Raw genomic sequence first — 126,423 nt, 5'->3', positions numbered from 1 at the left:
TTAACTGGGTTGATAACATCGTCTGTAAAAAACAAGGACACCCTGGATTTGGGTTTACTGCTTGCCGGCTGATTGTGATAGACTCTGGCCATTTAAGCCTGTTTTTAATTCAACCGTTTTTTTAATATTCTAATGGACTTTGTTAGATTTTCTTGGCGCCAGCATCTAGTGGCCATTAGAGGAACTGCAGTTTTAAACACTTAAGCATCCAATCCACCCTATCTGATGGGCTTTGTATTTATTGTCATTTACTGCACATGTAACTCTCAGTACATGTTGTTGTTAAAGTTGGGGAATAACAAGCCTCATGATAAACTGTAGTTTGAAGTTTCCTCTTGTTTCACATGCGCTTATTCATATTTATTGATAATTAATCCTCAATTAAGTACACAGGTAAGGGTAAATACATTCAGGTCATCAGGCCAGTTTAGGATGTACTCCGCTGTGGCAATGCAACTCATTACTGTCGTGGACTTCATGGCGTCAGTGAGGCTGGCAGCGGTGACTGACGGTGTCAGCGAGGATGTGGATTCTTGCAGCGGTGAGCATGAATCGTCCGTACAGCGAGCAGCCGGACTGTCAGAGATGCATCAGAAAGGGATTGTGTAGCTCTGACGGGGACACAGAGGATAGAGACATGCTTGAAAGGTTGAGGTATTGAATTTTACTTCCTGACAGCTGAGTGACCTTTCGGCTCTCAAGGGGGACGAGACAGAGATGGATTTCGCAGTCGTCCGCCTTGCTCTCCGCTGCTCCTCCCACAGGGTTAAGAATTAATGCTCCTTTCTACCTCTCTGCTGAGCAAGGAGACTCGAGCTGAACTGCATCACCACTACGGCGGTACACAAGGGAGGAACACCTCACAAGCAGACGTAATTCTCGTGAACTTTAGCAATTAAAGGAGAATTGTATGAATTAGCTCGACACAAGAGCGAGTCGTCTTGTTCATTTGCATTGCGGCAGCTGTGGAGACGAGCTTAGCAGGCTGTTGAACCTGGCAGCTTCGGGACAGTTCAAGAAAGAGGGCAGCGCACCCACACAGTAAATTGCACCCTGTTCTCACCGATGCCCTGTTTCCCTCTTCACACCTCAGAAGAACTGCTATTCATAAATATATGCAGCAGGACTGGGCCAGGTCCCTTGCTAATGCACTGAATACCAATGAAACTCGTCATGGTGCGCTCGTCTTCTTTGGTGCCTCTGGGCAGAATTTACAATCTCTCTTCCCCTTTTCTGTGGCTGTAAGGTAAAAGTTACAAATCACAGTTTCATCTGACGGCCTTGCTAACTCTCCACAGGATCACCTGGTGTCTTTAGGAGATACGAGATAAGAATACACGTCAATGAGCTGACTTGTTTTATCTCAGTATTTTATTCCCCCCCTTAAAGTTCACCGACTCTTGGCTTTGCTGGTGCTGTCCTGCTTTGTTCCTGCGCGGTGTGCAGGGAGGGTTTAGAGCTGCTTAGGTGGTTTGGTCACGTAGCGCTAGTCTTCCTGGCAAAGTGACCAAAGTGCTGAGAATGATAGACTTGAAATGACAGCGAGTGATTTCGTTCTCCATCTATCTTTTCACGGCATCACATGCAGCGGCCAATGGCGTGGCAGCTGTCTATGCTCCATTACTCCAACTGGCCAATGAGCCATCTACATGAAGGGCCTCATTGATCCCTCTTTACTCACGCTTTGTGAAAATACACAGAGTCGGACAGAGTTAAATACTGATGCATCAAGAGGCGGCTCGCTGGACGAAGACAAAAAGCAGCCAGTGGAACGTCTGGATGCAGAGAAGCTCAGCTCATAATGTGTTTGTACTTCTTCATTTAGGATTTAATTGGCAGAGCATTGAGGTCAGCTGTAAAGATTTAGTGTCCTGCTCAGGGACACTTCAGCAGGACGGACGCCTGCCAACACGAGGGACTGAGCCCAGATCATCCAGCTAAAAGGACAGTCTCCGCTCTCACTGAGCCCTCACACTGCTGCAGTATTTACTATTCACAGTATTCAGAGCATTCGCCATAAATTTTTGATGAGCATGTCAAAATATTGTTGTGAAAATGCACTTCTATATTTCATACCTTGCATTTATTTGAAGATTCTGTCTGCTAGAATATCTATGATGTATGAAATAGATTTTTCACACTCGGTGCTCAATTTGGAAGAAGAAATGCTGCATAAAATCCTTTGGATACCTGCACTCTCCTAATCACATTAATATCATATTAAGAACAGCACGCACAATGTTTTTCCAAATTTAAAATCAGGCACAAACGAACCGCAGCAGCTCTCTTTTCACGAGTCCAGTAGTGTTATGGAAGTGATAATCTGGATTTTGTTATAGACATGGAGTCTCTGTCTGAGAGACTTACCAGCCCACAACAAACGTCCCTCGTGCCCTGCTTGTAAAACAAGAGTTTTGCACTGTAATATAACAGGAGGGGGATAGTTACTGTGTGGTCGCTGTGTTCCAGGAAATGCTAAAATACACAACATATATCAGATATATCAGTGGGGAAATCCCACACATGTGCTGGCATGCCTACAGGTTACCATAATCTGCATGAATATACTGTATTTGTTGCTCATTCAGACCGCCCCCTGGACAGTTGTTTTAGTAAATCATCCTCAAACAGAACTAAACAGGATTCTTGTAAGATTGTTTATTTTCATGGTATTTATTGACAATAAGAAAAATATAGAATATCACCTTAACAGCAGCAGAAACACAGACGGCCCAACAAAGGTAAAATATAGGTGTTAAGGTATGGCATAACAACCAAAATATATGGTTTAGATGGTCGTTGATGAGGGTGTGATTTTTTTCCCACTTATCCCTGTCACTCTCATCATCTACCCCCTTAATCTCTGCTGTGTGTCGGTGTCAATCCTGGCGTGATAGAATGACAGTGTAACGATGCGACGGTGGGATACGACAGCTGGAGGCGTTGCTGTTGCTGGCGTCATGTAAAATGCCGCCTCAAACTGTCATCGTGCCCTCAAAATAACCTGCCAACCCCTGTGCGACCTGCTCCTCCCCGCAGCTTTGATGGCCACCTTACTCACACCGTGAAACGTGTCCGATGAAAGGTTAAAAAGAGAGGGCAGGAAGATTGACGGACTGTCTTGGCGAGAGGGAAGGAAAAGAGGGAGGAAGTGAAAATGTTTCGATTTTATGATTTTGTGTGGGTATTGCGGTGGCCATTGGTCCGGAGGGAGCTTGCTGAGAGCCCTGATTCCCACAGGTTCAGAGAGTCAGTGTCAGCCTCTCCTCTGTCCATCTGTCCATCCAGGCTCACTCATGTCATGTTATCCACTGCTTCTCCAACACTGATACAAGAGTTTGTGATTTATTGCTTGTCATTCATCTACATCAGCGAGCTGTGGGCTTCAACAGACTACAGGCATGCTTACACAGCAGCTTTCTCTGATGAGTAATGTAATGAATAAGTCATGCACTGTATATTATTTGATATGTTTGATCTACCTCTCTATGCTGTAGTGCAAGGTACTACATGTGCTGTATAGTTTACCTTCAGCGATTTGTAAGATTTTATCCCCCATGCATTCTTGGATAGCCTTCTTTTGTCTTACCTATACTGTATTCAACTCTACAAAATAAATGAATCGAGTTCAAAGCCCAGTGTTTCAAAAGTGCATCACCAAAAGGCATAAATTAACAGAGTGAAGGAGCAACATCAAATATGTAAGAAAGTCTGGAGTCTCGGGCCGTAGCTACTGGTTCTGATATTTTTTGACTCAAAATCGTTTAATAAAGATTAACACCAACGCTCATAGTAAATAACAGTAGCACAAGTAGAAAAGAGTCATAAAATCTCTCTAAAGTTACAAACATTAACATTAGCTAAAGTTAGCCACCACAAGCTACTGGTCATACCAGACCAAGTAAGGCTGCAGCACTAAAATAATGTGGTCTTTCTTGTTTCACACGTTACAAAATAGATAAAAGTCTCTGATCAAAATATAAACCGAAGGCTATATACTATATATTTTAATGTAGCTTTAATTTATATGGACGGGAATATATTGATTGGGCCTCAAACATTATAATAAAAGCATTTTTGTTTACTTTTCATATGAAAGTAAATGTTGTTGATACTTGTGCACCTCAGTTAAACTTTACTTACTTGACTTGTCCTCCAGTATAGAATCTGAATAATCAGAGCTGATAGTACAAAGTTTAATAACAATCTGTCCAAATTCACACTCACCTAGACAATAACAGCATGATAGTCGTCTTGCTTTGAACCAACTTTAATGGTGCTTTCATTATTTTCCGAAACAAAGGTTTCTGCAAAAATATGTTGCATAACTCCCTTCAAGATAATGACAAAATACTGGGCTGAGGGTGAAACACAATTTTAAGAGAAAGCGGTTTATGTAAAAATCCCCAGATTTAATTTTTTCTGACTATTGTCTCACATGACGAATGGTGCTGTCGTTGTCTCTTGAACTCTCCTTTGTGACAAGTTTTTTTCTTTTTTCCTCCCCGAAGCTCTGAAACATCCGTAATTACATTTCCCCATCTGTCGCCTCACACAATCCCCCATACATCAACATCACAACAATTCCATTAACTCCTGCTGCGTTAAATAAAGAGAAAAAAGAAAAAAAGTGGGGTGCATCCTTAAACAAATAAGAGATGATGCCATTCAATCATTTGGAGGAAATGTTTGACGAGGTTAATCCCTCAAAGCCATTTGTTTGGAGATGTTTTTGAAAGAGATGCTATCGTAGTAAGGAAAGAATCAGCGGGCTGTGTTTCAACCCCGGCCCCCTCCTCCTTCTCCTCTGTCTTTGTCTCAATGCCCTTGACACCAGCCAAATTCCCCCACAAGATGGTGAAGTGTACAGCGACGACCACATGGGAAGTAATTAAGGCCAGCTTAAAGCACGAAGTGTTCAAATGAGGAGGAAAAATTAGTTGATTGAACGACAGAACCAATAATGACCAAATTGTTTTCGACACTAATGGGAATCTCTTGACAAATTACCGTCAAGGTTTGTAAGCAGGCAGCGACAGAGACGAGCACACAGAAATATACACATACACATGCATACCAAGCGTGCACACAGTAACAGTTCCCGGTAGTGTTACACTTGAGAAGATGCTTTCATGTTCACTCATTCTCTGTGTTGATATTTAAGTATTTCATGTAAAACATACACCCGTTATATCAACTTAAATCCCAAAGTGCAGCTTCAGTAGAGAAGAGCATCCCTCCCGTAAATCAGAATAATTATATACTTTTGCATCACAAAACATCATAAAATGTGCTGTTTAATCATTCTGTCTTCTTATTCTGTGTTAAAAATCTGAACAAACATTTTTGTTTTATACTGGAATCGCAAAATGACTTAAAAAAAAGACTTAAATTCTGCTTTCTGTTATGCCTGATGTGCCTATCATATTAATGTGTCTCCTACTTTAAACAAATAGTTTGAAATGTTAGGAAACACACTTATTCGTTCTCTTGCAAGAGTTAGACAAGAAGACTGATACCTCGCTAGAGCCAGGAGGTGAATAGCTTAGCTTAGCATAAAGACTGGAAACAGGGGGAAACAGCTAGCCTGGCTATGTCCAAAGTAAAAAAGGCTAGTTGTTTCCAGTCTTTATGCTAAGCTACGCTAAACTTAACACACAGACGTGAAAGTGCTATCAATCTTCGAAGAAGAAGAAGAAAGCGAATATTTGCCCAAATATTGACTTATTTCTTGAATATTTACAGGCTCCATTTCCGTTGCTTTAAATTAGAGAAGGCTCTCTTTAATGTGAAGATATGTAAGCAAGAGGAGCTCTGATTGGCCAGCTGCTTTTTTTTCCTCACAAAGTTTAACACAGCAGATAATCAGCTTTTCCTTAGAGGCTTTGTAAACACGCACAGGTGTCATTTATTGAGGCTGATTAGACCTCTGTTCAGGTGGAAGGTGGGCGAAGCTATACTGGGAATTGTGTGAGGTCACCAGCAGATGTTTTGACTTGCATAGGCGCAGGTGTTAATAATATCATCAACAATGTCCCTGTTCCAGTCAAGTGTCCCAGTGAGCCATGACAGCGAGCCAGCATGCACAACACCAGGACCCTGAAACTGAAGCAGCTAAATGGAATTCAGCCATCATTACTTTTATTTTCTACACCTGTGCTTTTCCTGCTGTGATGTGTGAACACGTCGGCTGTGAGAAAAGGCCTATTTGTCTCAGCAGGTGCGACAGAGCTAACAGGCAAGACAGGGAGGTGTCAGTCAAAGCACGTAGACTCCCACACAGTCCAGAGAAGACGTCTAATTAGCAGAAATAAGTGGAATCACCTGTGTAGGTGGCTGCTAATTAGCCGTCAAACAAGTGGCCAAATTATTATTTACAAAAACAAACATTTATTTAAAAAAAAGCTCAGCTGTGTACCACTCGTTATACTTTTATTTAGCACAAAATCCATGATGCATTCAGGTTCCAGCAACTCATATTGATGTTGAGTCACACACCATCGAGCTCATGGCTGGATTAAGACCTCCATGAGGCCCTGAGTGTTTAATATCAAAGATCCCTGTTTGTTGCAGGTGATGTGTGTTTTCTTGCCTCAGTCGGTCGACATTTCCCTTGTGTTTAACGCGGAGAGAAAAATACTGACTATGGTTCTGTTTAAAGTCTCTCATTTTAGGGCGCACATCAATCAATTAATCAATCACATGTCTTGTTTCTCTTCGATATATATTTTTTTATTTTGTTGTGTGCACAGGGTGGGTGGTTTGTGTGTCGCTGGGTGCACACTGATGGTGAATACTGCCATGAGCGGAAGAGCTGGAGGTAAACTTCCTGAAGGTCACTTGAAGAATAGATAGTGTGAAGAGAAGAGAGAACATTTAAAGAGACCATCTAAGTGGCACAATGCAGAATATTATATTTTAATTTCAACAAATCAGTCGTGGGGAGGTTGGAAAGGAAACGTTGTCGGCTTTCCAACCTTCAATAGTGATGTTGCTAAGGGAATAATGCATTTTCTATTCACTTTCTAGACCCACATTTTCCCAATTAGTCCATGAAATACCACTGACAGCCATCCAGTGACACAGGCTGATAAAGTATTCTGGCAAAGTGTCAACCACTAACAAGGTGTAATGGACAGATAAAAATACTTTTTAGGCTTATTATCAGAAGAGAATTAAGATTTAAAGGTTAAAAGAACAACATTTAGGGTGTTTTACCTATTTATATGTGTTTTCCTGGTATTTTTACGACCGTTTTAAATCTTACGATTACAGCCGCCCCTGAATCAAAATTTTTTTTAACACTTACACTCACCGCGGGTCATGAACCATGTGTGGAGAAAACTGTTTTTATCAGCGTTCTTTACCCATGGGAACATTAAGGCTTAGAAACACAGGTAAAAAAAAAAAAGCCACACACACACACACACACACACACACTTATACATTCACTCACATGCAGTGACGGTGAGCAAGGCCTGGAGATGGATAGTTTGCTTAATATAGTGTGCTTTAGACAAGGAGGGATGGGGTACAAATTGGAGACGGATGTACAGTCAGAGCCAAAATCAATAATAAAGACTTTCATTTCCAAACAAAATGAGGCGCCGGGAGTTGATGTATAGACGTGGAGCTGATGTACGGACCTGGCTCCTGCACGTCCATCAGACAGACAGGAAACCTGACCTACGACCAACTTATGACAAATGACTGACAGAGCCAATGCTACATTAGTTCCATATAGGTAATCAGATCAGAGTGGGGGGGGGGGGGGGGGGGGGTCTGTAGGAGACTAGTTCGGCTTGTTTACTTTGCTTTGTGTCTTTAACTGTCACTCAAGCCAAATGACATGTATTAAACGTTCATGTCCACGAATATAATGGCTTTCTGTTATGAATGCTTGCAAAAGTTGGTACAATAGAAGCTTGAACATACTTGTGATATGTATTGTCTGGAGTGACTAATCGTGTATTCCTGCCGCAGGCTTTATGATCAAGTTAGCATAAGTCTATTCTTTCCCTGCAGAGCTGAGCAACACAGGGTTTATTTTTTATACATAACCAGGGTTATACTTACCAAGGACTACACTAATAAAAGTATAATGTACATAAGAGCGAGACGCCTTTGTGACTATTAATTAAATATTATCAGAGAAGAGTGGACTTCCATCTTGGTCTTCCTAATAGCAGGTTACAGTATTCTTTAAGGTTTCAGACAGAAGATAAACAGCTAACTAGGCTGCTAACCTGATATTATCTGCCATGCTTAAGATTCTTACGTGCTGTTAAGATCAGAAAGTCGAGTTGAAGTTTCACACTATTCCACTGATCACAGATGTGCTGCAATGCACCAACATAGGAAGGGAAGACGGAGACTGCAAGCTAGTAAACAATGCAGGATTACAACACATTTAGTGGATCTCAAGGATACAAGTGTGTTTTGGTGAGAAACACTGAAAGTAAAGATAACTTTAGTTGTTTTGTTTTTTTTACAAAGAAAACTCCTCAGGGCACCTTTTAAGTTCAGCAAAAACTGAACTTTTGCTTCATTCTTCTCTGCAGTGTAATTGTTGCTGCCATAACTTTCATTTTGGGGTCAAGGTTCAATAACAAAAAAAAAAACAAGCTGGAAATAATGACGCTCTGCACAACGTCGAACTTGTGCTGTGAAAGGCTGAATTCCACAATATAAACAATTCAGTGTTTTACATTGTTTCTGCCCTTTTGTTAGAGAAGCACCGTCATTCACTTTGTCTCGTTGCCTCCGTCTGTGATTCTGTGCGTTTCTCTCTGCGGCTGAATAGACAAAGAAATATGTTCCAGCCTTTCGAAGCTTTCAAGTCAGGTACAGCTTTTATTGAATTATTTACTTTAATGACTGCAGCAATATGCATCTCATAAATGTTTTGGACAACGGCTACATCTATTATTGGAGTTAATACAAAGCTTTTAAGTCGTTCCATTTAGTTTTGTCAGTTAATTTTTGATTAAGGCATTTAGTGCTTGTAGTAGCTACCTCTATTAACTCAGTGCGAGTTATAAAAGGCAATAACAAGTCTGCAACTGTAAACATGTTTAAACTTATTGTTTTGTTTGTACTTACTGTAAGTGGACAAAAGCGTCTGCCCAATGAATGTAATGTAGTAGGATCACTACAACACAATTTTATCTATGAAAAGGGCTTCAATAAGGTTTTTAGTATTCACACAAACGCAGAAATGATCATAATTAGAGGAAATCATCTGGGATGTCAGTGACACTGTGTGCATTTGGACATCAAAACAGGCTGTAATCCTCTTTCCGCTTTGAGAAACTGCAAAACAGTGTAGTCTGACATTTTGAGGGTGTGGTAGAGTAATTACAGGACCATAGCCAGTTTTGTCCGCGGTTAATAGAGATTAATAAGATAATTTCTGCATGCGGGGGGAAATTAATTAATGTACAATGTTCTGACCTCGATGTCTGCGACCTCTAACATCCCTAACCACATCAGGCCCTTGAATTATGTTTTTAGAAGCTTTTTTTCATTGTGTATTTAATGATAGGAAATTACATTCAGGTCTGTGCCTACTGTTTATTATTTGTTTGTTTTACTCTGTTTTTATTTACACTATGATGATTTCTTGTAGTACTCTTTTTTTCCTTTTCTTCTTAAAGCCTCGCTGAATGTAAACGCTATCAGAGAGTTCAGTGCAGATGTTGACACACATTTCATATTCAACTTATTTAGTTAGTATGTTTCAAGGCAAAACATTATTAACGCATACAGATTCAGGGACTGTGGGAAAGCACGACCCTCCCCAATGTTATTAATGTTTTCTTTGGGACCTTCTTGGCAACACTGTCCCTCAAACAGTTATGAATTGGTACAATTTGTTTTGCCATTAATAACTGCAAGTGCATAAAGAATTCAAGATGGTGTACAGCAATTTAAACTGTGAAAGAATAAGTCAACATTTTGGAAAATATGCTTATTTGCTTACTTATGGAGAGCTAGATTGAGACCATCCTCATCCAGTTAGCTTAGCTTAGCATAAAGACTGGAAACAGGGAGAAACATCAAGCCTGTTTCTGCCTGAAGGTAACAGAATCCGCCTATCAACATCTCTAAATGCATTAATTAACACATGGAAGTACAAGCTACAATCTACAGGGTGTACTTCTACATGAACAGACTGCAAATGTACCTGAATCCCCACAGAGAAAAATATGTTCTTATTTTTTAACTGCCCAGTAAACCTATTTTCATCTTTAACAACCACATGACTCGTATTATGACTCAAACATCGACCCTGGTTCTGTACCGGCATCCTGCGGTGAAGCAGAAAGAAACACGTAAAGGGTGTTCTTCTGTAATTACAGGTACTGTTTGGCGGCGGTTAGCCAAGTGCTGTCACCACCACTTAAGTACCTGTAATCATGGTAGAGAACGTCTTGAAGGTTGTTGAGACTTTTATATAGCGAATGACAGCGTCATGGGTAGAAATGCAAAGCAGAAACAAAAAATAAGGGGAAATATTGCAAAATGATTCATATCACAAAGTCAAAACAAATCAATACTTTATTTGTATTATTGCTTAATGAACCGACTGGGAACTCAATAATTTCGAGATACTGAATCATAATCTGTACCCAATTATATTGTATCCATTTGAGAAATGAACTTCTCATATGTTAATTCAGGTTTAGGGTGGATACGTCTTTATCAGCAGGAGAAAAAAAAGTAATTTCTTTGACAAGGATCGTGTGATAAAAATCCAAAGTTAGAAATTAAAAGGTACCTGGGGGAAAATGACGGCAAAGTGATTAAAGTATGGCAATTAAGTAGTTTCTTTTTATTATCCACTGCAGTTAGAGTGAAATGTGGGCCCTGCTCGCCCTCCACAGAATGAATGAGGCGTTTCACCGTTTGAAGTGAATTAAACGTTCTTCATATTCGCAGACTGTTTCTTGACAAAAACACCCCGCTCAGAACAAAGGCATGAATACTACAAGTGTGTGTTTGTACCGCCCCCCCATCCACTTCACACACTCATATGGACACCATATCACTTCCATAATGCTCCCTATCACGTTAAGCCTCTCATCCCCATTCAAACCCAGCGCCTCCTTTCCCATTTCAATCTGCACTCACTGTAATAGAGTTCACTATCATCCTCTCCCAATGGGGCAACTTTGCCTCCCAGCCAATCTCTTTAGCTGTATGTTTTTATACTGTCCCCGGGTGTGAGTCATGGGTCAACAATGAAACTGTGAGTACTTCACCCCCCCTCCTCTCCGCTCTCCGTTGGCGCTCCGAGACCCCGGCGGCTCGCAGAGCGTGGGCTGCCCCATGTTGGATTGTTGGAGCGCTGCAGTGTCAACAACCTCTTCATGCTTTGTGCAGGGGTGACTAACTCGGGGCATCCCAGCTGAGATGTGTTTTACTTAGAGTCGTACTGTGGTACACTGCCCAGGTGTAATCTACAGTGATGGAGCTGTTGTGCTGTAAACAAAAGACCTCCAGTCCTGCTTCCTTTTATACAGATACAGAGACAGTAAATTGGAATTAAGGCACCATAGATGCCGACAACATTATCTATAGCTGCAAAACACATTACAACTTCACAGAATATTCTTTAGTAAATACAATCGTTCATCTTAACCCAACATCCATTTTCAATACAAAGCAATACATTCTCTCCTCTTTCAACCTCAACGCAGCATACTCCGATCCCTCCAAGTCAGTCTGTGGTCGCCTTTAACACATCCATCACTTCACCAAGTTCCCATTTGTCCTCCAAAAGATTCCTGTTCTCTACAGCTGCATCATTAATAGATTCAACTACCAGGGCATCTATTTTGATAATTTAATAGTTTGAGTCACAATTGCCAAACATTCTCCAGCTTCTGTAATATGAGAATTTGCTGTTTTTCTGTGTCTTATATCATTGTGAACTAAGTATCTTTGGGTTTCGAACAAAAGAGATTTGAAGACGTCACCAAGGACTCTGGGAAAATGTCATGACATTTTTCACAATTTTCTGACATTTTATACTCCAAATAATCAGCATTAATCAATAATAAACTCCTCTAAATCTCCCCCTCTCTTTGCCAAACGTACATTCTCAATTCCCTATTCAAGGGAAGAGACTGAATGGTTAATTTCTGTAGAAGACTTGTGTGATTGTAGTTTTGATGGACTTGCATTGAAGCCTCGCTGTGTGTGAGCCTTTTGTGGTGTATGGAAATGCGCCCACATCATTACATCATGTTAATTTACTTTAATTTGCAGTCACTTAAAATTGCAGATAATAAAATCATTTTGTGTGGTTCACAATTTCTTTATTGGCACATTTAGTTTACATTGTTTGTCATATAGTTGGATGAAGTTATACTCATTCGTCTCTCTTTGCCTTGGAGTTACTGTACATGGCTGCTGAGTTCTCCTTCCTGGTCGGACAAAAGGTGGAGCTGAGGGTGGAGCTTGATTTTATGCAGAGGACCAAACCAAGGACTGTACCAAGTGCTCTGATAGCATGGGGGGGATCAGGGTTTCTTTGTGTTTAGGTGTAGTTACGGTTGATGTTGATGTCTCCCCTGTGTATGTTTATTGGTTTGCTCCACCTGTATATATGTTTCCCTCAGGGGTCATTCAGGCAGATCTGTTAGTTAAGATAACATCTTGTTTTACAGTAGAGTTATGTTTTGTCGAGCTCTTAAAGGCCCTTTAATACTATTAATTCCGTTGCCTTCAGTTATTAGTTTTGTTGAGTGTTTTGCTTGGTCTATGACAAGCAGCTACGTGTCTCTTTTGACAGTGATGTCCCAGGTAGATACCCCTATCTCCTGATTGCAAAACGTCCTCGCATTGTCCAATTCACGTGTGAATCTGTTACCGTCATCTCGCAAACAATCCCCAGTTTCCAAATCATGTCAAACTGATTGGAGTCTTTCCAGAGGGTGTGTCGGCGTGAAAGTAGCGAAGAGGGCTGATTGAAAAGATTTATTGTTGTTTGGCAAGGCGTGCTGATCAAAAACCAGAGGCCACGCTGGGATGCGTTAATCAAACCACGCGTGAGGAAAGGCCTGTCGCTGATGAAAAGGAGACTGATAGACTGATTGTAGAAACCCTAAAAATTCCACAGGAATAAATGCAGCCCATATTTGACAGCGTCTCCATTAAACACTTTGATCTAAAATCTCCATCATTACTGGAACATCTGTGCCGCTTGTTAATGGCCGCTTTAAAGAGTGATATTTCAGGGTGAAATGCAGATTTAATCCCATTAGACTCCATATAACGAACAAACCATGTCCCATCAACCAACCATCCATCAACTCCCACTGCTATTTTCAGAATTACATTATAATACAGCAGCCATATACAGTGTGGCCACCAATAAGGCTCTCTTTACACAATACGGAAATTCTCTTTTAGCATCTCAACCTTCACATCTCAACATGTGCCAAATACAAGATGGCTGTTCTGCTAACTAAAGTGCATGATTTAATTTGATTTCAGTGCCATTCACTTCATGCCAAGGCTGTAGCTGCCATTTAGGGATTTGGCAACCTGGGGGGCTGAAATGTAAGTGCTTTTAGGCCAACAAAAAATTAATAATAGAACTGGGTGCCCATATGATGCCTTACTTTGGGGAATATGACCCTTTTTTCCTTAAACAGAAGATATTAATTGTCATCATTGTATCACGTTTATCAGTGTCAGTTTTAAAGAACAGTGTGATGAAAGAATCAGTAAACAAGCCTTAAGACCGATTGAGGTGTAATACCCATAAAGGACCCATAAAGGACCCATAAAGGGCCCAGAGTTTTTTTTTCTGGCCATGTGGAGAGGACTTTGAAATAGCATTTAAACTTTCATGTAGTGAAACAAAATGCACAGAAAATATAATTGAACAGTCAAGTGAAGAAGTGAAATAAGAAAAATTCAAATAATTAAGGGGGGTTAGCTTAGCTTAGCATAAAGACTGGAAACACAGGGGAAATGGCTAGCTGATAGTCTGCCACATAGCCCCCTGTGAAACCACAACATCATGTTTCTACACTTCAGTGTTTGTACGGTTTAAAAAAACAAGATATAGCATGCTAATTATAGATTTAGAGGAGCTGGTAGGACGATTTTTACAACCATCTTTTCGACTAACTCTCAAAAAAATGTAAAACTATTCCTTTAAACAGAATCGTGGGTGTGTGTTTGGAACAAAACCCCTCAAATATCCCCCTTATTTCCTCACTTCAGTGCTCATGGCAAATAAGCCCCATTCTTCTCTGTCTTAGGAATCCTCTCCACATATAAACCACAGCGCAGTCTCTTGGCAACTGGCACATTATTCTATTCTATTAGAGGCTTCAGGATTAATAATTATGGTGTTTAATCTGAAGCATGGCTAGTGTCCAGCATGGGGTCCCACTGCGCCGTTGTGCTGCAGAGCATTTAGGTCTCAATCAGGCGAAGGGTCACTCAGGTCTCTAATGCAACGTCCTTTTATAGAATGTCAACAGCTGGAGAGAAAAAAAAAACAATGAGGAAAGAGTAGGTTCTTGCTGAGACTTCAAATAAAACAATTTACACACAACTGGGGACCTTGACTGAAATCCTCCCGAGCTGGGAGCTAATTAAAAATGTGACCTGGCACAAAGGGGGCCACAAACAATTTTTATCCCCTCTGCTCCGCTCTGGCGCCATTTCTTCCTCGGTCAGGCCTCTTTCTGCACACATGCACACCCTTAACTGTATGCATCTCAGGGGAGAACAACTCAGAAAAATGAATTACTGATTTCGCTCTGACAACTTGGCTAAGTAGCTTACAGTAGCAACAAGCGCACTCTTTAGCCTCTGGCTGCGTGGTTTCACAGGCCTTTCACTGATCATTTACGTGTCATAATTAATGTCACATGTCAGAGCTTTTAAAGTTGTGCTTGATACTTGTCTGTTAAATTACAGTGTGTGCATGAATTGTACACACACACACACACACGTTATCGTGCATAAAAACTCTGAAGGTTTTGGCCTTCTGGAGTTATTTCCTGCTGTGCTTTTTCCCACTTTGAAGTAAATTAATCACTACAGCCGCCGTACAAAAATGGGTCAGTTGATACAACATCGACCAGTAGCTTTGGGAGAAATAAATACATAATTCACCCAGGGACTGATTATACCTTGTGAAAAAACAGAGGCTGACATTTGATGAATATCTCGATCAAACAAGTCGATTGAACTGGATTCTGGTGCATGTAAGAGTGTTGTCACGTGTCCAGACTGCGCACTTTGTCAATGCATGCATGTGTTGTTGAGGAAATGCTGAATAATCACTGCATGACCCGGCACAGACATCAATACTGATTAATGTTATTTAGATTCTAGTCAAATTATGTCTATCCAAGTATCCTGCTAGTCCAGTGTTTGATGGTTTTCACTTTTAAGATATGTAGCTGTCAGTCGGAGTGACAGTAGGTGAGCAGGAAGCGGTGCAGTGTCTTGCTGAAGGACATTCGGAGAGGATAAACGGCTTTTGATGGATACACACTGGCTGTCTGCTGGGATAGAACCTGTGACCTTTCCGATAAAGGAAGGTCTCTGTACCCACTAGGCCACCCGGCCACCTCATTTCTTTTTTATAGACAAGAACCAAGGTCAAGAACATGTGCGTGTTACTATTTGTCAGACAGAGGTAATGTAGGATTTTAACGCCATGATCTCTGCACAAATAGGATGGATGACTTTCCCTCTGCCAAGCAGTGGAAAATTACTAATTCCAATTACTTCCAAGTACTCCCTTTACTTTAATTAAGTGCTTGTTTCATGCACTTGTATTTTGGGGGTACACCACTACTTCCACATAAGTACATTGTGTTCAACTACTTTTAGAAAAGTTATAAGCTGGATCTTCCATTTCAGTCAGCTTTGAATCTCTCTTCTCTTTTAAGGCACTTCGCAGAGCATCACTGAAATGGATTGGCTGTTGATGTTAAGATCGTGACTTGGTTTGCCGGTATCAGACAGTCCCTATCTTTGGGTATTCTGGTGGCTCATTTGGCGAAGGCACATCATCAAACCTGACACGTCATCTTACCCACAATTCCTTTCAATATCAACCTTTTTAACTGAGCTACACGTGCATGATTTGCATGGTGATAAATCCCATCTTTTATAGCGGCTACCTCACCTGTGTTGAAGCCCTATAATAAAGTAATAGATTATTAATGATTCTTTAGAAGTGAAGTCGAGAGAGTTTTGAAAATGTCCACAGGTGGGTTTTCCCGCAGACTGATCCCCTACCTGCTCCCGCACCGCCGTAATGAGACACCCAGTGAGTAGAAAGGGAGGCAGCAGCGCCGAGCAAACTTCCACAGAGCCAAAGATCTCAGCAGCACTCTGGGAGGTTTCACTCCTCTGACGCTTATTAATCCTGAGAATGAAATGAGGTTAGCAGCGCTGATGGTGGGATTTTGATCCATGGATAGAGGACTCTTGAGTTTTTGAGATGCTGACAGGCAAAATGAGTGGAGATTTGGGGAGCGAGATATCCATGCTTTTAAAAAAAATGGCATATATTCTTGTAAAATGAGTGACAGCACCAGATTGAAAGATGTAGTTTTTAAAAGAATTTGAAGTCTTGTGAATCAGTGGATGAATCCTCCTCTTGTACTGTAGAGATACTGAAGAGTTTCAGTAATTGTGTTTTGTCCTCGATGACTCCCACAAAGCTAGCCAGCTACCTGTCTACATCCATGACAGAAAGTGACTCGCAGATACAACAACAGTGAAAATACGTCACTAATTTGTTAGGACAAAACTAAATACCCTCCTTCCTAAAAAGAAATGGGCTAACGTGAACACGATGTCAGACTGTATGAAATGGCAATTTAGTTTGATGGCGGAGGAAGAATCGAGGGTCAAATTGTCAGTGTTTTTTTATATTTCTATCCTTAAGGTGACAGCCTTTTCCAGAGTGCAACGGCAGGCTAAACTTCCGCCAAGTTAACCGTAGTGATAAGGTCAAAGGTCAGATCTGTCGTCAGTCAAGAGGAAAAGAAGAAAAAGAGAGATTGAAGAGGAAAAACTGACATAAACTCCAGTTTACAATTCATTCAGTGGGATAGTGAATCACTCCATCAAGAAATACATGAAAATACATGTCAGCTTGTCATTTCTGAACAAAAAGAATCTATAATATAAATATGTTCCATATCATGTGTAGTTTGTTAAATGTGTCACCCTGCTGTTACCTTCTCATCCTCCTCTCTATAATTGCGTCTGTTAATCCAATCTACTTTTCATGGGCAAGTCAGGGTTTTTGTGTCGAATTCATATTCAAAGTGTCAGAGTGTGTTTCATGCTTTGTTCTTATGCTCTGATGCTTCCTGGTTATTTGTTTTATGTTTCTTAATGCATGACATTAAATATAAATCTGCTCATCCCGGCGTGCCACTAACACTGCACAAATTATTGCTTCAATAATTTGCATTTCATCCTCTTTTGATTTTTATCAGCGAGACGGAAATGAGGGCCTTTAATATCATGACTCGTACATATCACTTTTTGGGCTCCATCTGATTGAACAGTATGGATCATATTGAAGAGGGAATCTGAAATAGGGTTCTTGTTGTAGCTGGTTTGTTTTTATTTAGATGACAGCAGTCAAACAAATGTTTAGATGGTTCTGTGAAGGTTTCTTACTTTAATTTTTGTCTTTAAAGCTGCTATAATCAACATTTTGTATATTAACAATTGATCAAATGACGATGTGCATGTGAAAGGTGTCGCTTGTAGTGATGTCAGCTCTACGGAGCATTTTAGCATCTTTCAGCTCATTGTTTTGGTTTTAACTCACTTTACACTAGCTGTAGCGGCTAGCTGATGAACATTGGGGAGCATTTAGCAGCTAAAGAGCCAGATATGTAGCTCAACAGTGTTGTGTTCACAGCATGTTGGGGTGCCCTAAAAAAGAATGAATGCAGGTTAAGTGAAGTTTGTGGAGCTCTTTGGTTGATGCCATGATGGCATCATTTTAAACTGCACATCCCTTCCTGTTTCCGGGGGGTTTGTCCATGTAACTAAAGAGTGCTTAGAACAGCAAATGGAAGAAGCTTAATTGTGTTATACCAATCAGCATTAGAGTGAAGCAAAACCGACATTTGTTAAAATAATAATGCAGTAGATTATTTCTTGAAAATTGACCTTCTTTCGGGAGAACCGTTTCGTAATACAAACATTTGAAGTGTGGATGAAGTTATTAAACGTTAATTATGGATCCTGTCCTCTTCATGATCGTAGAGGTGGTTCGGCAGCCCAGGACAGAATATGTTTCATGCTGGAACATGTTCAAGGACCACTCAGAAGTCTTTCATAGGCTGCAAGTGGCCCCTGAGCGGGACTTTGAGGACCACTGATCTACAGTACCATGTGTCAGCGAGACCATCTGAGCACGTAATTAACTGGAGGAGTTGGCTCCTCTCGCTCGCCGTGATGGCAAGAGTACAAAACTTTTCTCCAGTGCATGTTTGCATAGTGATAAGGAATATTTTATTGAAGGTGTGATATGGCCTTCCCCACAGAGGCCGGAGGTAGTCTCTGCTTAAATCAGAATCACACATAACGAATGCAGGGCAGCGCATTGCTCGTGCTGCAGGCGAGATTGCTTACGCTCCCTTCAGTGACTGAACTCATCCAGGAACACATAAGTGAAATAGGGGTCATCACACTCCTCTGTAGTTACACAAAGTTCCCTGTGTGTGTGTGTGTGTGTGTGTGTGTGTGTGTGTGGGCATGTGTTTGAAGGACGGCAAGTGAATGAAAATGCGAGGCAGCAAATCCTTTGGCGTCTATTTATATATTCTTTTGAAAATCCTGGAGCTCCTCTCTCCTCCACTTTCATGGTTGGTACAGCCTAGAAATGTGGCGCCGCTGCTCTTCTGCTCACTCAACTGCTCCACTACTGTTTTTATGGGCCACAACAATAGCTAACCATCATGGCAAACAACCATTAACAGCAATGGCACACATGTTTTGCTGCGCTACGTCCCCTGTAGCGCTCAATGAAAGGTGCTGTTGAGGAACACTGCAGCGAGCAGACGGTGATATTTGTTACCTGAATGATGCTTCAGGGCTTCGGTATAGTGGCCAAGAAATATGAGCGCCCAGGTTTCTGCTCCATTGGCTAAGAGGAACCTCTCCCCGCAGTCTCACGATTAGTTTGCCGGCCTCTTCCCTCCCGTGAGGTGTGATTCTCCCCCACAGCTGTTTGTCACGGCCGTGTGAAGTATTGCCCTCCAGCCGTATGCCGCTGCACTAAAATGCATCACACGGCGAGTTTGTCACTTCAGGAAATATGAGCATATGCGGTGCTTTATGTGTCGGGCCGCTTGGCTGCTGAGTGTTACGACACCTTAAGCCAACCGTGCCTGCCCACGCCGAACAATGGCTGTTCCTTCCAAATCAGGTCGTAGCATTTGCATAGAAATTGGTTCTAGATCGGGAGATGGGCCGCTCACTCTCCTCCTTCCTCCCTCTCTCACTCTCTCTCTTTCTGTGTCAGACACACACACACAGTCATATAGAGAGTCTGTTCCTTTAAGGCCCAATCACTTCGAAACATGGAGCACTCCTCAAGGAAGTCAGAGGGGAGGCCATGATGAGAAATAGATCTAAGGCGACCCTTCGTGTTTACCAAAAGGGTGAGTGGCAACCAGAGAGGACTTAACATGCAGAAAATCTCTGTACGGCATTCTCTTTTAAGATATCTGTAATTTACATGCCTTTGGTCCTCCAAACTCCATTCCCAGTTGTTTCATATTCATATGTTGATTATATAAGGAGGTCCTTAGAGTTTATCAGCCTTTAACAGCAAATGTCCTTGTCATTCCTGCTTCCTTGGAGAGGAAATGGAGGAGGTTGACTGGGCGGGGGGGGGGGGGGGGGGGGGGTCGGTTTGTCATTGCCTTCCAAAACATCATATATGAACATTTTCTGAGCAGACACCTGTCAACAGATCTGCCACCGCTATGGTTACAGGAACATTTCAAAGTTTTAGGAAATATGTTTATTTCTTGCCAAGTCAGATGAGAAGATCGATATCACGCTCATATCTGTCTGTTAAATGTGAGGCTACGGACAGCAGCTGGTTCACTAAGCTTAGCATAAAGACTGAAAACAGGGGGAAACAGTTAGCCTAGCTCTTTCTAAAGGTAATCTGTGTAGACATTTTTAAACTGTCTTTGGTTCAGGCTAAACAAACGAGATACAGCATGCTCATTAGTGAGCTTTAGAGGTATGTTTTCTGGTGAGGCCACTTTCCCAAAACACTCTCCTGCTCCTCTCACAGCCAGGGCAGATAAAACAGGAGACTGGTGCATCATCCTCCATAAACCTTTTTGAAGCCTCCCTGAACTTTTACCACTCCTTCCTGGATTGTGAAGAGGCGTTTCGGAGGAGCCAGGGTCGTAGGGATGCTGATAAATGTCAGAGGTTGATAGCTAAACTGCAGACCGAGCAGCGGGGGTCTGGAGAAACGAAACAGAGAAAATGGCATTCTGTTGTGGAGACACTCAGCTATAGTGACAGCTTCCACAGCAGGCATCATGAGCTAATGCCAGGCTGCCTGATGCAGGTGTCTGAACCTAAAGAGCACCTTTCAGTCACATCTGCCATATCGGCGTGTGAGGGCTGCTCCGCCGCCGCGGCAGCTCGGCCATGTCAGAGTTGAAGCGAGGCGGCGAGTTAACAGATGGAAAGTTTTCTTCTCGCTTTGTGAATGTCACACATGTGATTTGGGATGTCAGTACGACTATTTTAGGGCCGACATCTTCAGAAAAGAACTCATCACCTTTTGTGATATATGAGCAAGGAGCAGAAATTGTCCCGGTGTCAGAGAAACCTGACAAATGTCTCGCAGAGACGAAAACCAGCCAGCTCGGGCAACTTTATGGAACATTATCTGCCAAGGACAGTTTGTTTTTGCAGTAAGCTGATGATCTATAGCATTTCACAGCTAGCATAGACGAGTGTTTCTGCAGTCGTCATGCGAGGCGGGAGCCGAATCTGATCCTGTTTAGACGTGATAATGGGTAATAAACCATTTTTGCAACATTACACACAAACGCCTACACAACAGCTTCGTATCAGCTCCATCAGACATTCATTAATAATGACTTCACACTGCTTTTGTCCATGTACTGTATGTAATATATAACATAGAATCTGACAGTAATAAAAGTTGTCGCAGTAGTTCTCAGAGATGTAACTGAAAGTGGCATACCATTTGATTTGTATTCATGAACGAGCCGTGCAGCTGTTAGAGAGCTCCTGTCAAGTCTTGCTCATGGAAAGTTCATGTTTGTCTGGACAACAGGAGCTTTAAGGAACCATGTTTGAAATTTTAAACATTTTATATCATCCAAAAACTGGACAGGAATGAAGCGCCGCTGGCTTTAAATTCTCCTTTTGGGTGAACAGAAATGCATATATTTCAACTGCACTAAATGTCTGATTGTATTATTTACCTTGAGTGGTGCAATTTGACTTTAAATTTCACTGAAAAGTGGCTGACACGCAGCATGGCGGCTCCAGGTGCTCCATCTGATTGAACACAGTACAATAGGTTCTTCAATAAAAGAGCAGAAAGAGGAAAGAACAATCTGTGCTATAAAGTATTCACTTGAGAGAACATACCATTGATGGGATTTTGAATAAACCATAAAAAAAATCAGTTTTTGACAGCTGAGCTTGGCAGGTCTAGGATTGTGTCTCAGATCCAGCTTTGTTCCCCTCTATAATTTCAATTAGCAGCAGATCGTGATTTTGCTCTTTATGTGATTTGGACTCTGAACACGGCCCCATCGAGCTGCCACTTCAATGTTTCCTGGAGTGCAAAATCCACATTATGTGTTTGACGAAAGACAAAAGTGCTGTCCTCGGAGAGTCTAAATGTTCTGTCCAATTATTTATGCACTTGCCATTTTTGAAATTCATAGAACTTTTACAGCAGGAGAAGCGATGGGGAGGTTGGCGCTCGCCTGCTGTAATGGCGGATATAAAGGTGAGTTAACAGCAGGTGATGTTTTACAGCTAGTTGAAGTGAAGAATGTGAGGCACAAATCTCACACACCTCGTGGCTTTGTATTACATTTTACAGCGTATGTGGAAGAGCCTGCCATGGATGTAGCGCATAAAATGAAACTGAGTTCAGGTTAATTCTGTCCAAAATGGATGGCTTCCAGCTCTCTAAAGAAATCCATCCCCTGCTCCTCTGCAAACGAGCCAGGATGTTAACACTATTGACATTAGCGGTGTAGGCGTACCAGGGCCGGGGAGGGGACAGCCAAGTGTGTGCTGAAGTCCCCCCGGCAGTATTCAACGTTTGTTTCCGTGACCCAGAACTACCTCCTGACAAAAGTGCTACCTCATTTCAATGCTAATGTGCTGTTATGGGTGTTTTCAAAGCGTCGCTGCTATTTATTATGAATCAGCTTACCCGAGAGGCGCCAGTTAATCCTGTAGATCCCTGCACAGCTGCTGTGCTCCAAGAGGTCATGGAGATAGTGTTTAAATAGACTCTGCCTCCCTTATTATTCCAAGGGGACCCCTACAGGCCTGTACACAGCTCACAGAGTCACTATTTCCCCCCATTTTTTCCTGCGCATCTGGTAAGTGGCAGCAAGGTAAAGATCACACGATTAACTAAGACGCTGCTTTCACACAACGAGACCTCTTCTGATTGTTTCTTCATTACTTGGAAGCACCAAGAATCTGCTTGAACTCTGCAGCTCGTCCCCACCAGTCGTAACCTGGAGGCTTGCAGGAACAACAATGACTCTCTGAGCAGGTTTTGAATAGAGGACAGCTGAAATAAAATGTATTTGGAATATGGACACTGTGTAATGAAAAACAATCTCAAAGGGCCTCCAGCTGTTCGCTTTAATAGACGTTAAGATATTGGAAAATGTACGTAGCTGTTTACATGCCAGCAGCAGCCAATGGAGAAGAGTGAAATGTGTTATTTTATGTCATCCTCGCAGCAAAATATCAGAACAAAGTAGAACAATTTAAACTTGTCATCATGTTGGACGTCCTCGTTCGTCTCCGCAGAATTAATACAAGTTGTTTTGCCAACCTTTTTGTGACTTAAAAGCATTTCAAACACACATTTGCAGCTCATTTATGATCAATGAGGTAACAGATACTTTGCGGCTGCACTTAAATTACTGCACCCAGCCCACCATTTCATCTTTTATTCTGTATATTTCCTGAACAGGTTATAGTTGCAGAGGGAAAATCCGAGCATCCATTTTCCTGTTTCACTGTGGAGCAGAAATAACATAAACAAACTAGAAAAAAACAACCTTGTCTGTTTGTATGTAAAGACAAAGTCAAAAACAAATGAAATGCATCATTAAATATTCATGTCATGTCTGTTGTCAGCAAATATAGGCTTTTATATTCATTCACAAGTGAATTTCATCCTTCAGAGATGCAAGCGGCTCCAAAAATACACCCCGGCACGTAAAGATAGCAGAGTGGAGAAAAGAGCCGCGAGTAAAGCTTTAATTGTGCTTCTCCAAAGATACACATAAACAGCTGACGCAGAGAGGGGTGTTATGGGTAACTGTCCAACAGGTTAGTTGGGAGGCAAGAGATGGTACATAAGTTGTACATACATGTATAAAAGAAACGTCAGCTGGAGTGGCAGTGAATTAATCACTTTCCTGTTTCAAATTCAGCTCAGGTCAAATATTCATAGCCACTGAAACACAGTGATTGCATCATAGTTTGTGAGACTAGTGTCCTCAGTTCAGTACCAAACTAGGCCGACATTTGCACTGTTTTAAGGTTAATATCTCAGCAGTGGTCTCGCTGCAGCAGTTACCACTTTATAAAGGCTCTTTCACCTCCAATGCTAAAAGCTACTCAAAAAGCTGCTCGGTCAGCAACTCTCATGATTGAGTACACTTAGTTCATCTTGAGGATCTGGTGTTGAAGATGTGTTTGTAATCAGCTGAATGTCCCATTATTTGCTCTATACTGTAGTTGTTTTAAACTCCTCTGTGCTCTTGCAGACAGGAGCTGGTTCATCTCAACTTGCTTGGCGGTTCAAGTGTCTGCAAAACATTGTTAACATCCCCCACGTTTCAAGCAACCCTCGTTCCCACACTGTTCACATCATTCACATCCCTTTTCAGAAGAATATTGATCCATATATTTGTTGACAGGTGTGATGACTAAAAGCCGAGCCCTGTGATGACTTCACAGTGAGAAAACCCCACCGCAGTGCTTTCAACTCTTCGGCTTCTCCACATCTGCAAATGGCAAAAGGTGGTGTTGAGGTGAAGGCAGCCTGTGAGAAACTGAGACAGCCGCTCTTCTTCTATCTTTCATCCCAGGCATGTGAAGAACCCCCCCCTCCCAATCTCTTTGTTGACATGCTTCATATCGGCTGCCGGGTCACGTTCGGAGAGAGCCCAGTCAGGTTTAATCATGCTCTGCTTGTAGTGCTTCCAGCTGCCGTCGCTGTAGCTGTGGAAAACCAGGAGGACGGGGAGGTGAGAGGAATACCAACCAGGGTTGAAGTTCATAACGACACTCACTGACAACTGATCCTGGATCCTGTATGGATAAAGTGATCAAGTTACTGTGGGAAAGATCAAAAGGGAAAATGGTCAAGAGCTTAAAATTAGACTTTCTGAATAAACCAAAAGTCTTGGTGTTATGTGCGGATCATTTTGGGCTTTTTCTTGTATCCCTTCTCCACCACCAGATGGCATTGTGCAGTGACTTGACTAATTTGGCCACCTTGGCCGGTGTTGCCTGTTTGTACAATTTATGTCAGAAATAATTGGGAGAGAACTATCCTGTGGGAGTCCTGTTTGGATGACTTGGAGCTAAATAGTAAATAGGTGTATTTAATTTGTGCTGCTCTAAACCATACTGGCCCAAATTTAAATTTCTTCAGACTGTTAACTTAAATATACACAATTTGCTACAAACGTATATAAGACTATCTGCTCAGAAACTGAGATTGGTGTAAAAATGGAAAAGAGAACAAAAAAAAGAACAACAAATGAAGTATCCCATTAAAACATCCTTGTTTCGACCTTTGTCGAAGAGCTTTCATCGCCTCAGGAGAACCAGAGACTTCAGGCTTGTTGCTCTCTGTACATTTCACCCTGATGCCCCCTCCTCATGTGACGCCTGTGCACGACATGAAGAAGGAGGCGGCCGCCGGCGACACGCTGCACGCCTCAGGCTGTTTCACCAAGCATCGACCATGACTCCACTTATCTGCAGCTGCGTTACCACATGTGCTGCAGTCCAATGTAGCGACACTGACATCTCTTGGCCTGATGGGATATTGTCACAGGTTATGTCCATGTAAAGAGGAAACACAGTGGAGTTGATAAGGAAAAAACGTATATAATGCTGCTATAAAACCATACATAAATCATGTTGCCGAGCAGATTTAAAGGACAAAAGAAAGCCATAAAATACAGACACAGTATACAAACTTCAGTCAAGCGTTCCAAATTATTAGGAATTTATTAGTAGTATTAGTATTATTAGGAATAATCATCCCAATCTCAGTTTGGGACAAAATGGTCCTGAGTTTAGTAATATTCCTCAGCTGGAACGAATCAAACACTTCACATGTTAAGAGATCAAAAGTAAAAAGTGACACCTAAGTTTTGGTCAAACTATTCTCAAAAAAGGTTGTAAAAAGGTCAGCATGTTCTCCACTTTTGTGCCTAAACCAAACTGGAAAAGTGTGGCAGGGTAGTACAATTGTTATATGTTGTGATGAGATATGTCCTGACCCCTAAAAATACAAAATAAATATACAAAATGTTGATGCCAATAACTTCAAAGCCTCTCACCCCCAGTCAGTCTGGATGGCTAGGTCAAACTAGAGTTTTAATTGAGTCTTGAGAACATTTTACTTTATAAATGTAATTTTTAATTAATTCGGCATCTGTATTTTTTAAGTAAATGTAGTTTTTGCTGGGTTTAATCTACATGATGTGACTGTACTGCGCTGTTCGGCCAGCAGGGGCGGTAGCAGTCAGTTCGCCTCTGTGTCCGCTGCTAAAGAAAGCATAGAAGGTAGTCTACGCATGCGCACGGCAGATTTGTTATTGTCAGTGTCGGCTGCTGTCTGTCTGTCTGTCAGTCCGTCAGTCTGGGAGATGGTGAGAAAACACCGAGAAGTGGTTTATTATAACTCTATAAAGGCAATGAGCGAGTGAATGTTAGTGCTTATTCGGTTTAAAACAATAGAGACATTTCAACAATAATAAGACGAGTGGAAATGAACTTTATAGTGAAGCTATTTATGCAGCTACTGACGTGTTTTGAAGCATTTAACTGCTAAATGTACCTCATATTGAACAGTTTTGAACTGAAACGTAGCGCTGCACGACATGTGAGCACTTTACTGATGCTCAGGATATTGTTGCAGGTACTTTATCTTGATGTGTGTGTGTGTGTGTGTGTGTGTGTGTGTGGTTTTAATGTCATCTCAAACCCTGTCTCTCCAGGTGAGGCGCTCAGATGGAGGCAGTGTGTGAGCAGGTCCATGGAGGTGATGAGGAGGAGCAGGCAGGAGCAGATGAAGCCATGCTGTGGTCCATCCAGGAGGCTCTGGAGAGGCAGACCCTGCAGATAGGAGCGTCAGCCTGCGGGGCCACGGCTGTGGTGGACGTGCTGAAGGCCCTCGGTGTGGATGTGGCCCCCGAGGAGGCAGACCGCTGCGTCCAAACGCACCTGAGGAGGAACGAGTCACCGCTGCCTGACTACCTGCTGTCCCGGAGTGAAGCCGGTAAATGTCCTGATACACAGGTGCTAAAGCAAGACCTGAACACGATATGACCAGACCTGCTGAGGAGACAAGGGGGACAGCTGTGGGCCTGCAACACTTTCAGCACAAGTCTGAACTGAATGTTGTCAGACTGACATAAACGCAGTGGTACAGCGTAACTAAGTACATTTACTCAAGTACTGTACTTAAGTACAAATTCAAGGTACTTATACTTTGCTTGAGTATTTAGATTATATGCTACTTTATACTTCTACATCACTACATTTGTCTGACAGCTTTAGTTACTAGTTACTTTTCATACACTTCCTATTTTGAATTAGATTTGTTCTAATAAACTGAAGGATTAAGTGTTCTCCTACTTCATAAACTAAATGAAATATTTAGAAAAGCCTGGATTATCTGGAAAATGGATCGTCACAAAGCTGAAAACAGAGCTGTTTGTCATGAAAAGTAGATTAAACTGCCCAATAGTATATAAAGTAGTTAAAATTAGTTCAACATCCACAGCAGTCAAATGCAACATACACATTAATGCAGCAGTAATATTAATCCAAAAACATCATATATGACAGTAAAGTACTTTTATACTTTAAGTACATTTAGCTGATAATACTTACATACTGCATAGGTTTTGAATGCAGTATTTTCACAATGATCTGAGTACTTCCCCTGCTGCGTAAAGGCCACAGCAGAGCAAGGTTACAGTATGTCAGTGTCTATATGCAGTGTGGAGGCAGATTCAATGCACATCTTCTTCCACCTTCCAGGCTAATAAATGTATCAGTTAATTATCATCTCTAACAGCACAAAGAAAATCAATTTAATAAAATACCAGTGACACCATAATGACTCTCACTGTAAAGGTCCTGTCGTCTGAATGGAGCCGCAATGAACATTTACGTAACGGACGCGTATGTCTGAATGTCAACACACTTTGATATATAAATGAAGTCAGCGGCGTTGTGTATCTCGTGTCTGAAAAGGGCTATTCTGGACCCTTACAATGCATTTGGACATTTTAATGGATTCATTACATTGCTTGACTACGAGAGGTGACAGTGTATTTTCCAGGTAATACTTGTTCACTTTACTGTGCATTGAATCTGGATTTTTATTGTGTATATTTACTGCGGGTGTTCACAGATCTGGCACAGTTGTTTTTGCTATTATTTTCCTTTTTTTTCATAAAACAAAGGCAGAACAAAGAACACAGTGAACCCACAAGAACACATAATTAAGATTATGAAGAGTGTACAAGCTGACAAAACAAACAGAGGATCAAAAGAAAAGAAAAACAAAAAGAAAGAAAAACCCAGCAGCCATTTTAGATGGATCCTCTTTGAGCCGTTTAATAAACAGTGATAGTTATCATTAGAATTGTCTCCTTCCAGAAATGTAACTTCTAAATTGTCAGATATCACATTATAAACACTTGAGCTCAAAGCTGCCCTCTCCAAACTGACATTTCAGGTGGTGAAATATTAACACATAAAAGATGACTTTGACAGTGATATTTCAGGTGTCACAGATGCTAGCAGGGACTATAACTTCCCCGCTGAATGAGGCTCCGTAACGTCTTGAACCCATAAGGGCGTCTTCCTGCCAGTGTGACAGCTGGCTGCACTGCCAACCAGGCAAGATCCAAAAGCCTCTCGAATTAGACAAAGAGTTTTATGTCTCTCAGAGGAGCGACTGTAATTGACTTTTCCAGCTGTGTTACACAATTTTTGCATTGACATTTCAGGCGTTTAGCTCAAGCTGTCATCACACACACACACACACACACACACACACTGAGTGGAGTGGAGAAGGAACACACTTGTAATTATTGATGTTGGACGTATCGACTCCCCTCAGGTGCGACTCACGCTCAGCTCATCCGAGGAGCAGAGGAGGCCAGTAAGGGGGAGGTCCTGGGCCGCTTCTTCCACCTCCACCCTCGGCGGCTGGTCCGGCTGGTCCCCTGGCTCGCGCGCTGGATCCGAAGCGGGGCCGTTCCCGTGGCGACCATGAACATGCAGCTGGCTGTGCCTGAGGGAGAGGAGGTGCCTGACGCCTGGCACCATCAGCTTATATTTGGCGTTGCACCGAACGCTGTTTTCATGACCAATCCTTTAGATGTAGGTGAGTAAGGGCAAAGAAACTCTTGTTTTTCAGGAGAATTATGTCTCCTGATCTTGATGCATGATATTTTGTGTTAAACACCTCTTTCAGTAAGTGAGGGAGAGCTGCACCAGAGGCTCTGCAGTGAATCTGTGTTGCTGATTCGTCGAGAAGACGTCCTGCAGCGGCTGACGGCTGATTGCTGTCTGTCCAGCTTGTCTGACCCGCGGTGGACAGCCCTGGACATCGAGGGTGAAGCAGTTAATTGTGCTTTTATTTCTGCAGATTTCTCACCTGGTATGCAAACATGTTGTCAGTGCTTTTCTCCCTGTTTTCTTCCTATTAGGTCAAGTGAGGCAGATGTGCCTAGAAGAGGAGCAGGAACAAGATGGAGCCAAGTTAACACACATCACGATCCCTGCCGCGTACAGTTCAGGCGTCACGCTCTTCGCCCTGCGACACTCAGAGTTAGGACAAGAACTCCTCAACGCTCCTGAGCTCCCTTTGTTGTGACCGATCTGACACTCGTGGACTCAAGACTTATTTATTATGACATGACTGTCCTGGAAGAGATGAAAGATGATATTTTACTGTTGTAGTGACGCAGTTGGTTTACACAGTAAGAGAATATATACAGGGATATAAAGGAGAGTATAAAATAATGCATTTACAAAAAACAAAACCAGAGAAATCAGTTGCTGACACTCATTGTTGATACAAAGTCTGCAGCAGAAGCACCCTCTTGCACCCTTTTGCAGGGAGCGCCCACGTGGGGCTTCATTTGCCAGCTGCTTCCTGCCATCAAACAGCTGCTAAACCTGTAAGATCAATAATTTCACCAACACACTGTCATGTGCGTTTCTATCACTGATGCCTGTTGTTTTTTTCCCATGCATCATTGAAAGTTTCCTGTCAGTAATTACTTGAATAAAGTGTGTTTCAAATAATGACAGGAACGCCTGGATTACTACATCATTGTGACTCACCGTGGAAAGTCTTAACTGTCCAGACTCTTAACTAGAGCTAAAGAAGCAGATCCCATCAGGCCCTATTTGGCCACTTTACACCTTCGTCCAGTTAACTTTAGGATTGACTTTCACAGTGTATTGATTTCCTTCAAAGCGATAAATGGCAGCGCTCCAGCTAATATTTCAGGGCTGTTACGTCCTGATGGTCAAAGGCTTATATCAGCAGACTGAACTCCTCTGATTGCTCCAGAGGCCACGTTAAGCACCAAAGGTGGTAGAGTTGGAGCAGACGAGGTACTTACAGGTTGGCACAATTAAAAATACATATCCATCTGTTTCCCCAAGAGGCGGCTCACCTTTACACACTTGAAATTGTTATATATTTATTGTTATGACTACCTTTCTGTTGTGTTGTGTGTTTAAACAAGGCACACATCATGTGTCCAGTGTACTGCATGTTGTAGGATTCATGTGTTGCATGTATCTGTATTTCTGCTCGTGAATCAGAGCCTCTATTTCAGTAAAAGTACCACAAAGTAAAATGTACGTATTATCAAGTAATAATACTATATTTGTAGAAATTTTACCAGCATAATATACTTTAAGAAGTAGTTATAGTTGTAGTTGGAGCTAATTTATGTATTTTAACTGTAGTAATTGTATAAGCTCATGTTAGGTTTATTATCTGCAAAATAATATCTGTAAATAATGCAGCGGAGTATAAAAAGCAGTATTTTCCTCAAGAACATAGTGGAGATGTATAAAGTATAAAGTAACAAAAAAAATACAAAGTACCTCAAAATTAAACCGAGGTGAAGATGTAACTTTTACACGACTCACTGCCTGTATCGCTAATTAACTACAATTCCCATGATGCACTCGACAGTTACACCCCGCGGAAGTTGAAAAATCCCTAAACTTGCCTAAAAAAACAACAGCTCGTGCAGCAGATAAGGGTAAGAGGAGGACACACATTAACCAAACAGGACACAGTGACGAATGCGATTTAGCACTTTTAGCTAACTTTGCTAACAGCTAACTCGTTGTTAAGTACATCACGGAGCTATATTGGATCCACGTGGTGTGTGTGTGTGTGTGAGAGTGAAGCGTGATAACACACTTTGCATCCCCGGTCAGTCAGCAGGCTGAGAGCAGAGGAGACACTCCTGACTGCTGTCCTGAACTGGGCTCCGGCTATTTCCTGCTTCACACATTCACTTAACACACACAGGTGAGTGTCAAAACAGCATGCTAACTGTTAGATGTTCATTTCACCTCTGCTGTATGTGCTAATGTTGCTACAAAAAAAAGTTGACTGTCATAATAAAGTCATACTTTTCATATACATGCATCTTACTTATGCCTGACGAGCTTGCACAGAAAAACCACTGAAGGTATTTGGAATAAATGAATTAAATATTGACCCTTTTGAGATGTTGTAATACAATGCTTCAGGATGTAGACGACACCATGCACCCTGTTAAGCTGCAGAATGAGTGCACGCACTGTATATGTATGCATGTGCAGCCATGTTGATGATACATACAGTAAGTTAAATGTGTGTTAACTCATTTAATGTCTGTTACACGTCGTTCACTGATCCTTTAATTGTAGTTACATGGTGCACAAATGCAGTGACACACAGTGTGATGAGAAAAGATAATATTAAAAGTGCAATAAAGTTATATTGTAGCATATTTTTCTGTACAAGGAGTGTTTTAAAACATCATGCATGTTTAGACTGACGTGTTTCATTTGCTCTCTGACATGTGAGTCACATGAGAGGAGTGATTCCAATCAAAGCCGGTGATTTGGACTAATTGTGGAACATGTGCACCCACTGTGCAACACTCGCCCCTTTGTACTGTATCTGTTCCTGATAGTGTTCAAGGCAGCTTTTAGACAATGCATCTGCACGTCATCACAATCCCAGTCATCCCAGTTTAAGTCGAAGCTTTCAGGTCGAACTGTGACCCCAGATTCTTTGAGTTGAACAGAAGTCTTTGCAATTTCTTTTCATCTGTTTGTATGTAACAATGTGTACATTCGTAGTGCTAAAAGGACATTTTTGCATAAATGTGAACATAGTGAGTCTTTTTCCCCCGTTTAGGAAGTTCAGGGCAACAAATAAACCCATTTTATGAGTCAATCGGGTTTCTATCTCAGTGATTACATTGATCCATGAGGGTCACTGTGGTTTCTGTTGAGTGAATTGACATTATAATGCTGTATATCGTGTTTTACTAGATAAGAACAGTTTCCTTTTCAGTGTGAAATCCTCTCAAATACAGTTAATAATTAAAAACCCACTTTAGATGGTTGAAACAATCATAATCTAAGTAAGAAAGGGTCTTTACATGCCTCTGTATGTCTCTAAAATCAGCATATTATAAAAGAAATAATTGCTTAACAATGTGATCCAGTCATCGCGTTGGGTAAATAATATAGTAAACTTAATAAAGACACTGCAGAATAACTGCACGGCCAAACTGAGGCTGAGGCGAGTGGTTTACTGTGTATCAGCCTGATAATGCCGTTGTTTTTCCATGCAAATGAGCCCCTGTTTGCAGTTGCTGGTGATTTGGCTTTGCCACAGTGACCGTGCCATTTAATTGTTGACTTGTGTTTTTGTTCTAGTTGATTGGATCCGTGTTAGTGTGGCACTACAAGATAATATAAGACCCCCAGGCCTCAGAAAAGGTCATTGCTTCGTCACAGCGCAGGGAACTCCTTTCGTTATAGGTCAGTCTTTGCAATTAAAATGGGTTCTTTATGGACGGTTAAAGGTTAAAGTGTAGCCTTGAAGGGCTTGTTTTCCGGTCCCTCAGGTACGATGGCAGAGAAGGTGCTGGTGGTCGGCAGTGGTGGACGGGAGCATGTGCTGGCCTGGAAGCTGGCCCAGTCGCCGCAGATTCAGCAAGTCCTCGTGGCCCCGGGTAACGCTGGCACGGCCAACTGTGGGAAGATCAGCAACTCTGGTAAATACAAACACAAACTCTACAGAAACAGACCTTGAAGTTCATTACATGTCTGTTTATAAAATGTGGTACAAGATTCAATCAACTGTGGTTCATAAAATGTCAGAAATTTATAAAAAATGCAAATTCCCAGAGCCCAAGTTAACATATTCAAGTTTCTTGTTTTGTCTGACCAACAGTCTAAATCCCAGAGATGTTTACTTTATTCTCTTAGAAGAAGAAAACCAGTAGATATTCCCAGTTTAGGAGCTACGGAATACGCTTATAATAGCATAGCGTAGCATGACAGCTAGCCTGGCTCTGTCCAAAGGTAACAAAATCTGTAACGTAACCCCCGTAAGAAGGCAAATTGTTGTTTTTGCTTATGGGTTAAATAAACTAGGTATAACGTGTTAATTAGTGAGCCTGGTAGGTGGATTTTGTTACCTTTCGGACAGAGCCAAGCTAGCTGTTTCCCTCTGATCCCAGTCTTTATGCTAAGCTAAGCTAAGCGTCTCTGGCTCCAGCTTCATAATAAACATTAGAGTGACATCTAACTTTCCCTACAAGTCAAACTATTCCTTTAAACGATTAATCGATTATCAAAACAGTTGCTGTTTCTGACTTGATATTTTTAGGATTTTCAACATCGTATGTGGGACTTGTAGCTTTTTTTATTCTTTCTTCACTTTTATTATTTCAAACTCAAGAAAAACACGATATAAAGCTCTTCCTTTACACCTCAGACTCCGCATAAAGAGAAGATCTACTATGACTCCTTTTAGATTTTTAATAAATGTACATTTATGACTCCCAGGTGTAAGGTGAGGGAAGTACGTTCACATGGAAATATGTGTTCATTAATTCACTTATTGAATTAATGACATGATTAGCTTAATGTCATGTTAAATATTCCGTGATAATTACAGCCGAAGAGTGTAAATGATCCTCTCTCCATGCAGAGGTATCGGTGAGTAACCACGCCATCCTGGCTCAGTTCTGTAAGGACCACCATGTGGGGCTCGTCGTGGTCGGACCTGAGGTGCCTCTGGCAGCAGGTAAGTGATTTCTTCTGACTTTTTATATTACTGGATTTTATTTCCCTTCACTTTAACTTCTCTTCCAGGTATCGTAGACGACCTGATGGCGGCCGGCGTGCCCTGTTTCGGCCCGTCTGCCAAAGCAGCTCAGTTGGAGGCCAGCAAAAGCTTTTCCAAGGCCTTCATGGAGCGTCACGGCATCCCCACAGCCCGCTATGGATCCTTCACCGACCCCCAGGAGGCCTGCAGCTACATCCGCACGTCAGTACAGTCTCATGTCCACGCATACAGACATACAGGGACTCCATAAAGAGATATGTCCTCCGTGGACTGTGGAGTTTTGTTTTCAGAGCCATTAAACACAAAAACTTGCCCCATAATAGAAAATCTTTTGTTTCTCAGATGGCTCCGTGAGTTAATGACCTAAGATGTGATGATTGCCTTTCATATGAGAGCGCCCTCAAAGAAGAATAAACAGAGTTGTACGTTGTAATAAAAAGAAGCTCCTTTATTCTCAGTGAAAGTCATTTCTTTGGTCATATAAACCATCTTGGGCAGAACAGCTGCCATATTCTGACAGCCTTCATCCATATGGATCCCGAAACAAATTCCCAAACAGTGTTGTGCACTACGAATGTTCAATGATCCACGAAAAACAACATTTTATGCTCCGTGTCAGCGACGCAGCATCTGTTCCAGATGTGTTTGCTGTGAAAAGATGGTTCTCGCTGCGTATTTCTGAGCTTATGTCATTATTTTGGGGGTCTCCAGGGCCGACTTCCCGGCGCTGGTCGTGAAGGCCAGCGGGCTGGCGGCAGGGAAGGGAGTCATTGTGGCCAGAGACCAGGACGAGGCCTGCCGGGCTGTGATGGACGTGATGAAGGTCTGAGACTGTTGGACGTTCGTCTGTGTGATCATTTGATTCTTGGTTTTTACATTAGAAAGAAAAGAAAATGTGCAAAAATCTTTACTTTCACACATTGAGATCTGGCAGCTGACCACAGATCAGTCCCACTGGAACAAAGAGAGATAAATGCTGTGGACAGTCTTCTAACTACGTCTTCATCACTGTGCGCTGCAGGACCGAGCCTTTGGGTCTGCAGGGGAGACCGTGGTGGTTGAAGAGCTTCTAGAGGGAGAGGAAGTGTCCGTGAGTGAAATCCATAACAGACTTGAACCAACTTCACCTCGAGTTAATTAACGGACATGAAGTGAACCCTCCTCCCCCTCGTCTTGTAGTGTCTGTGTTTCAGCGACGGCTCCTCTGTGTCTCCGATGCCTCCAGCACAGGATCACAAACGGCTGCAGGACGGCGACCTGGGGCCAAACACCGGCGGCATGGGGGCCTACTGCCCCACCCCTCAGGTCCTCTTCCCCTCCGCCTGGTTCTCTTCTAGTTTTTGTTGGATGCTGTATTAATTTCAGGATTATAGGATCCTGATTTTAGGTCTCTCCATCCTGTGCAGGTGAGCCAGGAGCTGCTGCAGCAGATCAGAGAGACGGTCCTTCAGAAGACTGTGGACAGGATGAAGGAGGAGGGAGCTCCTTATGTGGGCAAGTGCTCCTCTTCTCTCTGTACTTGGCTCCAGATGGCTCCCCTGCCCCTGGTCTGATGTGTCAGATGAATGAGCCTGTGCCTTTATCGTACTTTCCAGGTGTGCTGTATGCAGGGCTGATGCTGACCAAGCAGGGGCCAAAGGTCCTCGAGTTCAACTGTCGGTTTGGAGACCCCGAGTGTCAGGTGGGTTTCTTTAACTGTCCTCTGTCGCTGGATCTTCTCATGAAACACACATTAAATATCTGCCGTCACTCTCTCAGGTGCTGCTGCCGCTCCTGAAGAGCGACCTTTATGAAGTGATTTTGAACACCATGAACGGCAAACTGGCCTCCAGCGCCCCCGTGTGGCACCAGGACAGCTCCGCAGTCACTGTGGTCATGGCCAGCTCCGGTTACCCCGGCTCCTACAAGAAAGGAGTCGAGATCACAGGTAGGCAGGACACGCAGGTTTCCTCTTCACCAATCTTCACCAGGATCGTCTGAATCTTCCCCAAACAAAAACGGATGCATTTAGAATCATTTGAAAGTCCGTCTGTGTTTTCATCCTCAGGCTTGTCTCAGGTTCAGGACCTGGGGCTGCAGGTCTTCCACGCTGGCACCGCCCTGAAAGAGGGAGGCGTGGTGTCCAGCGGCGGGCGGGTCCTGACTGTCACTGCGGTCAGGCCGTCCCTGGAGACGGCCCTGCAGGCGGCCAATCAGGGCGTGGCGGCCGTCGGCTTCCCGGGCGCCGTGTACCGCCGCGACATCGGCCACCGGGCCATCGGCCACCTGAACCAACACAGGTGTGTGTGACAGTAGACGCTAAAGACACAGAACTAAAACACATTCCCTTCTGTTCTGTGTTGTTTTTGTACCTGACATTTTTGTAGTTTTTTCAAGTTAATTTGTTTACTGGATATCATGTAGAGCTTTATGAATAATAAACTTCTCTCTGGATGTTCCTGTCTCCTAGTATTTCTTTAAATTACCCAGCAAACAATTATATTTTCTCATGAACTTAACATCCTTTTGATTTATCTGCTCTAATCCACAAGCAGAAGTTAAGACGTGCTGTAGCTTCAGCTGTAGACAGGCCTGATGTACAACAAAGTAATAAGTCACAGTGGTGTCTCTGACAGAGGCCTGACCTATAAGGACAGCGGAGTGGACATCGCTGCCGGCAACAAGCTGGTGGACATGATCAAGCCTCTGGCCAAGGCAACTTCCCGCGCTGGTAACTTCACTCATGTTCAAAAATTAAAGACTGAGCAAGAAAATACTTTAAAATACTACATCTAAATAATGATTCGATGCTCATCTTCTACTCTCACAGCTCTGACTTCTCAAACCTCGTTTCCTCGTTTCAACCAGTTTCTCATGAAGAAACAATTTGCTGTATTTTCTGTAGTTCTACTTGTAAACGATGTGGTTTGTGTTGTGTGTTTTTATTGGATCTGCTGAATCTCAACAAACATCAAATTATAAAGAATGGGTGAAGCAGTAACCATGACTATAACTGGTATTTCTTCCACCAGGGTGTAATGCAGAACTGGGAGGCTTTGCTGGGCTGTTTGACCTGAAGGCGGCAGGCTTTGTCGACCCGATCCTGGTTTCTGGGACAGATGGAGTGGGGACCAAGCTCAAGGTGGGACTTGACTTCCTTCGTCCCCTTTTTGGAGGAGAATGTGGACGATTTGCCAGCTGATCTCTATCGTCATGACTACTGTTTGCCATGAGACATATTAGCGTCGTATTTAATGCAAACTTTGCTGTCATTTGTCGTCACTGTGCAAATATGTGGCACCCCTGGTAATTACAAAATCCTGGAACAAATGAGATTCAAATTAAAGTACTGAAACGTCGACTCACTCCAAATTGGCTTTGGTTGATGCCAGATCAGGCAAGAAATAACCATTCAAAACTGGGTCCAAATCTGCCTCAGAAGTAACGGAGCAGCAGGGGAGATATGCTTCTCTGTAGACGGATTCAAAGGCTTCGACTCTGCTGCTGAAAACAGAGTTACAAATGTCATTTAAAGTGTGAAAGATCCAGGATTATTTCATGGACACTTGTTGGTGAGTCTCAAGTTTTTATTTGTCAAGGTGCCAAAACCTCCCTCACGTGAATTTCAAATGTGCAGCAAAATATCAGTCTGATGAAACTCCTCTCTGTTGCGGCCCCATTTTGACTGTTTCATGTGTTTCCTCACGCAGCTTGAATGTTGACCAGTTTAACTTGTCATCAGATTGCTCAGGCGTGCGGCCAGCACGGCGGTCTGGGTCAGGACCTGGTGGCCATGTGCGTGAACGATGTGCTGGCTCAAGGCGCAGAGCCCCTCTTCTTCCTGGACTACTTCTCCTGCGGCAGCCTGGATGTGGACGTGGCCGCCTCGGTGGTCGGCGGCATCGCTAAGGCCTGCAAGACGGCCGGCTGCGCTCTGCTGGGTGAGAGAGGAGCCGCTCGGTTTCAGGATGATTCATATTTAGAGGTGTCATGTCACCTGCCGTGATTCCAAAAGCTAGACCTGAGGGTTCTGTATCTAGACTTCCCTTCTCGATGCCACGTTTTATGCCTCCATCTTTGCGTGTCCATGTCCAGGCGGTGAGACAGCAGAGATGCCAGGCGTCTACGCTCCAGGAGAGTACGACCTGGCCGGGTTTTGCGTCGGAGCAGTGGAGCGTGGAGCCCTGCTGCCCAGGATGGGGGACATCGCAGAGGGGGACCTGCTGATTGGGGTGGCCTCCTCAGGGGTCCACAGCAACGGCTTCAGCCTGGTCCGCAAAGTCCTGGAGAGGGCCAGCCTCAGTTACAGCTCTCCTGCTCCTTTTGGCAAGTCGGGACAGACTGTTGGTAAGTCGCCCTCAAGACACAACGGTGGACCCGAGGGTGCTCTCTTTTTCATTTGTGTGAGGAACTGCAAATGTTTTCAAGTATTTGTTACAGTTATACCGAAAGAATTTGCTTCATGCACACAAAATAAAGCCTCTTGTACGTATTTTGCATTCCTAAAGAATCAGTCGCCTCAGTTGTAGTTTTGCTGGTGTTCTTTCTTTTTTAATTCGGACCACATGTTCCAGCGTAACATTTGACTGTAACTCTGCTTCCAGGCGAGCTTTTGCTGACGCCCACAAAGATCTACAGTCGTCTGCTGCTGCCAATCCTTCGCAGCGGTGCCGTCAAGGCCTACGCTCACATCACAGGGGGTGGCCTCCTGGAGAACATTCCTCGGGTGCTGCCCCAGGAGCTGGCAGTCGATTTAGGTGAGATGAAAGCCAACGGACTCTTCATCTTCAGATGCAGCATATGAGTGGTGTGCCTCTAGATGGATCTGGGGGAAGAATCGGAAAAACGAAGGCTGTTTCCTGTATAAACATTTACAGTTGCATGACCCTCAATGTAAATGTAAACATATTCAGCACACCTCCACTAACTTGTTTTTGCAAGTAGTCCTGGGATCACTTTCCCCCTTGTGAGGTCGTCCTCATTAATATTTACTTGGTGTTTATGTGCGACTCAGACGCCTCTCGATGGAGCATCCCCCCGGTGTTTTCTTGGCTCCACAAGGAGGGGGGTCTGAGCGAGGACGAGATGGCCCGCACCTTCAACTGCGGCCTCGGGGCAGTGCTGGTGGTGTCCCCCCTGGATGCTCAGAGGGTCCTACGCCAGCTTCAAGCACATGAAGAGGCCTGGATTGTGGGTTCACTGGCCCACAAGCAGCCTGGTGAGACACTGATACTTCAGTGTAACGCAACACAGCTTCAGATACAGTATTTTCACAAATGCGGCTGCACAGGAAACGCAGTACACTTCTTGAATTATTTATAGAATGTTTTTTTGTGTTTTATGCAGGGGCAGAATCTGTGGTGGTCCGCAACCTGAAACACAGCCTGCTGAACGCAGGACCCGCCTCCAGTGGAGAGTTGGGCGTCAAGCAGAATGGTGGTTGCCATGGCGACACCAGCACCCCACGCAAGAGGACCAGAGTAGCTGTTCTCATCTCTGGCACAGGTGTGTTTTTATTAACCTTGTAATAAGAGTTGCGGTTGGAGTGTCTCGCAGAAGCACGTTTCCCAAAGTACTCCTAAAGTGGATTACAAGAGTCCTACTAACGAGTTCCTTTTGACCCGTCTTAAACATCCTCTGGTACGTCACGTCTCAGGCACCAACCTGCAGGCGCTGATAGAGCAGGCCAAGCGTCCGTCCAGCTCTGCAGAGATCGTGGTGGTCATCTCCAACAGACCCGGAGTTCACGGCCTGAAGAGAGCGTCGCTGGCCGGCATCCAGACACGGGTAAAACTGAAATTACGGTTTATTGGTACAACACTTCTCAAATCCATTGTTACAGAGTGCTTTACACAAAACAAAACAACCAAATCAAGAGGATTGTGTGTCTCTGTGTGTCTGATCCCTTCGAGGTGGTGGACCACAAACTGTACGGGAGCCGAGCAGAGTTTGACGGCACCATTGATCGCGTGCTTGAAGAATTTGGGGTGGAGCTGGTGTGTCTGGCTGGATTCATGAGGATCCTCACGGGACCTTTTGTCAAGAAATGGAACGGTGTGAAACCTTTCTTACATATGCATTAATAAATATGATGAGCCGGTGGGTCTGTTACACTGTGTGTTTGTCTGTTGTCGTCACAGGAAAGCTACTGAACATCCATCCATCCCTGCTGCCCTCATTCAAGGGTGTGAATGCCCAGAAGCAGGCTCTACAGGCTGGGGTGCGGGTTACTGGCTGCACGGTCCACTTTGTAGCAGTGAGTGTGACATACTGTGGGAATACTGCACGTTTTTTGTTCTTTTTTTAAATTGCACGAGTCACACAGCCATTGTTTTGTTCATGTGTGTTTAGGAAGAGGTGGATGCAGGAGCCATCGTCGTGCAGGAGGCCGTCCCCGTGCTGGGCAGCGACACGGAGGAGAGTCTGTCCGACAGAATCAGAGAGGCCGAGCACCGAGCCTTCCCCGCCGCTCTGGAGCTGGTGGCCGGCGGCGCGGTCAGGCTGGCAGAGGACGGACACATAATGTGGAAGTCGAACTCGCAGAATTAAAGATCCAGCTCACCTTTCCTACTCAGTAAATCAGCATTGACTGTTCCTTTAGATACAAGAGACACTAAAGTCAAGACACGACCCAGAACTGTCATGTCCAGTTGAGTTAGTAGATTTATTCATGGATGCTTAAAGCTTGTAAACATACATAGATGAAATAGTGTAAAGAAGCATCGTACTTGAAACTAAAAACATTCCAATTGTACCTTTTGAGAAATGTTAGAGTTGCACTGGAATGAATCTCTAATTGAAAATAAGTCAGTGAGTATAACTGTCTGTGTAACTGGAACTGTTCATTATTAAAGCTGCCTGTGTGAATGCAAGGTCATTTGTGTTGCTTTATTACTGTAGACGAGTCACATTTTGCAGTACAATAGAGACACATTAGTCCTTTCACCCTGCTAATGTGTCTCTTTCTCATGTTTGTTCTGCAGAGCATTAATCAGAAAATGTTCTTCACAGCAGTCGACTAATGAATTTGTCCTTGCAGACCACACTGTGTCCTGATATCCTGAAAATGTTCCCGAGCACTGATCATCAGTTCAGAGTTCCTGAAGTCCTTTCAGAGCATTTATTCGTGGCAGTTCCATGTTCATTAGCTCCTATGGAAGCGCAGGACGGACAGCCTCTCATTTCCAGCTCTTGTAGACAAGCATGACTCTCCCCTCAAACCACATTTGCCCAGTAAACGGATGATGTCCTCTGGGGAGAAAAATAAAAACGACTGAACTTGTTATCCAGAACGTTTCCTGTACTGAAATCATTTTAAGAGACATCAGTAAACTCACCTGGATCGTTCTCTGCAATGGTAATGAGGTAAAATAACCCTCTACTGGAGAGCAACTGTGCTACCACAGGTAGAAATCTGTCGGTCACCTCTCGTCCTCGCTCCCCACCGGCCCAGGCAGCCTCTATACCTGTGCTGCCAACCTGGAGGGAAAGCACACATTGTTAATATGCTCCTCGAACTGACGGTAACGTGCTGTACGGAGACAAACCACCTCTTCTGAAGGGGTGACCACATAGGGAGGGTTGAAGAGAAGGACGTCCACTTTCCCACTTAAGCGGGGCAGAAGACACTCCACCTTTTCAAAAAAGGAAGGAAACTAGCTTTTAGAATTAAAATCCTTGCACATGTGAAGACCGGGTATGTGAATGTAAAAGTCTCACCAGGGATGTGATGACAGGCTGCAGGGACACTTTGTTGCAGGAGGCTGTCTTTGCTGTGCACTGTGCTGCTGCAGGGTTCACATCAGTGCACCTGAAGAAGAAACACACGCATGCATTTAAGATGAGATGTTTTCCCCCATAAGTTTACAACAAGTAAGGCCATTTTATTAGCTGGACACGAGAGTCGCTCACAGGTATAAAGCTGAAGGTCCAACCACTGATGCCAGAAACGCGGACACCACTCCGGAGCCGCTGCCCACCTCCAAACACAAGCACGGGCTAGAGACAGCAGAGGAATACCCGGATGTAAAGATTCAGAAGTCAAATCAAGAGTTAACACAGTCAAGTAAAAGAGGTGAGCAGTGTCTGACCACAGCAGCTGCAGCCGCTCCGCGTCTTTCTCCAGGGCGTCAATCAATAGGAAGGAGTCCTCCGCCGGCTCGTAGACATCCCGGAAGTCTCCTCGTCCAGCGTGGGAGTAAACCGGTGTGGGATAACTTGTAGACATGTTTCCCTTCACAGCTGGAAGATATCAGCCATTAATACGTGTTGTTGGTGGTTGTAAAGCTGTAAATTGCGGCGAGCACATTCCCAATCCACTTCCGTGTTCACGACCTACGACACCTGACGTCACGACGTAACCTAACCCCTCATCTGATTTAGATACTATTTTACATGTCGATAATGTACCTGAAGTGTCCAAAGTAAAAGTACTCATTACGCAGGCAGAATGTGATCATACATTACACACTTTCTCGGTGATTCATTTAGTTTAGCTTGTAACTTGTTAAATTAACAAGTCTGTAATTAATTACAGTTTTACCCTCATTGCAATGTTTATTATTATGGATATGCAGATAGAAAGTGGATGTGATGGTATATTCTGCTATATGATCACATGTATGATGGAGGCTGGAGAAAGATACTGACACTGGTGTGACGTCTACCCTCAGATACTGTATGTGTTGATCTTTGTCTTGATCTTACAATAAACTATTTTACTCTTTTCTTTCGCCTCACTGATTCATATAAATCATGAACCAGCTTTGTGCTTTAATTATTTAGTGGTAATAAATGATTGTTTCCACGTGCTGCAACATTATTCCAGGCTCCGTCTCCACTGAGGGAGCAGCAGCAGCAGCGCCCTCTGCTGTTCCTAAAACAGAAGTGAAAAAGCTTACAGCACCTGGTATTCCCAGGCGGTCTCCCATCCAAGTACTAACCAGGCCCGACCCTGCTTAGCTTCCGAGATCGGACGAGATCGGGCGTGTTCAGAGTGGTGTGGCCGTAAGCGATAATCTTCTTCACAGGCGGCCCTTTTAAACACGCTGTAACCTCAAGAAGTCTTGTGTTTTTCATGTTAGATCACTTTACTTTAATAAAGAAATCCTTTGTGCGGTCTCCCTGTCATTGTTACACTATACTGTATTATAGGATTTATCAACACTTATGCATGACTACGTACGCAGCATTTTCATGTTGTAGCTGGTGGAGGTGAAGCTGATATTAATTACTTTATATGCTGTTGAGTTGCTGTTTGTTATTTATCTTATCTTATTTTCATTTTTTTTACCTTTATATTTTTACGTTTGTTGACAGCACCATCAGACCACGGCAAGTTCCTTGTGATGTATGTTACTTGGCAATAAACAGTTTCTGATTCTGATTAGATGGATTGGATGTTTATGTAAGATACCATATTATCACAAAATAGCTCTCTTGAAAATTGAAATATTCAAATGAAGTACAAGTACCTCAAAATACACTTTACTCAATACAGTAATTGAGTAAATCAAAAAACGTCCGACCGTCCGAGAATAAGCTTTTTCACTTCTCTTTAATAAACAGCAGAGGGCGCTGCTGCTGCTGCTGCTGCATCAGTGAACTGAAGCCTTCACTGCAAACCTACAGTACGCCCTGTTTTGAGGGTTATACAAGCAGCCGACATACGGAGGAGGTTTTTCGTGTTTTCTTCTTAGTAGTGTGGACAACAAAATCAACAAACAACAGTAGATGCTGATGTGAGGATTATCACTGCAAGATAAGCAGCTGATGAGGCTGACCCCCGAGGTGGGACGATCAAATCTAAACTCACCTGTCCTGACATTTTCTCCTCGGTAATGTGAATATATTCATTTATCAAACGTATGTCGATCTTTAGGTTTTGAAAGCCAACACGAGATGATTTAAAAGTTTTGAGGGAATTATTATAATCAGTCAGTGTCATTAGGTCTGTCAGGTATGCAGTGTGTGCAAGACTTAAATGTTTTGGGTTCAAAAGAAAAAAAAAAGTCAAGTCAAAACATCACTATTCACTATTGCCCCCTGGTGGCTGGCTGCAGTATCGGTCATAAACCGTGTTAGCGGATGGGAGATACCAAACCAAAGTACACATCAAATACATTTTTCCCAAAGATGGTTTCTGTCATTTTACTTAATTTTTATCACGCTGATGTTTGTTCAAGTGTTCATTTTACTGACTAATTAGTTAGTTTGGGGGGGGGGGGGGGGGGTAATGATTGACAGTTTAGATTGACTGTGGTGTGCTCGCCATTGGGTCGTGCGGGTGAATGGGCGGGACCTGGCACCGCGGCTCCCCTCGCCGATCATCACTGCGCAGACTCTGGTTTAAATTACGTCACAGCGGAAGATGGCAGCGCCCGTATCCGAGATCAAATTTGAGTCTGACATCTCATCAACAACTCTAAAAGAAAGACAAACAGGCCAGACTTCATCCAGAGAGACTCTGGTTCAGTGTCCAATCTAACGAGTGTAACCTGCAGCCAGTTACCTGGATGATTATCGACATGATTCATGATGACACATCTAAACCAATGAGTTCCTAAACAAAGGAGTCAATAATAATAATAATAAAAAAACGGAGGCTGTCTGGAAGTGTTGAAGCAGGGAAAGAACTATGTGGTTGAGCAGGAATTGAACTTCCAACCTTGTGAACACCAACTCTGACGTACTCTACCCACTTAGTACAATCCGGGTTCCCCCGGGTATAAATAGGATTGGATTCTCCCACTTCCCGTTTGACAGTCGGCCATTTTACCTGGAGATGACGAGGACGGGAGCACATGCTACAAACATTTTGGTGAGTGCGATTGCATTTCAATCAATTTGAATGTTTAGAGAAATAAGATTGAAAGTGTTTGTGTAGTTCTTTCATTAGCTTGTGAATTGTGTCAGTATGCATACCAGACTAACCAGAAACTAGCTAAGTTAGCATGCTTTTGTCCCACATGTTGCATTGTTTGGCTAAAGCTAACACGCTACGCTTGTTGATTGGCATTTTGTGCTGTTTTTCAAACTTGTTGACTTGTTGGCTGTTAGAATTGAAAGGAACAGATTGACTTGATTTGTTGTGTGACATGTTTCTGGTTAGTTTGTTGTGCATACTGATGTAATTTACAAGTTAATGAAAGAAGTACACATTCAGTCTTATTTCTTTGTACATTCAAATTGATTGATATGCAATTAGCACTCACCTGTGCTATGTGGATATGCACCACTGATCTGTGTGCTATGTTTTCTTGTTTTTTTTTTTTTTGGCTGCGAAAAATAAAAACTCACTCCCATAACCCCCTGCTCTCATGTCCTGAAATCTCGGGAGGGGACACGGCCCCCTCCCTTATACACCGCCCGTGTCATGCAACCACCCATGCAAACACTCACACTGTGATGCTCCAGGCACCGGCCACGGGCAGATTCGAACCAGACACTGCACCCGCTCGTGTCTGGCAGTCACACATCGAACCCACCACGCCACCAACACCCTTCACACTTAAGACAGATCTCCGGGCGTATTTATTTCTTCACTTTTGGGTGTTGGACTTTAAAATTCACCGACTCTCATAAGATTTGAACCCACATTCTCAGCAGTTGTGATCAGTGTCTCAACAACCTGAGCTAGTTCCTCTGAGACACTTCTCCTATCCTTCTTAGAGGTTTTCACCTTTTACTTTGGATCCTAGACTGGAATTAATTATGTGCTCTGGGAATCGAACCCATGTCCTCAAAAACATTTCACACTGACTCTCACAAGATTTGAACCCTCAATCTCAAAGGCTCTGATCAGTGTCTTAACACCCTGAGCTACTTCCTCTGAGACACAATTCCTTTCCGTCTTCGAGGTTTTCACTTTTTCCTTAGGACGTCTGGCTTGAAAAAACTCAAGACAGGTGAGGGTTACACAACCTACTTTTGATAGTCAAAATCACTTGAGCCCTGTGGGTATCGAACCCATGTCCTCTTAACATCAGATGAGGTATCTAACACTCTGAGCCACAGAGTCAGAGACACTAAAGTCACCATTTTTAAAACTTTTCAGGCTCAAATTGTGCACAAGCAATCCTCTGACTTCTCTTCTATGAGGCTTTTCATGTGGACTTAGATGATTATTGGTTCAGACATTCATGTTCCCTTCATGATGAATTGACTTTTCATCTTTGGTTTATTCCATTGTTGACATTCCCGTCAGCCTCAGATGTACTTTGTGTTTTGCGCAAATTGGGAGACATTAGTGTGCTAATACTCAAAACTAGATGGTGAACGTAGCAAACATTAGACCAGCTAAACGTCAACAATATAGAATTGTCATTGTTAGCATGTTAACAAGCTCATGTTAGGCACAGTGGTGCTTTGAGCTAAATACCATCAAGGGAGGTGGACAAACTGGGAAGTAGTCACCAACAGGGCCACAACAAGGGCCAACATGTGGAAGATCCTACTAACACAGCTGAGCGTCCTCATTAGGCCCATACACAGCACACTCCTACATCCGGGAACTTGCACCTCTGGTATGGAAGAGACGTTTTAATCCTGGTTCAACTGTGTTTTTAAATTTGATTTGAGCTGTTTACATAAAGTTCATTGTTATACATGGTTTTTATCTTAGCCTATGAAATTAGTTGGGTACTCACTTGTGTTTTGACGAAATAGAATTTGTCTTTTTAAGAAAGACGGGATTTACCCAAACAAGCGGGGCTCGTTAATGTCGCTAACACTCAGCACGCGGTGCAGCCCTCTCCACGTGACTGACTGTTTACACTCCACTGTCAGACCACGGGACCCCCCCCCCTCCGGTTTCATCTCAGCCCACTGTTTCCAGCGTTAGCCCCCTGCTGCCCCCCCGTGGCAAAACAAACACCTTCACCGGTTCATCACCATATTCACACGGTGGTTTCAGACAGAGCCCCCCCCCCAACCACCACCACCGGTGAGAAGTCCAGCAGACCGCGGATCGGACTCTCGTTACCTGCGCCCCTTGGCTCGGGCCTCTGTTGTTGTCTGTGCCCGTCAGCATGGCGCTGATAAATGCTGGATCCATTGCAAATAAATCCTTCATTCTGAACGATGTATTCATCTGGGACAGAGAAACATGGACTATAGATCAGAGACCATGGATCCAACTGTGCCCGGTGGACTGTACTATCAGTCCCAGGACCTCGGGCCCGGGTGGAGGACTCGCCGTGGTTTTCAGGAACAGCTTTTCAACTGGGACGGTGAGTGTACAGTACCGGTGCTCCCATTGAAGAGTAGAAAGCAGCTTAAATTAAGAAAAATATACAAAATATAAAAAATAAGAAATAGAAGATAAAAAATATACACATTGACAATATTTAAGTGAAAAATAAAGTAAAAAATATATACAACAGCAATGTATATGTATGTGTGTATATATATATATATGTATTGCACTGACAACTCCTGGTTGTTTTCTGTCTGAATTCAGCGATTTTCTTTCTTTTATCATTAGGTTGGACCGAGTTATTGTGGTTGGTGATTTTAATATTCATGTTGCTGCTGATGTTCTCAGTGTCACAGTCTTTTAATTTTATTCAGCGTGTGTCTGGCCCCACACACCTAGGACCTTGTTTTTTACACTTGGTTTCAATATTGATTCTACTTGCTCTGATGAGCTGCTTAGTACTGACCATGAATGTGTTTTGCTCTACCTGTCTTTTAACTTCGATTCTCTGCCCAGTAAAGGTGTAAGTTGCTCTCGCATATCTTGAATCACCTTGCAGCTGAGAATTTTCTGCAGCTTTTGACCTAAGAGAAGTGTTATCTTCTCACACTGACATTGCACAAGTGGCTCCGAGTACAATGAGACTAGTTCTCTCTGTCAATTCACCCCCCTGGTTAAATGACACTCTCCGTTGGTAAAGGATGCAAGGGCTTCTTACTTTACTCATTTCCTCCAGTAAACTCAACTAAAGTCCTGTTTGACACCATCAATAATCGTCACTCCTGCACCTCCTGATGTGCCTGTCTTTTCAAATAATGATTGCACTTACTATCTTCTATGCTCTTCTACTCCCCTTTCTGCTGATCTAACTCGGTCATCAATTTTCGACTGCTTCTGCGCAAAACCTCATCGATCTGGTGGTCAGTATGAAACCTTCCTCAAGCCCTGTAGATATTTTACCAACCTCCATGCTGGATGATGTACTTGGGTCTATTGGTCAATGCCTGGTCTCTATTATAAATAGCTCCCTGCAATCTGGTTGTGTCCCAGCATATTTTAAACATGCATTTATTCAGCCTCTTCTGAAAAAAACTAACATCCCTTCCCAAAAACTATTGGCCTATATCTAAGCTGCCTTTCAGAAAGTTGTTACTGTCTTGACTGCACACAACATTTTAGATAAATTCCAATCTGGTTTCCGTCAGAAGCAGCTCTTCTCAGAGTCTCCAGTGACATAATGATGTCTTCTGATGTGGGTGAATGCTCTGTTTTGGTGCTGCTGGATCTTTGTGCAGCGTTTGACACAACAGATCACAGCATCCTGACTGAAAGGCTTAGGCAGTGGGTGGGTGTCTCTGGGACTGCCCTGGACTGGCTCTCCTCCTATCTCTTGGACAGGAGTTTTTCTGTGTCCCTTCATGTCTGAAACTGCTGCTCTTTCCTGTGCTTCAGGGGTCTGTCTTGGGTCTTACATTATTTGCTTTGTATATGCTTCCCTTAGGTCATGTATCAATATTAGGTTTCAATCTGTGTTCTGGCGCCGCCTGGTGGTATTATCCAGGATGACATTGTGGTCGACAGCAGTACACATGGCTACTAAAATACTAGAACAACTGTGCACTGTAGTTATGAGAACATCAAACAGGAGTAAATTGTTGATCTGGGTCTTTTTAAGGGATTTAGTGACAATAAGAAAAATGTAGAGTAGTACAGTTACTGACTGAATGTATGTAAATGAATGTAAAAGTACAATAAGTAGAGGGTCTTTTATATTGCATTCGACTCACTTCCAGCAGAACGACAGCTGATGACGTGGCCCAAATATGCCCCCAGTACACGATCCTTAACGCAGGTTCCTGGGCCGTTCTGATGGAAAAGCACTGGAGAGAACAACACGCCTCATGTTTACAGTAAAGCCACATAAGACACACAGAGAGACAGACAAAAATTAAAGTGAAAAGCCTGCAACAGAAAATGTCCATTTATCAGAGGGTTTACAGAGGACACAGGCTACTTTTATTTGAGAATAAGTTTCACAGTAACTACTCTCATTTTATTTGAGAGTCTTACTGTGACAAATGCCTTATGTTGTCTACCTTTTTTTCCAAGACGATGAGGTGGACCAAGTAGCAGAAGAAAATCAGACCAGGAGCCAAAACGAGAACCACCTGAAGATAAAGTACATTTTAATGACTTTAAAGACTTCAACACCTACAGAAGTCTACGAAAAGAGAACAAAACTTTACTGAAACTTGGTTTGATTATTGTGCAAATGTGCTTCTATTTTATCTCAGTAATTCAAAGCTCAGCACTGATACCTGCAGTGTCCAGTATTGATGCAAGGAGAAGGGGAAGAGCTGATTGAAGACAGCTTGGCGGCAGCCTGGTTCTTCAACGTCACAAAGAAAGTCTCTGAAGTGATTGTGCCAAAGTGGCTGCACCGCTGCCCCGACAACAACGAGCCGGATCAGCTGCAACACCGGGAGGACGGTTTTACCTGAGGGAGAGGAACAGAGAGTTGACAAATTGATATTTGTTTATTGCATCTCATGTTTTATTTGCCTGTTTCTGGCTTTGATTACCTCTCCCTGTGGTGTAGAGTGTAATGTAGAGTACGTTATTTGGATGTGAATTTGTATTGTAACTAATACTGAGCATACTCTGCCAAGATGGACTGAATCGAGCCAGCATTGTCTTTGCTTTTAGCTGGTTTCACATCACTATTTGTTCCTCCCTTGCTGTCTCGCTTGTTATTTCCTTTCAGTACCTAAGAGGCCGGCACTGGAGTGCCCCAGGGCCAGCAGCTGACTCAGGAAACACCAGCTCTCCTCGACCTCTGACCCAAACTGCAGGGCCTTTGCACCGTCCGGCTGTCTGTGCCACAGCTTGGCTCTCAGCAGCACAGAAGCCCCCTCCACCACACTCAGCAGGACTGGGGACTACAGGAGGCTGTAAACATAATAACCAGGTATACAGTCTTCTCCCGTGCACGGGGGATCATACAGTCTACACCGAAAGGATATAAAGATGTTCGACTTGAATAGCGAGTGTTCACCCAGAAACTGTAGATTAATGTAATGTCATGAAATGGAAACATAATCCAGAGAGCAGTAACTCAGGCTGACGTTAAAATGAAGGCATGACATCCTATATACCTGTTAGCAGTTTCAATGTCTTTTTGGACAAAAATAAACCATACATAAAAAAACTGCACTGCCTTGGAGAAACTCAAGGGAATATGAGGGTAAAATGTAATTAACAAACTTAAAAATATGTTCCTTCACCTTTCCATCCAGCATTTGTTGATGTTTACCTTTAAATCAGTATAATGAATTAATTTACAATTGTGTGTGTGTGTATGTCTCACCTCTACCAGTATGACAGAAGCCATGCAGGCCAGGTATGCCTGCTGAGCGTGACGTTTGACCTCACCATCCTCCACCTCTCGCCGATAGAAAAATAGGAGTGTTTGTTTATTTAATGGTCTAAATGTGTGTATTAACAGAGAAAATGAAATGGAAGATTGTAAGTGTATAACATATTACTGTATGTGCATAAAAATGGCTGAAAAGAACAACAATTTCCGAAAATGTTTCTCTGTGTCTTCTCACCTGGTTTTCCTGGTTGATGATGTGGATCAGGTAGTAGAGGAAAACTAGACCAGGAGCCAAAACCAGAACCGCTAGAGAGAAAACCAGACTGTTATTATTATAATTCCATACCACAGTGTGTACAGTATGTATACTACAACAGGCGATAACCCTGATGTCTAACCCCTGTAGGCTTTCACTGTGGCCACAATGTAATGTCACTGTAAGACTTTTGTTTTAGTATTAAAGATATAAATGTTGATAATAAAAAATAGCACCTGTAGCGTCCAGACGTGCAGTAGACAGAGGCATGGCCCAGTAGAGACAGGCCACCTCACAGCTGATCTGCAGGCCGTTAGAGATTACCACCCCATCGTCAATCCAGGCTGTCTGCACTGCAGCTCCCAGTGTCACCAGTCTGATGACCAGGAACACAGGCAGCATTGCTTTACCTGGGGGGAAAGGAGCTCCATCATACTTAATATTAATCCCTAAATATTGAATCACCAGTGTGACCAATTATTATATAGGCCTATATATGTAGCCTAATATAAAACAACCTTCAAAAAATAACATGTATAATGGCAGAGTGACTTCGCTGGAGTTAGCGAATTGACCCAAAGACAGAGGATCATTTGTGCAATTTGAGCGTGAAAAGCTTTAAAATGACATCTTGTCAATGTGTCTGACTCAGTGGCTCAATGTGTTAGATTCCTCTACAGGTATTATGAGGATGTGGGTTTGATTCCCACAGGACTCAAGTGATTTTGACTACCAAAAGTAGGTTGTGAGTTCAAACCCTCACCTGTGTTGAGTCTTTTCAAGCCAGACGTCCAAAGGAAAAAGTGAAAATCTCGAAGAAGGAATGGAAAAGTGTCTCAGAGGAAGTAGTTGAGGGTGTTAAGACACTGATCACAACCTCTGAGATTGTGGGTTCAAATCTTGTGAGAGTCAGTGTGAAATGTTTTTGAGGACATGGGTTCGATTCCCAGAGCACGTAATTAATTCCAGTCTAGGATCCAAAGTAAGAAGTGAAAACCTCTAAGAAAGAAAATACAAATGTCTCAGAGGAAATAGCTCAGCGTGTTGAAACACTGATCACAACTGCTGAGAATGTGGGTTCAAATCTTATGAGAGTCTGTGAATTTTAAAGTCCAACACCCAAAAGTGAAGAAATAAATACGCCCGGAGATCTGTCTTAAGTGTGAAGGGTGTTGGTGGCGTGGTGGGTTCGATGTGTGACTGCCAGACACGAGCGGGTGCAGTGTCTGGTTCGAATCTGCCCGTGGCCGGTGCCTGGAGCATCACAGTGTGAGAGTTTGCATGGGTGGTTGCATGACACGGGCGGTGTATAAGGGAGGGGGCCGTGTCCCCTCCCGAGATTTCAGGACATGAGAGCAGGGGGTTATGGGAGTGAGATTTTTATTTTTCGCAGCCAAAAAAAAACATAGCACACAGATCAGTGGTGCATATCCACATAGCACAGGTGAGTGCTAATTGCATATCAATCAATTTGAATGTACAAAGAAATAAGACTGAATGTGTACTTCTTTCATTAACTTGTAAATTACATCAGTATGCACAACAAACTAACCAGAAACATGTCACACAACAAATCAAGTCAATCTCTTCCTTTCAATTCTAACAGCCAACAAGTCAACAAGTTTGAAAAACAGCACAAAATGCCAATCAACAAGCGTAGCGTGTTAGCTTTAGCCAAACAATACAACATGTGGGACAAAAGCATGCTAACTTAGCTAGTTTCTGGTTAGTCTGGTATGCATACTGACACAATTCACAAGCTAATGAAAGAACTACACAAACACATTCAATCTTATTTCTCTAAACATTCAAATTGATTGAAATGCAATCGCACTCACCAAAATGTTTGCAGCATGTGCTCCCGTCCTCGTCATCTCCAGGCAAAATGGCCGACTGTCAAACAGGAAGTGGGAGAATCCAATCCTATTTATACCGGGGGGAACCTGATTGTACTAAGTGGGTAGAGTACGTCACAGTTGGCGTTCACAAGGTTGGAAGTTCAATTCCTGCTCAACCACATAGTTCTTTCCCTTCTTCAACACTTCCAGACAGCCTCCGTTTTTTTATTATTATTATTATTATTGACTCCTTTCTTTAGGAACTCATTGGTTTAGATGTGTCATCATGAATCATGTCGATAATCATCCAGGTAACTGGCTGCAGGTTACACTCGTTAGATTGGACACTGAACCAGAGTCTCTCTGGATGAAGTCTGGCCTGTTTGTCAAACTCAAATTTGATCTCGGATACGAGCGCTGCCATCTTGCGCTGGTGACGTAATTTAAACCAGAGTCTGCGCAGTGATGATTGGCGAGGGGAGCCGCGGTGCCAGGTCCCGCCCATTCACCCGCACGACCCAATGGCGAGCACACCACAGTCAATCTAAGCTGTCAATCATTACGCCCCCCCCCCCCCCCCCCCCCCCCCCCCCACACTTTTTATAGCATTAACTAACTAATTAGTCAGTAAAATGAACACTTGAACCTATACTGCAGCCAGCCACAAGGGGGCGATAGTGAATAGTGATGTTTTGACTTGACTTTTTTTTTTCTTTTGAACCCAAAACATTTAAGTCTTGCACACACTGCATACCTGACAGACCTAATGACACTGACTGATTATAATATTTCCCTCAAAACTTTTAAATCATCTCGTGTTGGCTTTCAAAACCTAAAGATCGACATACGTTTGATAAATGAATGTATTCTCATTACTGAGGAGAAAATGTCAGGACAGGTGAGCTTAGATTTGATCGTCCCACCTCGGGGGTCAGCCTCATCAGCTGCTTATCTTGCAGTGATAATCCTCACATCAGCATCGACTGTTGTTTGTTGATTTTGTTGTCCACACTACTAAGAAGAAAACACGAAAAACCTCCTCCGTATGTCGGCTGCTTGTATAACCCTCAAAACAGGGCGTACTGTAGGTTTGCAGTGAAGGCTTCAGTTCACTGATGCAGCAGCAGCAGCAGCAGCAGCAGCAGCAGCGCCCTCTGCTGTTTATTAAAGAGAAGTGAAAAAGCTTATTCTCGGACGGTCGGACGTTTTTTGATTTACTCAATTACTGTATTGAGTAAAGTGTATTTTGAGGTACTTGTACTTCATTTGAATATTTCAATTTTCAAGAGAGCTACAATTTTGTGATAATATGGTATCTTACATAAACATCCAATCCATCTAATCAGAATCAGAAACTGTTTATTGCCAAGTAACATACATCACAAGGAACTTGCCGTGGTCTGATGGTGCTGTCAACAAACGTAAAATATAAAGGTAAAAAAAATGAAAATAAGATAAGATAAATAACAAACAGCAACTCAACAGCATATAAAGTAATTAATATCAGCTTCACCTCCACCAGCTACAACATGAAATTGCTGCGTACGTAGTCATGCACAAGTGTTGATAAATCCTATAATACAGTATAGTGTAACAATGAGAGGAGACCGCACAAAGGATTTCTTTATTAAAGTAAAGTGATCTAACATGAAAAACACAAGACTTCTTGAGGTTACAGCGTGTTTAAAAGGGCCGCCTGTACAGAAGATTATCGCTTACGGCCACACCACTCTGAACACGCCCGATCTCGTCCGATCTCGGAAGCTAAGCAGGGTCGGGCCTGGTTAGTACTTGGATGGGAGACCGCCTGGGAATACCAGGTGCTGTAAGCTTTTTCACTTCTGTTTTAGGAACAGCAGAGGGCGCTGCTGCTGCTGCTCCCTCAGTGGAGACGGAGCCTGGAATAATGTTGCAGCACGTGGAAACAATCATTTATTACCACTAAATAATTAAAGCACAAAGCTGGTTCATGATTTATATGAATCAGTGAGGCGAAAGAAAAGAGTAAAATAGTTTATTGTAAGATCAAGACAAAGATCAACACATACAGTATCTGAGGGTAGACGTCACACCAGTGTCAGTATCTTTCTCCAGCCTCCATCATACATGTGATCATATGGCAGAATATACCATCACATCCACTTTCTATCTGTAGGTCATTCCACTTTGGAGAGGCTGAAATTGATGCAATACGTTAGCAGGCTAAACTCTGTGGCTCACAGTACAATGTAGAGCCTTTTGCAAAAATATATTCATATATAATTCTACACCTTTTCTACACATCTGCCACAAGGTTGGGAGTTCAATCCTCTACTGTGCTACAAAATGACTCCCTTACTTCAATTTTGTTTTGTTTATATGATGTGCAAATATTTATATATATATATTTTAATTTTTATAGCTTTTATACCTATAAGCAATAAAGTAATATTTTTTTCCTTTATCTCAAATTTTACGGAATAGCTCAGCAAGATAAGCAGCTGATGTGTGAGACACTCAAAAGTAGTTAAAGACAAACATTTCCAGAAACAATGTCTCAGCTACTGTCTTTTTCATAACCAAGAAGCCACTCAATTTAAAATAATTTGTATGCTTTCAATATTCAACTCAACTATTTCAACAATCAACAACTGGTAACAAACATCCTACCTCAGGGCCTCAGCACAGAGAAGATGTTCTCTCAGTTGGTCTAACGTTCCTCTTCTTCCAATATGTTGTCCATTGAGGCCGCATATCTACAAGAGTGAGACGAATAAAAGTCTTATATCTTCAATGAGAAGTAGCTGATTCTCAGATTAAACCCACAACTTCCAAACAGTCTCGTAATGGGTTGAGCTGCTGAACGTGTTTTATCAGAGGATTTCAATCTAAACTAAGCTAAATCAGTCAAATGTACAAATGAATCTAGAGATAATGATGTATATCATCCTATGACAGTGCTTCAGATGTTCACTTCAAAACAAGAGTGTTTATCAGTTTGGTAAGGCTGTTAAGATTCTTGAGATTATCAGCGTGTCTCTGAATAGACACGTAGCGAGTCATGTGGCTTTGTTGTTTATATCAGAATCAGATCAGAATCAGAATCAGAAACTGTTTATTGCCAAGTAACATACATTACAAGGAATTTGCAGTGGTCTGAAGGTGCTATTGTTTTGATAACAAATAAGTAGAATATAAAGCTAAAATAAGAATAAGAATAAAAATAAAAATAAAAAATAAGATAAGATAAATAACAACAGTGCAGTGACCAGAATAAAGTAAAGTGTCCAGATAAAGTGTCCAGTAGGGGGTGGGTGCGTTAATGTAACGCAGTGGGGACAGGGGTGATGTACGTTAATATAACGTATAGCTTGTGTTTGTGTTCTGGGGGGGGGGTCAGTGAGAGTTTGTCAGGTTGACTGCAGAGGGGAAGAAACTGTTTTTGTGGCGGGAGGTTTTGGTCCTGATGGACCGCAGCCTCCTGCCAGAGGGGAGGGGGTCGAACAGATGGTGTCCGGGGTGGGAGGGGTCGGCAGCGATCTTCCCTGCTCTCCTCAGGGTCCTGGAGGAGTACAGGTCCTGAAGAGATGGAAGGTTGCAGCCGATCACCCTCTCTGCAGAGCGGATGATACGCTGCAGTCTGCGTCTGTCCTTGGTGGAGGCAGCAGCGTACCAGACGGTGATGGAGGAGGTGAGGATGGACTCTATGATGGCGGTGTAGAAGTGAACCAGCATTTTTTGTGGCAGGTTAAACTTCCTCAGCTGCCTCAGGAAGTACATCCTCTGTTGGGCTTTCTTGATGAGGGAGCTGATGTTCAGCTCCCACCGGAGGTCCTGGCTGATGATGGAGCCCAGGAAACGGAAGGACTCCACAGTGTCCACTGGAGAGTCACACAGGGTGATGGGGGCGGGTGGGGCTGCGCTCTTCCTAAAGTCAACAACCATCTCCACTGTCTTTGAAGCGTTAAGCTCCAGGTTGTTGTTGTTGCACCAGGTCACCAGATGGTCAATCTCCCACCTGTAGGCCGACTCATTCTCACCAGAGATGAGTCCGATGAGGGTGGTGTCGTCCGCGAACTTTTTAAACAGGAGCTTGACGGACTGGTGACTGGAGGTGCAGCTGTTGGTGTACAGGGAGAAGAGTAGAGGAGAAAGAACGCAGCCTTGAGGGGAGCCGGTGCTGATCGTCCGCGAGTCTGAGACGTGTTTCCCCAGCTTCACGTGCTGCTTCCTGTCAGACAGGAAATCTGTGATCCACCTGCAGGTGGGGTCAGGCACGTTCAGCTGGGAGAGCTTGTCCTGAAGAAGAGCCGGGACGATCGTGTTGAAGGCAGAGCTGAAGTCCACAAACAGGATCCTGGCATAGGATCCTGCGGAGTCCAGGTGCTGGAGGATGAAGTGTAGAGCCAGGTTGACGGCGTCGTCTACAGACCTGTTGGCTCTGTAGGCGAACTGCAGGGGGTCCAGCAGAGAGTCTGTGATGGATTTGAGGTGGGACAGGACCAGGCGTTCAAATGATTTCATGACCACAGAGGTCAGGGCGACGGGTCTGTAGTCATTTAATCCTGTGGGCCCTGTTTTTTTGGGGACGGGGATGATGGTGGAGGCCTTGAAGCAGGCTGGCACGTGGCATGTCTCCAGTGAGGTGTTGAAGATGTCCGTGAACACCGGAGACAGCTGATCGGCGCAGCGCTTCAGGCAGGATGGGGAGATGGAGTCTGGTCCAGCAGCTTTTCGCGGGTTTTGTCTCTTGAAGAGTCTGTTCACATCTCTTTCAAGGACAGACAGAGGTGTCGATGCTGGAGGAGTGGGGGGCAGCTGTGGTGGTAGGAGGTGTGAGAGTTCAGCCCCAGGTGTGATGAGGGGGTTGGGGCTGTTGGGCTGGAGCTGGTGGGTGATGGTGTGGGGGATTGTGTCAGGACTGTCCCATTGTCTTTCAAAGCGACAGTAGAAGTCCTTGAGGCTGTTGGCGAGGCGTCGGTCGTTAGCAGAGTTGGGGGCTCTTGGCTTGTAGTTGGTGATCTGCCTGAGCCCCCTCCACACAGAAGCAGAGTCGTTGGAGGAGAACTGGTCTTGTAGTCTCTCTGAGTACAGTCGTTTAGCTTCCCTCACCGCCTTGCTAAACTTGTACTTGGCTTCCTTAAACTCTGCTCTGTTGCCACTCTTAAACGCCTCTTCCTTTTCCAGCCTCAGCTGTCGCAGTCTTGCTGTGAACCAGGGTTTGTCGTTGTTGTAACTCACCCTGGTCTGAGTTGGTACGCAGCAGTCCTCACAGAAGCTGATATATGAAGTCACAGCCTCTGTGTACTCATCCAGACTGTTGGTAGCAGTCCTGAAAACATCCCAGCATTTAATAAACTGTTTGTATTTTGGGAGTTCGTGTCTGAGGTTACCTTTGTTAAAGTCACCGAGGACAATAACTAAGGAGTCCGGGTTGGTCCGCTCCGTTTCCAGTATCTGGTTGGCGAGTGCGCGCTGTGCGTCCTGCACGTTGGCCTCCGGTGGAATGTAAACACCGACCAGAATGAATGAAGCGAACTCACGGGGGGAGTAGTAGGGTTTACAGTTTATGAAAAAAGTTTCCAGGGAAGGAGAGCAATGCCGTCGCATCACTGTCACGTCGTTACACCAGCTGCTGTTGATGTAGAAACAAATACCTCCACCCTTTGTTTTGCCGGAGAGGTGCGCGTCGCGGTCCGCTCGGAGTAGCTGGAATCCGTCCAGCTGCAGCGCCGCGTCCGGAGTTCTTTCCCCCAGCCATGTCTCCGTGAAGCACAAAACAGCAGATGAATAAAAAAAATGACGTCCTACAAGAATTACTTCATATATTTATATATTTTCTATATATATATTTTTCGAGTTTGCATAACTGAGATAATAATAAAGTTTTTACCTTTATCGCAAATGTTAATTTTGAAAGAGAACTCCTTTGTGAAATGTTTAAAAAACTAAGCTGTGAAAATGAAACAATCAGTTACAGTAAAGGGAGAAATGGTCTGCTGGCTCCATTAATACATTCGGCATTATTGAAATTAATTAATAAAACTACTACTGAGTTTATGAAAATGGATTTCCACTTGTGCTTTAGAAAAGGTTTCGACATGTTAATCACTACAAATTCACATACTGACTTTGGAACAGTAATTATGAAATATCATGAAATATCACAATGTTTCTTTGTTTTGAAAAATAAATTAAACATTGTTTTGTACCCAGAGTTAAAGGATTTGTATGTAAGCAATTTTACCACTAACATAATTCTACATTACTGTAGAGCTAATACATGATGTAACATCTATCATGCACACAAACACAAAGAGTAATACCTCAGAGATCAAATTATAGCTTCTCACCAAACAAGCAAAACACAGATTACAGTAAATGTGTGAGAGGTGCATCTCGTTAGCAAGAGGAGCCGGTTCCATAAAGTAACACCTCTAGACCACTGAGGCACTGGGCCAATCTGAGGTGTTAAGAAAATAAACTGTAATGATGAAAACAGGTAAACAAGTCAAATGGCAACATTTCATACATACAAACTATGGAAAAGTCAAAAAGTTTTGAAGGTCTGAGCAAATTCACACGTCGTCCATTCTCCCTCATCGGTTGTTTAGAAAGATAAATCTCAATTTCGGTAATCTATCATCCACCTGAGCAGTTCAGGAGATCCTTACCTCTTGGATGTTGAGGACGTCTCACAAAAATAACAAATATCTTCTCCACCATGATGTCAACCTCTTCCAGCTCAGCTCCTCTTGGACATATTTTCCCTGAGCTTCTTTATGATGGAAATGACCTCTTCATATCATAGATGTAGCCGTAGATAGTGTTCTGATGGTCCTCAGCCTTCAAAGAGATGTAGAGTTTGTCTGCCGTGTCGTTGGGCTGCAGTAATGGCGTGATGAAGGAGGGCCTTGGAGGATGAGGCCTGCAGCACTTCTGCAGCAGGATCCTGGCAGCTTCTCATGCAGTCTGCAGGTGTGAGGGTGTCTCAAGGTTAGGAGTAAATAGTTCGACATTTTGGGAAATGTGCTCATGTGCTTTCTTGCAGAGAGTTAGATGAGAAGGTTGATACCGCTCTCATGTCTGTACGATAAATAGCTTAGTTAGCTGGTTAGCTTAGCACAGAGAATGGGAACAGGGGGAAACAGGTAGCCTGGCTCTGTCCAAAGGTAACAAAAGCCACCTACCAGCACCTCTAAAGCTCACTAATTAACAATTTGTTTTTTTTATAATCCACACAATAACAAAAGCCAAAAACATTAAGTTGTGGTTATGATGGTTTAGGCAGATTTACTTAACTTTTGATAGAATCAAGCTTGCAGTTTCCATGTTTCCAGTCTTTGTGCTGAGCTAAGCTAACCAGCTGCAGGTGGTAGCTTCATATTTACTATACAGACAATTTCTCCTCTTACTCTTGTCAAGAAAGCAAATAAGCGTGCTTCCCGAAACGTCAAACTCATTCAAGGACAACTGTCAAGGACAAGGTCTGGAAGTCTGGTTGTTGTATAACTTACTCTAGCATAACATGCTCTGTCTTTTTAGATAGCTCTCAACTGAGACACCCAAGAGCCTGTATGACTTCCTAATATTTAAAACGTATTACTTATTACACAATATAAAAGCCGGTAATAAAGGGTCCTGTTAAATTCTGAAGAATTCATTTTGGTCAGGATGCTCTCTGTAAGTTGTCAAACTGGGTTTAAGGAGTCTTCCTGCTTGATGAATTGAAGCTCGACAGGAATATGCACCAGCTAAAGATTATTCCTATATAAAGCACTTGAAAGCTGAACGTGGAAACAACACATGGATACAAACTAAAGAGGGAGATAAAACAGAGAGGGGGTGGTGAAGTTGGAGATGATGATGAGGGACGGAAGTGACGTTATCCCTTAGGATTCTTGGAAAAATGGGAGGGTGATGTTAGAGGAAGATAAATGACCTGTCTGGTAGAGAGTTTAACCATTTCTCTTGCCCCCTCCTCATCCCTGCTTGCCTCCTCTCTGATGGACAACACTGGGGGCCCTCCGCTCTGCTTCCCTGACCTCAACTCCTCCTGCAGGCGGCTGCTGCGCCCCTGCTCTGAGTCTGCACTGCTCTACACCCTGCTGACCTTCGTCTCTCTGCTCACTGTGACGCTGAACCTGCTCGTCATCATCTCCATCTCCCACTTCCGGCAGCTCCACACCCCGACCAACACCCTGCTCCTGTCTCTGGCCGTGTCCGACCTGTTGGTGGGGCTGCTGGTGATGCCCATCGAAGGTCTGCGCTACATGGAGACATGCTGGCTGCTGGGGAGGCTGATGTGTGCTCTGACTCCTTATGTTTCTTACTGTCTGCTCTCTGGCTCTTTGGGCAATATGGTGCTCATATCCATAGACCGTTATCTGGCTATCTGTGACCCACTGCTGTATTCCTCTAAGGTCACCCTCAACAGGGTTAAGTGTTTAATCTGTTTATGTTGGGCCTGCTCTCTTCTCTACAACGGGTGTATTCTGATGGGACACTTAATGTGGCCGGACAGGTTCAGCTCCTGCCACGGGGAGTGTGTGGTGGTCATCAGCCGCATCTTAGGAACTGTTGACCTCTTTATCACCTTTGTCGGGCCCTGTACTGTCATGGTTGTTCTCTACATGAGGGTGTTTGTGGTTGCTGTGTCTCAGGTGCGTGTCATTCGGTTGCAGACTGCTGCCACCACTGTCACTGTAGCTCCAACCGCTAAAATATCAGAGAGGAAGGCAGCCAGGACTCTTGGGTTTGTGATAGCTGTGTTTCTAATGTGCTTCTGCCCGTATTACTACCCTGCATTCACAGGTGAGGACACCTCAAACAACTTGTCATACTTTGCAGTGTTGTCTTGGATCATGATGATGAACTCCTGTGCAAACCCTCTGATTTACGCTCTGTTCTACCCCTGGTTTAGAAAAGCTATCAAACTCATCTTCACACTCAGAATACTGCAGCCTCACTCCCGGGAAGTCAAGATCCTGTAGACAGGGCTGAAATGATCTATTTTTGGTGACTTACAGTTTTAATGAAACACGCTGTCTGTATCAACTGTGTATGTGTGTGTGTGTGTGTGTGTGTGTGTGTGTTGTCTGGCAAGACTCACTGTGTATTCAGCATGTAATGAGTAGCCCTCAACACCCTCCACAGTGGCTTCAGCTGCAGACTTTCTCATTTTGTCTCACACTCTGCAGCAAAACATTATTACACATAAGATGAATGAAAAATATTAAGTATAAGTATATTATCAATATGTTGTTTTTGTCTTCACCTGACTGTCATAAACACCAAGATACCCAACAAGTGAATAAGTGAATACATAATGTGATGAGGCTTCATATTTGAATACTTTACCAATACATATATCCATGTTAGTGGCTTATGCATGTAGAAATTAATTATTACTCATTGGATATAATAGTGATGATACTGTATGGGTTTACTGCCCATTGCCAAGATGTATGCATATCTTATCAATGTTGTATAAATAATGCATGCGAATTGATTGTGGCTTTTTTCTCCACAATGGCTGTAATGACTTTGTTAGTTTCTCTCTTTCCTCATTACCTCAAGGTCTATATTCAGCAGTCAGTATGGTTTATTGTCTTTATAAAAACATCACTATTGCTTTGATCTAACATAGCTTTTATGACCTGCTTCTCTATCAAGCTTAAAAACATCAGTGTGCTGTTTCAATTCTGCCATGATTTGTTTCCTGTGGCATTAACAATGCTGTCAAATTAAAAAACAATAAAAGTCTGCAATTTTCACTTTTGGTCATGCTGCAAACATGTTTAACATTTAAATTACAGCCATGCAAAAACTTACATTGCAATATTGCTAAACATTGCTTTTGTGAGATATTCTGTATTTTGCCTTTTGTAGACTTACCTGTAAGGCAGGCTTTCTCATGTGTCTGTATGAAGCAAGCCTGTAAATCAATATGGTTGAGTAAATGGTTATTACATAGCAATTGAAATGGCAAAACATAAATAGGCCGAATGTTATAAAACACACTCTGCCCTCACTTAAATAAATATCATTGATTTGCCTTTAAGCAAAGTATTTAATCTCTCATGGAAAACAGTTGACAACTATGTTTTTAAGGGCAATTCTTTGAAAAGCATTGTTTGAAAAAATGTGAAGGAAGGATAAACGTGTATAAATATGTAAAGGTGAAGCATAGTAAACTGTATCACTATCCACGTTTTAATCTCATTTCAACAATGAATAAAAATATATATTAAGATCTATATATCTCTTTGGCATGTTTATTAATACAGCAGTGCTTTCAAATGCAAAGTTTATTCTGGTTCATTTAAGTGCCAGGTTTATTTGATACAGTCCCTTACAACATATGGTCATTAAAAACATCCGAAACAGTAGGGGGCGATGTTGCACAGTAACATTTGATGGCTAACGCCGTTGAAAGCCGAAGCTATACAGATAGCATTTCTGTGAAATATGACGTGACTGTGAGCTGTTGGTTTTAGGTTTTAACGCATTCAGATGCTGCATAACATTTAAGTACTTTTCTTTAAAATATGTTACGGACATTGTGTCGGGCCGGCGGTGCCGTTTTTAAGGTAAAGACCCTGTTTATCAGGCACTAATAAACAACTTTCTGTGCTAGCTGGCTTAACTTAGCCGATCTCTCTTTCAACTAGCTAACTAGCTGCTTGCTACATTTAGAGGGTGAAGTTACTTTACATTAGCCAGTTATTTTTTTCCTATATGAAAATTTATATCAGCAAACTTAGCAATTTCTCCGTAACATAACCAGGCAACGTGTGAGACTGTTAGCTAACATTAGCTGTTGCTGTCAGCGAAGTCCGTCAACACTGGCTGTAATGTTGCCCCATACCAACCGAAAGTACCTCGTAATCAGCGTAATACAGGTGTGACAATATTTACAGATATAATTTATTATAATGGCCACATATCCTAAAAACTACTAAAGTAAACTTACTACTAGTTAAATCTTTGTAACTTCATGGATAAAGTAAATACACCTTATCTCCAGCACTAAGAGCCTTGCATTTACGTTAACGACGTGATGACGTCATTAACCAGAGTGTGTCGTGAAAATTCTACACACATTTTCAGTCTTAGCAAGCACTTGCACACTGTTACCAAAAAACTTCTTCGAGATACCAAAAGTGTGGGTATAATTGGGAGGGATTAACTGATTTGTACATCGCGGTGTCTCCTGTCTCTGCAGAAGTCCCAGCGGACTGTGCCCCAGCTGTGGGTGACTCCAGCCCAGCAAAGATGGGCCTCCCGCTTACCCATGAACACCGTGGTCCTGTTTGTGCCGCAGCAGGAGGCCTGGGTGGTCCAGAGGATGGGTCGGTTTCACCGGATCTTAAAGCCGGTAATCACTTTCAACCAAGGGTTCAACAAGCGTGTCTATGAGAAGGCTAATCTCTCTTTCTGTTACCACTATTTATCCATGTAAAAGTATAAATTAATGGAGCACTAACACTATTTTGTCCTTTCTTATAGGGATTGAACTTCCTCATTCCCATACTTGACCAAGTTCGTTATGTGCAAAACCTAAAGGAGATTGTTATTGACATCCCCGAACAGTCAGCTGTGTCCCTAGGTACGTCAAGGCATCTAATGGCAACAACAAGTGTGTTTATTATTGGTTTAATTAACCACCTTCATGGCTTAATTAACCTATTATTTTTTTGGCCTTTCTGCAGATAATGTGACCCTGCAAATTGATGGAGTTCTTTTTTTGAGAATCTTAGATCCTTTTAAGGTAAGAATTAGCGATGAAGTATTCAAAAGTATTAGCACGTCATTCTGTTATCAGCACCTGGTTGGTTATGTAGGGGATAACAAAAAGTGAGCTGCGTATAACCTTGCTTCACCTCAGAGTTAGAGTAGTCACTAACTCACTGAACTTTTTCCACCTATCATGTGGCTGACTATCAGAAAAATACTATGTTTAAAACAGAACATTTATTTAAATACCTTGCACTTTTTTACAGCAACAAACATCTGGACTCTATGTACACAAAACAATGTGTTTAAGTGGCATTCACTGTAGAAAAACTGTGATCATAGCAATGTAAAACAAATCAAAGCAACGTACATTAAGTGCTGTGCACACAAAACAAACACTGGTTTGTAGTGATCAAGGAGCTCTGCTCTTTTGCCTCCAGGTGGCGCCAGTTAGTTTGATTGTTCATGAAACGATCCACATTGAGACTGATCACTTGTGTGTTTGTCCAGGCTAGTTACGGTGTAGAGGATCCAGAATATGCTGTGACTCAGCTTGCACAAACCACAATGCGTTCAGAACTGGGCAAACTCACCATGGATAAAGTATTCAGGGTAAGAAACATCAGCTTGGTGTGTATTTTATTGCAATAAAAGAATGATACAGGTCACGTACCTTAAACCTGCTGCCTCTCTGGTTTTCAAGGAAAGGGAGTCTCTGAATTCCAACATTGTCCACTCCATCAACCAGGCATCTGATGAGTGGGGAATCCGCTGCCTGCGTTATGAAATCAAAGATATACAACTTCCTCCTCGTGTTAAAGAATCAATGCAGATGCAGGTAAGACACACACATAAACATAACCGTCACTTTAATACCCTGAACTGTTTAAGAAGACAAGTCAATGGAACATAATCACTGTAAACCCTCCTTTTTTGTTATCTAACTTTCATGTAATCCCTATAATTCAGGAGTATTGCGTTTAGTAATATTCTTTGCAGTACCATCTTGTTGTCAGGTAACCTAAGTAGTATTATATACATTTTTAGAACTTGTATAGACAGTAGTAAACAGTTACTACACTTGAGAGTTCTTAAAGGTTATGGATATTGTTGCAGCCAACCACTGGGTGATTTTAGGATTATTTTGTTTCCCTGGATGAGAAATATTTGATATCCCTTTTTGTTCTTTGTTTCCTGTGTAGGTAGAGGCTGAGCGCAGGAAGAGAGCCACAGTGCTGGAGTCTGAGGGGACTCGGGAGGCGGCCATCAACGTTGCAGAGGGTTGTAAGCAAGCCCAAATCCTCGCTTCAGAGGGCAAGAAGGCCGAGCAGATAAACAAAGCAGTTGGTTGGTGCATTTTACTTTTGACTTAAAGAAACAACTGTTTAACTGGGATTTTCCATTGACTTAGTTACATACATGAATCATGTGATCAGGTATGTAATTGAAGGTCTTGTTAGCATAAGACTTAAGCCATCATTACACTAAATCCACAGAGCATTTAATTACATGCGTGCAGACAGCACTACACAAGGATCTCATGACTCACACTTTAGAACTGAGAACTTGCAACCACATTTGAGTAGAAGTGCATAAAGAGGAATGTTGAAAAAGGAGGTTTAAGCCTCCAATATAATGTAAATCCAAAACAAATCTACTTTTGTTGTAATTTGACATGCTGTGTTGTCTCTAGGTGAGGCCCAAGCTGTGGTAGCCAAAGCAGAGGCCAAATCCAAGGCCATTCGTCTGCTGTCAGAGGCTCTGGCGGAAGAGGTATAAAGTAGATTTTAAGGATTCATTTGTCATTAAGGGATTATAAATGATCCTGTGATATTTGGAACGGTAACAGTAACCAGAATGTTCTTGACAGAACGGAAGTGCTGCAGCCTCGCTGAGTGTTGCCGAACAGTACGTCTCTGCTTTCTCCAACCTCGCCAAAGAGTCCAACACTGTGCTTCTGCCCTCCAACACTGGTGACGTCAGTGGAATGGTCACACAGGTACACTGTTTTCTGCCCACTGTTCACAAAATATATTTAAAAACTGAGCTGAGCTTTAGAGGTGCTGGTAGGCTGATTTTGTTACCATGTGATAGCGCCAGGCTAGCTGTTTCCCCTTATTCCCAGTCTTTATGCTAAGCTAAGCTAACCATCTCCTGGTTGTAGCTTCATATTTAACAAGCTATTCCTTGGAGTCAAGTCATGGAAAAATTAACTAATATTTCTAAAAAAAAAAATGTTGCTTTGCGTCATCTTCTAGCCCTCATCCATTATTATCTTATCAAGACACCTAGTCATGAAATATCAAACAACACTTTCCATCCTGTTCTTCTGCCCTCAGGCCATGACCATTTACAGCACGCTGGGCAAACTGAGGCCACACGTTGAGAGCATGAAGACTAAGACAGAGGAACCCAGTGAAGAGCTTCCTGTTCAGTCAGCATCAGCTCAATAACAGAGGACGCCATTACTGCTCTAAACTGCATCAGTTTTCCACAATTACGGAACACAATGGGACTGCTGTGTGGAGTGTCTGGTGTAAAGGGCACTCTATTTACTGCAGGGCACAAGATGTCGAGGTAGACGAACAGCACTTGATAAACAGACGATGCCGAGCAATGGCGGCTGGGAAAAGAGAGAAACTGAGCCACAATTTATGTTACAGGTGTTGTTCCTGGACTAAATCCACTGTAACTATGTTGTGATGTGGTTTTAATGGGACACAAATAAAACAAATCATTGTCTTTAAATGGACATTTGTTGGCTGTGATATTATGTAGACGCGACTGAACATTTCAGGTCCGTTGTCACCTACTCTGGATGATCATGATTGAAATATAAATATATATATATATATATATATATATATATGAATATATTTTCCAAAGCAGTTGTTTGTATTTTTTTATTTTCTATTTTGCAGAAATTAAGTACGTATTGTTTGGGATATAGTTCAAAACTTAAAAAAATAGCATCTTAAGAGGCTGTAGTTTAGGAAGATACAGTATAAATTTGTTTGGGTGTTGATGACGGGATAAGGGAAATATGGGCACTAAGAAAGATAAAAGTTTGTCTCTGCTTCGGAGAGCAGTGACTAATCGAGTTATGACTGTAACATTTCAACAGTACGGTTGAAGAAAACAGTTTTGCATTTATACAACATCAGAGAGGCGTTCTCACTTTCCAGTTCAGACCTATAAGTTAGCGTTTGTGGGTCGTTCAAATGGATTATTACTATTCAGAAACAGTTCCTAGTTGTCGTAAATGCCCTGCTAACAATGACGACGTTATAATTAGTGCAACTGTATAGTTTCTCTCTGTTGAGAAAATTCAAGCTTAGTAATTTTGCACAGCTAATGTGATGATTTAACGCAAACGTTTCTGTTATTCAGTTAGTCTTCTGTGTAAAATCTGATAAGGGCCTCAAATATTTCAACTGTATGAGACCAGCCAGTCTCAGTTAGATTAGTTTGACTTTGAGCAGGTTCACAAAGTTCATCTGTCACAGACAGGCATGGCAGCTATTTCACCAACAAAACAGTGATTCCTAGGAAGTAAAGCAGTTATCAAGATTAACAACTTCAACAGTTTTTCACATTTTTCTCTTTACACTGATACTTTCTCAAATAAAATGTGTATATATACATAAACATAGATGTGCATCTGTATTATAAGCAGTTTTACTTGGCTATTAGTCTGTGAACGAATGATTTTAAAGGAAAAATGCACTGTAGGCCTGAGGGCGAGGACCACCCAGAGGTACAAGAAAGACAAGATTTATTTCATCTACACAAAATCATGTCCTATTTTTCCTATTATTTTTGACTTTTGCTTAGATTTTAGTTGTGTTCAGTTTGTTGTCAGCCTCTGGGGAGGATCGTGGTCAATAAATATTTTATCAGGGGGTTTAAATTCTCCCCTTTACCCCCCAAGGAAGCAGTTAATCCTTTCCTCTTGGATAAAGTAAATGCCATCTCATACATATTCAGTATCAGAGTTCACTTTCAAGTGGCAGGTGATTTGTTTTGTCCTTTTAAACATAAAAATTAGACCCTCAAAAACATAATTTTGTCTCTGGGTTTGTTGCTGCCACAGATTTATATATAAAAAGCGTGGCATTACAAAAAGATAAACTTCCCTCTCTATCATCTCTAATTCTATGCTCACATGATGAAATGGAGAAAGCAATGACAGGAATGTGGAATTTGGTTGGATTTCAACACATAAAGCGCACTGCAAGCAGACACTTGCCACCGTGTGCGTGCATGCGTGTGTGTGGGGGTGTGCGTCTTTAATCCTTGAAAAGGCTGGCAGTGACTGGCCCAAAAATCGGATGTTTTCTCATTCGAGCGTTTCCCAGACACACCTCTTTCTCCCTCCTCGCCGTTGTTGGCCTCTTCCTTTCCCGTCTGTCTGTCTGTCCGTCTTCCCCATAATTTATTTTACAGTTGTCGGTAACTGCTTTGCCCTGGGAGAGGGCAAAAAAAGATATCATAATTTAGACAAAGATGTGAGCTCCTTCTGCGGTTCACCTCTTCTTACCCTCCCCTCCTCCTCCTCCTCCTCATCCTTCACGACACACAGACACACATGCCCACAGCCTTAGGGCAGTATAGTTAAGAAGGTATGTAAAGTTTGTCATTTTTAGGACCCTGAACGGCCAAACTGGAGGGAGCAAGAAAAGAGGTGAGAGGGGGAGGGAAGAAGACAACGATGGAGTTTGATGAAGTGTGAAGGAGTAAAGGCAGGAAAGGTGTTTGGAGCTGCAGGTGTGAGACCAATTTGTGGCTTTATTTCCGTCTCTCTCTCACACACACACGCAGACTAGTCTTGACATTGAAATAGTGCTCACTGAGGTGAAGAGAAACCAGCAGGAATTGGGGGCAGCTGACATAAAGCAGAGACAGAAAAGGTATTAGCAGCTCATAAAAAGGCACTTAGAGCTGCAGTTAAGCAACTCACACATTCATCACCGCTGGCTGCTACTGAACACACACATTTTTAAACTCTCGACGGCAGCTGCTCTCATCACGAGGAATTACAAAGATGGAAGGACAAAGATAATGAATGTGTGAGAAAGGGAAGAGTGGTAAGGAACATGGGAAGATAATATGATTTTATAACTGACTGACTGCTGAAAGAGGATGTCTGTTTGAAAAGTTATAAAAGGCAAAGCAAAAATAACCTCTCCAGTGAATTTAAATGACATAAAAAGAGGATGATGGCATGTGTTAAGAGAAAGTGTGTCAATGCCAAGGCGCTGCATGCCTCTGTATAGCCTGCAATTTCTGGGGGGGAAAAAAACGAGTGTGCCAGTATAATCAGCTATATTTGCACGAATCATCTCTTTCAAATCCTTCACTCCGCCCACAAGATACAATCCTTCCATTCTTGTATTTTTTCTCATTCACTCCACCAGGATGTCTATGAGCAGGACGCACATTCACTCTGTTTGGACAAGAACTTAATACCAAAAGCTGGACACTTTTTTTTTTAAACCTCCTGCTTTCCTTTTTAAAAAAAAAAAAAAAAACTCCATTTGGGATCAGGATTTGGAATAAGCTCTTCCTCTTTTTTCTGTCTCTTTGAAGCTTTTCTAAGGATCAGACAGCCTGACAGAGAAAGTTGTGACAGATTTAGAAAGCGGCAAAAAAAGTCCAGAGAGAGACAGACAGAGCTTTGCCCCGGAGGTTTCTGAAGAGGAAACAGGAGACAGATAAAGAGGCAGCGATAATCTGAGAGAGAGAGAGAGAGAGAGAGAGAGAGACAGACAGACAGACGGAGGGAAGAGCACAGCTGTTGTGTGAAGAGAAAATATAGATAAAGTGAGGAGGTGCACAAGTGTGAAGGGCGAGGAGAAGAGACTGACAAGGACAATACATGGGAGAGTCAGCAAATAAAAGACAGAGAGTGAGGAATAATTCAAGTTGAAGGTCAAGTAAGACATCAAGACAAGAAAAAATTGAAGAGATAAAAAGACAAAACAGACAAGAGGTGATTTGAAGAGGTGGAGAGACACCTGACATCAGATTAAACAGCAGTGAGAATGGAGACGCAGCAAGACAAGAGGAGAGGCTTCCTCTGAAGTGAAAGAAAAATTAGCTGTGTTTGACGCAAAGAAGAGGAGACGATTTCCTCATCATGTTTTATTCAGCTGGTTTCCCAAATTCAAACAACCTGCGCCGGAAGAACAACTTTGTCCCAGGATAGAATGAAGAGAGGAGCAAAGAGATACCTGCCGAGTCTGTGATACCCTCCTGCTCCTCCTTTTCCTCCTCTTCACCTCAGACTCCTCCACCTTCCTTTCTTTCACTTTACATCCAGTCCCTCCTCCTCTGTCCTGAGATCTCCTGTCCTTTCCTCTCCATCTCCTCACTATGTGGATACCAGCTTTCCTCCTATGGATTCTTAATATCAGCAATTTGTGCTCAGGACAAGACTATATGGACTATTACCAGACTGGAGACATGGGCACCGAGGTGAGACATTTCATTTCTCCATCATCTATAAAAACGTGTGCATGGCCTGTACCATTTCTCATTGGCTTTAGACCAAACTACAGAGGATTTTCACTAACTTCTACAGCTTTTAAATCAGCGTCTACTCTTGATTACATAGATGACAAGTTAAAGGAAAAATCGGAATGAATGAGAATAAATGCAGATGCTGATGTACAATGCAGCGCTCTCAGTATCTTTTTGGAAGAATGCTGTTAGTTAAGCGAATAAAACTCTGTTTATTCAGGAAGTCTCATTGAGATCAAGATCTCTTTTACAAGAGAGACCTGACAAACAAAGAAGGTGCATGCAATATCTTAATAAGACAGCTCTGTCACACAATGATCCATCCAGTGGTTTATGTATAGTGGCAGCTGCATGAGCATACATGATATCTCTATAATCCAGTGTAGAGAAGATAGCATTGTTCTGGTATTAGAATTTTTAATTTTTGAGCAAGGTGTTTAACAAGGGTTTGTAAGGTAACCTTCTATCTAACCAAAAAAGTATTTATAATGCTGTAATGTGTCTATTAGATTCACATTAAGAGTACGGATTGGAAAAGTAAAGTAAATAACAGGGGGCCTAATATTGATCTGTGTGGGACACTAGCAGCAGTAACAGCCCAAACAGACACATATGATTTGAACCAGGTGTAAACAGAATCACCAAAACCAATAGAAAGCAGCTTATTTAGCAAAATATTATGATCAACATTATCGAAAGCCTTGGACAGATCTACAAAGAGTGCAGCACTTACCAAGTGAGTTATCCACAACACCAGCTGCAGCAGTTATTGTTATATGAGCAGGTCTAAAGCCTGACTGCAGTGGCAGAAGGATAATATATATAATCATTATTAAAATGAACTAAATTAAAGCAATTAAAGAGTCTCATTTCAGCCCCACTTTACAAAAACGTGTTTCCTTTTTGTTAAGTAAATACTATGAATCAGAATCTGCATGAGCACAGTTCTGCGTAAAAGGCGTCATTTGCTTTACTTTCAATAGTCTGCTTTACTGTAAATGCTGTTCATGAGCCAGCCAGGCTTTCTATGGAAGTGTCTCTGTGGTTCAATTTCAAAAGCTTTCTGTGTCCATAATAGCAGTGAGTCATGGTATGCAGCAGTGGCATTGTGGAATTCCAATCATGTATTTCAATGGAACTGGCCAATTGTTCAAAACAGAAAAAGAAAATTGTGTGTTGTATTGTAAGTAATATTAGCTTCAGACATAAGATGTTTATACAGGAAGACAGAGTTAGTGACAAATGCATGGGTGTGTACATGTGCATGTGTCTGTGTGCCAGCAGTATCTAATGGTGGACCCCAGAGCACTGGTCCATCATGACCTTATAGTCCCACAGTGATGACCTCATGTCATGTGATCACTTACACAAAGCAGAGAGAGAGCGAGAGAGAGAGACCAAAAGAACATCTGGGAAGATCTTGAAAGACAGAGAAGAATTTACAACCGTCTGTCAATGTTAAGCAGAGAAAGTCCCCTGACATTTCCTCTTGCGCCAACATGAGGTTGACTTTTGTGGTTTTGAGTGAAATGTCTCAACAACTATTAGATGGATTGTCATGAAATTTGGTACGCATATTCATGTCCCCCTCAGGAGGAATTGTAATCACTTTGGTGATCCCCTTTTTATTTAGCACCATTATCAGGTCAGAAGTTTACTTTGTCCATAACCTTATTTTATGACTTACATAACTACTGACATTCCCACCGGCCTCAGTTGTACACACTACACTGTGTTTAGAGCTAATTAGCAAATGTTAGCATGCTAACATGCTAAACTAAGATGGTGAACATGGTAATCAGTATGTTCAGCATTGTCATTGTGAGCATGCTGATGTTAGCTTTTAGCTCACCGCTGTACAGCCTCACAGAGCCGTTAGCATGGCTGTTGACTCTTAGTCTTGTATTCGATATGATGTTTAAAAATGAAGACAGCTGTGTGAGACACAAAGAGAAAGAGGACATAGGAAAATGATAGAAATAGATGAGACAGATGGAAAGAAACGGAAAGGGAGGGGGACAGACAGCAAGTGACTGAGAGAGAAAGAGATAAATGGAAAAGACTGATAACAACAGAGATCTGGTTTCTGTTTAGGTAATGCCAGCTGTACCAGTCTGCTCCTGCTCAGCCTGGGAAACTAAACAACCACCCTCACTCCCTGGAAGAGGAATTAATATGTGACACTCAAATGCTCAACTCCCAGCTGACATTTATTCCCCACAGATGATACCGAGGCCTCAATCAGCCAATCTGTTACACAATTAACCTTTTATCTTTCATCTACTGAATCTCCACAGAGTAGAGCAGAGTCATCCATCATGACGACAGAAAAATCATTATGAGGATGACTCACAGCAGGAATGGACTATAGAGCGATATCTACTGTAAACTGAGATTTCCTGCATGGACCTGGTCCACCACAAAAAGACTTCTTTGTACAATAATAGTAATGTGGGTGTTGGCTGAGCTGACAATCTCCAGTCTGTTTGGTCCATTTAAGCAGGTCTACTGCTGCGTTTAAGGACTCCTCTGAAGGAGGAGACTCGAGGTTGGTAGTTTCACTTGAAAAGTCATCCAAATAATTGACTGATCAAGCAACCAAAAGGACTTAGAAAATACAGATGCAGTACAAAAATTTAATGCCATAGGTAAACTGGGTCAGATTACAGCGTCTTGCTCAAGGGCACTGCAGCAGCAGGTCAAGTATTTTCAAATTTTATCATAATTGCCTTAGGTGACGTTTAAAGTGCAGAGTCTAACTGTTAAAAAAAGGAACGACAAAAAAAAGAGCAAGAACAGCAATACTAAGGCATAAAGAAAACGCAGACTTCGCTTCCTTGTGTACTTGAACGCAACAGAGTGTGTGTGTGTGTGTGTGTGTGTGTGTGTGTGTAGGTAGGTGAGGAGAGGACACACGTACCCATAATAACGAACAGTAGCCAACAGCAACATGTTACAACACATTGGTAGCTGAGGTATTCACTGTTTATCCAGCTCAAACCAGCAAAGCTTACACTGAAAATCGACAGTATGTAATAGTTTTCCTCCAAAAAACCAGACTCAGAACAAATCACCCTCAATTCTAACATTTCAAAATATAAAGAGTATTGCATTTTTAAGCATTTCTATTATATTTAACAGCCAAAAAATGGATATCTGTGACTTATGAGGCAAATGCCTGTTTTCAGTTTGTATCTTTTAGCCTCTTATTGTCATAAGTCATATTTTTCCCTTCTTGGTGATGTTATCTATGAATACAACGCTTTGTGGCAACATATTAAGAAATGTTGTGTTATGAAAGGCACATTTGTCTATATGATTCTTTCCTGTCTTCCAGGCTCCAGTGTTGTCAGATGACCAGCCTAGTTTGGAGACAGTGACGAGTGTGGATCAGCTGTTACAGCTTATATACCCCGAATACAGTTTGCTTCAGAACTGCCTGAGGAAGAAATCATGGCGCGTCTCCTCTTCCCCCTCTTTTTCCACCTCCTCAGCGAGCCCTTTAGTCCACTCAAACGATGAGGATCTGTGGGGTCGGCCCAGGGAGGAGGCTCTTTACAAAGTGGACGGGACTTTGGGAGGTAAACACTGAGATACAAAAATTACAGTACAAACTAGTGGTTTCATATATATGGAGCTAGCTCATAGTGCAAGAGTTACTCTTTTTTGTAAATTTAGGCAAAATAATGAATGTTAATATGATTGATATTGATTACTGATTGATCATGATAGCCTCATCATCAGGCTACAGTATTTTAAAACACTAAAGTAGACGACCAGACAGATTTCATTGCACTGGAGACAGACAAAAGTAGGTGGTAAGTGAAAAAAATGGAGAAAAGGAGCCGAGTTGGAAAGAAGACTGGAAAATGAAAATTAGATCCATTATTGGAGAGGTTGATGATTTCCTGCCATCACCCCAAAACCACTAATAACACATAAATTAAGACCCAAAAGCTCTTTTGTATTCAGATTCAGAGTGCCAGCAAACAAAATCCAGTTATCTAATCACACATGTTTTCAGTCATCCTAGAGGAGATCCAGCGGACCTCATGCCAGCCCAGAGAGGTGTGTGTGGAGGTCTCCAAAGAATACCCAGAATCCACCAGTCAATTCTACCTCCCTCGCTGTGTAGCACTGCATCGGTGCGGTGGATGCTGCACCAACGAGGCTTTTTACTGCACGAATACAAGTCACACGCTTGTCAACAAGACAGTAAGTGTTGCAGCTGGATTCCCCTCTTTTGTATCTAGCCTGTTCAATTCCATGTCAGACACTTTTTAGCACTTGAATTATTTAACACTCACTCATATTACTCGACTGGGTTGGATTTTCTCCTCTTACACCTCACACTGCCTCAGGAATCTACGCAGTTGTGCAAGAAGCTCATCTGTATCACAAACCCACCCTACTGCAGTGGGACGCCCTTTGGCTGCAACTGGACATCAAGTCAATACAATACAGTCACGCACAGTTGCACAATCTTGCAACCATTACATCAACTTCTACACATCAGCCCGAAACACTCACAAGCAGTAATATTATTACAGCAGCAGCAGCAACAGCAGCAGAAGACAACAAGATAAACAACGTAAAAGTACTCTTTTCTTACACAATCTACACACCTTCATCTTTCTTCCTGCCAGCTGATGGAGTTGTCCCCACCCAGGATGGATCGCTCTGTCGTCATGGTAACCTTCGTCAACCACACTTCGTGCGAATGCCTCTCTAAGCGGCCGCTCCACTCCATCATCAGACGAGCCGCAACAGATCACCTGTGAGTGAGAGTGAGGAGTGACGTGCGTGTACATTTACAAACATTTCTGAGTCATTTATCCTGTATCCATGCATTTGTAATATGTGTGTCTGTGTGTGTGTAGGTGTTCCCCACCCGAAGTTCCCTGTGCCTCGGGGTCATTGTGGGATCCAGTGAACTGTGTGTGTGTCTCTACAGATGCCATAAACTACTCTGAGACTGGTGAGTGTGCATGAGTCACGTTGATCAAATGATTCAGTTTCTGCATATTCAGTTTAGATCGCCCTGAAGGTGTTTTAAGATACATGATTAAAGAAAAACTACATTTCTTTTGATGAGGGGGCACTGCTTCATTTAAAGGAGGAGCCACTGGTCTAGAGAGCAGAAAGTCTTTCAGGCTGACTCTATTTTGGGTCCTGATCCAGTACTTCATAAGAGAATTTTGGCAAATGAAAGTCAAGCAACAAATCAAAAGTATAATTTTAGTATTTATAGCAAATGTTAAGTTGTATCCTCAATAAGTGTGGAGAAAAGGGTGTCAAACAAGCAACATGCAAAACCTAAATCGAGCACTATGTTGCATTACAAAATCAGGATTTACCTCATGGTTACATTTCTGCAGTCAGAGCAGTGTTTGGATACTGTGCAGCACGTTCAGGATGGGACATCTGACACAGGACAGGAGAGACTTTAAACACAACACCAGGTGATTTCACTGATGGAAGTGGAAACCACCTGCTGCAGAGTTTGGCAGGAGTGAAAACCTGCACAAGCTCGTCCCTACGCAGTGTAAACCCCCTGCAGTGTGGAGTGCACAAACACTCCCCAAACATGTTGTAAGCAGAAAAAAATGTACTTTTATTTCTAAAAGTGCGTTTTTAAAAGGTGAATACTGTTCTCCTGTTGTTTTGTGAACTAGTGAACACAGCTGAAAGCTCCCAACTCTGAACCAGAATGAAGTGTCATCCAAAATGTGACCTAAACTGAGCAGGTTTCGGGATGTGAGCCAGACTTCGGTTAAGTTTCAAAGACATCTTTTCAAAAACTCCAACACCAAAACCAGATGATAAGGATGATGATGATGCCTGGGTGGCAAATTATCTGAAATTATTATCTGAAACGACTTCCCCCTGAGGGAATGTTTATTCAACTGTAACGTGAGAAGTGAAAGTGTCTTTGCGGCATTTTACTTGTACAATCATGCAGTGAACTCCACTGCCTATCATATCCAGCTCCTTTTTCTTTTTCTAATAATAAACTGACAAACATTACTTATCACATTGTTTTAAAGAACAGACTGAAAATAGACACCAATGGGAAAGAGTCTGAATGATTAGAAATATAAACAAAATTTTGATACATATGGACATTTTGGACATAATAGGGAAATCATTAGTTTTGTTGGTATTTGGTCATAAACCAAAGCATTGGACAAATTAAATTGGCCTGATGATGGCGCTAGAGGAAAAGTCAGGGGGTCACCAAAGTCAGTATGATTCATCCTCTGGGGGCCATGAATGTCTGTACAAAATTTCAAGGTAATTCATTTCATGGTTTTTGAGATATTTCAGTTAGGACCGACATTGCCATCAACACCAGAAAGCTGAAATGAAGCTGGAAAAACAACTAAATACCATTTTTTACTTCCATGTGGCTTCCAGAGGCGCTGAACTCAGGTCTGCTGGCTCTCTGTGGGCCCAACAGGGTTCTGGATGAGTCCACCTGTGAGTGCGTCTGTCGAAATGGACTCACCGAGGACAGATGCAATCCAGGCTGGAAACTGGACCACAACACCTGTAAGGAAGGGTTTCAGTTACTGAAAATATTTCACACTATACTGTTAGAAAGAGAATTGAAACCCCATAGTTGTGAACCAGTTGTGCAAGTGGATATCAGGAAACGTTGGGAAGATATATGGCCAAATTGGTGCTCATGCCTGAAAAGTGATGTCAACAGTGCTCCTCTTTTATGTGCAAAAATGGCTTCCTTTACTGTAAATACAATAAATTGCTTAGAAATGGACTGTCATTCTGAAAGCAACCAGGTAAGATTGAGCCAGAAACAATAACCACAGATAGAGGGAAGTTTTGGGAAGTTTTGGGTAGAAGGGCTATGCAAATATTTACAGTAACAAGTCAGAACCTGCCCACCAAATATTTAGCACTAAACACAGACAGAAGTGCAGGATATGGTTTGGTTTTAATTCATAAAATTACCTATATGTGATTGGTCTCTTCCTATTTATGTCAGGTGAATGTCAGTGTGAAGGTCAAGCTGAGGGGAAGTGGTGCCCCACCGGCCAGCGGTGGGATGAGGAGCTGTGTGGCTGTGTGTGCGCCGCAGAGTGTCCCGGGAATCAGCCCCTGAACCCCGACACCTGCCTGTGTCAGTGCAGAGAGAGTCCACAGTCATGTCTGCGGCAGGGCAAGAGGTTCAACCCCAACACCTGCAGGTAGGCGTACAAGAAGGCCAGGAGTCTGTCCTCGGCCTGGTTTCTAGCCAGTGTCCATCCTGCTGAAGTGTCCTTGAGCAAAACACTGAATTTCTCAGCTCTGTACTCCATGCTCCCTGTGGAAAGAGGCAAGCAAAGACAGTATGTCTCCTTTGGGGGATGAAATTATCCCAAGTATCCACATTCTGGGTCTCTGCCAGCTACACCCTTAACTCTGAGAAACCCCTCTGCCCCTAGCCAAAAAAGCAAATAAGCAATAAAAAAATGTTTCAGTCATAAACATTTTTATCTTGCGTCTGTTCAGGGAACAACATTAACCCTGTACTTTATTGAGACCTTTATTGATCAATTTATGCATAAATAGCAGCTGGGATTTGTTTGCACTTCAGTGATGTCAGTGATGATGTCTCCCCTGTCAGCGTCAAAATATTTAGCAATCAGTCCTGTTATTGTCTCTAAGTGACAGAGAACACCCACCTCCCCTTTTTTAATCAAAGTTGTACAGCACATCACACATAAGCTGGCTGAAAATAGTGTGTTTATACACACACAGCCATTCTAATAGAGTATCTACGTCTGGTTTCCAGGTTGCGACAAAACAGTTCATTTAAGTTATTAGTTCCTCTTTTCCTACTTCCACACACAACTCGATGACCTGATGTAAACCCACAGTTCCAGACATTTTCCAGCTGTACTGAACTTATCGGCAATATGAACACTCTCATTGCGTTGCGTACAGACACAGACTGACATATGTGGCCCAGAACACACTACTTATAAATGGTTTTAAGAGGAGGGCAAGTAGGTGATGTAGCCAAAAGAGGCCCTGATCTCTTGGACAGCGATCACTATGATCAGTACAAAGTGTCTTAAAACAACTCTGCAATAATGACATAATTGTATTGCCACAATTCAGCTGGTAAACACATAATGATAATTTGGATACTTGCGTGCTTTTATAATACCTGCTTGTTACCTGGCAAACCATAGTCTGTGGTCAGTGTGTCACTCATGCTGTTCCTCTTTTTTCTTCTGGTTCCCTCTTTATAGCTCTAACTCAGCATTTTGGAACTGTAGCTAAGGAGAAACAAGAAACAACTATTTCGAAATTGTAACTATTCACGTTTACTTCTAAATTATGAAAGTATTGAAGCACAATATGAACTTAATCATCTGGGTTTGGGGGACATAAATTATAAAACTGTTAAATATATATGTGAAAAAGTTGGCACAAAATGACTTAAGTCAGGTTAAGTCATCAGTCAGGTTGTGTATCTGTACAGCCAAATCTTTAGTGGATCTCCACTAAAACTTCAAAGATTTGTGTTGCACATATCAATTCTCTTCAGTTCATCATGAGTTACCTGAACCAGTGGCTCATACTGGGAGAGCTGGTCCTTTCCGCTGTGCTTTAGGCACAAGCTCAGCCTGGCCGGCCCTTGGGGTGCCATCACAACTCCTCACCCTGGGAGCTCTGCAAGAGACAGGGGTGAGGGAAGAGTGAAAACCAGAGCTTTGAGGGGGAGAAAGCAAGCAAACTCTCAATGGACAAGTAATACATTCCAAACTCGAAGAAGAAAAACTTTCTTTCTCCGTGTTCTTTCGTTCACATGTTTCCATATGGCCTTTTATGGACACAGGGTGTCCTAAACATTCGGCCATGATCTCAGCTGCGTGTGCGTGTTTTGCATGCATGTCGCGGTTCCCACAGCCAGCATGCAAGAGATCAACCTTCCTCTGACCCAAGAGGCCTGCAGAGAGACAGACAGGGAGACGGGGTGAACTTGATGACAGTGAGCAGAGCAGCCACCAGACAGGCGGGCAGGCTCAGAGACAGATGGAGCGACAGGCACAAAGAAAAACACAGAAGCAGGCTTTGATATAACTGATTTCTAACGGTGGCTTACACATGTGGGAAAGTTCACAGACATGCACACAAGTGACCTATGATGGCAGAATTTCTTAAACAAGTACTCAATATAAGTCATATTTCCTTTATGGTGAAGTTGCAGCCTCCATTTTTACCCACTTTTGTCTGTCCATGTAATTGTTGGGGGGCTTTTACCTTGAAAAACTAAGTAACTAAGTAAAATTAAAATATTTAAGTGCTCTTCAAACTTAGCCTAGTTATTAGCTAAGTGTTCACTAAGTGGAGATATACACATCTCTAATTATAACATTGCACCACACAAACTTGATATTATATTATTTAGCAAGTAACTATTACAGTATTTAGCTATTTAAATATCTACTGCCACTAAGCTAACTGCCAGGTGTAGCTGTTGCGCAGCTAACTGAACTAGCTAGCTAGCTAATTAACTGACAAAACTAACGTTAGCTACCTTGTTCATATATGACCCTCAGAAAGAAGAGTAAAATAGGTACGATGAGATTTGGTCAACATATCTGACCAGGGATTTCAACAAATGCTGGTTAATAATGGTGTAAACTGATACATTTCACAAAAATAATACAAATAACATACCTCAAGTTAAAAAACGTTGCGCCAAAAACGCTATATGACTAGCTAGGTTAGCATAATCAGATACTTCCACTTACTCTAATCTGCATGAATGCTAACTCTGATAGAAACATATTTCAACATGTATGCATGTATGAACAAAACTAAGTAATACCTACCTACATACCTACCCTACAAGGGTTTGGCAGTTAAATATATCGTTTGCCCCCCTAAAACAATTTTTTACAAGTTATGCTACAGTTTGTGATGCTACTATGACTTAAGCTAGTTTTTTTATGTTTGCTAGCAACCACACATTACAAGTAAAGCTAGGACACTTACGTTTTAATGCTGCTAATTAGTAAGTCTCTAGTTTGAAACTAGCAAGTAGTAACCAAGAATTAAGGATACACTAACAATACAAACAAGGCAGTATGGGACGTTATTATTCAAGTATGCACAAGACTACTCTTTCCATCATTCTTTTCATCATTTTGTCTATTTCTTTTATGTTTGATTCAACATCTGGTCACAGGAGGTGGTACAACAGAAGACCATACACCTACTGTGATTTTGAAGAGGAGATTTCCCAGAATTTGGCCATAATCCTCCTTTCTCTCTGGAGAAATACTCCCTCTTTTTCTCACACACAGGATCGTTTGATGCACGCACAAACAAGACTTGGATCAGGGTTTATCCAAAAGGGATGTGAAGATCTGAATAATCAATAGTATCCTTGCCAAGAGAATATAATCTCCCCTGTGTTTTGTTTTTATTTCTTCCCTGTTCCTTTCTCTTCCTCCTCTCAACCTCACCCTTTCTTTCCCTCCTCCCTTCTCTCATTTTCTGTCTTTTTCTACGTTCCATCCTCCTCTGGATCTTGTTTTTTCTGGCTTTTGCTCCCATCTTCATCCTTCTTCTCCCTCTATCTAGTTGTTACAGGTTGCCTTGCAGAAAGCCCAGACCTGTGTGCCAAACTGGTTTTTACTACAGCCCCCAAGTCTGCCAGTGCATCCCCAACTACATGAGGCCTGAATGGAATTAACCAATCACAGGCAGGCAGAGGCGCAAGACTGGAGATGCAGCCATTTATTGCCCTTTAACATGAGGCTAGAGTCCTTTTGGCCTGAAAACAAACAGGCAAGAAGGAGGAAGTGCCTCTTGCCAAGAGGGCAGGAAGGTGGATCAACATATTTACACATACTGGATTACAACAGACTACACACATCACTTGGAGGAATTGTATTAATGCTGTCTGTGCTCTGACGCAAAAGAGGAGGGAGTGCTTCCCAGTGAAACAAAAAGGCCCAAACAGCCACCAGTATGCAGTAAACCTCGTAAAAAGTGGAGTAATCTCAGCCAAAGAGAGAAAATGAGGAGGGATATTTGACTCTCTGGGACTTTTTCCCAACACTAATAACACAAAGGGGGCGGGATGAACCAATCAGACTTTGAGACTTCATCCCAGCTGCAACGTGTTTGAGCAAGATATTCAGCAACCGACCTGCTGCAGAGACACCACTCATGACTGTGTGAAATGGAAAGTGGAATAAAATACTAACAGACTCCATGCTTTTTTTTTAAGATTAAATAAGCTGTAGGCAACTTCACACTTTGGCAGCCGTGAGTCACGAGATATTTGAGAGGTTGAAGGATTTATTTTGCAGAACTGTGATGTTGCCGGGGCCTTACACGCCCTCTTTTAGTAGAGGTGGAAATGGTGACAGTATCTTTTGGTTTTTGGTGCAGCTTCCCTCAGCCTTTTCTTTCTAAGAGAGTAGAGATTTTATGCCAGACCCTGTTCAATTAAACGCTAATTTCAACACACCCAAACAGCTATTATATCCTCCAGTTTGTACTTGCCTCTACTCTTGTGCTGCTCTTTAAAGATTTCACTCAAACATGGCTGAATCCAATCACAATTGATGGTAACACTTGGGTACAGATCTTTTTCTTCTAGTAATTTAACTTTACACACTCTAAGTAATATTATTTGTAAATATTTAAATTTTTTCATATTTAAAACAGATCTTTCGAAGATGAAATCATGTGTAGTTGTAAAATACTGTATTTAAGTCACTATCATAACTAAATATTGTTTTGGAATTAAACTATTTACATGTCTTTGTACTCCAGCAGTTTTAATTATGTAGAATTTGAATTCTGTTTTTCATTGTCCATTTTGCCTGCACTGCCAATGACTCATTTTAACAGCTAATTTAGATACTTACACAGCTTTAAAAAGAAATAACGATTATAGGGCTCAGAAATACACTAAATGTTAGGATGAAGATTTATTGCAGTGTAGAAACGATTGTTGTGTCTGTGCCATTGGATGTAGAGAAAAACTGAATTTCTTTTATCATGCTACTATTAAATATTTAAAGTAGTTTTGAAGTACTGATTAAAAGCCTTGTCAGACTGATATGTTTGTGTCCCTGTTTTGTTAATGTTGAATATTGTATTTTGTGAGGGCAGCGACAGAACAATCTTAAGACTCACACAATCATTTTATAATGTTTAAACTCAGCAAAATGAAATGTTGCATTGAGTTAATGACACACTTGTTACCATGATCAGGGCCAAATTCCCCAGCAGAACTCAACCCACGAATCAGTCTTAAAAAATCCATTAAATGTACATGTAATATGTGTTATTGTAGAATGTAACTCCTCTGTAGGTCGTTTTTATCCCCCCCAAATTTCCATGTATAAAATACAATACACTGATAATACACAAAGTTTCAAATTTGTGACTGCTCCTTTAAAAAATCCTATTGCATGTTAACTCTCTGGCAGCTGGAGGATGAGAAATGCACGTTACGTTGCTCATGTTTCAAATGACAAGCCAGAGAAAAGTACCTCCACCCCTCAGCATGCACGCACACACACACATGCACACACACACACACACACACACACACCTGTGGGTGGGAACTTGACTCTTCCTGTGGTCTCCAGTTTCTTCTTCAGCAGTCTCTCTCTCTCCTTCTGCCTGTGTCTACCACAATAAACAATATTGACTCAGATGGAAAACAAAGGGATCGCCTTTCTGTCTGGCCCTTCTGACGGCCTGCCTGTCTAACTGCCTCACTTGTCTGTCTGCATCATTAGCTGATTACAGTGATTAATGGCTGAACTAGTAATTATTGCCATTAGCAATAGAAAGCCTCAGCTACCTAAAACATATTTAATCTCTGACTATTTTTGTACAATATGTGTAAACATGAACAACTGTGCCAAATCAAGGAATGATACAACTGACTGAGACTCAGCAGGGCTAATATCTAATTTGGCTGCTCGACTGACAATAACCGGCAGAAATAGGACTTATTTCAAAGTATTTCTACATGCCATTCTCTAGAAATTGTGCTCACGAAAACATCCATGAAGTTTCAGGCAGTTGAGAGTCTGAGCCCAAGGCTACAGTTGGTGGAAATCCAGGTCTTCTGAGTGCAGCTGTGGGTTCAGCTCCTTTTTAGGTTCGTAGTGCTGAAGCTGGATGATACAAATTCTTGACGTTTTAACAGGTATACTTCAGATTAGCTTCTTCTAATCTTCAAAGTCTGCACAGTGAAGGTAAGTAAGGGAAGAAAAACCTTTTTGGAGTGGAGTTGGACTTTAACTTTGGTCTTGATTGGCAGCCCCTCCTGTGCCTCTTTCAACCCAGATGATCAGGGAGATTGGCGACATTTTCTGCCCAGCTGATTTTCACTACCCTTACAAGGAACTGCTCAGAGCTTAAGTATTTACAATTAAAAGACTGGTACTTTTAACTGGCTGCAGGAGCTGTCTATTAAATCTTTTTTTTCTCCAAATGGCCTCTCAAAAGCTAGACTCGTTTATACTGGCTAAAGACCTGCTTGCTGGGTTATGCACACTTACACTACGAGGTTCCCCTCCTTGGTTTTCATATTGATAAGATGACACAGGCCAGGAACTGGCAAAGGTGAAGATTTGAGTGATCAGCCTACTTGGGCCTAATTTCTTTCTCTTCCTCTGCAGCCCACTGTCCATCAGTGCTGCTTCTTCTTATCTGTTGCCAGTGCACTGAAGCATTTTATTTCCTACTTTTGGAATAAACCGCTCATTCCTCTGGTGGAAAAAATGCACCTCTCTGGTGTATTGAATTCCATTTTAAGTCCAACAGAATAGATGCCATTTGAAATGTTTTATTTTTTCTTCAGGAACAAAATATAAACCCGGCTCCAACACCCCCTTATATAATAAGCCATTGAAACTCTTCAAATATTTACAAAAGATAGAAAATAAAACATAAATAAATATAACCTGCTGCTGCTCATTAAAGACTGATGCGGCCTCCCGGTAACACTTTACAAACTGTATTAGTTTACTTCTCTTTGAAGGAATCCTAAAAGAGAACTCACAATGTTTCTATGGTCTTGGACAGTTCGGTAACAATAAAATCAAAACATCTATGAGTAAGTGAGAAAATATAATATAAGCCAGAATGTCAGCTGCTCCACTGACAGCGAATAATAGACAGAAAATGATCAGTGACAGAAAATACTAGTGGGATCCTGGCACATTTTGTTTGTTATTGCTAAAGGAAATACAGCTTGATGGATGTGATTGGAAGTGAAGTCACTTCTTGAGCCCGTACAGTGATAAATACAGTGGAGCAGCTTTGGATGTAGAAATCCTTCAGTTGCAAAAAGAGCAAACAATATTGTATGTTTTGCAAGAGGAAAAAAGAAAATCTTTTAACATAATGACTGAGATTGGTGCACACTGACCCCTACAGGTTACTGATGGTGAGGACAAGCACAGACCTATTCAACCCCATAGGGAACTTTGTTTAAGAAATACAATTAGTATTTAAACAAGAATTATACATAAAAAAAAATCTCTAAGATGACACAGCAATCTTACAGCTTTTCAAAGTTAAGCCTAAATTATAAGCAACCCTAAGATGTTAAAATAGCATGATATTTTAGATGCTTCATTCGTTGTACAATCCCCACCACGTTGAGAGTTTAAGCAGACTGAAGTTGACTGAGAAATCTTATGAGAAGAGTGCAAAAAGCAAACAATGGCATTATATGGCTTACTGACGTGAAAAATAAGTATCCTAGTGATAGCAGGAGCAGCCTCGTCATCTTTTCTTTTTTTTCACAGCTTTCAAGAGTCCAGTCTTTAAGCCACAATGCTTAATCTCCATACCAGGTGAAGCAGCTGGAAACAGCACGGCGGTTCCAGAGCAGGCACTTCAGTACTAGCTGTTCTGCTAACAGTCTGACTGGTAGTCAGTTCACTTGTCCTATATTGATTGGCTTGTTCATGTGTTCTGGCTGCTCCCGGGCCTTGTGTTACAGGCACATGCTGCAGCAAAAGTCAGGTAACCCTTTCAGTCCCCAGTCTCCATATGTAAGACTCGTCGCCACACATGAACAAGTCATCCACAGAGCACTGAAACGTTGAGGTATGATCCATACCGGGGCTCCATGCAGGTCCACAGGTCTGTCTCTGATGCATCAAAATGTCAATTCACTTTGACTTAATGTTCAACTGTTGCCTGAAAAACACATGAAAGAGAATAATGACACAACAAAATAACACAGTTTAACAAATGTAACGCTGGAGTTGCATTATTCATCACCATATTGGCACAAATACAGGACAGTTTTTTTCTGGAAATTGCGTTTGAAAAGTGTGAGTCACATTTTATTTGAGGACTACACAATTATGTATTCACAACAGAAGTGTGACACATTACAGAGTGTGTTGACACTTAAATTTGCTTTAGATTTCAATAATAAAGACTGCAGACTCACCCTCATCATCAGAGTCAAATCCGAAGAGGTTTGAGCACTTCTGCAGTTGGAGATGACTCTGCAGTTCCTCAGCACTGTTGAAAGTAGCAAAACAGTTGGCACATCGTTGTCTCTGCAGAGCCGTCGTAACCTTTGCCTGCTGACGAGGGGGACTTCTCTGAGACGACTGGGAAAACGACATCTCCTTCCTTCGTTTTGGCATGGTAATGTACTTCTCATCCAGGTATGCTGTAGGTGGCAGACGCATGTACGGCCTCTTACCATACTCTGCAAGAGTGTCCTTACACACCGTAGATTTTACATCCGCACTTGCCGGTTGTTCATTCGCTATTACAGAGTAGCCAGGGCCGCTGATTGTGGATTGTGGCGTTTCCGCTGCAGTTTTTCCCTCCTCACCGACAGAGCTCTCCCCTACCTCTGCTTTTACGTCAGTGAGTGGTTGGACTTCAGTTTTTGACTTTGCAGGCTTCTCAGATGCTGATGGAACACCCTGATCTTTGCATTTTTTCTTGACAATCTTTGTGTCACCTTGTTTAGGAATATCCTTGCGCTTCTTGTTTGCCTTGTTAGGGTCCGAGTTTTTCGTGACATGTGATTTCTTTGACTTTTCGTTTTTCGTTACCTTCTGCGTGTTCGGTGGAGCAGTCATTTCAATTAAGCCACTTGCTGTAGTGGCAGGGATGGAGGAACAGGAGGTGTCAAGTGTTGCATCTGAAGTTTCTTCTTTTGCTTTTCCTTCCACATCAGGAGAGCTCTCTGCTGCTGCTGTTGCCTTAGCCTTAACCTGATGGTCTACAGATTTTGACTTGCTTGATTTTTGACTTTTCAATGCAGATGTTTTGCTTGCATCTTTGCATGGGCGTCTTTCCTTGATCGTTTTTTTGTCCGCTTTTTTATCAATATCATTGTGCTTCTTATTTTTCTTGCCTGAGTCTGAAGAAGAAGCATGATTTTTCTTTTCTCTCTTTCCTTCATTTTTTGCAATGTGTGATTTCTTTGACTTTTCTTCTGTTCTCACCTTGTGCGTTTTCTCTCCTGAGGTTGTGGGTGGTGCAGTTATCTCATTTAAACGGTTAGCTGGGACAGCGGGTACAGAGTTACCAGAGCCGTTTTGTGTTAGGTCTGTGTTTTCTGCCATTGCTTTTCCCTCCTCATCAGCAGAACCTTCTACTGCTGCTGCTTTGTCCTCAACCTGTGCAACAACAGATTTTGACTTGGCAGGCTTTTTCGAGGCAGACTCAGGTTCTTTGAGACATTTTTTCTTGACAATCTCTGTGTTGACTTTGCTATTTGTGTCCTTGTTTTTCTTTGACTTGCTGAAGTCTGAAGCAGCAGTTTGGCTACTGTTGTCTTTAGGAGCAGAGCGTTTTTTCGCTTTATGCAGTTTCTTCAGTTTGTCAGTGGAGACAGTCTGTGCCATAGCTGTAGAGGTATTATGAGAGACTCCCTTCTGTTTAACATGATTCTTCTTCATCTGCTTGTTCATTGACTTCTTAAACTTTGATTCATTGATTGATGTTTCTGTAGTTTTGACTACCTCTTGGACATGTCGACTCTTTTCTCCTTGTTTTAAGTTGTTGCTCACATTTGAGGTCTCTGCTGCTTTGGAGGGGCTTGCAAGCTGAGCAGGGCTCTTCTGATCCTTTTGCAGAGCAGTTTCTTCTTTGACAGTTTCATTGTTTTGACCAGTAGTAGTGTTTTCATCATGCACAGCTTCCTTTGACTTAGGAGGACGCCCTCTTCTTTTAGGACGTTTTGTGTTTACTTTGACCTGCTTTTTCTTTACCTTATGCCTCACTTTGATATTGTATTTTAACAATGACGATGAGATGACTTTGTGAGTTTTGGGAGCTGCCAGGGTTGCACTTGTTACTTTTCTTAACGTCTGTCTTATCCTCAGATTAGGGACAGTGGGCTGTGCAGAGGTGTCCTTGTTAGAAAGATTCTTCAAGACATGTGAATCCTTTGTGTCATTGCTTTCTTTCAACAGAGATGCTCTGAGCTCCTCTGTGGTGGGGGGAGGAACCTTAACATGTTTTCCTGATGAGTTAGTAAGTCCTCTTGACTTATGAGCAGCGTTTTCACTCACAGTCTTATCTACAGTAGTGGTAGCAGTTTCACCGTTTGGCTCATGATCCAGTTGTTTCTTTCCAACCGGCATGTTATTATGTTCATCACCTGTTGGCTCATTTGTGTTCTTGTCTGGTTTGGTGGGTTTGGAAGCATAGTGTTCTCTTTCATGAAGGTTCAGTGCCCAGAGACAAATAAATAGTTGAGAACAACCAGGGACGCAGCACACTGCCTGCAGCGGACTGTGCCTCCTGGCATGGCGTCTCATTTCCATTCCGGATTTGAACCTGGAAGTACAACCCTGATGAGGGCAAGGATGCCGAGGAGCAAGTCTGTGTCTTTCAACATGGTGCTGAAAATGTTTGAAACTCCACAAAACCCTCATGCAAATACCACATCTGCTGTTTCCGACACGGAAGGCCAGTTCTAAAGGTTTGATCTCTCCATAGTGATCTTCAAGAGCATGGTACAGGAGTGCAACACGTTTTTTTGACAGGTCTGTAAACCAAGCACAACCATCCACAGGACAGCAAACTTTCTCTTGTGGCTCCACATTTTTCTCTTCAACAACTTTCCCATCTTGTTCTGTGGCTGTGGCAGATTTAGTCTCCTTCATGTTATCTTCAGTGGAATGGCTGAACTCTTTGTCCATCTGAGCTGATGTTGCAGATGAATTCATCTCTATATCTTGGTTGCCTTGCAACCTGGGATTCTCAGCTCCAACACTTGCTCTTTCTTGAGAGATCTCCTGTTGTGTTCGTGGCTGCTTAGCTTCCATGTTTAATGTGACGTTTTTCAGTCTGTCAAGTTCTTTCTTTTTGCCAATATGCCCATTTACCTTATGAACAGGAGTTTTACTATTAAGGTGCTTTGATGTGTTTTCTTTCTTTCCTTGAAAAGATGGACCATCCTCTGGCTTGTGATTGGATCTCAACTTTCTGGATCCAGATGGGGTTGAATCTGGAAGGCATATTGATTCAGGACAGACATCCGATTTCCTGTGTCTCCCACTACTACGGCGCCCAGAAGACACGTTTGTGGAATTAGCTTTGGCAGAGGTCTTAGGTGTGGATATATCTTTGGTCTCAGAGACCCAGTTCTCTTGGGCGTTGTTACTCCTCTTTAGCTTCTCAATATGATCAGACAGGTGCATCATGGCCAAGAGGTCATCTTTGAAAATCGTCCCACAGAACATGCACTCGTCTTTACGATAATGGAACATAGCATGTGCTACAACACGACTTCCCTTAAAGACCTTGTTGCAGAAGGTACAACAGTACTCCAACTTGGATTCCTCTGATTCCGGTGGTGTTTCCATTGGGTCACTGTTTTCAGGTGATTCTGGATTAATATCCTGAGATCCTTCTTTCTTCCCTTGTATATCAACAACAGCAGAGGCCCCCAGTTCTGGCACAGAGCAGCTGGAGGTAGTGCGTAATTTGTGAGGAACTTTAGGTTTACTTCCAGCAGTTGACTCCTTGGAGGAACTTGGAGCAGGCTGTTTGTGATTCTCCAGATCTCGAGCAAGTTCCTCAGGTGCAAGTTCAGTAACCATTTCTGTAACTAATGTCAGAGCAGATATGTCATTTATACTGTCCTGATCTGTAGGTGTATAAGTAACCTCTGTCTTACTTAGAGTGACAATTGTTCCTCCAAGGCTTGTGTCATTTTCACAAGGCACATGCTGCTTTGAGAGTTTGGGTGAAACGTCTGTGACATCTACCTCGGAAATGCTGTTTCTGGTGAGCATCTCCTGAGTGTCAACTTTTACTTGGGCTACAGGATTTTTTCCAGTTTCAGCATGAGAGGAGAGTGACTTCAGTTCTTGTTTCCCATCTCTAAGAACGACATCTTGAGACTGTGAGCGCATGGGATCAGCAGATCCAGTGATTAAAATGTTGGCCATATTGGAGACTGGAGGAATTTCATCAGTAACTACCATCCGATTGTTGTCTACAGTTAAAGTTTGAGCTTTGGAGACCTTATCTAAACCTGTGGATTGAGTCACTTTAGGAGTTTGTGAGGCAATAGTGACTTTCATCTCAACAGCAGACTGTTCACAGAGCTCTCTTGCTGAAGTTATGGTTTGAGCTTGCGGGACCTTATCTAACATTGGGGATTCTGTCACTTCACTTGCTGCTGATATCTGTGAAGCACTGGTAGCTTTCATCTCAGCAGCAGGCTTTTCACAGAGCTCTCTTGTTGATGTAACGGTTTGCGAGACTTTTCCTGTGCTTTGAGCTTGATGGACTTTTTCTATAATTGGGGATTCTGTCACTTCAGCTGCTGCTGGTGTCTGAGAGGCAATTCCATCTTTCATCTCAGTGGCAGGCTTTTCACAGAGCTCTGTCTGTGGATCTTTTGGAGGACTTCCTTGCACAGAGGAGCGTGTGATTGTTGATACTGAGCCTTGTATATTCGACCCATTACCTTTCCCTTTCTGCCGCCGAGCATAACAATGCAACTGTTGCACAAACATAGTTGCGTCCCGTGCTCTAAGAATCACCTCTTTGCGATGTACAGTCTTCATAGGTTGTGGTGTGGCAGGAAGCTTCAATGTAGGTTTGTAAAGAAGCACTTGAGGAACCCCTCTCTGTCTGTTGAAAGTGTCCTCATTAAACGTACCCATCAGCTCATTGTCTGGAAGGGAGAGCTCAAGAATTACTTGTGGTGGGGCAGCTGGTTTCAGACAGTCCAAAGAAAATCCTTTCTGGTGCTTGCTGTTGTTTTCCCTTGCTATTATATGAGAGTTTACTGAAGGTTTGTGTTTTGCACTGTTCTTGATCAGACCAGTTTCAGACCTCTTGACGACAGAGGAGCGATGGTGCTGTTGATGTTTCAACCCATGCTTTTTGATCTTCGGAGGAACATTATTCTCTGCAAGAGTTCCTGAGTCTTCCAGAAGCCACTTAGGTGTTCTAATCCTCCGTTTTGGCGGGTTCTTCTCTGAGAGTCGGGTAGCGCGTCTACGTTCCCCATGCCCAACTGATACATTGTCCTGTAGTCTGTCTAGCTGCCAAAATGAACGCCTCAAAGGTTCAGATGAGGCGTCCTTGCCTTTCTTCTTTACAGTGTGGTCAACACTTAGCCGTGTTCTGCCTGGGCCCACCTTTAATTTTTTGGATGCAGTGTCAGTATCCTCTTTGTGATGTCTGTCCTCTTTATGGAGCCGCTTCTTAGATGCTGCCTGAAGTGCCCTTTTGCTTCCTTTCTGACATACTGATGTGCTTGACCGGAGAGCCGGTTCTTTGGTGCAATAATTAAGGATCCATTTGTCATCCATGATTTCTTCAAGGGCAGCACTAACCACCTTCTCACTCATCAGCTTCAAACAGTTGGTCCGTAAAGTAATGAGGTTCCAAAACTCTGGGTCAAAATACAGGTCCTTCTTCAAGACCTGAGGAGAGATGGAAAAGAAATGTTACATCAATATGGAAAAATGGCAAGCAACAATGTCATGTTGTACTACTCATGTGGACTTACTGAGAATCCTAAACTATGCCTTTTCTCTGTTGGGGTTTGTTAAAAAAAGGTGCTCTACCTGCAAGGTTTCGAAGCGAACATGATTTCTAATGGGGCTGTACTCCACATGGTACTCCTGATCAGGATGCATGTAAAGAAGGTACAGCATCTTGTAGGCCTCCACAGTGCGTTCCAGAAAGAAGAACAGAAGCGCACATGCCCGGCAAACCTCCAGGTCATTAGGTAGCAGGCCAGCAATGGTTTTGTAGATTAGGGACTTGGTGGTGACATCACAGGGAAGGCAAGACTCCAGGGCATTAGCACAAAGCTCCACGCAGAACTGGATACCATCTTCACCCAGCTAGTGAGATACAATAGGAATTGTTAAATATTCAATTCGATACACATAGAAATCCTAACATCTTAACAAATCTACTCTATAGATAAAAAAATATATAATAGATAACAAACAATAACACATCTAAAAATAAATCTAAAACAAATTTCTGTCTCACTTCTTGCAGTATGGCTCTGATGAATGGGAAGATTGAGTTGACATTGGTGGCAGACAGCATCAGCTGATGACTCTCCTCAAGTAGAGCTTGCTTAGATGTTTTCAACCGACTATGCAGTTTACTCCATATGAAGACAAGATCACTGCAAAGAACAGAGTTAAAAATTGTTCTTAATGCTTCCTTAAATGGGGAGTAAATGAATGTATAACTTGTCAGAAATTAGGAACTTAATTAGGCCTCAGCTAGCTTCTCATTGCATTAGCGTCACATTTAAGTTTACTTACCACAAATAGTACATGTCTCCCCTGTGGAGCTGCTGTGAAAGGAAGGCTCTGCTGAGGGCTAGTAGCAACTCATCCTTTTCCTCACACTCCAAACTACAGATGATGTGAATTGCATCTTTACCATTAAGGTCAGCCACCTGCAAAACAGAGCACAATGACAGCATCAGTTTAGCCCAAAAAGTACTTCTCATACATAAAATTTAGGTATAGTAGGTACCAGGTACAACAGACTGAAGCACAAATTCTTGCCATTTGACTAAAAACATGCTAGTCTTCAGCAGTTCACCCACCTCTTTGTGTAGGCTGTCATGCTGTGAAGTTTTGGAAAGCCACGTGAGGTAGACCTGGAGGAAGAACAAGTGTTGTCCTGCTGTGGGATGCCAAGCACAACACTTAGCCAGGGCCATAGCCTCACTGACCCGCTCACAGGATAAGAGGTAGCGCACCCGAAGCTCAAAGAACACCGGCAGCTCAGAACTGATGCACCCATCCACTGAGGAATAGTCAAGCCAGAAGAGAGACAGTTATGATGTTAGTTTTCTTTGATACTGAGATGAGCAGGAATCACAAAGAACAACCATTTAGAACAAACACATTTTAAGCAATGGTATTCAGATAACCTACATTAGCAATTCATAATGTGCTTTGGAGGAGCAGCAATCCAATTCAGCTACATATTGGACTCAAAACTTTATTTAATCCTTAACATGAGACATAAAACAAATGCAGAAAAATATGCAAAGCAACACACAGAATGGTGGCTAACAGACTTTCCTTTGCAGGGAGCTTACAGAAAAAAGTGTGAGATAAATGGATTCAGATGAGCTATAAATGTGCACGACGAGAGCCAACTTTGAAGCAACAACTAATTTAGTGTAGTCAATAGCTAGAGAGGTAATGACATCAGTGTTGGGCATGCTACCCATGTTACCTACCTTCACTCTGAGGTAAACTGGACTCACTGAGGATTGCCTGTAAGGCTGGCCTGGCCCAAGGCCCGTCGCCCCGAACCAAACTCTCCACCTGAAGTAAATGAACATTCTGATGCCTCGCAAGGGCCAAATGACATTCCTGAAAGAGCATGAGGACAAGATTGGTGTTTTAAAGTGCAAGTATTTCAATGAATATACTTTATAAAGAGCACCATCATCCTGTATTACACTAATGTTCTGAAAGATTTCAAATAGTCAACTATTTTGAGAGGCATAGCACACAAGAAGGACTTAAGCCCTAAAACATATGTTTCTAATCAATCATTTTACAAACACCTATACATCATTCTGTTAGGAAGATGATCTGCACTTCATGCTCACCTGGAATGTAACAGTGAAGTGTTTCAGGGGCTCCTGATGGAAGTCCTTCGGGTCAAAGAACAGCAGCAACTCAAAGACACTCCTGTGAATAGATCAATATTCTTTGGCTTCAATCTACAAATCAACATCATAAACTGTTTAAACTGACATTATAACTTAAATCTGAGTATTGACAGAAATTGACTGTGATAAAGAGGAATGCACTTAATTGGGAAGCTGAGGGAAACCCTGGGGCAGATGGGATGGAGCAGGGTCAACAGCTGGCAGCTTGCCAGGGTTTTTCTTGGCTCACAAATTTAGTTGTGTGGGCCAAGGACCACAATCAACTTTCAATACCATAAACGTTGCCACTACCTGTCCCCAAATATACAAGACTTGTTCAGAGCTGCTTTCTGTATGCAATTGATTTGAATGTTGTTTTCCTCTGTGTATGATGACACTTGCAAGTGAAGAAGGGATTTTCCCCTGATTACTTTAGAACACGCACTGTCTTATCAATGTCTAGTGTGGTTTTTTTTCCTGGGGGTGTGAAAAGTCTGATGTTTTATGTGTGTTTTTCCAGGGCACATCGTGCAAAGCCAGTTCCCCATAAAGGGTTTCATTCATTCATTCACAATGAAATGAATGAAACTTGGACAGTAAAGCAAAACTGAACAAAACAGGAACCAAAACGCAACAGTAAAATATACATCCAGTCTACTTTCTTCTGCATAAATTTAAGCAATCCACCACATTTGGATGTCTTGTTGTTCAGGAACAATAATTCAAACAAGACATTTTCACAGTTAGGTGTCTTTAGAAGTGTATTCTCATCACAGGTTATATGATTATGTCTGGTGCTGCAAGTTTAAGATATATTAATTTATGTGACTCAAAACCACATGTTGCTTGCACCTGACTTCAACTCTGAGTGGGAGTGACTACAATAGCACTGCTGCCGTACTACTTATAATACTATTTAACATACACAAGTAAAATCAGAGATAATCTCTTTGGAAACAGTTTTAAAGTGTCATCTCTTTCATTTGATTACTTATGACTGCGGTTGTTTTAAGGCAGTAAGTAAAATCTGACTGAAGACTGAAAACAACCTCTTAAAAATGACGTCTGTGTACTTACAAGGCCAGACTACTGAGTGTGTGGAGCACATGATCACAGTTTGTTGTGAAGAAGGTGGAGGCTCGGGCGAAGTAGCAGAGAGCTATCTCAAGGATCCTGAGCTGAGGCAGTGGCACCTGCCAGCGAGAGGCATACTCCTCCACCAGCTGCATGGAGAAAAGGCAAAACAAAGACAAAATTACAAGGACAAGTAACAGATTGCATCATTTAGCATGTTTACATCTGTGGAAAACATTTTGTCTGGATCAGTTATGTCTGCAGCATTCCTCTTAGACACACTTTTACTGCAGTGCAAAATGATAAAGTATGTAAGTCGGGGACCTGCCTGCAACCAAAATGTGGCACTGTTGACCTGTAAAATCCCTGAAATACAATGTGCTTATATTGCCCTCTAATGGTGGAGATCCAAGACTCAATCACTCTTGTGCACCACTGGAATCCTGTGAATGTTAACTGTCAACAATGATGTCTGATGGCCTTCGTCCAATCAGTACAACTAGTTCCCTACTAAACTCAACTGCAGCAAGTTATGAAGCATCACAACTTCGGCTTGGTAGTTTATTTGGTTCAAAATCAAACATTGAATATTAAGTTTAAGTGGCATGCCAATAGCCTAGTAGCAAAACAAGAATTAACTTCTTGGATTTGCAAACAGGAAACAGAGGACTATACCATTTTCCACCGTTAGTAATTAAGCTAGATCGTTGTTTATGACTCTCTTCTGTTACTATCGAATATTTACCAGCAATCCCTACAAAACTGACTTTAAATGCACTTTTTCATGAGATGTACTTACTGGTTTTATTCCTCTGACGTTATAGCATTAGGAAAATGTCAGGGTATAAGGACATCTTGTGAATCCAGAAACGATATTACATGTTATTGCAACAGTACATCTACATGTCTACATGTTGACGGTTGAGACAGGTAATTAAGCCATATCTCAAGTTGAATTTTATCACAAATGCTTGATAACGCAGGCTACTATTGGCATGGCAACCTGAAATTAGCTATTAGCTTACGTCAGCTAAGTTCCTTATTGGATAAATGATTATCAAACGTGTTGCAAACGTGTAAAAAGTTGTCCTGTCGGTTTGGTAAACAGTCAGCGTACTAACTAAGCTAACTTGCAGGTAAAATCTTGGCTAGCTGGGCAGCTGGCTGAAGCGATTAGCCGAGTTAGCTTGCTAGCTGTACAGTGAACAATCATTGTCAAAATATAACCAATTTACTGACTGTGACGCTTCGATAACGTCCCCTGAATCTGAGCCTGGGTTGTCAGACATAACATTTAAAAGCGTTACAGTAAGATATTTGTTTTTAAAGCGACTAGGACTCGTTAGCTAGATGCTAACGAGCCTAACTGCTAAGGCTAGTCGTGTAACGGCCAGTTCTGGGGGAGGGGAGTCGGCTAACATATATGCTCTTATCTTCGACAACAAGCCTGTCATCAACTTCGGCTATGGCTCCTTACCTTGCAAAAGTCAGAGCAGAACGGTTTACTATCGGCTCGCAATTCATCACTTGAGTAGCGGCTCAACAAACTCTGTAATTGTTTTTCAAGCCCCTCTAACTCGTACACACTGCCCTCCTCCGCCATACTGTCTGTCTAGCCTTGCTCGTAGCATCTACCACACAACACATACATCGCCACGGTCAACGACTTGCATTGACAGCGCTGATTGGATATTGCCAACGTTAAGAGGCTCGCTCCTTTTCTTATCCAGCGAGCACCGAAGATGACTTGGTTAGGGCGGAGTCTGGGCCCCGTAATTAAACCAGATTGCCCTTAATGAAGCCCCGCCGACACGGCATTAGGAGTACACCACTACATGCGCCACAGCCCACATGGCCGACACAAACACAGCGCTTTAATGACTGTTAATATTTGCGTTCAAGTCCCATTGTATAACCCTGGAAAAAAGACTGATGAAGCTATTAGTCATTCTATTACTGTTATGAAACGGTACAACATAGAAATAAGAATTACAAATGAACAACTATCATTACTATTAAAACGAACTATTCATAAATATATATGATCAAAATGTGTATAATCATTTGTCAGGTTGTGTTCGGGTACATTATGTTAAGGTTCACAGACCGCAGATTTCTCTGTGATACACCCTGGTATACCTTTTTTGGTTACTTCCCAGATTATTTAATTAGAAGGATAATTAACAGGCCTGCAGAGAAGAAAAAAGGGGGAAATTAAAACAAAAAACAAAAACAAAACACATACATCTGGGTAACAGAAATATATATCTATATATCTTTCTCATTTTGTGACCCCTTAGATTTAAGGGACCTGGTTTGAAACACCTTAAAACTAAATAAGTTTGGTTGAGACATTTTTAAATGAACTGTAACATGAAAATCAAATATGAAGCTGAATGTCTTTACATTTTTATGTATGTATATTTCCAACATACTTCTACATAAAACAGTACTCAGGGACCATGTTAGTGCAAACACTAAAACACAAAAATAAATGCATTTTAAACGTAATAAACTGTAGGCAGACGTTATCTTGCACAGACCTAATGTTGTATCTCCTTGCTCTTCAGTAAAACAGACACAAGGCAAACAGTCACAGACCTCCTTTAAACTTTATTTAAATCATACACGTTCATTAAGGAAAAATGATGCAATACAAAACGTTTCTCTCAGACACAGCTAAGATTAAATAGTCAAGACAACTTTACAGTTACATCACAGGCACCTTGTTGAAAGAGAAGAGGGAAAAGAACACCATGATTGTTTAAAGAAACGTGATTATACTTCACATGTATTTCTTTTTTGTGTACACATACACAAATGAAAAAGCAGCACATAATGAGCAGCACTGGAAAGAATAATATGCATATATACAGCAACTCTCTTTGTCTAATCTTGATAAATGAGATGACTGGCTTTTATACTATTCTATGTCTTATTTTGGATGTTTGATTGATTCACAAGGCCACAGTGAAACAATCATGTACCCTCAGACAAATAAAACAGCAACACAGAGGCCTCTCTTCAAGACTCAAGAGATAAAAAACAAAAAGCTTTCTACAAGTTTTAAACTTACAAAAGATTTGCTCTGAGCACTATAAGCAAGTATAATAAGTAATAATCTACTGCTTCAAATAATAGGTATCCCTATCATAATTTGACACAGTGGCACAAGACATTTTGCTTATTATACCTTAAGACTCAAGTTCAAACATTAAAAAAAGAATTTTTAGTGGAAAAAAAGAGATACCGTCAATCAAAACTTCCAAGATTATTATTTGCCATCTTTGAGACACATCTACTAACATCAGTGTCAGTGTTAAGAAATGTACAAGTGTGTACTGTGTGCTTTAGTTCAGCTCGTCGGTGGACTCTGACATGGATCGCTCTCTCCTTTCCCGGCCTGTGACAAAGTTGAGCAGGTCAACGGCCGTCACCACCCCGAAAACCATCTGCTTCAGACTTGGAGAGCCGTCCATCAAGTCTGTTGGAAGAACAGTCATATGGATGAAAAAAGTGGTGCTACTAATTCACTATTTAAAGTTACTGTGTGAAGGTTTTTATGCTGTTAAAACATTTCATTATCCTGATGACATATGTTTTCGTTTGTATAAAGACGAAAGTGGTTGGTTGTATGTGGGTAGTGCGGCTCTCTGGGGCTGATTCTACAGTAGTCTATAACCTTTAGGCATCTTATGCAATTGGAAATATTCTATTTGAAACTACAATCAAATTCTGTTAAAAAAAAAAAAAGAACAGTAATAATTCATTTTTTGGGCCACTTGGGGGCAGTGGAACAGGCTGTAAACAGTAATTTGGTCTTTTGTTAATATAAAAATGTTAATTCAGTGCAGTTTTAAGTTGATTGGAGTTGTGTGTGTTCTTTTTCAGTATGGTCTGAAACAATCCTTTGCTCGCTTGATATATTTAACACTATCTGGGGGATGAAAACGTGAATGCGTAAAGAAATAGTGCCATACTGATGAAGATATTTTCATTTAGCCTCACACTGCATGGACAATAAAACATGTGACAAGCCACATGCTGAGATAAGCTGGTCACAGTTACTTGAATGAAGTTAAAACCCAGCACATCACTTGAGTCTGGGCCAATGTGTATCAGAAGCAACTCTTTGAGCATTTTTGGACAATATCAAACTTGGCCAGTGGGTTCAGAAAATTTGTATAAGAGCATTTACACAATATCTAAAATATCAGTCTTGACACTCCTCCTCGCACTTGACATGGGTTATTACAACACAGCTGGTGAAGAGATGTACTGTATATCTATATGATGTACTGTCTACTTTTTAATTTTCCTCTGTTTTTCATGTAAACACAAAAGCACAGTGGTATGCTTATTTTTTTCTTTTTGCCAAATTCTCTTCTAGACTCTACTTCAGCAGGGCAAGGTCCAAAACAAATTTCTCTTTGGGATGCTCACTCTGCCGCTGCACTTTGACACTCATGTATCAGAGAGGAATGATCAGTGGCAAGTCGACCCACTGAGTTAGACCAGTGTTATCATAAATATATGGGTAGGGTCCCAGGTTCACATTTGAACTGCAGCAGTCAATAGTCCTTGAGAAAGACATTGACCCTGGACGTGCAAACTCAGTCTATGTTGTTTGGCATAAGAACCCTGACTAATTGTCTGACTGTGAACATGCACGTGAATGAAGGAGGTGTGTGTATGACGATGAATGCATGCATGTTTGAGAGAATGTTGTACTTACATTGGATCTGTTCATGTACCACTAGGGCAAAGTGGTCAATCTCCAGAATGCGGGATAACTTTCCCAAATTATCAGTCAGACGGATCTAAGAATGACAATCAGACAATAACTTAAGAGGTCAATAAATAAAACAATCAATATTAATGTCAAATTGAAAGGCACAAGTGGCATATGATGTACCGGATCAGTTAGAAATGTGCCAAGATGCCAAAAATGTAATTTTGGTATTTTCACTGACAGGAAATCTTTGTACAGGGGACTGACAGCAAAACATCTACTGACTGGAAACCAGCAGTGAGCCAGTACTCTGTTTGTCCATCCAGAGCCAGGTAGACTAACTACATTAATGACTGCTCTACATTGTCACTGCCTCCACAAAAAAGAAAATTGGATGCAAATAGCTCTGGATTTTTTAAGGCCACAAAGTCATAAAACATTTGCCTCTAACTACCATATGGTGGTGCTATAGCAACAAGTTACCCAGTGCAGCGCCACACATGCCTCGCCATAGAAATTAAGTTATTCATAGGAAACTAAAACTATTTCATAAAGACAATTTTTGAATTATAGTTGCTTATAGAATGTAGTCTTCAAATTAATTTAACAAAGTCAGCCGATAACTTATTTAGGGAACATCCTGAGGGCATCATTTTCACACATTTTCACATTTCCTTGAATACAAGAGCCACAAATGGAGATGTTTCAGTTGGCGTCTGACCTGTTTGAACTGCTTGTAGAGCACTTTGCTGACCGGGTCTGACAGCTTGATCTTCCCTGCCAGAATAGAGGCCAACATGTTCCCTAAAGTCACCATGCCCAGGATTAACCTAAACACACAAAGACACACACATATACATACAATAAAACACAATGGACCAAAAAGGATCCAGACATGCAGTATTTCTCTTTCAGGACACTCACCCAGCCTCATCCACCACAGGCGCCTGGTCGAAGCCCTTCTCCTTGAGAATTTTGATGGTCTTCTGACAAGAGACTGTAGGAAGGACGGTGAGGGGGGCTGACAGGTTCAAACCCTGCAGCTTCAGGTTCCACCACCTTACAGACAGAGAGAAATGAGAGTCTTACACAACCACACATGGAGGAGATTTGCTCAAGAAGGGGATACAACTTATAATTACACAAACCATGGTTTTTTCACCATGAGGTCCTCCTCCCTCAGGAAGCCCTTTTGGACCATCCACTTGTCATTCAGGAATTTGGACCTTGAGGGGAAGAAAAAAATAAATGAAAGTTAGCTTCATTTGTGTTTACACAATGAAGAGAAACCAAACCAAACATCTGCAACCATCTGCAATCATCCGAAGGGCCAGCCCACTGTATTGCTGTCTGGATTCTGGTGCCATTTGGGCAGCAATTACCCTGTTAATCAAAGTGGAGGTTCAAACCACACAGTAGTGTTTAGCATTACAGAAACAGACTGCCTGGTTATGTGGAGATTCTCACATGTAGTTGCGTATGGAGTCTGGCAGGATGACCACACAGCGCTGGCCCTCCTTCAGCTCTTTGGCGACATTAACTGCTGCTGCCATGGCCGTCCCAGAGCTGCCTCCTGTTTACAGAAAAGAGCAAAAGGCAAGTCAGCTTTAACTTACACATTAAGAAAGTCTGACTTTATAACTTCACCTGGACATCTGGTGTTTGCGTTTGGGGGAACTTACCGCACAGCAGGCCCTCCTCTCTGATCAGCATGCGTGACATGTTGAAGGACTCCTCATCATCGGACTTGTACCAAGTATCAATCACCTGAAATAAAAAATTTAAAAGATATGTTACATTAAGTGGTTGTGAGTCAGGTACACATAAGAAAAAGGGAGGTAAGGAAAAAGGGCCCCTGGAACTCACCGATCTGTCGAGCACGGTGGGGATGAAGTCGTACCCGATGCCCTCTACTTCGTACTGGGTCTTATCAGTCTTGTTAAGCTCCTCAGGCTCAGCCAGAATGGAGCCTTCTGGGTCAACACCAACAATCTGCACACAACAAACACCGCTCATAAACAACAAGTAGCTCAGTAGACTTGGCAGGAATAAGTATGAAAATAATTACAATAGCTTCACTACTTGGAAACATAAGAGAAATATAATCTTAGAAAACAGTGACTTGCCCTATTTGACGTCTGGACAGAGACAACTTACTTTGATGTTGGGGCATTTTTCCTTCAGTTTGCGGGCGATGCCTGTGATTGTCCCCCCTGTGCCTGCTCCTGCCACCAGCATGTCTAGTTTACCTGTTAGGACGGGATGAGTTACGAATCAGAGGTATGACCATAGATAGAGTCCACATTTCAGTTGTGTCACAACTGGACTTTTATTTACGAAAGCAAATTAGATTCCTGATGGGAGTTGCAAAATCAAAGCTAACGTAAAAGTATTTTCTACATTTTATGTTTATGACAGTGTCGTGGGCGAAAGATCTTCCTACCGTCACACTGCTCCAGGATCTCCTCAGCTGTGGTGTCGTAGTGAGCCAGAGGATTGCTCGGGTTACGGTACTGGTCCAGGATGTGAGAGTTGGGGATCTCGTTTTTAAGGCGCCAGGCCACGCCCACGTGAGACTCTGGCGAATCGAAGCGAGCACTGGTGGGTGTACGGACAATCTCAGCTCCAAGAGCTCTCAAGACATCCACCTGACAAATCAGAGCAAATGTGAACCACGTACCATATACTACATTAATATAAAAACACATCTCTCTTAAGAGCATAAGAGCAGGGATATGTTTCTCCTTTACAACATATCCCTCTGTGGAGGCGGACATACAGGAAAAGTGAGCTCCAAATGAATGCAGATGTGCAAGTTGTGCCATGTAAGGATTATCTGCCAAGCCCCTGTCAAATAATTATATGTTATCAATACTACAGTAGCATGGTGTGCACTTATAGTAGACATCCATTAAAATCAGTGAAGCCAATTCAATTGAGATAAGAATGGCATTTATGAGGCTTGATAAACCTTCTAAATATCACTAAAATATAAAAAGGCTCTACTGTTTTAATAGACAGCTGGCACATATAGAACGCAATAGGTTAAAATAAACAAATTATCAGAGCATAGGAGGAGACAGGTGCACTTCTCCTGCATTGAATTTTAGTTGCATGCTCTGCCTCCAAGCAAACAAAGACTTGGTTTGCTATAAAAAACATGCAAGTGTGAGTACTGGGACAGAGTGACCTCACCTTCTCCATGCTCATTTTCTCAGGCATGACTATGATGCAGCGGTAGCCTTTCACAGCTGCAGCCAGGGCCAATCCAATACCTAAAAACAAGAAAACACACACAAGTTTTACAACACTGCAGTTTTCAACTAATAAACCACCATTCATACCTTTAAATACCTCTCCACCCATAGCAACACAAGCATGCATGAGCACAAATGCATGCACTTAATTACCAGTGTTTCCAGAGGTGGGCTCGATAATCGTGTCTCCAGGCTTGAGGAGGCCAGCTCTCTCAGCGTCCTCCACCATCCGCAGGCTGATCCTGTCCTTGACACTGCCACCAGCATTGAAGTACTCACACTTGGCCACTACAAATACATAACAGTTACATTAAAACCAGTTTGGATAAGAGGTGATTCAGAAACTTAGGCAATCGACTCTGAACTGCCTTCATTTGTTTTATTTATAATCTCAGTCAAATTGAAACAAATACTGAACTGTAACACACATCCCACCCCACCACTCGCATGTTTACATGGTTCCAATGAGTAACACATAATAAACAGTCACAACTTCTGTCTGATCCGAGGATGTGTCTCGGCTTGAGTGCTCGATGACTCACGTATTTCACATTTGAGCCCAAACACTTTGGGGATCTTGTTGATGCGCACCAAGGGAGTGTCACCGATCCTGTGCAGGATGTTTGGAAGAATAGTGGGAGCAACGGTTCTGGGAGGAGAGAGAGAAAACAATGTTTCAACAAAGAGAAACACCTTCAGAGACACTGTGTCTGTATGCATAGATAAATCACTCACTCCAACATGTGACTCAAGTTGTTTTTTTCTGCTCCCACTAGTGTGAGATAATAACACTTGTTTCCACTTGTTTCACTGGAGTTTGTTTGTCAAGTGCCCCTCCCCAGGAGTTGGTTTAAGCAAAGAAATAAATTGATATCTGTACATTTCAGTGCCAAATACATTTAAGTGTTCCATGGAAAGACAGCAAAAAAAATGGTGTCACATGTAATAATGGTGGGAATTTGAACATAAGACTGACCTTGGAACTTGTGAGTGAGGGGAGTCTGCTTTCGAGGCTCCGAGGCTCCATGTGCAGCGGCTGGGAAGGTCAGGCCGGATCCATTTCCTCTCAGCCGTAGCGTTCTTAGTGTTGATCTGAATGGTTCTGTTTGCGTCGTCAGTGTCCACTGCGGGCAGCTTGTCAACCCCGTTCAGTGGTAACGAACCCTCACGGAGTTTGGCTTCTCCGTTGGTGTGGTTGAGCAGCTTGGCAGCGTGAGGGCACACAGGGGCCTTGACCGTGGTCTCTTTGGATGAGGGAACTGACGGCATGGTTTACCCTGGACAAAATAGAGGAAACAGGGTTAGGTAATTATCTGACATTTTTTAATGTAGATAACAATGTCATGCTCTGTTTTGCTAGTTTGTCAACAAAATATGTGACACTGTGTCTAACCGGATAGCGCTTTCACATTTTCTGTCTTTGACACTTGATGTCTAGTGCTCTTTGATTGGAAACATCTTCAGGTATCCAGGACATAATGCAATTTACAATGTTTGTGTTAATACCTCAAGAACTGTAAAGTTTGCAGCAACGATAGCCACCAAAGCAGAGCACACAAATCAAAGAGAGCCACCAACAGAAAATGTTATGAAAAAGATGTCACTGTATGATCAAAACATACATTAGATTTATTTCTAAATACATTGACCATATACATGTAGGACACAGCGGAAAACAAACACTGAACCACTCCTTTCTTTCTGTTACGCAGAGTCATATCAGCACTGGCAAATAAAGCTTCATCATGCTTAGCAAGGAGCTTTGGCAGCACACACTGCTATTGTTGCTTCCTCCCCACCTTTTGCTCTCCTTTACGGTTTCAGTCCTGCACATATTCACTTCTTTAAATTTTAACAGTCATGGTGAGCAAACAAATTAGTCAAATAAATTCTGCTTTCATCAGCACTATCTGCGAAAACAGAACTGGGAGAAGGGTACAGCCCCGGACGACTGGCTGATCAAGCTTTTGCTAATATTGCATCATTCATTCACTGAAGAAAAAAGAACATATCAAGAAAATGGTGGGATTTATGTTTTAGAAGACAGAAAAGACAGAATTATGTTGAATCATGATTCCAGATTTAAGAGTAAAATACTTGTTACTGCTTAAGATACATTTGAGGACATGTCCATGTATACATCCACCTCATGTTATCTTTGTGTTTGTGAATGTAAACCTAAAATGACTCAATGATTGGTTGTTATCAGTTATAAAATGTTGTAAAAGTCACTAATATATAACTAAATGTTAAACATTATCTTAAACTGGAGTTCAGTACTACAGTACTACATGAATATTACCAGTCTGAGTGTACCACAGAGGACCTCTAAATTGGGTTATTGGCTATTAGTTAGGTTATAATGAATATGGTTATTGACTATGTTACAAAATAGCTGATGGTTCAATAAAAAAAGCATTGCAAGAACAGGACCAGAAAGTTATTCTTGCAGGTAGATCTAAGGTTTTGGCAACTTATTAATACATCCATTAGGTTTCTCCACTGAAAATGGCAGCAGATGAACCTTCACTAATGCACAGTGCACACACCGAGGCCAGCTGTTACAACAGGGGCCCCTCTTTGACTCCACCAAGAGCTCAGACGATGTCCCACACAGTGAATCAACTACATCTTCTTAAGCAAATAACTTTGCATGGGAGAGAAAACTGACTTGGGATATGCTGCTTGGTTAGTGACGCATCAGTAAGTATAGTGTCGACTTCTCCTAAGAAAACAGCAATCACTGCAAACAGAAAACAAGAATACATTCATACTTTTGCCTTTAACCCACCTGATTACTAAATGTTCTCAAAATGAAAAAGATGCAGAAACCAATCTTAGGTGTCAACCCTGCTTTCCTGCCCACATGTAACTTCAATTCTTGATATCAGATCTCTGCGGCCGATACTAGACATGCTGCTAATTGCGGCTACACTGGCTACAACTGCCAAGGTAAATGTGGGAAACAGTTGGGGGTATGTGGTGGCCTTACAGGGTTCAACGAGGGCAATATGATACTCTGTGAGCGCACATGCGGCACTGAGCCTAGGCTGCATGGCAGAAAAAACTTGCAAGAGGATTTAATGAGGAGCAACTTCAATCTGTTTAATATGCCACACTAATGCCAAGGATCAAATCTTCAAACACCTGCCACGCTGAATAAATACAGATCAGACATCACCTGATCTGAGCCTGGCAACATCAAAACACAAAAATCCCTTTAATATTCTTACCATATCAGACTTGGTTATCTGCTTAAGTTCTGGCATTTCTAATCTCCTTTGGTATGTTCAGTACTCTCAAAGATGATTACTGCACAGAAGCCCTTTATGATTTAGGCTATTTAAAAATGGCATTAGTGTTGGTCAAATAATTGCTCTGCCAGCAACAAAAACAACCAAAGTATCAGCTGGTCAACAGCACAAGAAGAGCAGACTATAGATATTCACTCAGCCATAACAAATGGTAGGCCAAATGTGAAAAGCAGGAATGCTGCGAGTAGAAACACAATGTAAAACTGCAGGCATGTACACCTGAAAACCCACGAGGCCCTTTTAGTTTATAAGTGTACGACCATAGATTAAATGTTGTATAGCTGTCAGGGGTGAATAATGAGCATGATAAATGATGATAAATACTGTGCTAGAGCTGAAACAATTAGTCGATTAATTGATCAAGAGAAAATGAATGACAATGTGTGTAAATTAATTCATTAATATTCTTTGGGTCGCACTCCAGGTTGGACAAAACAGGTGCTCTAGGACACTGTTATTGGCATTTTTCTGTGTTTCCTAAATCATTAACGATTAATCCAAAAAATATTTTGGCTGATCGACAAAGTCGGCAATGAAAACAAACAATAGTGACAGCCCTTAATTGACAATAACTGTGTTTTTAAAGTCAAAACGCCCAAAAAAAAAAATCACTGGTTCCAGCTTCTTGTGCCTTTGGGAAATTGTGATGGGCATTAGTTACATTCGTCTGACATAAACCAAGAAAATAATCACAAATCGATGGATATCGAATGGTATCTAAACGTAAATGAATAAGAACTATAAAGCCAACGTAATCACGCCTACGTACTGACTGAACACATGGGAAATTGAAATATTAACGTTTCCGTAAAAATGAACGGAGGATAGCTATATAAATACAAAATGTATGTAGTTTATTGTTAGCAGCATATACGAACCAAACCACATTAGCTAGCAAACAGTCAATCAAATATGTGAACTACGCAGTTAGTTTATGTTACAACGTTGCATCAGAAACCGTGTCACCGAAGCGGCTTTCAGTCACCAAATGTAAAAAACAAAACAAAACACGTTTTAACGAACCAACTTTACATTTCGTTCGGCTTATGTTTCCCCTACTCGTTAATTCCCACTCACCTTTACAATTAAATGTGCCCAAAAACGTGTAGAATAAAGCACTGACGAGCCAGATGTTCACACGAGCCGCAACCAACAGTGACCAACTTCCGACAAAGGCAACGGTTTTCGTGACGAAGCACGTGGACAAAACGGGGAGGACGTGGGCATAGTTTCAGGGCTCCCTCCAATTGGCTGCGGCGAGGGCGTCTGTTTGGTGGGCTCCACCAATCAGAGCAGAGATTTCTCAATATGGCTTTGGGAAAACGCTGTGTTAAAGTTGTCCGCACCATCTGTTTACCTTTTATTGACAAAACATGCACTGCACGCACTTTGACGCATGTGATATCTTGAGAATGTCTCGGGAGTAGTTTGTTACTCCCAGAATATTCTTATCCGTTATCCTTTGATACGGTTTTGGCAGTTTCTCAACATGTACCAGGGTTTTGGTGAACTCAGATTAGTTTTAATTCAATTAAATATTTTTAAAACCTGATTTACTTCATTTTATTATATACTTTGTTGCCCAGTTCTTCATATTTTTCTGTGCAATTTCTAAACCAAAGACATCACCAAATAACACCATTTGATCTTCATTTATTAAGCCAGTGAACTTTAGGTTTTATATGTTTGACTGATTAATCTTAAATCAACAGGAGTCAAGCAAACTACTTTCATCAGTGCTACCTAATAAAACGGAATTGGATGTAGGGGAAAGGCCTGGATGACTGGCTGATGAAGCTTTAGTTAATATTGCATCATTCACAGTGTGAATGATGCAATATTGAGCCTGATAGTAAGCAACATTTTAGGAGTATGAATTAAGATATGTTTGCAGCAATATATCTATGCATCCATCTGTTGAATTGCATAAAGCTCAGTATCATTTGTTTTTGAATGACTCAAAGATCTGTCATTACCATTTCATATATCATTTAGAGATATATGACTAAAAGTTAAAGACTATCTAAGTTTGAGAGCAATAAGGAGGTGTGACAGGACAGGAAATGAACTCTAAGTTGGGTTATTATTTTTAGCAGCAAATGACCATCCCCAGTATGACAAAGCAGCTGCTGAGTCAGTATAAATCTTGGTAACATCTTTACAAGAACAGGATCGGACAATTAGATATTCATCCTGATAGATTTAAAGTTTGGCAGATATTAGATAGCACCTCCATATTTTGGCTAAACTTAACATAACTGCAGTTTCTTGCCTTAATGCCTCACCAATTAACACGCTTTTCATGTTTCCACAGCAATGTAAGAATGCAATTTACCAATAATCAGCACTTTCCTTGTATAAAAGGTCTCTTCATAAGAAATAACTTGATGTTCATATAAGCAAGAGGTGCCAGTGCAGAATTACAAATCTGTTTTATTGAGAAAGCGACACAAGCTTGTCTTAAAAAAAGGGAATAAAAGAAAAACACTTGCAACAATTCACCAAAAAAAAAGAGGAAATAACTTCACTGCTGGGGTAAAGGGGATGGATTTGGTAGGACATTGGGTCAGTCTTGGCTTCCTTCAGAACCTCCCAGAGCGCTCTCGGTCCCTCGACCTTCGCCTCTCCCGGTCCCGCCGTCGGTCCCTGGAGCGGGAGCGTCGTTCCCGGGATCGTGAGCGAGAGCGGTGCCTGGTGGGAGAGAAGAAAAGATGAATTCGCAAATTCTAACTGATCTTCAATTATATAATGTTTCACTTTCAAGATGTCTATACCTTTTCCTGCGGCGGCCGTACAACTCCCTTCGAAGTTCCCGCGATATGGGTTTCAGATGCATGAAGTTGCAGAAGCCACCTCTGGTGCACTCTCTGTAGGAAAACAGTGCCTTAAGGGTTAAAACTTGCTAGGCTTGCATTTGGTGGAGAAGTGCCATGAGGAAAAGTTGGCTCTTAGTAACACATGCCGAGGAGCATGCCAGCCCACCAAGCAAAACATCTGATCTTTATCTCCCCCACACTAACTTAGTCCTATCACAAGAGCAGAGCAAACAACCTCCACTCCAATGGAAAAACACTGAGGACTCATAAAAGGAGAGAATCTGAAGTTTCCTCCCACTGAGCAAGGACAAAGTTTATCTTTGCATTTAAAAGAAAATGTGATCATTCACACAGTGCCCATGCAGCTGGTAGGGTTTCACTGCCTTTCTGAAGGACACATGTACAAGCTGAATGCAGAGGGCAGTGAAGCTTTATCTCGCTGCTGGCATGGCCTGATTCACCTGCTTGTGGTCCACGGGGCAAAAATCAGCCTCTGGGCCCCCATTTACCCTCATTCCACTCTGTATACAACATGTACAGTTTTTCTACACTGGCGTCAGGTTTACTGTGTGGTAATTAATAATTAATAATAGACAGTAATTTAGGAATATGCAACATGCAAACACAAAGTTTGAGGAAGGAGTCTCTTCATAACAGGGTGTTAAGATTATAAATCAACCACTTAAACAATCTGATATTGTGCTTCAAAAGCAACTTAACATTTCATATTTATTCAAACATTCAAACCTGTCAAGTAACAGCCAGAGACAAGATCCTTGTAGTTTACACAGTTTGGAAATGTCAAATTCATTGAATTAAAAATAATTGAATATATTTAAACATTACATTACATTACATTAATAGGTCTTAAGTGCTCCTACAGTTCAGGTGGTACTCACCCCATTTCATACTGGCGGCAGCAAGCTTCCCTGAAGTCGGTGACGGGGGAGAGCTCTGCGTGGATGGGTTGGCCGTTGAACCAACGGTTGTTTAGGTCCATGACTGCTTTCTCTGCATCCTCCTCACGGCGAAACTACATACAGAGGACAAACATACTGCGGATAAGTACGGATAGCTTAGGAGGACGACTACCTAGTAGCAACTAATATAATAAAATAAAATAAATAAATATGACACAATGACAACGCATCTACAGTGAAACATAAAAAGTGGTCATTTAAGATGCTTTTGTATTTTCAACATCTCACTAAATTGAGCCACATCTTTATGACCCTTTAGAATCCCATCTATTCACATAATTTTCACATTTAGATCCATCACCAACCTTAACGTAGACATTGCCGACAAGGTGGTCGCCCAAGTTATCGCACACGTTCATCTCCTCCACCTCCCCATACTTCTCCTCCATCTCTGTGAACACCTCCTGTGTTGGAAATAAGACCAGAAAAGAACAATTAGTCCAGCAGGTTCTTATCGCTTATGTTTGATTTTACGTTACAATTAGTAACTGTTGGCAAGGAAATTGGTTAGCCAAGTTTAACACCTCAGCTAACCAGTTTCCTGGGGGGAAACCCTGTTGACGTAATGTTTAGACATGCGGTGGGTATCGAAGGAAACAAATAACAAGAATTCTGAACTGCTGGTTTAGATATGAGTTTAATGTTGAAAGTCTGCCCACTAAAAAGGCAGAAAGAGAAAATGGCAAATTTATTTTAAAATACCACGACATTTATAATTTCTTTTTTCAATTTCCCTCATTTCCCCTGTGTAGACGTAGTTCCAGTACAGCTGTTGCATATTCCTGCTGTGTAAATATTGGCTCCTAAATTATTCTTGCTTCAGCACAAACTGGATACATTTCGGCAATGTCAAAAGGCAGATAACACATGAAGACGAGACAGCGGCACAAAAGGTCACTCACTTCAAAGAACTCATCATAGTGCTCCTGCATTTCCACATCGCTGACGGCGCCTACAAAATGTCAACAAGGGGACAGTCAAGGCAACGCTAGATGAACACTGGTGGTAAAAGACATCCTGCAAATGGACCGTGTAAAACCTTTAGCTTTTAACAAACAAGTTTAACTGTAGCAACATGATACTTCTTATATAATAGTTACACCCTGTAAACATAGATAAAAAAGATTCTGTATGTTATTTGTTACTAGAAAAACAGTCTTCTCTCTCCCAGCTTAAACTGGCAATTCAACCTATTTCACAGAAGCAAGGTAAAAACTAGAGCTGACCCCTCTTAGCCTTCTCCTGCTTAGTGGGGTTTTACTTTTAAATGGATTTGCCAATGTTTTACCTTCTTTACAAAACTGTTTTGTGTAAGTTCATGTACATTATGTGCAGGAAGCCAACAACGTATTTTTAGGTTAACTATTCAACTATTTCCCCTGGCTATTACATGAAGGAGAATTATCCAAGTTGGGGACAGCACTAGTAGAGACCTGCTTCAATGAGTCAGAAGCAAAAACAAATGTGTACTCAATGTAAAACTGTTAAGTGTAAAGCAAAGAACACAAAACGTTAATTATAGCTTTTAAGTCTATCACATCTGTTTCAATTCAGCAAAGTGAAGGATCTGATTCCAAAGCTGTGCACACTATTGCACGACATTGACTCAGGTAGTTTGAGTGAGGCCAGGAAAACATGCAAAACAGCATGTGGCCACTTATTCTATCTCCAGGAAATGATGTGATGCGTTAAGACATATCTACAGGACATGTTCCTACACTAAGCCAAATTTATGTGGGGAGGTGTGATACAGTAAATTAAGTGCAGTCAGTGCTGGAGGGTCCTGCAGATGAAGGGAGAACTTACAGTGTAAACCATCAGCAGACTGGGCAGAGTTTTGAAGGTTATGAAGGTAAATGTTCAAGAGGGAAATGGTCTGAAATACAAAACGTAAACTTCTGTGACATAAATCAACCAAAATAAAGAGCTGGGGAAGAAAAAAATGTGATTAGAAATTTTTCTGTCAGTAAATTGCTATTTTTACGTACTACATCTTATGAGTTCAGGCTAATTATGGGATAGATAAAGCTGCGTTAAAGACCTCAGAGGTGAAGCTCATTGCCTGCACCCCTCGCTGTTTTAGATTTTTGTAGATCATTTCAAGGTTTTATGTTTTGAGATATTTCCTTTCCCCTACTTTCAGGGTTTTTTTAAATTCCCATTTAATGTTAGAGACTATGGTATAAACATATTGGTTTGGTTTAGCTTGAATAGGTTGTGATCTACAGAAAGTAAGTCAAAAGAATTGATTGAAAGTTTTACTTTAGAGGTGAAAAACAAGAAAATTCAAATACATAACACCCACTTCTGTCTTGTCTCTTATCATGTCTTTGAATTCAGTGAATTTCATTTAAATGTTATGCACCAACTTCTCCTTCCTGATACAACCTTGCAAAACACAATTGTAAGCTGCTCATTCACAACAATGGATCACATTTACTCACTGGTGAATTAGTCTCCAGAGTTGTTAGTCAATGTAATTAGGTACTGAATGGAGGTGAATGAGCTCAAGCGGTATCCCAAAACTTTAAAGACTTCAAATTGTCCTGAATTGTGGCACATGCAAGCAACTGCATACAACATTAAAGATATGAACACAGGTGCTGATTGTATTTCATAATCAAATCTAACAAAGAGGTCATTTTAGATCAAGCCTCTTGTCTGAGTAAGGGTGCTGATAAAATACTTTGGACCAGATCAACAGTCATATGTGATGCTGAAGTAACTACTTTTATCAATGGCAGAGATGCAATGCTTTCAAATTCACTGAATGCATGATTCAAATGTGGGAAAACAGACAAGTCAATTCTAAGGCCCTCCTGCCCATTACACACTTACCTGTATGAGAGGTACTGCTCCAGCTCAACTAGACTGGACTCAACATATTTACTGTACACACTGACAACACACCGTTCTACGTATTCTACCACAATCAGCACAGTCTGTAAGTACTGTTTGCTTTCATTGTGTTACATATGGACTGCACCGAGAATCACGTGACGGCTCAGCTAAACAAGGTTGGAAAAACAGCTAGTGGGAGTATCAGAAGCAGGTGTTTGTGCTTTTTGTTTTGGCATGCTTTGGAGAGACTGGGGTCTCCACTGGGGCGTTCCAGCTAGCAGCGCTGAAGCAGTACCCCACATGTGTTGTTATATGTGAGCATCACTTTTAGGAAACAGAAAGGGAGGTTGCTGACAAATGTTTTACTTACAGCGAGAAGCGTCGGCAGTCTGTGCACTGTTCTGGGGATTACGGTAGATGTTTTGAATCAAGATGGTCTGCAGACAAAAAAAGTATGCGGTTGAACAGGATTCTAGTTTTGTGCTATTTCTGATGACATCAACTTGTATTTCAGTTTTTCTGCCACACATACTTACTGACACATTAACCAAAACATATGCATGGAATGCAGAAACACAGTACTCACCCTTAACTTAATAATTAAAAACAAAACAAACTTTTGAAGAAGTATCTCCATAGTGCGTATCAACACTTTTAACTCTCAGGTCTAAAGCCAAACTAAACGGGACACGTCTGAGAGAGGATACAGGCAACATACTACATATAATAGATATAAAAACATCAGCTTCGTAAGTTATGGAGCAATCATACAGTACACACTTGTTGAACCGGCTACGTGATTTGTGAAAAGGGTGTGTGCCTTAATGAGTCAGAGGACAAAATATCTTGACGGCTGTAGCTCAGGAGATACAGCAGGTCATCCATTCATCGCAGGGTTGGCAGTTCAATCCCAGGCTCCTGTCCACATGCCGATGTGTCCTTGAGCAAGACATTGAACCGCAAATTGCTCCAGATGGGCATGCGCTGTATGTGTGTGTATGGGCGCGTGAATGGGTGAATTAGAGGCAAATTATAAAGCACTTTGTCCGTTAAGGTAAAAAAAACACTATTTAAGTGCAGTCCATTTACCATTAACAGAAATGCCAATCTCACACAATACAGCCATTATTTTAGGAGAAGAACTGTGGTGAGATTCTCACCTGGCTGAAGGTTGGTTTGTTGTGCAATCTCGAGCAGCGGTCTCCATGTCTACAAGCTCCGATTTTAAAATAGAAGGAACAATTGACCCTGAAAAAGAAGAAATGGTGACATCATGGGGTTTGTTTACAATATAAAAATAAAGAATATCACCAGACTCCTCCTTGAGCCTCCCATTACCCACCTATTGAACCAGTCCAGTAAGTATTAGAACAGGGTAACTTAATACAAAACTAGACATCGTTTGGAAGCTTAGTTACCACAATATTGTGTCATATTATTTCTTGGTCTTAACCTGTTAAACAGAAGATAAAGCATATCTTTTTTTGTCTTTGTTTCTGCTTAGCTTAGTTTGTTTTGCTATTTCGGAGACCACATCTTGTACTACCAATAGCATAAGTCTTACTCCAAATAATCGTCACATTACTGCAATTAATGTACAATAAACAGATCGCCACAGTTTATTTGACATAAACGTGTAGGATGCCTTTTGCTGCACTCCACCGGTGAAACGGAACAAAACAAACCGCCTGAGCAAGGTAGTTACTCTGCTAACAAGCTCATTAATTAGCTAACCAAGCTACGAGTTATCTGGCTGTTTAACAACCTACAGAATATGCTTCCAATGTTTACGTATATGCCAACAAACTAGTGAACATTTGGCAAAACGACACATTTTGGCGCAAACCAACTAGTAGCTGCAGATTAACTAAGGTGCCTTCCTGAGTTTCATTCAATGCGTTAGCTTCGCTTTAGCTTCCTGTTGCTAATGTAAGCTTGACCAGGACATTCAGATGAGCTGCGGCTAACTGAACCCCACTGCAAATTAAGAAGAACCGCTGCAAACACAGGCTGTATAAAATTCATAATTTAGGCGCTAAATAAAGGAAACATTAAATAAAACTTACTTGTCTTTTTCTGTGCCGAAAATGGATGCCAGATACTCCGCCATTTTCGGCTCGTCGGAGACGTAGTGAAGTACGTCATTACGTAAAGGAATAGCGATTGCGTAGTCGTTACCAGCCGACAACTTGCACTGACCCTGAGCGCCACATATCGGCGCTGTTGTTCAATAAAAAACGCATTTATTTCTCAAAAACTGTGATTTTCTTTTTACCTCAAATAACCCTACTGGACCAATTGCTCACATGCCCTCAAGATATCACTACAATTATTTAGATTTTACTTCTAATCTTACATTTTCATATTCTACCCTGAGGTAGAGTAGGCTACATAATATTTTAGTAGAAGAAGATTTGAGGTACTTATTCCTTGTTCTTCTTGTTATAAAATATGATGCATTGTTATGGATGAATCTAGTCAGGATATGAAGTGGAAAATGTTAAATGCATCAGTAGTAATAATCTAAAAGCTAAATATGTAGGCTATATAATACTATAACACTCTGAAACTCTCTATTCTGACTACTGAGTACTCTGATAATAATTCTGTTCTTTTAGTAACATTTTGAAAGCAGCACATTTACTTGTAATGGAGTATTTTTACAGAGGTATTGTTACTTTTAGTTAAGTAAAGGATCTGAATACTTGTAATTGTAATTGTAACTGTAATTTTACTTGTTTATTTTCTTACCTTAGTTGTACACGATAGGTGAGCCATTGATTCAAATGACTCCATTTTACTCAACTGCATTTCATAGAGAAATATTGTACTTTTTTGTCCACTTCAATTACCTGACAGCTTTTGTAAATGTATAACATATAAATGGTGTGATCAATCACATCTATTTAACTCTGACATCAACAGGGTTATTTGTTCAGACTTTAGAAAGCTCCCTCTATCGTACCCTCTGTGACAAATAAACTGAAAATGATGTGTACAATTGGTGGAATGGTCCTTTAAACCTGAATGAGGCTGACTCACTGACAGATTCTCAGTCCGCAGGCTGACGGTGTTGCATGAGAGCAAACACATGTACACATGAATGTAGTGGGTATTAAAGCTCAAGAGGCCACAGGCTCCTCTTCAGTGCACTGTATATCCTCTGAAACCACACCACTGTGCACAAGGCCGCACAAGTTTGCAGGAGACGCAGATGGTGAAGATGAAAGGGAAGAAGAAGGGAGAGGAAGTCAGCTTGAAGAGGGTGAACCACAGACGCTGCCATAAAGTGATGCCGATGTCAAGGTGCACAGACTGAAACAAGATTCGGAAATGAAAAGAGAGGTAGTCAGAGAGGGAGCTTGTAGTAAAACATGAGATCTTTTGCTGTAGCGTAGCAGAATCAGCACCTGAAACTGTGGGAACCCCCTAATCTGAGATGTTTCCCTGCATTGGACCTGCAACATTTGCAGAAGCAAGACCACCCACCGACCTTCACTCCCCTCCACTTCACTCACCGCCCCTTCTTTAAAGGGGAAAGAGGTAGAGGTAGGAAGGTAGCGAGCAGACAGTAGAAAGAGGAAGCAGCATGTACAGCTCAATAGCTCCAACATCAGCTCCAGCACTTCTCTGTTTTACTTAACTAAAGAACGATGTGCTTGGAGGAACATTTCACACTTGGATTGGCAGCAACTGGAAGATGACGGGGGTTTTCTGAGTGTTCCCATCATGAGGCCAAGCTGGACCATCCTGCATGTGTCCATCGTGGCAGCGCTGCTTCTCACCTTAAACGCTGACCGTAAGTTATTATTTTTTCCATATTAAGTCGTTTCAGTGTTTGTGTAGTGTTACGTTTCCTTCCACTGCAGGTCTGTCATGTGTTAAATCATGCTTTTTGACTAAAAAGTCAGCTTTGTAACCACTATCCAAACTCTCCTGTAAGGGTTGGAGGCCTGATTTCTGTATAGTCATGACCTTGAAAGTGCCGTGTCCACACAGGACTTTATGTATAGTATACAGGCAGCTCATACAGGTTTTAAAACGACAGAGAACCCAACAAGTGGCTCAGTTTGGTATAAAAGTTGTAACGGATATCGGTTATCGGAGTGTGTCTCATGTACTTGTCTTTAAAATTATGTAAATTTAATCATCTAACACAGAAAAATGGCTGTGAATGACTTCATTTACTGCCAGTGACCACCGTGTCATTCATGTATTTATTCTGTGGTTTCTTTGTGCCTTGAATGTTTCTGTGTGGTCTGAGGGCAGAACGGTTGTTCTGTAATGATGACCATGGTGGTATTGAACACTCACCCCAACAGCTCTAAAGGTGAACAAACATTTCAACACTTTTCAAGACCAAATAACTTCATGAATTGACAAAACAACCTCACGTCAAGGTCAGTTTTGTAGCCGTTCTGGAGCTTTTGATCATCAACAGATGCAGTGTATACATTGCTATCCAGTGAAAACCATCTATCTCCAAATTTGAAATAAACTGATTATTGTTTCTATACAAAGCTGAGAGAACAGGACTGTTTTTCTTTGCTCAAGAAACATCGACATTTTGCAGATACATGTTTTTCAGTGACAAAACCCAGTCGTTATGTACATGTAGATGTTAAGTTTCCTCAAGCTCAACTTTCATGAACAGTGGAATATCTGGTGTGTAAACAAACACTTGCATGGTGTCAAATAGATTTCAGTGATTTATACAAAGTAATTATATTAAGGGTTCTCAGGGACTGTAATAGGTGAAATTGAGATATGTGGGTTTGAAGTTCCCCCTGAGACACTGTACTTTAGGTTGGGTCACTCCCAGTTCCTTCAACCACCAGATCTCATGCAAATTTCCAAGTTTCAAAGTAATATTTTTCACAGTGTTGGATTGTGTTTTTATGTTTTAATTTTTACTGTATTAAGTCGTGCATCACGTTTACTTGTCATTTGATCTTGTATTGTCACACGTGATGGTACTTTATCCTTCTTGTGTTGCTTTCACAATATTACTAAAGAAGTATTAGGCAGCTAATGTGTATTTCAAATTGTTTAGTGTCCTTTAACCAATGTAACAACCTAAACTATTCTCTAAAAAACCTTTGTTGCAGTTGTTTTCAAGATCTGATGTAGCTGGTTTAAGATTCAATTCTCTAGTCTTAACAGTAAACTGTCATGTTAGGATGAATTAACCTAATCTGTCTGTTTGTTGTCATTTTCCTTTTGCAGGTGAAGATTCAGATTGTGAAGTTGAAATTAGAGTATGGCGCAACACGCTTTATGAAGCCTTCCTTGGGGACGACCTTAGGATGAACTGCACAGTTGTTTTCTGCAACAATTCACCACCAACAGTCTCCTGGTATAAACTTGAGAAACAGTTTGTCCCTGTCAGCAGAAGCAGTCACATTAAAACAGAGTGGAAACGTTTAAACCATTCACAAGGGATATCGTATTTGGTCTTCCAAAACATCCTCACAAGTGACTCAGGTGTGTATCAGTGTGGAGGTGGAGGCAGTGTGAGTCATAACATCAATGTCAGTGTCAATGGTGAGTGTGACTTTTTCAGTAATCGAATAAATGTATTCTGGACTGAACTGACCCAAGAAACCTGTGTTCACATTGTACAGTATACATTTCTAACTGCTACTGAATAACACATGAACAAATGCAGTGCTACATTTCTGACATAAGACTCTCCTTATTTTCACCTTTTCTATCTTCGTCTCATTAAGACTTAAGATTCTTTCTTGTTTTATACAGCACTTTATGATGAGCATGTCAATGTTTCACAGAAGAATGATACAAGTAAGACATTTTACATGCTCTCCATGGCTTAATTTCAATCTGAATCCTAAAATATAGCTTGTTCTTTCAAACACTGTAGCCTATATTACTAAAAGACATAGACACATTCATATTGGACAAACTTCCTCTTTTTCTCACAGACGGAACCGCAGAAAATCTATGGATGTACGGTTACACTGCTGCTGGGATTGTGGCATTCGTCATCCTCGTGATTATTATATCTGTTGCATTAATGCAAGGGTGTAAAGGTGAGATGTTCATTAAATTCTCTTTTAGATAAGTATTTGAATAAATATAGTTACTAATTTCACCAAAATGTCGTCATGCAGGGAAATCAAAGAAAGACATGCAAACTGAAAATCAGGTAAGACAAAGATACATTTCAAACGTAAAGCCACCTCATCCTATTTTTATTCGTTCAAACATTTATACTTTTTTGGATGTTTGCAGTACCTGGCAATCCCCATGGTTGAGCAACCCCTCCCACACGCCAGCCTCCAGAACTTGCCAAGAGGAAGCCCCTCTGCCCCGCCGCCTCGGAGATCTATCCAGAGCAAGACACCGCCCTCGCAACCCAATGAGTTGCCATCACCAAGAGACAATGAGCAGCTTTACGGCAAGATAAATGGGGACAGAGTGAGAAAGAGGAATACGGTGGAGGAAGAGGGGGGGTCCCTTGTGTACGCTGCTCTTAACCATCAGCTTCCAGCGGGGGCTGCTGCTCGGCCGCGGAGGCCGCAGGAGGAGAGTTCAGAGTACGCAGCGATCCGTGTTAAAGACCCAACACCCAGTAGACACTAGAAAAGCCCTGAAGAACATTTCACTGGTACATCCCAGAGGAGCTCAGGAGGGAAAGGGCTGCGGATACAGAAAACTCGTCTTGGACAGCCAAAGTGTTTTCATTTCTCACTTCTCTCTTATCACAACATGAGGATGCTCCAGCACAGACATCCCACCCAACCTACATGAGACTAAAAATAGGTGCGCTCCAAACATGCCAAACTGAAATGATATAAACCAAACTCCCTCATTACCATGAACACACACACACTGCAGTTTATTCAGAGTCAGTCCCACATACGCCGCCCTGCAGCTGTAAATACTCACTAGAGCACCACATGTATATTAATGTGCAGCTGAAAGTAGTCCCCAACACATTCACTATTTGCTCTTGTTTAAATAAGGTTAGCTAAAATCTACAGTGCCCAGCTGTTTTAGGAAATTCCTGAGCCTTTTTTGAAAATGAAACTATATATTAAGTCCACAGACTGTCTAATTTTCAGCAGCACTGGAGTGGCAGCACCATCTCCTACCAAACTAAATGTATTTTTACAGAATTTTTGCAAACTGTCTACAACTACTATGGATTTGTTTGTGATCTTGGTTTAAATGTTTTGTGTCATGCACTCGCTGTAGGTTAAAACTTGAATTTACTCTATCGAGTAACATCGCATCTGATAACAGTAATGGTTTCATGAACAACATGCACAATATCAACTATTGACTCATTTTCTGACTATATGAATGACTAATAAGCCTCTGTAATTTTGTGTTTCACAGCCTTTTAGAATTATTGATTGTTGATATTGTTTCTTTAACTGGGATTTAGAGAATGTAATAATAATTTTTCGTTTTGTGCAATCAAATAACATCATGTGTATCCGTAACTCTTTGATTTGAATTAAGATTATATGACTGCTGACCAGCTTTTGTACTGTTTTTTCTTCTTTTCTTCAACAATATAGTACCACAGAAGCAAAAATGTTTACTTGGAAACCTCCAAAAACCAAAGTTTTAGATGTACTGAGACTGAAAAAAATATGTATGACATGTAGTGTATTTGCCTTCATGGCGTGTGGGTATATGTAGACCAAACACCACGCCAACAAAACAGGAAATAAAGTCGACCACATGTCATTTACTGTCTTATATAGAGCAGACCAACAGTAATTACAGAGGTTGATAACTGGTTCGTGAAGTGTTTCCACCATGAGACCTAACTACTGCCTGACCATGCTTCATGTGTCCATCTTTGCGGCGCTCCTCCTCACTTTGGAAGCTGACAGTAAGTTATTGTCGTTCTATCTACATCGCTCACTCTCAGTCCGTGCAGATGTTTGTTACGGTCTTTGTTTCTCTGTCGCTAAGTACTGTATTCACGAATAGATAAAGAATAGATAAATTAGGTTTCGTGATCATTAAAGGTTATAAAGACTGAAAAGGTTTCACATATACAAGCTACCATCTTTGATGCAGATTTTAGTTCACTGTTTGCACCTAAGGAGGATCTTGTGGAGTATGTGTCGATGGTTGATGGAAATGATTAGCCGTACGTCATGTACAGCCATTTCAGGCAGTAGAAATGAAATGAAATTAGCTTTTTCTTGATCCACCTGCATCGTTTTCTTCGCATTTTTCTGAAAATGGTGATTACTTTGTGCTGGCAAAAACTAGGCTACATACTGGACACAACAACAGTGTAATGACGGAATCTATTGCTACATAAGCTCATGTGGAGTCACCATCTAAGACATTAGAGAATTAGACTTTTCCTCTTGGGCAGCACGTTCCCCCAACTCTCACCTTGGCAGACCTTGAATGCAACCCAAAATCTATCATTCAGTAATGCAAACCTACACATATTTAGCAGCTGAGGATGAATTTGGTTTAGGTATCACAGAACCAAAGACGGAAAAGTGCTTTAACCACAGGTGACTTCCTGACCTGAATTTTCAGTTTGATGGCCACAGCTGCAGCATGAAAAACCCATACAACCTTTCTCTGTGATCTAATTCTTTTCTGTATCTTACATACAGACTGATTTTTAAAATGTTAAATCATTTTTCACTGCTTTCATATTGTGTCATCATCAGCGGGTGTCAGATTTGCTATCCAGCGGGGATAAGTTGCCCAGTCGTTTCTAACCTGTATGTTTTGTCATTTTCCTTTTGCAGGTGAAGATTCAGATTGTGAAGTTGAAATTAGAGTATGGCGCAACACGCTTTATGAGGTCTTCCTTGGGGACGACCTTAGGATGAACTGCACTGTTGTTTTCTGCAACAATTCACCACCAACAGTCTCCTGGTACAAACTTGAGAAACTGTTTGTCCCTGTCAGCAGAAGCAGTGACATTAAAACGGAGTGGAAACGTTTAAACCATTCACAAGGGATATTATATTTGGTCTTCCAAAACATCCTCACAAGTGACTCAGGTGTGTATCAGTGTGGAGGTGGAGGCAGTGTGAGTCATAACATCAATGTCAGTGTCAATGGTGAGTGTGACTCTCTGCACAGCAGGACTATATCTATATCTAATGATTCATTGACAAGTCTTCATTATTTTCCTAATAATCTCTTGAAGATATGTCACCTGTTTTGTTGAAAATAAACAATCTGAATATTTTTCAGGTGATGTCGCGCTCACAGTGTTATCGCTGCATTGTATGGCTTAAAAACTTTTTTTGCATGAATGAAATCTTCCTTGATGCTGAGTCAAATGTCCTCTTTTATCTTGTAGAAAGCTCACCACTCCAGGACACTATCTGGCCTTATGTGTACCGTGTTGTTGGACTCACAGTGTTTTTCACCATAATAATAACTTTATGTGTTATATCACAAACTGGGTGTAAAGGTGAGAATTTAGGATTTTTACTTGCAGTAATTGTTCAGCAGCACAGGCACTATGCAGACCTCCAGCGTAAGGTCCCATCTGACAAACAAAACAATAAAAAACTAGTTAAAAATGTCACAATGCAATAAGAAAAGATATGTCATACAGTACATATTCACTCTAATGATTCCAAAACTGATCTCTTCTGACGTCAATCTTAGGTGTCTGCTGTTCAGGAGAATCCAGGGACACACCAGATCCGAGCTGCCAGCCCTCCCATCATGCCTCGCCTACCATTCATATCTATGAAAATGATCAGTAGTCACTGTGTCTGTGCCTTGAAATCAATCTGCTAAGTTAAATCTTAAGCTATGATTAATATCAAAACAGTTCATAGTGGCCATTTTAAAATACTGTAACCTGTGACTTGTGATTTTTACTGATTTATGTGTCAAATGAGTTTATCAATGCTTTGCTTTGTTATTGGGATTTGTATTTTTATGTAATATGCTTTTGGAATTATTGATTGGATTTCATGGCTTTAAAATAGTCCAATACATTTTTTCATTGACACAATATGATCACTGTCTTCATAATGGTGTATTACTCTCGGTGGATCGTACTGTCGTACTGTCGTGCCGTTATAATGCAGAAGTGAAATTTCTTACTTGAGAAACCGCTTTTGTTCAGATCTTCCAAGACACGTGTGTGTGTGTGTGTGTGTGTGTGTGTGTGTGTGTGTGCAGAATGTAACACATTTACAGGTTAATAGTTTTGCTTCCTGTACAGGTATCTTTGTACGCACATCCGTTCCAGGCCCCTTTTTAAAATGTGATTGTCTGTTTATCTATATTGGTGTGTGTGTGTGTGTGTGTGTGTGTGTGTGTGTGTGTGTGTGTTGGCACTTCTGTCCTCTATACTCTTTTCTGATGTTGATTGAAGCAGCTTTTCTTCTTGGGTACAGCATCTATTGTGCATTTGGGAGCAGACAGACTGCCGACTGTCGAACAGGAAACAGAATTAAACCACACGTCACATAAACTTATGTAAAGACACAGGCTGGAAGTTGTGTTACAGTAAATAACACAATTTATTGGGTTGTTGTTTACTGCTTTGAGCTAAATGCTAACACATCTATTAGTTTAGTGTATTAGCATGCTAACATTTGCTCAGTAGACCTAAACATGAACTACAGCTGAGGATGATGGGACTGTTATTAGTTATTTAACGTACAGCTGTTAAAGCTCTTTTAGACCAGATAGACGGGGTGGCGTCTATCTGGTTCTATGTTAGCTCATCACGATCAACTCTCTCCCACCCTGAATCCAGGAAATGACACCTTTCAGTTCAGACTGAAACCGGTGACAAACTCAACAAACACTGAAGTAAAAAATCTCCATGGGCCTCTTCGTATGAAATTTGATTCTAAAGGTTTCATTTCTACAACAGGAACCACAGTCAGAAATGATTTTTATAGACAATGAGAACACATTGTCATATATCAAAAGATAGTGGAATGAAAATTAGTAGCCTATTCGAGAACAAATCCATAATGAGGATTACTGGAAAATTAAACATAATTTTTAGGATCACGCAGAACAAAGTGGAGCCACAACACGAAGAGTGTCTCTCAGAACATGAGAACACATTTAACGCACATTTTTGAAGAATGTGAATTTGTGGCAACAAAGCTGTAACCACATTGATTGTCTGATAATGTTTTGTAGACTTTCATCTTCATAGATTAGACAAGAGAAGGCAACACATCTCAAAACAGATTTGTAGTACTAGTGGAGAGTGAAGCAGTGATAGCAGGGAGTCGGACGTACAGTGCAGGGCACAGGCACTCTTTCACACACACGCTTGCGTAAACATAGATGCACCCCACCCAACATGCATCGCCCACCATCCACCATGTGACACAAGCAGGTAGAGGTTCATTGCCCCTGTGGAGTTAGAACAAGGAAGTACAAAAACCTTTCACGGCTGTGCTAATTTCTTTATGATGTTATTTTTGTACAGTGCAAGTGGAGAAATTGTGCACAAAAGTCATGAATTAAGGCTGGATGGGACAAGGGAAAAATGAAACATGGTCGCCATCTAGTGGTGTAAAAGCAAAACTCAGGATTGCCAGAAAGGCAACTGGCCAGATGAGCTCTTATTATCTTGGTGATACAAGGTTGTAGACACATCAACAAAACCCGTAAGGTGATTACTGAAATCATTATTTCAGTCCACTCAAGGTTAGCACACAGTTTCCTCCAGATAAACCTCTATGTTTTCATTAATAGTCATATTATTTGCTTTAATGACATCGGTATCATAATCCAAATAAATCTGTCAAATGCCACTCAGTGCCTCCAAGTAACAAAGGAACTACTTACCCTTTCCTGTCTTTGTGAGGTTTGTGGAAACTGCAAGAAAAAACAATGTCTGTATTTACATGAAAAGATGTTTGGCGAAAACGTGGTCCAGTTTAGACTGCAAGGCTCATTTCCAAAACAGGATAAAGTTCTTAAGACTCTGGATGTATTATTACATATATAACATTTAGGTTGGTTTAGTTCGGTTTTCATTTGTACTGCTACCACGTTGAGTGTCAGAAGTGTTTATCCATTACTTTTAGCGAACTGTTCGGACTGCAGCTCACTTGCTAACAACAGTAGTTTTCATGCTTTCTCAATTAGTGTCATTCAGAGTTACAGCAAACTGCTTATGTGGACATGTTTTTTTTTTTTCAAATTAGTTGAGCTAAAGGAACAGCAGAAGTACCCCTGGTTGGGAATCATTTACACTATGAGTCCGACAGGTTTCTAAAATAATTTTAAGTAACATTAAAATCATTGCATCCGGCAGACTAAGGTTGAACTCATGGCGTGCTTTGAATATTTGCATTGGTTAGTCATAGATCATTTAAAAAAGCACAAAGACGTCCGTTATGCCAGTCGCAGGATCTGAGCGATAGTAAAGTCACTGGAGTGGGCTGTGGAGGAAATGAGTTTCCTATTGTGTAACTTTCTGGTGAGGTTACTGTACCACCCACAGTCTTCAGACATCACAACCCAACAATGTCAAAAGAAACCAAGCTAGTTTGGAGAGTTATTTATAAGGAAACCTCTGATATTCTTACTCAATATCTCCAAAATACAGACAATAAAAATAAGCAGTGAAACAAAAGCAGATAAAGTCTCAGGTTTTATTTCTGATCCACTTTTAACTTCAGATTTATCTCCTCAGCACCAGTTCAGGAAACCATTTATCAACTCTCACAGATACTAAAAAGGTGAATACTGTTCAAAAAAACAAAACACTACAACACTGTTGACATGATTATTAAACTGAAAGAAAAATGAAATAGCAGGTACACAACTTCAATGTAGGCACTTATTAACATTTAAACCTTATCTTTGTCTCTCTCTATATATATACAGATTTTTGATTTTACTGTAAAAGTAGATGTTGAGTTTAATTGTAACCATCCAACAGCAGTGTTTAATTGTTAACAGAAGATTTTTTCCCTGATAAATGAGATTTTCTACAAATTAATTATCCTGTACACAGCCCTCGTAGGCCTATATTAACATTTTCCCAAATAAAAAGTGAAATACTTAACACTGGTGCTCCCTATAGTTGGGCTCTGTAAGTCATGAAATACTGTACAACAATGCGAACAAACGTACACACACATATGGACACACTCCAAATTTCTTTCGAATGCACAAACAGTGATTCACAACTGCAGGGTTCATCCACACAGGAATCGACTGGGCGGTGTTAACAACCGAGCACATGAAGGTTACAGGTCGACCACCCTTCTCGGTCCCACACAACACAGCAGCTTTAAATAACAAACCTTTCATTCTTTTCCACTCAAACCATCCTTTAAGTCTGAGTCACACCAGGGCTGGTTCACTAAAAGTCAGATTTTAGCCTCCCCCTGCATCTTTTTGATTTACTGTAATTTGCAAGTCTAGGTCAAAATTGGCACCCTTTCAATCACACTTCTTTTCAAGTTAAAAAAAAAAGG

General features: G+C 41.8%; 9 protein-coding genes, 2 non-coding genes and 1 pseudogene across 15 annotated transcripts; 7 read left to right on the top strand and 5 right to left on the bottom strand.

The window, feature by feature from the left end:
• Positions 1-26,143: 26,143 nt before the first annotated feature.
• LOC139306887 (uncharacterized) lies at positions 26,144-29,862 on the top strand. The gene is made up of 5 exons (XM_070930849.1): positions 26,144-26,180; positions 26,529-26,809; positions 28,667-28,933; positions 29,024-29,164; positions 29,259-29,862. The coding sequence occupies exons 2-5, from the start codon at positions 26,542-26,544 to the stop codon at positions 29,423-29,425; spliced, it is 843 nt and encodes a 280-aa protein (XP_070786950.1). The 5' UTR covers positions 26,144-26,180; positions 26,529-26,541; the 3' UTR covers positions 29,426-29,862.
• A 946-nt stretch (positions 29,863-30,808) lies between these two features.
• On the top strand, positions 30,809-40,788 carry gart (phosphoribosylglycinamide formyltransferase). Its single transcript, XM_070930399.1, has 23 exons — positions 30,809-30,836; positions 31,018-31,111; positions 32,709-32,858; positions 33,800-33,895; positions 33,964-34,138; positions 34,649-34,760; positions 34,959-35,027; positions 35,117-35,242; positions 35,344-35,431; positions 35,533-35,618; positions 35,696-35,864; positions 35,985-36,216; positions 36,553-36,647; positions 36,949-37,058; positions 37,659-37,857; positions 38,012-38,263; positions 38,521-38,673; positions 38,931-39,134; positions 39,263-39,421; positions 39,573-39,703; positions 39,829-39,970; positions 40,057-40,172; positions 40,268-40,788. The coding sequence occupies exons 3-23, from the start codon at positions 32,714-32,716 to the stop codon at positions 40,463-40,465; spliced, it is 3,057 nt and encodes a 1,018-aa protein (XP_070786500.1). The 5' UTR covers positions 30,809-30,836; positions 31,018-31,111; positions 32,709-32,713; the 3' UTR covers positions 40,466-40,788.
• On the bottom strand, positions 40,568-42,219 carry n6amt1 (N-6 adenine-specific DNA methyltransferase 1). 3 transcript variants are annotated; one of them, XM_070930400.1, is made up of 6 exons: positions 42,007-42,219; positions 41,828-41,914; positions 41,636-41,726; positions 41,467-41,550; positions 41,254-41,395; positions 40,568-41,167 (listed from the first exon to the last, which is right to left on the bottom strand). In XM_070930400.1, the coding sequence occupies exons 1-6, from the start codon at positions 42,141-42,143 to the stop codon at positions 41,061-41,063; spliced, it is 648 nt and encodes a 215-aa protein (XP_070786501.1). In that variant the 5' UTR covers positions 42,144-42,219; the 3' UTR covers positions 40,568-41,060. The 3 variants fall into 3 exon arrangements, with proteins under 3 accessions (XP_070786501.1, XP_070786502.1, XP_070786503.1); XM_070930401.1 differs by having other exon boundaries at positions 42,010-42,219; XM_070930402.1 differs by lacking the exon at positions 41,467-41,550 and having other exon boundaries at positions 42,010-42,219.
• Positions 42,220-42,809: 590 nt separating this feature from the next.
• On the bottom strand, positions 42,810-42,928 carry LOC139307012 (5S ribosomal RNA). Its single transcript, XR_011599570.1, has one exon. It is a non-coding gene; the product is annotated as a 5S ribosomal RNA (ribosomal RNA).
• Positions 42,929-46,812: 3,884 nt separating this feature from the next.
• LOC139307004 (uncharacterized) lies at positions 46,813-53,005 on the bottom strand (annotated as a pseudogene).
• Positions 53,006-54,294: 1,289 nt separating this feature from the next.
• Positions 54,295-54,413, top strand: LOC139307011 (5S ribosomal RNA). The gene has a single exon (XR_011599569.1). It is a non-coding gene; the product is annotated as a 5S ribosomal RNA (ribosomal RNA).
• A 6,153-nt stretch (positions 54,414-60,566) lies between these two features.
• Positions 60,567-61,553, top strand: LOC139306881 (trace amine-associated receptor 13c-like). The gene has a single exon (XM_070930844.1). The coding sequence runs from the start codon at positions 60,567-60,569 to the stop codon at positions 61,551-61,553; it is 987 nt and encodes a 328-aa protein (XP_070786945.1).
• Positions 61,554-63,003: 1,450 nt separating this feature from the next.
• On the top strand, positions 63,004-67,047 carry LOC139306724 (stomatin-like protein 2, mitochondrial). 2 transcript variants are annotated; one of them, XM_070930677.1, is made up of 10 exons: positions 63,004-63,152; positions 63,788-63,940; positions 64,072-64,171; positions 64,275-64,333; positions 64,810-64,911; positions 65,048-65,137; positions 65,502-65,646; positions 65,993-66,072; positions 66,170-66,298; positions 66,639-67,047. In XM_070930677.1, the coding sequence occupies exons 1-10, from the start codon at positions 63,111-63,113 to the stop codon at positions 66,750-66,752; spliced, it is 1,014 nt and encodes a 337-aa protein (XP_070786778.1). In that variant the 5' UTR covers positions 63,004-63,110; the 3' UTR covers positions 66,753-67,047. The 2 variants fall into 2 exon arrangements, with proteins under 2 accessions (XP_070786778.1, XP_070786777.1); XM_070930676.1 differs by having other exon boundaries at positions 65,003-65,137.
• A 2,789-nt stretch (positions 67,048-69,836) lies between these two features.
• Positions 69,837-83,230, top strand: LOC139306694 (vascular endothelial growth factor C-like). The gene is made up of 8 exons (XM_070930640.1): positions 69,837-70,776; positions 74,159-74,402; positions 74,846-75,036; positions 75,468-75,598; positions 75,702-75,799; positions 77,239-77,373; positions 77,828-78,029; positions 81,424-83,230. Exons 1-8 carry the CDS (start codon positions 70,675-70,677, stop codon positions 81,533-81,535), a joined length of 1,215 nt encoding a protein of 404 aa, XP_070786741.1. The 5' UTR covers positions 69,837-70,674; the 3' UTR covers positions 81,536-83,230.
• A 14,407-nt stretch (positions 83,231-97,637) lies between these two features.
• Positions 97,638-107,492, bottom strand: cbsa (cystathionine beta-synthase a). Of its 2 annotated transcripts, none has more exons than XM_070930392.1 (15): positions 107,425-107,492; positions 104,010-104,310; positions 103,576-103,682; positions 103,187-103,321; positions 102,972-103,051; positions 102,220-102,424; positions 101,934-102,025; positions 101,643-101,768; positions 101,459-101,543; positions 101,244-101,349; positions 100,925-101,002; positions 100,701-100,835; positions 100,498-100,606; positions 99,780-99,864; positions 97,638-98,528 (listed from the first exon to the last, which is right to left on the bottom strand). In XM_070930392.1, the coding sequence occupies exons 2-15, from the start codon at positions 104,300-104,302 to the stop codon at positions 98,395-98,397; spliced, it is 1,770 nt and encodes a 589-aa protein (XP_070786493.1). In that variant the 5' UTR covers positions 104,303-104,310; positions 107,425-107,492; the 3' UTR covers positions 97,638-98,394. The 2 variants fall into 2 exon arrangements, with proteins under 2 accessions (XP_070786493.1, XP_070786494.1); XM_070930393.1 differs by lacking the exon at positions 107,425-107,492 and having other exon boundaries at positions 104,010-104,157; positions 104,203-104,306.
• A 1,270-nt stretch (positions 107,493-108,762) lies between these two features.
• Positions 108,763-115,095, bottom strand: LOC139306707 (splicing factor U2AF 35 kDa subunit-like). Its single transcript, XM_070930657.1, has 8 exons — positions 115,051-115,095; positions 114,145-114,232; positions 113,355-113,421; positions 111,046-111,095; positions 110,449-110,547; positions 110,063-110,196; positions 109,122-109,214; positions 108,763-109,038 (listed from the first exon to the last, which is right to left on the bottom strand). The coding sequence occupies exons 1-8, from the start codon at positions 115,092-115,094 to the stop codon at positions 108,930-108,932; spliced, it is 684 nt and encodes a 227-aa protein (XP_070786758.1). The 5' UTR covers position 115,095; the 3' UTR covers positions 108,763-108,929.
• A 1,103-nt stretch (positions 115,096-116,198) lies between these two features.
• On the top strand, positions 116,199-119,665 carry LOC139307002 (B- and T-lymphocyte attenuator-like). Its single transcript, XM_070930961.1, has 7 exons — positions 116,199-116,249; positions 116,675-116,783; positions 118,211-118,528; positions 118,742-118,786; positions 118,882-119,034; positions 119,116-119,150; positions 119,237-119,665. The coding sequence occupies exons 1-7, from the start codon at positions 116,199-116,201 to the stop codon at positions 119,585-119,587; spliced, it is 1,062 nt and encodes a 353-aa protein (XP_070787062.1). The 3' UTR covers positions 119,588-119,665.
• The last annotated feature ends 6,758 nt before the right edge of the window (positions 119,666-126,423 follow it).

Source organism: Enoplosus armatus, chromosome 24, assembly GCF_043641665.1.
Source record: "Enoplosus armatus isolate fEnoArm2 chromosome 24, fEnoArm2.hap1, whole genome shotgun sequence".
NCBI classification, from domain to species: domain Eukaryota; kingdom Metazoa; phylum Chordata; class Actinopteri; order Centrarchiformes; family Enoplosidae; genus Enoplosus; species Enoplosus armatus.
The sequence above is the reverse complement of the archived record's forward strand: the minus strand, read 5'-3'. Positions and strand labels throughout refer to the sequence as shown.

What these genes read in the sequence shown, in the direction of transcription:
- LOC139306887 (XM_070930849.1), top strand. Translation starts at nt 26,542, where the DNA reads ATGGAGGCAGTGTGTGAGCAGGTCCATGGAGGTGATGAGGAGGAGCAG. An exon ending in GCTGTCCCGGAGTGAAGCCG is followed by an intron (nt 26,810 to 28,666) that starts GTAAATGTCCTG and finishes GACTCCCCTCAG; the next exon opens with GTGCGACTCACGCTCAGCTC. An exon ending in GACCAATCCTTTAGATGTAG is followed by an intron (nt 28,934 to 29,023) that starts GTGAGTAAGGGC and finishes CACCTCTTTCAG; the next exon opens with TAAGTGAGGGAGAGCTGCAC.
- gart (XM_070930399.1), top strand. Translation starts at nt 32,714, where the DNA reads ATGGCAGAGAAGGTGCTGGTGGTCGGCAGTGGTGGACGGGAGCATGTG. An exon ending in GGCCACCTGAACCAACACAG is followed by an intron (nt 36,217 to 36,552) that starts GTGTGTGTGACA and finishes TGTCTCTGACAG; the next exon opens with AGGCCTGACCTATAAGGACA. An exon ending in GCACGGTCCACTTTGTAGCA is followed by an intron (nt 40,173 to 40,267) that starts GTGAGTGTGACA and finishes ATGTGTGTTTAG; the next exon opens with GAAGAGGTGGATGCAGGAGC.
- n6amt1 (XM_070930400.1), bottom strand. Translation starts at nt 42,143, where the DNA reads ATGTCTACAAGTTATCCCACACCGGTTTACTCCCACGCTGGACGAGGA. An exon ending in GAGCGGCTGCAGCTGCTGTG is followed by an intron (nt 41,915 to 42,006) that starts GTCAGACACTGC and finishes TGCTGTCTCTAG; the next exon opens with CCCGTGCTTGTGTTTGGAGG. An exon ending in AGCCTGTCATCACATCCCTG is followed by an intron (nt 41,551 to 41,635) that starts GTGAGACTTTTA and finishes TTTTTTGAAAAG; the next exon opens with GTGGAGTGTCTTCTGCCCCG.
- LOC139306881 (XM_070930844.1), top strand. Translation starts at nt 60,567, where the DNA reads ATGGACAACACTGGGGGCCCTCCGCTCTGCTTCCCTGACCTCAACTCC.
- LOC139306724 (XM_070930676.1), top strand. Translation starts at nt 63,111, where the DNA reads ATGTTACGGACATTGTGTCGGGCCGGCGGTGCCGTTTTTAAG. An exon ending in ACAGTCAGCTGTGTCCCTAG is followed by an intron (nt 64,172 to 64,274) that starts GTACGTCAAGGC and finishes GCCTTTCTGCAG; the next exon opens with ATAATGTGACCCTGCAAATT. An exon ending in TCAGTGGAATGGTCACACAG is followed by an intron (nt 66,299 to 66,638) that starts GTACACTGTTTT and finishes TTCTGCCCTCAG; the next exon opens with GCCATGACCATTTACAGCAC.
- LOC139306694 (XM_070930640.1), top strand. Translation starts at nt 70,675, where the DNA reads ATGTGGATACCAGCTTTCCTCCTATGGATTCTTAATATCAGCAATTTG. An exon ending in ACACGCTTGTCAACAAGACA is followed by an intron (nt 75,037 to 75,467) that starts GTAAGTGTTGCA and finishes TCTTCCTGCCAG; the next exon opens with CTGATGGAGTTGTCCCCACC. An exon ending in CGAGCCGCAACAGATCACCT is followed by an intron (nt 75,599 to 75,701) that starts GTGAGTGAGAGT and finishes GTGTGTGTGTAG; the next exon opens with GTGTTCCCCACCCGAAGTTC.
- cbsa (XM_070930392.1), bottom strand. Translation starts at nt 104,302, where the DNA reads ATGCCGTCAGTTCCCTCATCCAAAGAGACCACGGTCAAGGCCCCTGTG. An exon ending in AGAAAATGAGCATGGAGAAG is followed by an intron (nt 102,425 to 102,971) that starts GTGAGGTCACTC and finishes CTGATTTGTCAG; the next exon opens with GTGGATGTCTTGAGAGCTCT. An exon ending in GACTCCATACGCAACTACAT is followed by an intron (nt 101,003 to 101,243) that starts GTGAGAATCTCC and finishes CTTCCCCTCAAG; the next exon opens with GTCCAAATTCCTGAATGACA.
- LOC139306707 (XM_070930657.1), bottom strand. Translation starts at nt 115,094, where the DNA reads ATGGCGGAGTATCTGGCATCCATTTTCGGCACAGAAAAAGACAA. An exon ending in ACAAACCAACCTTCAGCCAG is followed by an intron (nt 113,422 to 114,144) that starts GTGAGAATCTCA and finishes TTTTGTCTGCAG; the next exon opens with ACCATCTTGATTCAAAACAT. An exon ending in ACTATGATGAGTTCTTTGAA is followed by an intron (nt 110,548 to 111,045) that starts GTGAGTGACCTT and finishes TTTCCAACACAG; the next exon opens with GAGGTGTTCACAGAGATGGA.
- LOC139307002 (XM_070930961.1), top strand. Translation starts at nt 116,199, where the DNA reads ATGGTGAAGATGAAAGGGAAGAAGAAGGGAGAGGAAGTCAGCTTGAAG. An exon ending in TCTCACCTTAAACGCTGACC is followed by an intron (nt 116,784 to 118,210) that starts GTAAGTTATTAT and finishes TTCCTTTTGCAG; the next exon opens with GTGAAGATTCAGATTGTGAA. An exon ending in ACATGCAAACTGAAAATCAG is followed by an intron (nt 119,151 to 119,236) that starts GTAAGACAAAGA and finishes GGATGTTTGCAG; the next exon opens with TACCTGGCAATCCCCATGGT.